Source organism: Numida meleagris, chromosome 1 (genome assembly GCF_002078875.1).
Source record: "Numida meleagris isolate 19003 breed g44 Domestic line chromosome 1, NumMel1.0, whole genome shotgun sequence".
NCBI lineage: Eukaryota > Metazoa > Chordata > Aves > Galliformes > Numididae > Numida > Numida meleagris.
In genome coordinates this window covers 25,899,224-26,043,402 of record NC_034409.1, presented here as the reverse complement: position 1 = coordinate 26,043,402, position 144,179 = coordinate 25,899,224, and the positions used below count along the sequence as shown (strand labels likewise).

The 144,179-nt window shown below is 37.3% G+C and overlaps 1 protein-coding gene across 7 annotated transcripts; it reads left to right on the top strand.

Moving 5' to 3' along the window:
* Positions 42,539–92,676, top strand: MDFIC (MyoD family inhibitor domain containing). Of its 7 annotated transcripts, none has more exons than XM_021384884.1 (5): positions 42,540–42,695; positions 44,608–44,760; positions 55,118–55,249; positions 76,590–76,859; positions 89,156–92,676. In XM_021384884.1, exons 2-5 carry the CDS (start codon positions 44,670–44,672, stop codon positions 89,401–89,403), a joined length of 741 nt encoding a protein of 246 aa, XP_021240559.1. In that variant the 5' UTR covers positions 42,540–42,695; positions 44,608–44,669; the 3' UTR covers positions 89,404–92,676. The 7 variants fall into 7 exon arrangements, with proteins under 7 accessions (XP_021240566.1, XP_021240559.1, XP_021240565.1 ...); XM_021384890.1 differs by lacking the exon at positions 42,540–42,695 and adding an exon at positions 43,292–43,659; XM_021384889.1 differs by lacking the exon at positions 42,540–42,695 and adding an exon at positions 43,741–43,969.

Sequence of the window (144,179 nt, the reverse complement as noted above, 5' to 3'; positions counted from 1 at the left end):
TATATTCATTAAATAGTCAAGAGAATGCCAAGGACAAGCTCACTGTATAATGTGTTAGGAGAACATCAATATTTGAGAAAAGGAAGATGCTGCTTTGGTATAACATATTTGTGAAAACTGGAATAAGCATGTTTTAAGCAAGGCTTCTCTTTAATTATTGTCTGAGTTTCACATAAAGTCTGCTTCATCAACTGGATAAATATTTGACTGCTGTTCAGTAAATTGCATTAGTTTACTTTAACTGTATGCTCAGCCTTATTCAGGCATCCTACATTAGGCAATGTAGTGTGTAATGCATCTCTGCAGGTGACCAGAGCTATTCTCTGTATGAGGTAAATTAAAACTCATATTTTAAAAATTAAACATTCTTGCACTTCATGATTTCAATATTTAATTATAACCTGTGTCAGGGCCTAATCTCTGACTGAGTCAGGCATGAAATTAATCAAAAACGAGGCAAAAGCTTAGCAATTCCACTGCACTGTAAAAATAATTCTTTTTTTCTTTCTTTTTTTCATCAGTTCTGATCGTTACAGCTGTTTTATGAGAAAGATGCTAGTGATCAGGTAGTTAGGGCAACAGTTAGAAAGCTAGTAAGCTGCTAAAATTATAATTTTTGTTGGTTGCCTTGAAGAAAACTGACAGAACAGTTTACTCCTGAGATGTGAATGCACACAGCACATTGTAGCATGACAGACGTGATTAGAAAATAAAAGAAATCTTTGACTCTTTCTAAATCTATTTCAGGAAGAACGTTAAAAAAATTAACAGAGAACATCTTTATCATTCTCATAGAAGTTGCATCAGATTTCTAATACAGTAGATTATTTTATGTGTAGTGAAGTATATTGTAGCTATACAGAATGCAACTATATTTTACTTTGCAAATACTTATGCAAATTAATTGTCTATAACTTAACTATACCTGGTAATATTTTTTGATGAATAGAAGGAGCTGGTAAAGGGAAGTGATGAGTTTCTTTTTCATTGTGCATAATTTCTCCCTTCTAACATGCATTTTTTAAACTTGGCAAATTCAGCAACAAACTTAATGGCTAAGAAACAAAAGGAAGAGCTGGGGTTCTGAAAGGGGCTGAAAATTCTTTACAAAGTTCAAGCTTCTTTGTGCAAAGTCACAAGATTGTTCTTTGGTATAACATAAAAAAAAAAAAAAAAAAAAAAAGGAGTTCAGCCAGGTACGGTTTATTTTGATGAATTTGTACAGCTTTTGTGGTTTCAGCACTTCCTGAAACATATCATCCATAAAAAACAGGAAGTGCAGATGCAGCCAACAATAGCGGAAAAATTCCCAAGCAGGTTCCTAAAAGTTGACTGAACTACTTTACACACAAGAATATAAATTATATAAATATGTTGAACACACAGCGTAGATGATAACTTTCTCCTATCTTGGCAAAAAGCCGACTGACTTGTGAAGCCACTCAGGTGATAGGACCTGCAATTATTTTATTTAGCTCAGTTCTACATTCTGCTCAGACAGCAGCTGCTGTTGTGGTTTTAGGCTAATCATGTGCAACCTCCTATGTTTCACCTGTTGAAAAGCTTTTCATACTGTTAATGAGTTATCTGAAAATTAGGAGGAAAAAAAAGATTTACTGTTCCTGGAAGAAAGGTTTGGAAGGCAGTAGCTGAGAACTAACTTAACTACAAGTTTGTTTATTTGGGAGAAAGAGTAGCTCTAGCAGTTGGAAGACTTGAAGTGCCACATTTTTTTTTCCTTTTTTTTTTTTTTTCCTAAAGAGTTTATGCATACAAGCTTCCTGTCTATGACATCCCTTTGCAGGGCTTGCCTTTCGTGATAGTTCCAAAACCATCAACTTAGTCTCACTTAATTTGTTTTTTAGAATTTTAAGATTGATTATCCCTTGGCCCTGGACTTCATCACTAAGAATGCTTTGTACCCCATCACAACAGACTGAAAAGTCAACAGCTCCCAAGTCATTTGTAAGGGACCTGTTATGTCACAGCCTGAACAGATGATCGAGCACCTGGTGAAAAGCGTGCTTGGCCCAAGAAGCACAGGTGCAAGCAATTCACCTGTGCTTCATACCTGACCAGAAAGAGTGGATTCAGGGTCCACCACTCTTTGGGCTCATTTAAGGGCTAACATCTGACTGGAGAGTGTCTTCTGGATGAAGGCTGCTTCCTGGGAAGGGGTGTTCTGTAGCCCCTATTACTAATCAGGTGATGTAACTATTTTCCTGTATATGATTATTGATATTTCTGATGATACTTTGCTTGGTATTGCAAAGAATTTATCACAAGTAATTTCACTTTGAAGGACTAATACTGTGACAATGCTAAGAAGCCTGGAAATGTACTTAGCTTTGCTTAGACAGACTGGTGTTTGCAGGGAAAGCCTCTTGCTCCCTACACGTATGTAGTATGAAATAGTGTAATACCAGCACCAGCTGCTATTGCTGCTCCACGTGGAGGTGGGATTGCTGCTTTTGCTATCTCCCTCCAAATCAGGCAAGTAAATGTATGCTAAATGATTCCCTACTGTACTAAGAAGTCAACTGTGTGGTCCTGTCCTTGGGAAGCCAAACCTTGAGATCCTGACCCAGGTGGGACTTATCAGGCTGTGTTGTCTGGGCTTCGCTGAAGCAGGTCACCTAAGCAGGATTTGCAATCACTGATGTAACTCCTGGTGAATTTATCAATTACTTCAATGCTTTATAGGTAATGTAACTTTATGATAGCATTGCACAAATGTATGGAAATGCTATACACAGAAAACAAGCTGTGTGATGTAATGCATTGGTAAAAATAAATTATTACAGAGTATACTCGTTATTACTAACATTGAACAGCTTCCAATATGTGACAAGAACATTCCATTTAGTCTCTGAGCTGAATCTGTTAGGAAAGGTTTAGTAGAAATTCTGGGTGTTTTCAGTAGACTGGAGTTCTGTGTAGAAGTTAAAAAGGTTGCTTTTCAGTTGATCTCAGAATGTTTTCGTCTGCATTAATATTTTCTTACTTTATTCAGGCTTCTTAGGGTTCTTTGAGAGCTGGAGGGTCTGTTGTACTTCTGGTTACAGGTTAAAATCTGGTTCTTTATAGGATTCTAACCTGCAGTGAATATGAATGATTTAAGTAGTTCGTCTAGCAAGCTTAAGTGTTGCTATCGCTCACGCCTTCCCATGTTTTCTTTGGAGGTCTCAGCTACTGATCAAGCGTTGTCCACCTAAAATCTTATATCGAAATACAACTGGGTCCAGCTAGAAGCACATGGCTTGCGCATGCTGCTCCCTTTCTTACGGTGGGAGAAAGGTTTGGACCTAGATTTCACCACAGACAGAAGATATTTCTCCAATACGTTAAATAAAAATACCTGTTTAGTACTGGCCTAATGATTAAGTGAATTCAAATAGCTTATTCCATTTAAAATAATGAATTTTTCTATTTATTTTTAACCTCTTTAGATTTGAATTGATATGTTCAACAGTTGCTGTAAGAATGTTCACTTGCATTTGCTAAGCCTTACACAGCATTTGTTAAAGCTTATTTTATCTTTTTTTTCTTATTTTAAATTATATAGAATACATTGTATTCAGAATGATAGTTGCTTTGTTTATAAAACACAATTAATGAAAGCTAGGATATTGTTATATGTAGTTATTGTTACACATAGAATTATTGTTATGCAGTAATAGAAGATGAAAAAGTAACCACTTTCCTTTAATGCAATTCAGAAAGGCTTTTCTTAGCAGCCCAAGGGCTATTCAGTGTAACACCCTATTTACTGGGAAACTTCAATAATTTCCCAATATTTTTCATTTCTAATAATGGCATAAAACAATTACAGTTTTAGGAGTTCTATAGCCCTTACTGCTCTAGAGGTTTTCTAAATATTTTCATTATCTGATAGAAAATGGCTTTATGCTCAGTATACCGTACAAATCTGACCATGAAGTTACTTACTAGGGTAAGTGGAAGGTGTTGGTCTGTGCTTTTATTGCCCTATTTATGGAGTGATTGCTAAACCCAACAGTACCTTATAACCTCATGAATAAATCATGGAATCAGTCACTGTATTTATAAAAATGTCTAATACTACTTTCCAGTTTCCAGCATTTGAACATCTTTGGATGACTGAGATATATAATTACTAAATGGCAAGCAAATAAAGTTATCAGAGCTGGCTCTTGTGGCTCAGAATGCTCACAAGGGCTTCCCTGAATTGAAGAACTCTGAACTTCAAAGCTAATTCGTCTATGTTTACATGTATATACACTTTTTCATATTTCCATGCTTGCCTGGCTAGGAAGGAGTTTACCCTTCTTTTTGAATGCAGTAATTGCCTTGCACTGGGAGGCAAAAATCTCAGCTTTGGAGAGGTGCCACAGTGTTCTGCCTCTTACCTAACCCTCCTCTCTCTGCATGGTCTTCTGGTCATGAGATCTGGAAGCATGTAAGCAGAGCAGGCAGCTCTGTGGGCAGACTGTTGGACTATTTCCACAAAGGGGCAAAGATAGCGCTGCTGACTGCACGCTTGGCCTGCTGTGCACCAGTTTTGCTGTGGTCTCTGGAGTTGGAGGGGGCCCACAGGTATTGCTGAGTCCAACTCCTGGCTCTACACAGGACTACCCAAAATTCAAACCATATTTCTGAGAGCATTGTTCAAATAAGTGGACAACAGATTTCCAGGTTCCATCCTGCCCTGTGGCATTAGGAGATGGGAACCTGAAGGGACAGAAGTATGGATGTTGCAGAGGAATACTGAACAGAGTTCACATTCCACTTGTTCCGCTGAACCTTCAACCTGGCTTTATTGGTTGCCAGGCTGGCTTTATTGGTTCCAGCCTTGGTCACAGGCTGGAGAGAACAGTGAGATTTTCTTCCTAACATGCAAAGGCAGACTTAGACCCATGACATATGTACTGGGAAATCTAATGTTGCTGCCAGGGCTTGAAAGCTTTCTCGTGCTTCCCTTGACACTTGCATTGATATTGCCAGCCACTTCCTATTGCATGGTTGAGTACTGAAAGAAAATGACTACAGCAACAAATCTCATTAGCTGCCATACAAATATAATGCTGCATTAATATTCCATAGACCCACATGCTTGCTTTAAGGTGCATTTTGTGGCTTTTATTTAAACATCTGCCATCCCTGCTGATGACTTTATTAGTGCCTACCACACAGCTGTCGAGATGTTGATACTGATGACAGTATCTCAATTTAAAACAAGGTGGTGGTGCTCCCCTGGCTTTTTGTGCTACCCCTTCCTAAAAGTCAGCCCCTTATTGCTCAGTGGCCCTGGAGTTTTGCTGAACCTGGAACTGCTAGTCAGTTCTGCAGGTGGTTGGAAAGATACTGTACGTGGTGGTATTGGTATTTGTCCTCAAGCACTAATCCCCAACCATTGGGTCCTGAAGTATCAGGAAGCTATGACAAAGGTTATTCCTCCCATTCACAGCTCATCTATTTGGGAGGGTGTGAGCCACTGTCTATGCTGGCTCTTTGACACCAAAACATGGACAATATACACACCTGGGCCAAAATCCTGTTAAATCTCTGGTACGTAATGGTAAAAACCTGGATTAATTTACTGAAAGCAAGTGAAAAATCTTGTAATGTGAACTGTAACTTCATGTTGTTTTTACTGCAGAAGACTCTAACTGGTGAAGTCTTTGTTGCATCCATGTGTGGTATCTGTTTCGCTGTAAATACTCCAGTTCTGCAAACAGGGAAATAATAAACTAGTTTTCATTCAAGTAAGTTACAGGATTTACCTTGAAGGAAGTATAAACACTTCCATGCCAATTGGGTCAGCCAGGAACTCATTTGGAAGGGATATGAAAACATTCATTCTTTGAGTGACGAAGATATCTAACCTAACAAAATGTAGATTCAGTGCTTCTGACAGGCACAGGCTGCTCCTTTCTCTCTGACTTGCCAGGTATAATTCCTTAACCTTCTCTTGTACTTGCTGCATTGGTTCCGATCGTATTTTGAATTGTTTTATGTCTTCTTTACTATGTTGTTGTACACTTCAGGAGCCTGAGAATAAATCAGCAAGATGTATCTTTTAATATCTGAAAGGCTGTACATGCATATATGTATATTTAAAGTGCTGGAATTAGACACAAAGATCACTTAAACTTGGACTTCCGTATCGTGACAGTTTTGGTGTCCTTCTGATACATTTTCAGTCCTTTTCAGATCTGACCTTCTGTCTTTGGACACGCTAAAGCAAAGTAGAACAGAAATTCAACAAGGACTTCGCATTTTTCACGCCTTTACCCCCCCCCCCCCCCCAAACTCTAGTACAAAAACTGTACACTCTAATATTAATCTAATGGCTGATTAGTTTTGGAAGTATTAGCAGCAGTCATAATCCATGCTTGGTGATGCTTCAGTGATAATTTTTGTTTTGTAAGCATTTTAAAATAGTCCCTATACATTAAATTCGAATGTACTCAAATGTGGATAGCTTAAAACTTATTAAAAAATGAGTTGTCTTTGTATGCACCATTCACTTATCAAAATATCAAGCAAGTATAAAAAGCTCTTCTCAAGTAACTAGTTTAATATACATAGGTTGCTCCAAAAGTAATGCTTCCTATTTATTTCCATGGAAAGTACAACAGATACAAAGAGCACAATAATACTGTTTGATAGAGCAAATACTAGCTACAAAACACTCTTTTTCAACATAGTCACCACTATTAGCTAATTCATGTGGATGAGCTGATCAAGCTGTTCTTCATTTTGTAGTGTGACAGCAATGCATGGCCATCTGGAATGAGACTTATCTTTCATGTTGCTGTTGCCACTGCTGAAACATACCACCACCTCAGTGTGCTCACATCCACTGTTTGGTTCAGCAAGTACTGATGAATTTCAAGGGATGCCTTTTTTTTCCACACGGAGGAATTCAGTGACTCACATTTGCTTTGTAAGCACATCCATGTCAGATGTAGTTTTGCCAGACTGCCCCTCTGCTGCCATCTCCTGCACAGCAACAATGTGTAAAGGAATATTGGTGGGAAAGTTCAGCCATACGACCGACATCTGCTTCTGATGTCATGGGCCAACACAATAACATAGGAGGCATTATTTTTGGAGCATCCCTCATAGAAATATAATTTTCCATATAAATAAGGAAAACAAACTTATTGGTGGTCTTAAGCGTATTCTCAGTTAACTGGAAATCTATTTCAGTTTAGATTTCAGTTACTTTTCAATATTACATTAACGTTAGGAGAGCAGAACCAATATGAGGGGTAAATTCTTTAATATTAGTGTTTTTCACGTCATCTAAAATATCTGTCAAGAAGAGGAAAGGATGATTTGGGAACCAGGAATGGTTCACGCTGCATTTATCTTAAAAGAATGAACTACTAGGAGACTAAATAAAATAAGTATTTATCTTTGTTACTAGCTTCTTCCTATGCTAGCGTCCACATGATGTGGACAGCCTATTAGTGTTTTTTGTCTGATCCTCACCTATATTGATAGTGTCAGTGAAAAGATATTAAAATAAGGGAACTTATCATCTAAACAGGTCCGTCTCTAGTTCAGATTTAAGGTGTATTGGCAAGATAATGCAAGTGAACTCCCAGAGGCAAATAAACAGCCTGAATCCGAGTTGTAGAACATTCATTTAAGGCAAGTTTTGGACAGTGAGACATAAGATTGCAGTCTGTTATGGGACGGGTTGATTTCTTTCCTGGAAATATCATCCATGGTCAGGTTATCTTATCTTCAGTAAATCTGACTTATTCTTCTCTATATGTTAGTATAGTTCTATGCAATTGGATTAGGCTATGAGAATTCCTCTCAACCTGTTTGATGTTTCCAGACATCTGGAATCTTGGATGAAGTAGGATTAGTCCTTCCCAAGCAACTAGTGGGAAAAACTCCTAGTGGGAAAAACACCAAGACAAGTTAAATCCAGATATATAGTAGTCTTACTGAAGTAAAGCCTTACAGCCAAAGAAAATGTTTAGGTAGAATGGCAGGATTCTCTCACATACCTGCATTCCCACTCCAACCTAGATACTTCTAAGTAAGAGACAGAAAGGAATTAGGACAATTTGTGGAAGGCCCAGCTGAGATTAAGCTGTGTGTGTGGTTTTTTTTTTTTTTTGACTTCTACTGATGTAGCACACAGGAGATAAGTGGTAAAATGTTAGATAAAGAATTTAGGCCCTTGCCCTAGTATCTTGTTGTGCCCCAAGTAAGTATTTTGGTCCCAGATGTTTCTAAAAGTCTTTTGTTGATTCAAGATACAATTTGGGTAGTAAAGAAATCCTTAATAACACAATGATTATCACAACTTTTGCAAGACATCTAGCAGTTTAGTGAAGCCAATTTTTAGATTGCTGGCAAGGGATGCATGACCAAAAATACAATGGTTTACCTGCCACATCCAGCTTTTGTTATTGCTGTTTGTTATCAAGTAATATGCAGCAAGGGAGGGAAAATTACAGAAATGCATGGCCAAATCAAAGGATGCGCCATGTTAGAAACTACCAGTGAATGATGCTGGTGACCTGCATGTATTAACAAATTAAATTGCATCAAATGCAGGATGTTTTTGAACCATACAAATTAGATTTCAAGGAGAGTGTGCTTATTTTCTGGCTTAAAACCAACCAACAACCCTGACTACAGGCAATTCTCTTGCACTGGAAATTCAGTGGAGAAATATAGAGTAATGTAAAAACAGTACAGTCTTGTAGAGATACAAGAAAATGATAGCACAAAAAGCAAACTCATTTTTGTCTTTAACACATCTCAGTGAGTACCCAGAAGCCAAAATATAGTTACATTTGCCATTTTTTATGAAACAAATATTGAAGCTATCACACTGTTTCTGATCAGATAATCAGGAAAGAAAGACGATAATCTGTGATTCTAAATTTGTGGATAATTTGTATAGTTTCAAACCTATTTTAAAAAGCAAATACATCTCTATATAAAGTTTATATATATTGCCTGTATATATATTGCCTGTATTTAAACTCTATTAACGGTTATTAAAAAATTGTTTTCTGAGTTCAAAACTTTTTCTCTAATTTGTGCTTAACAGAATGCCAAAAATTTGGCTGTTTTTCTCATGTGACTTGTTACTCCATCTTGCTCTCAAAATGTATAATTCACATTCATTTTGAGCAGAAAGATTAAAGAAATACACATACATGTAACTAACATGGAATCATAGAATGGTTTGGGTTGGTAGGGACCTTTAAGATCATCTAGTTCCAACCCCCCCTGCTATTGGCAGGGACACCTCCCACTGAACCAGGTTTCTCAAAGCTTCATCCAGCCTGGCCTTGTCACATTTAAATAATTTCTTTCTAATATCTGATCTAAATCTACTCTGTCATAAAATCATTATCCAGAATTTCCTGTTAGGAGAGACAGAAATCTACAAAATAGTTACTATGAGGTGTGAGCATTTCACCTATTGAGAATGCTCAATGAATATCTTAAAAGAGAACCTCTTTTACCTCACTTTAACTGTGGTCTCTTGCAATTAGTTTTGATTAATAGTTCTGTGGTATTCTACACCAATCAGTTTTGAAGAAGTGGTTGTAAAGAAGAGCTCACAATGTATGTTTAGCAATGTTAATGTGGTGGCACTGCAGTAAATTAGAAGCATCAATATCATGGGATCAGCCCAGGTAGTCCAGGCTGAAAAATGTAAGTTGACATGAAATAATATTTAAAGTGTGCAGTGGACAATCTTGTTTACCTCAGTATAACTCAGCAAGTATTTATTTGACAATCTGTGCGTAACTTGCTTGCCCTGAGCAAGTTTTGTCTGGGTTAAAGTACCAGTCCCCTGTTGCTGGACGAGGAGCAGAGGCTTCTGGGGGCTGTGTGGAAAGCACACCTTGTGGGTGCTGCTGTTCCCATGTGCTGCAGAGCGTGGACACCCCTCTGCTCAGGTCCCTCCCTCCCTGCCTCTGCCACAGCCCTGACGGCCACTGCCTGCCTTCCCTATGTCACTGCTGGCACCCTCTTTTCTGCATTTTCTTTTCCTCCTGCAAGTCAACAAAGGCAGGCTTAAGGTCTGGGCAAAATCTGACTATACACAGACGGCATGTAAAGCAGAATTAGGCAGTTCAGTCAGTGGCCTCTAATTGGCTCTATTTATAGGCCAAATAGTAAGCAAGTAACGTGCTGCAGGCAACGTTTTGCTGTTGGCTTTGCTTTTTGCTTTTTAATATATACTGGCATGAAGTGCGCCAGAAGATCATACGGGCTGCCAGACTGGGAATTACTGATCTAATGGTTATAGCAGAGATTTCAGAAACAGGACATCTGGTGCTCCTTCCTAATATTTTCATCAGTTTTCTGTGTGACCTAAAGTAGATCGTTTCCCTCCCCTCTGTATTAATTATCCCACTACCTATATTATAAAGATATAAATTCCTACCCATTTTCACCTAAATATTAATTATTATCGTGCAGTTGCTTTATATGAATGTGCATTGTATAAGTAAGGGGTATTTCATAAATAAAACTATTTGAATGTCTTTCTTTTGTTTTGTGCTATGTCAGTTAGATGCTCTCTTCAAATCTGAACATAGTTGATTGTCTCCTATATCTTAAATGATGCTTCTGTCTGTATTAATCAAAAAGAGTTGTTTCAGTGATGATTAGAACTCCTTCATTTGTCTCTAATAGGACCATTTTTAAGATTGGAAAAGCTGTTAGTCCCTCTTTCATGCAATCAAACAACCTTTATCTGCCATTTGGCATCACAAGTAGCAGTTTTCTTTATGCCCAGAATTCACCCAGACTCTTTGGTACAAGAAAATAAATGTTATCCCTTTCCTCCATTTTCTTTGCTTCATTTTCAGTGAATGAATGGATGGGATATTCTCACAGAATGGAATGTTATAATGCCTGAACTTTATCCCTTGTGTTTCCAATTGACTGGATCATTTCTTCCGATCTAGAAAAATTAGGCAGTGTACTCAGGTTTTCATAATACCATGACACAGACTGGCAAATAAACCACAGGATTCTTTTTCTCTATTTCAAAGTGACAAGATCATCAGAAACTCGGTAAAGAGACTTTGCAAGGGGGTTAAGAACATTTTTCTGCCTGTTTCTTCATGGAGATAAAAGGAACACCCATTTTTTTTTTCGTTTGGCTGTGGGTGGCCAATTATGAAGACCTGTCTTCGGATGAAAGAAACAGGGAGTCAGGCACCTACTTACTTCAATCCCCTTCATACAGAAATATTTTACACTGTGTGGTACCTTGGGCCCAGCAAGCTGTTCCCTGGCTGTGTAAATGTCTAAGATTCAGCTGGTGAGCAGGGTGGGGTGCTGATGCTCTTGTGTCCAGACATTTACCACCTGCCCAAAAGCCAACAAAACTCTTAGCCTAAGTCCAAGGCACAGGTTCAGACCTCAGAAGTGTTTCTGGACCTTTCAGAAATTGGACACTGTAGCAGAAAACAGCTGGAAAGAGATACTGACTTGGTGTGTCTCAATATACAGGGCAGGACCTCTTAAGATGCTGCAATTAGTTTAACTTGAAACAGGAATCCGAATGCAAATTCTCTGCATCTGATGTGGGGAATATCCTAATCAACAGGCTTCTCAAGAAGGAGGTAGAGCTTCCTCAATATTTCCTGTTAGGGCTATTAAAGGCTTTCTTAAATAACTACACGTGAATTAGGAGAAAGAATAAGGGAGAAGGTGGGGGGGTGGCAGCGGGAGGGAAGGAAGGAAGGATATTCTCCTGGGAACACAGGAAACTTATATTCACGTACTTGTTCCAAAGACTGCTTAATTATTTATTTGAAATGTGGGACACTTGATAGGAAGACCTCTAAGTTTCACCTAATAACCATCAATTAAATGGACTAAAAGTTTGGAGTCTGAGCAGAAGACAAATATGTTGTTGTTGTCACATCAGACCCCTTCCTACTGCGTTCATGTGTTTGGTAGGTCATTTCTTTCTGATAACGTAAGAGACAAAAAATGAAGTATTTTCATACTGCCCACTTAAGCTGGAAATGATTCCTCCCCAGCCCCTCTTTCAAACAAGGTATGGTCATAGTGGTATTGCATGGAGGGGCAGCAGGAGCTGGAAGCTCGTGAACTAATTTAATTCTTCTGATTTAGATTTAGTTGCAGCGCCTTATTGTTGAACTGCCACTCCCAGTGAGTAATCAGGGGAAGATGGTTTACCTTTCAGTTTATACCAGTATGGGTTAGGCTGAGTAAATGCTAGGTGTGCAGGGCATCATCTAATTGTCTAGTTTTCCCTACAGGGGTCTATCCCTGTTAGGCGAATGCTGTGCCAGACCAGTGATGGCTTGAACCTAACCTAGGTAATAAGTGCACATGAAATTTAGTAGCTCAGCAGAACCCAAAGCTTTTGACAATCAAATGGTTAACCCTTTCACAGATCTGTTTCTTGGGAATTGAATAAATGAGGGTATTGTAATGTAAAGAACATTTGTTGGCTGAAGGCCACCATGAGGGAGATTAGTGGGGGGTATTAAAGATGAAATTATAAAGTCTCAGTGAAAGAGATTCAGTTGAATTCAATGATAAATGACAGTGAAAGGAAGAGAGGGATATTTCTGAGATGAGCTGTATTTCCCTAAAGAAAAATACTTGTGAGATCAGATTTTTAAAGAAGGAGTATTCTTTTTTTATTATTGAAAAGGTTAGATTATATCATTTTTGAGAGCTCTGTTCTACTGAATGTAATAAAAATTGACATGAAGTGTTTTAAGTTTGTTGATAATTCCATACTATTCTGACCCACTTTATCTGAATATCTTAAAATTCAATTTCACTTGTAGAAGGTATTCTCATATTATCCTGCTATATAGGCTACAAAAGGCTGGTAAATCCATAGATGTTCACGACCACTCATGCAGAAATGAAATATTTAACTACAAGGGTATCTTGTATTTCAGAAGTTATTTGCTGACACTTCACTCTCTGATCCTTGTAGTCCATACAAAATGATTTGCACATAGGAAATATAAGTAAATGCTTTACAAATTGACTTTTTGAATATTTTGTTACTACTGCTAATAGATTTTATTAAGTGCTTTCTGCTCAGAGATGTTTCAAATGTTGTGTCGTTTTTTTTATTATCATTTAAAAGCACATTGCATGTATTAATCCTCTTAAAAGATTCCTCGTTTTTCCCCAACAAAAACAATAAGAGGATAGGGGTGTACATTCTCATAACAAGAAATATGAAAGCTGATGTGTATTAATTATGCTTATTAATTTAACTTTTGTTGAACGAAAGATTAATTATAATGCTTTTATTATGGGAAAAAATCCTTCTATATTTTACGTAAGGCTAAACAGGTAGAAGTCACTGAGTTTTTGCTTAGTTTTGAGTGGTTATTAATATAGAAATCTAACTAATCTTCCTCCTTTAACATTTAGAACAAATTACAGTGCACATTTCACCGAGTAAAAATGCAGCCTCATGTCATTCTAAATCACATTAAGAATCAGTTGAAGTTGGGGAGGTGGATGTCGAACTGTCAGATTTTAGAAAGAGTGGAAAAACTTGAGATCAGATTTTCAGCCTACAAATTCAGATGGAAGAATTTAATCAGCCACTTTCCGTGTGCTTCACTGACTATCAGAAGTTCTGTCTGTCACATACAGATGTGGATGTGAATGTCTGATGTGCGTTTCCCAGCTCTACCTAATTGGATAACTACAGAACTGGTATTAGAATAGACAGTTAGTAGTCAGACCTGTAAACTGGTCAACAGCCAAATTTGGAAACAGAAGGTGTTTATTTTCAGTGTACCTTCTATGTCAATAAAATGGTAAAAAAAAAAAAAAATACTAGTACTGAATCAGCCTTTCTGCATTGCATTTTAGTGTACAATTTCTGCTAAGGAAAATAGGTTTACGTTGTTTCTTTGAAACTGTAACTTCTTAATTTACATGTATATTTATGTATATTGTCCTTATTTCTATTATGCGTGCCCTGGAATGGAAGGAGAGCAGAAAGACAATTAACCAATGCTAAGAAATTTGTCTTTGAACTACTTCACCACAAAATACTGTTGTCTTGTTTGAAGCCAGATTTCCATGCTCAGCCCTCTTAACCCGTAGGTAATCCCAAAGTGTTACTAGCTTCTTTCATGGAGGAAAGTGAGAACATCACAAATTTTACCACTGTAAATGACTTTCTGAGCCTGCCTCATGCACCGTGCAAAGGCTGTTATGCCATCCGACTTAGCAAACAAGTTGTCCTTTATTATGTGTACAATAGCATTAGCATCACAGGCGGTGTTTGTTTTCTTGCTGTTCACCAATACAGGACATGTAGAAAAAAGATTCATGATCGGAGAAGACACTGTTCAGCGGGATTCGAGCATTGACAGAGCAGGTTGAATAGTGCATTAGGTTGAACGTGCGTTTCAAACATTATATTGTAAAATTCCTGTAACATGTCTGGTCAGTGCTGTTGCAAGAAGTCATAGCCTGACTCCACTGGGCACACCGTTTTGCTTCAGTTCAGTTGCTTGCATTTAAATACAGCCTAGGCAGAATGGAAAGGCAATGAGATTTTGAATAATTTGCTGGAGGGCTTAAAATATCTTACTAAAACAAGACGACTATCTAAAAAAAAAAATTCTCCTGGGTGGCACATTCATGGCTTCATGACTAATTTGAGATGGCATAATTTTAGAGATACTAAGAAATCCTATGACGAGGACAGAGCTGTCGCATCCTAAGACTTCAACCTACTGTCATAATGTGAGGCTATTAGGACTCTAGAAAGGGCGCAATACTTGTCAATTAAATTAAAAGTGCCAGGACGGTTGTCCATGTTGTTGAGTTCCTGAAATGGCAACGTGTCTTGTTTTGTTTCAGACATTACTGAAATCCATACTTTCATCGACTCAGCTTTGGAGCATTGCAGAGTCTCTGTATGGAGATGCAGTTTAAATCAAGTTGTGAGGTAAAGCAGGAGATAAAATGTTTTCTGGTTCCTATTTTGTTTTGGGTAGTGAACTGGGATTATGCAACCTTAAACAATTTGAAAACCACTTATTTGTGAGGAATTTATCTCTCTGTGAGATGCAATGCCAAAAACAGCAGTTGGAAGTACATTCAAAGTAAGGGTTTTTCATTTGAGCAAGGGATCTGGTACTTGGTGCTTTCCAAAGAAGTTCTTCAGTTCTTCAAACTGGCATGCTGCCTTGGTCTGAAATAGTCCAAACAGATGAGTTTACAGGAAACATAGGAAGACCAGACTTTTTTATTTAAGATCTGAAGAAAGCAAATTGTCATGCGAAACGGATCTTTCTGATACCATAGAGAATTGGTGGGGCTTTTTTTTGTGTGTGTGTGTGTGTGTTTGTGTGTTTTTCTCCTTTTCCTTTTTCCCTTTTCCTTTTCCATTCTATTTCCCTTTTCATTTTCTTGTAGAATATTACTTATTAACTGACTTCTTTATAATTATTTTGGAAGAAGCAGAAAAATAATTGTCCTGTGAAGGTCAAAACAAAAAAAAAAGAAAACAGTATCTATGGTAGTGGAGGCCCCCAGGTTACTATATTTAAATTGAATTTATTGAGGGTAGAGGAGTAAGGTGATTTTGGGCCCTCACTTCACATTTAGTGCTCTTAGGTAGGAACTTACAATGGCATGGCTGCTTTGCTGTCATGTCCCACTGTGTACTCCCCAGTTCACACACTCCTTTCCAACACACTGTGCCTACATCTTGAACATATTCACACATTACTAACTGTAAAACTAAATAAACAAAGATTGAAACTTTTTAGGAATTTACTGGAAATTCAGTTTTCCAGATTCTTAACTGTAATATCACTTGAGTACTTTGTGCCTTTCTAAACTTGTGATACTACAGAGTCTGAAATCTTGACACTGAGGACTTCCAAGATGCAGCTATACTTAGATGGCATAATAATAATGATTTTAAAATAATATTCAGCAGCATTAAAATGCTCCTTCTCTTGCAAACAAATTCTGTTTTTGTTTTTTTTAATTATTACTGTTGTGCTAAGAACAAAATGAATTGAATGTATTCTTTTACTCTATTACCAACCACCAGCACATAGAAATGCCAGATGGTTTGGTTTTATAGCCAGCGGTTTATGTACATTAAAAAATATTTAATGACACTCTAATCATACTCAAGAGTAGGCTGGATTTAGAAATAATGTCTCAGCCACCAATCACATGCAAACAATGAATAACCCCTGAGAAAGAGTGCCAGAAAAAACAAGAGATTGTGTATACGTTCCTGGAATTATGAACAGATTTCTGACTTGATGGAAATTCAAGTAGTGTTGAAAGTTGTGGAAAGGAAAGGTGTAGAAGGGCCATATATTAGTAACCCAGAAACACAGCTATATTATTAGGACAGAAATGTTTAAGTTTAGCATGACAAGAAGTGTGAAGAAATTGAGTTGAAGTGCAGCTAGATATGGAGATACTGTCTCAGTGAAATTTTTCACCTCATGTCTGGAAAAGGTCTTTAGAAAGTTTAAGAAAGAAGAAAATGACACAAATATTACAGTATTTGAGTTACGCTGGATTTGAAGATGACACTTTCATCTCTTCTCAAAACATTAGAGATCTTGAAATTATGAGTGAGGAATCAAGTGCAGAAAAATAAAGAGAGTAGTGTAAGGATATTCATGTGAATGTAAAAAAAATAAATCAGTTTTATGAAGTTTTAAATCCACAACCTGTTTACACTCTAACAGCGAGAGCTCATCAGTCCTTAAAATTGCTTCATGCTTCCCAAAATAAGAGCCTGTTTTCTTTGCTTGTAATTTTGCCAAGCCTGAAACATCTGTTCTGAAATTTCCCATGCAGACTGAATTTTTTGGAAAATTTTAGTTCCAATAGATAATTTTCTTCCAAGAGCAAGATTAGACTGAATAATTGGATGACTTATCCTTGGTCACAATGGAAAATGAAAGAACTTAGATTGCACCTTAGAAATTGTAGCGTAGCATCTCAGTCACAAGGTAGCTCTTCTTAAGAATCAATATTATATTATTTTTTTATAATTCAGTGTGATTTAATTAAAATTTGTGTCCCTGGAGAGAAGCACTTGCCATATTTATTGCTTTATGTTAACCCTTCCACCCCAGACACAAACATGCACAAACATTTCTAATGGGATAGTCACATAAAATGGCAGGAGCATAATTAAGTAGGTATCTACCAGCTGTAATATGTTTCAGGTTTTCAGGAGGTGGTAATGTGTAGCATAGTAAAGAAGGAATTGATCTTGAAGATTTTTCCATTGTGTATATTTTATTATTATTTACCATAAATAATAATAATGCATTTTTATTGCAAAGAATGTGTTGGAAAAATAGAAACTCTGTCAAAATACAATAGAAGTGCAGAATTACAATTGAAGAAGGTTTGATTCTTCTCAAAAGAAAGTTAGTTACCCCACGAAATTTCAGTTCAGTTCTCAAAAGAGCCATCTAGAGATTATTGTTAATGGAATTGGAGAGGAGCCTTAACTGAGAGCAGAATTTATCCCCCTCTATTAGGAAGAAACCTGGATCATGAGCCTAGTTTTGCACATTGGGACCATTTCCATAAAATTCAGAAGGGTTTAGTTCAACATCTACTGTTTAAGATGCACGCAATTCAAATAGCCTTCTGCAGAGAATCTTCAGTGCATTCATCCTTCCACAAAGAGGTTCTCCATAAAAGCTCTTTCTTTCAAGCCTGATAGTTCCTGTACATGAATAACTTTCACCATAGGAACTCACTGAGGCAGCAAACCCTGAACTTAGTGTCTTTTCAGAAATAACAGGCTCTTGGAACAATATTCTCTTAGCTCCCTTCAGAAGCAATTAACTGCTTCAAGTACACCTGGAGCTTATTAAGTCTGGGAGAGGCCTTAAAGCTACAGTTCACATTTCACTTCACTCTGGTAAGAAATCAAATAAAAGGGTGAATTTAAGAAGTCAGGTAATGCTTATTCCATATTTCTGGCAAGCAAAATATTCTATAGAAGGTGCTTGCTTCCTTTGGCAAGAGAAACCCTATTTCCAGCCTAGGAAGCCTTATATTGTATGAATATTTCATTTCCCTTTTATCTGGAGAATATGTACAGTAGGATATTTTAAAGGCTTCTCTCAGTTTCCAGCTGTGTGATCTATACAGCCACGTAAAGATCTATGGTATCTGGTAGAGCTGCCTGCTTTCAGAAATGACATAGGTGTAGCTGTGGTCACTGCCTTGTTGTGGATCTGAGATGTCTGATTATGGAACCACAGCATCAACCTATTAAGTGATAATGATACTTGATGACACACATTAATTAAAATCACCAAATTAATGACAGCTGAGTCTCTCTAAGATTCCCCTTTTGGCTTTGAGTCTATTCTCAGCACAAGGATGATTCAGATAAAATCTAATAAAATTATTTCATTACCTCTGTTTGGAAAGTGCATGTGCATTCTCTGCTGAAATTTTTGTCCCTCTGTACATACTAATTCACAAAGGAAGGCATTACCTGGATTTGAATTTCTGCTTCCCTGGGGAAGATCAGAAAAGAAAATTATTGAGAGAAATAAAAGAGCATCTAGAGCTCCAACTTTCTTTTAAAATTAGGATGAGATTTTTGGGTGGTCCAAAGCTATTATGGTCAAAGAGGATGAGAAATAGTAGGAGTGCATACATCTGAGCATCTGAATTGAAGAGACAGATTTCATATGCTAATCATACCAATGACAGCCCTGTCACATTTGATCATGGACACATAAAATCAGAGTTGTAAATGAAAATAAATTGCTTGCTTTGGTAAAACCGCATGGATCTCTAGATGCAATCTAATGGGATCTAGCAGAAAGAGTGAAATATTAATTTCTAGTATGGAAGAGCCAAGACTTAAATGTAAACATACTACACTTCAGAATGAATGTGACAAATCTATGTGGTTAGCTTTATTATCCATCAGAGACTGTAGAGAGTAGGTCAACCCATTCTGGAATATGGATCAGAATTGACCAGTGTTCTTGTTCCATAGCTTACCTTGTAACTGGCAAGTGCTTTTTTGTTGATGGTCTAAAGGCTCCGCATAGTCCACGTGATGTTCTGAGAAGTGAAAAACAATGCATGTCCAAGTGGCCAAGGATATAGAAATATATATGAAGTTTGAGTAGATAATCTTTCATTGAGTATACCTTAATATGTGAATCCTCTCTGAGACATTGGCTATTCAACTTTAATGTTCTTGAACGTATTTTAAATAGGCATAAAATAAAGGATATTCCCTTAAATTGGCACTTCTCCTGGGACTTGCATGCCTTAGAGCATTTTTAATAACTTACATTACATGAATACAACAGAAAACTGCTTATTGTTCTTCCACTGGTCAAAGAGGATTTACCTTATGAAGAGTACTAGGACATCTCATGACTCTTTCTCTCTAAAAAGCAGCTCCAGCAGGCTGAAAGTAGAAAGTCTATACTGATCATGGCATTATTTATTTCTAGGTAACCTGTCAGACTGGGCAAAGACAAAAAGACAGTTTACAATATGCACACAAATATAAACTACATAAAAATATCCAACTAGATCAAATGAGACTTCTACATTGTTCCTGTTATCAGTAACCCATCCAAGATTAGATAGGGATGGCTCTATGTGGTCTCAGGAGAAAACAGAGTCATTTGGGGACAACTGGTGAGAATGATGACATTGGTCTCAAAGAGAACAATAGTAAAGTTGGGAGATTATTCCCAAGTTCTGTCTAACAGTTTGAAGCATGTGATCAGGCTGATATTAGATGTGTTCCATCCTCAGCTGTTCATTCAGTGTTTTGATAAGTAGCTGTGCACTGCCACAGTGAAGAGATCCTGGAGATAGTTGTACGCTGACTCTTCAATTCACGTCTTCTCAATATCTACTGCGCCCTAAATTTAGGAAGAAACATTTTTTAATTAATATTTTTTGTTTCTTTTTGTTCAGATGTGGTAGTACAACGGATGTGATAGGTGGTAGTGAGTGTAGATTGCATGGATCTCTGTAACCATTTTTTCTTTTCAGGTAAATAATTTGTGAGTCTTACTATAACTTACTTGTTATAAAGTAATGGGAATATGGTGTAATACTTAGAATTAGGACTAGAAAAGAAAAATAATGCTGGAAAAAAATGTTTTGTGAATAGCACAAAGGAAATAAGAGAAATGAGAAGAAAAATATTTTAGGGATCTGTAACTTCATTTTGTGACTGCTTCATGAAAAGTGTATATTTTTGTGGAGTTCTGTATTTTACAGTTAAGACGAAGTGAGAGCCATTACGTATTTGGCAATTAACTTTATCAGTTGTATATAATTGCATTTACAACTTTGAAGTGAACTGTCCATTTGAGAGAATTCAACTAGAGTAATTCTTGGAAAGCACCTATGAAAAAACTTTGTGTTCAGACAAAATAATAAGTGTACATTTTCCATGTAGTGTATTTCTTTATATATTAGGATTGCTGGAGTCCCTCCCCCACCCGTTTCCCTCAGATTAGTTTATTCCTGTTTTTTAAAGAGACTTTAGCAGAAGGGAGGGAAGCAGTTTAGATCCAGTCTCTGTGAAAGCTGTTTCATTCAGCAAGAAGTTATCTTCCTTTAGCTTGCATTTTTGTACTCCTGCCAGAACGGAAAAGGATGTGGTATTAGGCTTTGAAGATTATTGCTTTCATTTTGTCTGCTTCATGCAATGTTTTGTAGCTATCTTGAAAAATTATATACAAAATAAAAATGTTTTAGCACTTATTCTGGGTATTGGTTTTATATCTAAGAATGCCTAACACTCTTTCAAAACCAATGGATTTTTCACCAGTCTAAGTTTTAATCCTTCCAGAAGATGCTCTTCAGATAAATCATTAAGTTCTATTACTGCATTTAGATCCACTTACTTGAAATTATGTGAAGGCCCATTCACTTCAAATAACTTTGCAGGCACCTAATGTTTGCAGGTCAGAATTTAGGTCTTCACAGATACTGCTGTGGGTGTCTGAAAGGTTACCTATAAAGAAAGGACTTGACATGCCTTCCTGTAGGTCATAACCACGGTCCTGATGGTATCAACAAGCCAACAATTAAATACTCGAAGACTTTACAAATTCATCTTTTTTACCTCTTATGTCTAATCATGTAGATAACTTCAGATTTCCCTTACCTTCTGTAAAGCCTTTAGGATCAGAAGAGGGTTCACATCTGAGAATTTAAACAGGGAAAGAATCATCACTGTCCTGCTGGAGATGGACAGTTATCTACCTGGGAGTGCTGATAGATGTCCTTATTGACATTTTTTATGTTGTGCCATTTCCCTGGTTCTGTGGGTCCTACTCTCACAAGCCTATTTATTTTGGGGCTTCTGGGCAATGGGAGACAGCGTGCTCATCAGGGAGTTCCAGTTTCCACTGAGCAGCAGGGTAATTAAGTTCAACACTGCAACAATTTAATTTGAAGTTTGTTACATGGACTTAGCCTTGTTTATAACTGAAGGATGGGGAGTGGAATACAGGGATAGTAATCAAGAATGGTATAAAATATAGCCCTAGCAAATAATATCAGGAAAATTAGGAGGCCTCAGAATAAAGGAATTGACCTCATAGTTTATAAGTAATGACAAACAGTAGGAAAAATGTTGTGCTTTTGTTTTCAGAAATGAAACAAAGGAGCTAACAATATTCACAGATTAAGTAGAAGCATAACATCCACAGCAACCCCAACTGTCAGAGGTCATTCTGGAGTCACGTTTTACAAGTCTCAGGCTTCAAGCATTCTTTGGTAAGATTTCAACAAATAAAACAAAATCAGACTTCCAAGATTTCTCAGTAACTGTAGCAGCCCTTCATCATTCTAAATCTCTGTCGGCATTTTCAGAGCTTTTCTGTCACAGCCACCGGAGTGGCAGGAAATTCCTGTACGGAGCTTGTCTTTTCACCCAGCAGTTCCAATTACTTCAGTCCTTGACTGCAGCTTTGACAGCATCACTTCTGAGTGATCCCGCAGTGTGAGAAAAATTAGAAACAACAAAAACAATGCCTGACTTTTGAATAGGCTATTTCTTAAAAAGTGTTTCAGGACGTGTCAGTTAATTACCATACTCCATGGTCATAAACCAGAGTGGATTTCACCATTTGTATTTCTTTCATCTGTAGTCAAGTGTTTCTTCTCTGATACCTGTCACAATAACTGATACTGTTTCTCCGTGTCTTCATTGTGAGGCAGGGTTGTTTTTCTTTTAGCTACTACTGAAATTATCCTCTGCTTTAAAAAAAGCATAAATGCCTTTTTAAAAAATAAGTAAGAATGGTCAGAAATTCCTGGAAGTTTTTTATAGATGACGCTATTGTATTTTAAACCCAAACAACTTCAACTGCATGTCTACAACTAATTCTAATGCATCGAAAAATGGAAGTAGAAAATAGCAACGCTCTTTTGATGAAAATTGTAGCACTTTTGCAACTTATTAATAGTCTGTGTTTTGAGTATAGTCAAAGAGTCTGTGTTATTTGAACCATTCTTTGAGAACAGATTTTACAATAATAACATTTTAAACTGTATTTGTGTCCACTAGACTTGTAAAGACAGATTTCTAGAAGAGTGAGTAAAACAATGACAGTCCTACTGAATTTTGCGAAGCCTTAGCACTGAGTTTCCCATTGTTAAAAATCAAAATGTGTCAGAAATCTACTGACTCAGAATAAAATTGCAGGTTACAATTTCACCCCTGGGCTTAATCAAACATGTGGTGTAATATCAAATTTATTGTGTACTTTTGCTTTGAGCTTTGCTGACATTTCAATGCCATCAGCTATAGAAATGTCGAAAAATGTGATTGTCTTTTTCTGCATTTGGATGTGGTGCCACAGTTCACCTTGGCTTTAACAAGTTTCATGATACTGTCCATTTTTTAAGCTGATAGAGGCCATTTTAAAGATCATATTTGTGTATATAAAGAATCTTGTATCACTAAGGTTATTATCATGAAAAAACTACTATTTTGCTTTTTCACATTACTATATTGTTGATTTTAATGTCCATATTTCATGATTACTGTATTTACGAATGCAAAGATTATATGATGTAATATGATAAATAATTTACTAGATATTTTTCTCTATCAGGCACTCATAATTGTTGTATTCTAAACTCCAGATATATTTTGTATTTTAATCAAATTAAGAGATAAATCTGAGAGAAATACAGGTATTTGGTATCATATTGCAGATAGGATTTGTTATTCAAGCTGATACAACACTTTCAGGTTGCATGGACATATACATTATTCCTACCTATGTGTAACATATATATATTGTTTCAGTGCGTATATATATATAAATGCATAAAATAGAGTAGGGACTTGAAACCTTATTTGCTTTCTATTTTAGTTGTATTGTGATAACTGCAGTTTATCTATATTTGGAACTAGTCTTGAGGTTTATGCTATTCATGTCTTATTTTATTTAGACATCTCGAATTTTTGAGGAAATCTTAACAGTACTCAGAAGAATATAATCTTTTTCTGTATTTGATATAGAAATTAAAAAAACAAACCTCTTATTCAACAACATCCTTTCTTCAACGATCACAAAGTACTTCATGAATGCTGGAAATGAATGTTTGCGCACACTGGTGAACCCAATATTAATACTGTATTTTAAAAACACAACAGATGAGACTTAGAAGAATGGGAATTTAGATCCACAGACTGAGGTCTCCAACTGCATCTCCATTCTGAAAACTTTCTCAGGTCACAGGCTCACATATGAAGGTCATGGCAGTGGCAACACTCCTATGTGGAACAAGCCCTGCATGTCCCCACTGCTACTGCAACAGGGGAGATAGGGATAGCAACTGCTCGTGCTGGTGTTGTCTCTCAAGACTTCTTGTGATAAAACCATTGTCTCCTCTGCCATCAAATCAGGTTGGTGCTTTTAGTCTTTTTAATTCCACCATCTAAGTTACCTGGTCATCTATGTGACTGCTTTCACCTATGTCCAGACACACTCAAGTCTCAGTACTGCTGACTTAGCAGACACCCATCTGCTGCAGCATTGCAACTGAAGAAGTGTGTCCAAGCACAGTGCTAAAGTAGAACTGGTGCAAAATGTACTTTACACTTGCACAGGATCTTATGTTATAGCTGAGAAAATGCAGAATTCCTGAAAGCCAGTAGTGAAACTCCAGAACTGTTTTTTCTTCATATTGTGTTGCTGATGTCTTTTAGGAAATCAAAGGCTTTATTTTCTTTTAGGAACTATGAAGTCTATAAGAAATGCTACTTATTCAGTGCTGTGTGAATATCAGTGATTACCTTTTAACATAAGTGCGACTCAAAAGACTATTACACTCTGATTAGTGCTTGTTATTATTGTTTGTTTCTCTGCTCCCATTTTTCTGCAGACCCTCATCTGCTGCCTACAGAGAATGCTGGAAAGCACATGAAATAGAAATGAGCTTTAAGTGACATTCACACCTCCTACTCTGAGCCATTTGCAATTATTTTATAATCTTACAAGAAAAGCATTAACAGCTGATTGAGACTACAAATGCTGCAGGTAACAGCCACAACGATAAGCCACTGAGAGCTTGCTGTTGCTGGTCTGGCTAGGATCCTTCAAATTCTAAGACAAATGTTAAACACAGTCTACGTATGACTGACTAAATTTTGGACTGCTCTTTGGCAGCTCTCCTAAATGTGGAGTGACTTTGCACTAAGTATTGAAAGCTATCACATTATCCAAACTTCTCTGTTCAAACTCTGCCTGAAAAAAAAGAAATGAAACAAAAAAAAAATGCATTGCTGTGTTAGCTACTGACCATACTGTAGTATCCCTTACTTTTCTTTAACCATTCTGTATAAAAATCAGTTGCCATCTCTGTCTACTTCAATGCCATTTTTGCCGGACTTACTCCAATTTTATCTTTCTATTCATTGCTGCCTCTTGTATTTGGTTTAATAAATATATATTTATTTCCAGTAGTCTGCTGCTACATATCTGAGGCTCAGAGGCCATGTGCAGTGTGTTCTAGGTTGGAGGACCCTCTTAACATCTGATCTGCAGGTTGGCTGGCATCAGGGGCTCATGGAAGGCTTGGTAAAATTGCTGTGGCCCTAATGTGCTTCCATGTATCTCTTTTCAATAACCATCCCTTCTGTATCATGTATGAGCTGTCACCTCAGCAAGCAGCCCTATACAAGAGCTTTGTCTGCCACAGCTCTTCACCACCACGATGACCTCGCTGGGGGAATATACTGGAACAAGATAATGCACATCAGAGGAATGTTTGAAGAAGAAATAAAGCTCTGGGCAAGAATTGAACATGTTGCTGTGTGTGACAATATCTCAGTGCATGCTATGGGAGCAGTCATGTCTTCTGACTGGGCCTGAGGGCTGCAAACTAGTGCTGATGCTGGTCTTCAGCTCAGCAACATGCATGGAACATCATATGTCTGCGCAGGCTGCAGCTGATGTCAAAGTTGCACTGAGCCATGATGGGTTTTGGCTACTGCAATTGCCTAGCTTTGGGAAGAACAAGAAAAGCGTTAAGGTAGTACAGTTAGGTTGAGGTTGGACTTGATGATCTTGAAGGTCTTTTCCAACTTGAGCAATTCTATGATTATAAGAGTTTAATTCCAATATGTTATCATTATATTCTGTACTATACTCTTTTCTTGGGACCTCAAGAGTTCATCTCACTTCCTTGACATTAAAATAAATGGTGTGAATGTAAAATTTATTGAAATTATAGCTATAGTAGGTTCTATGCTTTTTTATCTTCGTTTGCAATCCATACAGGAAGCGTAGCATAGTCATAGTGTATTTAATTGCAGAATAATTGCCGGAAAAATAAAGCCAAAAATCCATTAGTTTTGTAAAAGGGAACTACATCAGAATGAAGAAACGTAAAGAAGAAACTGAAAAGGAGAGACAAAAAGAGACAACAGGAATTGAGGAAAAATTTGCAAATGGCATGAATAAAAAATCTTCCTTTATTTCTTTTTCCAAAATAAATGAAAAACAAGAAGTTTGTAAGAAGGAAATGAGAGACTGTAGAGACAATGGATAATCAGATATGCCAAAAAGATTTAGGGAAGATGAAGCAGTAGGTGGAACTACAAGCATTTTTATGTATTTAATGTGATGAAAATTGGGTTCCTTTCCCAAGGGACTCTGAGATCTGTTTCAACAAAATAATTCATGGAAAAAAGATCAAGACTAAAAGGTGGATATTGATATAAAAGATATGGATATTAATTTATGAAATCAATAACTACCGAGGCATTTAGGTATGAGGAAGCCAGACAATTTACTATAGCATGTAGTCTTTTGCTTAAACTGCTTTGATACCTCAGAACTGGAAGGCAAATATATGATGCTGATTTAAAAAAAAAATAAAAAATTAACACTCACTTAAAACATAGGGAAAAAATGTAAGTTCGTATAGCCAATTTTCTCAGCTGAGAAAAGCAAGTAGCAGAAATCAACAAAAGTGTGTGCGAAACCTATGCTCCTCAACACTCAAAATGAGGAAGAAGGGTGGGTGAAGAGTGATACAACAAAGTGTTTTGGTAGTATAAAGTCATTCAGGACAAGAGAGATGAGGACCAACCAAGAAGAACTGCAGAACATAATATTTGGTAATTAAAAGCAATTTAAATGAAATGTAAATAAACATGGGGAAAAATAATCTCAACTTTAATTATATATAAGTCCTAATTTAACAGATGCGGCCTGTCAACCAGGATTGAGATCTTCAAATTATAAATAGTAGATAACCGTAGAGAAACAGTTCTATGAAAACGTCAGCTCAAAATGGAAAATCTAATTATATATCCCTGTAATTTCACAGAGTGCTCACGTCTTGAACACTGTAAATATTTCTGGACCATTTTCCCCTCACTCTTTCTCCAACTCAAAATGATACAGAGAAGCTCACAAGGATAATCAAAAGTATGAAATAGTTTCAGTACAACGTTTAATTAAACAACTTAAGAATGATAAGGCTAGAAAAAAAGACAAGGGAAGAGGGATGTTTATGAAATCATCAAGATTATGGAGGAGTTAAACAGGGACTAACAGCACCAAACAAATAGCTCTCAGATGAAGTTAGTACATGGCAATTTCAAAACTAAACAGAAATAACTCTTTGTGCAATTAGGTTACTACAGGACATGTGTGGTGCTAAAAGCTGATACAAGCTTAAAAATGAATTGGAAGAAAAATCCACAAGCTACTCAAAAATGATGTTGAATAGCAAGAATTGTCCAGTTAGTTCTGAACGCCAAGTATCTAAAACCTAGAAGAGTAGACTCCGGAAATAAAACTATTATTGCATAGGCATCTGATTGCTGGCTGACATCAAAGACAGGATTACAAGCTAGTTTGAACTTCATCTTACCCGGTACAGAGATGACATATTCTCTGCTTATATTTGTCTTTCATTAAGCAAACATTCTTATATGTAATTAAGTGACATGACATTCTCTATACCATATCCCTTTAAAAAGAAATAACAAGTATTTGATTATGCTTCATGTAATATTGGGTATACTTTTCTTTGTAGACAAGTTTATTTAAGTTATTAATATATGAAAATATACCTCCATTTTCATAATACTGATGGAGTATGGGGTGCTGCTATTGTTGCCACAAATAATAAAAACATTTTGTATCTGAGTGATGTATTATAAAACTATTATTTTGTTATTAATAATTAGCTTTTGTTATGCTAAGCTATTGCTTAAGACTGTTCAGGTTTGAGGAGGCAGGATATTTTTAAGCCTTTTTTTTGTTTTAAGAATTGGACTAACCCCACTAATTAGAATTCAATAACCTGGTTGTAGTGGAAATGCTAAGCCACATCTTGAAACAGTGATTGAGCACTAGGTGTGAAAGCAGAGCCAACCCAGGGGAGCTCAGCTGCATGCAATGCACCTGAGTGACCAGAAGGGGTGGATCCTGGCTCCACCCTGATCCTTCCCAGACCTCATTTAAGGGTTGGCAGTGGAGCTGAGGGTATCTTCTGAAGGTAAGTAGTTTTTTTTTTTTTTTTTAATTTTATTATTATTATAATTTGTGTGCCTGCAGCTGTTGCATTTGAGCAAATCCTCACTTGCTGCAGCCTAGGACCTTGCTGCTCTGCTGTCATTGCTGCGTTTTCCATTATATTACACAGGTGTAATGTGATATATGACTTATATCTATGTAGCCAAGCTGATCACCTTGGTTGCCTGAAGCTCAGAGTTATCTGATGATCCACTTTGCACATTTGTTAAGTTTCAAACTCAGCTGAAAGTGCTTTTGGCAGAGGCATGAGTGAGAAGTTTATGGGAAGCTCAACACTCGATCTGCAGTAAGGGCAAACTCTGTACCAGCTTTGTTGGGGTTACAGAGCACTTTCCAACCTGGATTCAAAATACAAATGAAAGACCCCTGCTTTTCTACTCTGGTATCTACTCTGAGGTATGTTGGAGTATGGAGTTTAAATCTAGTCAGGCACTTCTTTGTAGACAGTGTTTCAACAGCACTGTCATTGTCCTTTGCACTTCAAGCGCTGAGCTCTGTTTCCCAGCACATGTCTTTTCACATGGCATATGAATTGCCCTTAAGTGAATAACAATTATAAAAAAGACACCACCCAGCTCATGAGAATGCAGAAGGCATGCAGTGACAGGAAGGCTTCTGAAGTCAGGCTGCAACTAGGGTCAGAATTCAGGAATTCTTTTCATTTCTGGTATTGCATTGAGGTCATCTTGCTCTTTGATGTAGCCTAGAAAATGAAACGAGCTATTAACATCTGGATATGTTTCCCCATTGAATTAGAAACATTTACAAATCCAACGCTGCAAGTGAAACTTAAATAGGATTTCTCATGCTAAACTGCAACCAGAGTTTGTTTTGAGTGTATTCTGGACTGGGGACCAGTGGCAGGTCTTCCTCATTTTGGCTTGCATTTTACTTCATTACATAATTGTTACATCTACTTAAAGGTTAGCCAAAGTATAATTATATTTTGTTGGAGGTGAGATGTAAACAAATCCTAGATCTTGCCCTGCCAGTTTTCTTAGGTCTTCTGCAGAGCTGGCTTACAGTGTGCTGGTATTCATAAAAGGAGATTATATTTTCAAATCTGTATTGTATTATTCATAAATATTTCAAGGTACCTGCAAACCTAGGTTAATAGCTATCACATCTTAGGAAACTTAAAAAGGCAGCTCTTTTGCACTCACTGAATTCTGTATGATAAAAACATTCTTCTGTGCAACTGGGCGCATTTGAATATTTATTTACAATGTGAATGCTTCATTCACTGCTTCCCTATCCTAGCTTGAAAATAATGAAACTCAGGAATGCAAACAAGGAATTCATGCAAACCTTATTTCACTAGATGTAAACTCTAAAGCCCAAATATAAATTATTAAATACTTTAAGAACTTAAGCATTTGTTATTGAATTTTTACTTTAAACAGATGCTGTAGATACAGATGTAGCCTTTTCCCATTCACATAGGGCGGATATTATTAAGAATATCCACATGAGAAAAGGTTACAAAGGTGAATTGGCATATATTGTAAATTATAGTACTTTTTGCTGTAGCTGACTGACAGACACATTTAGAAAAGCTGATACTTTGATGAGAAGATCAACTACACAATATTCTCCCAGCATCTTCTCCAGAGTCTCAGTGCAAACTAACGTAAGGATGCTACGTATGTGTCAAGAGAAATAAACACACATTAAAACAGACATTCATTTTTCCTCAAACTAAACTCTGAAACCATATGCAACACAGTACTGGGAAAGGGTAGAAATGCCAAATTTATAGCAACAGTCACATTTCAGATAAAGAAATGCTTTTATATGAAGTTGTATCCACAGTCTCTAACATAAAATATTAATAGTTCCAGCTATGTCACTTTATAAATGGGAAGAAAGTGTTCACAGGAGAGAAGCATTTGATTTAAACGTTCTGCTGTTCAAAAAATATATAGCATTTGTAATTAAAGAAATGTTTGTCTGTTGGCTACTACCAGTAGGGGTACTGGTGCTATATGTTCGAATATTTTATTCAGGTGTATGACCAGAGCTTAACATAAAGCAGCCTTATCTAAAATTGCAAAGTATTACTGTTGAGCTTGTATACCAAGGCATTAAATGACCTTATTCTTAATAACTTAATTAACCTAAAATGATCTTCCTGTTTTTTTTTTTTGTTTTTTTTTTTTAAGCGAGGCAATTCTAGTTAAATGTTGTATTCGTTTGTCCTCTTTTCTTAAAATAGCCTGGGAGGAACTGAGCAGCATTGTACTTCCCCTCTGTACATGCTGGAGGTCAAAGCACCTCTGCTTTACATTGCATCTCTCCTGTACAAGGTCCAGAAGAGGCGGCAAGCAGCCTTTGACAACGTGAACCTTGCTGTCCTCAGTGTGAAAAGGGACCTGGTTGTGGTCAGATGTGGGCAGCAAGCTAGCGTTTAGAAAATAGTTCCCAACTAATGGATAAAGTATTTTTAAGCATGCTGGAATGGTTCCACAGCCAAGCTGTTATAAATGAATAGGCCTTTTGTTGGGAGCCTTGATCTCTTCCCTCCTTCCTCCCTTGCTCCCTCCCCCTTCCCCTTTGTCAGGATGAGTCAATATCTTTCTAATTGGGTGTCCTTTCTGGACTTTTTTCCCAGGTTTTAGGCATTAAGAAAGTTCAAATCCTTAAACACATAGCCTTGGTGCCCAGAAACCATTTTTCCTTTAACAGATTTATTGCTTTAAGAGGTATTCATTTCAGAAGGCTCAACAGTATTGTTATGGGTTTTTTTTTGCTGCACACAGAAAATGTAAAAGGCACTCAGTTGTACTTCAGTGAAATGGCATTATCATCCCAAGAATGAACAAACTGATTTGTTATGTCCTTAACAAGAAGCCAGTCAACTTCTAAATAGTGTTGTGGGATTGTTCTGAAACTGTGCCTTGGTATGCTTTCTGAGATAACTACCCTGCTGCTGCAGTGCTAGCTCTTATTTTGTCATCGCATCTTTTCTAACTCTCTGAGGAAACTGTAAGCGAGTAAAGTGATCTCTGTCAATAATACTGCCAGTAAGACAGGCCAAAATTGAGCACCAGAGTCAGAGACAAAACTGAAAATCCAGCAATGGTGCCTCCTAATGGAGCCTCTTGACATCCCCTAGAAGAGGGCTGCCAGGTATATTTGCTAATTTCCCAGATAGTGGTCTTGAGATTTTTAACAAAGAATTACTGCTCGGGATTCATTGAAGAGAAGCTAGACTGTAGCCTTCCTGGGAAGTAAATCCTGCTATCCTTACTTCATAGACAACAGAAAGAAGGTGCTCACAGACTGTTTTGCTTGTTGAAACTATAAAAGTTTGTGATAGATTTAAAAGAGAGTTGAGGTTTTCTGCATTACAAAGAAAAAAAACCTGAATCAGTGGTAGACAATGCTAGATTCACAATAAGCTGTGTGTTTATGGAAATGAGAATTATGAGAAATTTCTAGGGGGGGGTTAAAAAAAAGAAATTCCTCATCACATTAGAATGTGACTATACATTTCTTTGTGAAGACTGGGGTGTAAAGCTTGAATTGTATAAACCACTTATGCATAGGGATGGTCTCTTGAACAGACAAAGCCTGATGTCTGAGGTAAAGGAAGAGCAACTCATTGCAAATCGGTGTAAGATCTCATTGTGCGTAGCTGTAAAGGAATTAGTCCACATTTTGTTACTAACTTCTTATATGTTTCCCTGGAATACTTGCTATTGTCTACTCTCTGGGAGAGCAGACTGCTCTAGGAGAATCTCTGGAGTGATTCAACACGGCAGTTCCTTACTCCTGCCCTCTCACTGCAAAAGCATTACAGAGCACATCTGAGTAAAGGGGAGTGGAAAGCAGGGTCCTCCCACAACAGTGTTTCTCTGCCTATTTCCTGTCTATTTTCTGAAATTATTTAGGGAGAAATAATTAGACATCTAACCACCATAAACAGAAGAACTCATGTATTTTTACTTTCCAGTAGTAGTAGTCCATCTCCGGTTTTTCTTAGGATGCTGTTGAAACAAATCTGTTAGATGTGTTCAGCAGTTTAGATTTCCTTCCTTTTACCCATGCAGATCATTGCTAGTTGATGTAAAGAAAACTGAAGGCAGAAAACTGTTGGGGCAAATGAAATCTTACTTCCTTTTTCTACCTAATTGTCAGTAGAAGGAAAAATATTTTCTATTTCTTTTTGATTAATGTTTATGGAAATGACAGATTGTCACTGGAAGCAATGTCACCTGCTTCCAGTGTAGTCTTCTTTGACTTTCTCCAAAACAGTCTATCTGACTCTTCAGCATCTTCCTTCCAGCTTTTCCTTCATTTCCACTAAATGAAAAGAGGGCTGAATTTTTTGGCACCTTAGAGTGAAGTATGTGAGCTCAAAATAGGACAAAGGAGAATCCTGAGGAGAAGTATCATGATGAGATTGGTCCAAATTGGTACCACCAGATTACAGTCTCACATTCTTGGTTTTAGTCATTTAGCTGCAGAAGACACTGCCTGTTTTTCACAAGAGTACCAGTGATGCCTTCTTTAAAAAAAAATAAAAAAAATTAACCAAACATGGTTATTTTGCGGATAGCAGACTGCCACATGGGTTTTGTGAATGACTTGAGTCTCTTGGTATTCACTGTCTAAATAAATATGGAGTAGGATCTCTGCATTGGCATTTTTACTTGTGACTCACAGAATTAACTAAAAAAAATTAAAAAAAAAAAATTCCCCAATCCCTCAACATCAGTTTCCTCTCCGTGCTCTTATAAGGGTTTCCCAGCAGAACCTCCCTTCTCCTAATTCCATAGTGGTCTATTCCTGCAGTGTCATTCCTTACTTCATGTATATTTTTGGAGGCATAAATGAAATGGGCCCATTCCCAGGATACAGGAGAACTGCAGCCACTGTGGACCTGCTTCCAACATAGGCTAACAAGCCAGCTTGGCAGATGATAACTGTTACTCATTTACAGTAGCAATATGAAAATGAATAATAAATCCTGACTCAAAGCACATATATTCTCACTTTAGTCTCAGCCCTTGATTTCCACGCAGGTTCCTCACGCAATGATTTCCCTTCAGCCCTACTCTTAGGGAGATGATCATGTTCCTGCTGAATTCTTGATATGCTTTACCTATACCTGCCCTTCACGTGACACAAGTGGGGGCTCTCACCTGCAGTTGCATCGCAGCATTTCAAAGTTTCATTTACCCAGCAAAATCTGTCTTTTTAATGTAGTCTAAATGTTCCCATCTTGCTGGCTGATGGGAAAAGTGTAGCTGGAATATTCTACCAATAAGTAATTCCTGTGATTATCAAATGCCTCAACTCCACTTCAGCATTTAATCACCCTCCAAAGCTATAAATCGCCTCATATACTCCTCCACTGTGAACATTGTCCCTTAATCAAACTGGACTAGTAAGTGTAAGAGACATTACCCACTTATATGTGAATTTTGGTAGGTCATAAGAATAATGAGCCAGATGCACAGAAGATGTAAAGAACAATAAAAATGGCAAGTCCTTAACTTAGAGCTCACACAATATGCACAGAGCAAAAAATATACAGTATTAATAGGAAAAGCTACCAACTGGTTCATACTCATTTACATTAGACATGATGTATTTATTTACATCCAGCATTAAAGTTTTTACGTTATTGCTCATCTGTAAGTGTGTGGGTGGGGAAAAAAAACAAACCCCTAATTCAGACTTGTTGACAAGGCTAATTTTCAATACTGTCTGATATTTAGTACTGACAGTATTTTTACTTGGAAGAGGTGTTATATTCCTTATTAGAGCTCAATCTGTTACGTATTAATTCTATAATACTGTGAAGGAGATTGCTTAAATGGATACATTATGGTCTTTTTGGAAGTTTCAATTTGTGCATCAATTTCTGTATGTATGTTATTTAATCATATTTAAAAAATAGCCCAAATATGTGTTTATACAAGGTGCTCTAAGCATTCTTGTTGATAGCTGTCCATAAAAGTCTAGTGTACAAACTTGATCACTGCTCACAAACTGCATTAAGAAATTAAAGTTTTTAACAGCTTGCCTATGCCTAAGTACTAAAACTAAACTATGTGAACTATCGTGAGTTACAAGATAAGCAAACCACAGCTGTGTGAGGCAGCACAGTGTGTGAGTGTTTGTGTTTTGAGTCATAAAGTTGCAACAAAATTACATTATGGTGGTAGGATCCTCTCAGTCCCTGTTCAAGTCACAAATTCTGGCTGTAATAATCTAAATATAATGCTGACTTGGTACAGTATTGTATGCGTCAGCAACTGGAAATAAAAATCCCTGGCTTTCTGTATGCTTGGAGGCATAGCCTGTGCTTTGTGAAAATAAGTGAGACATCATAAACTGAACAATTTTAAATCTTTTCTGATTTTGCTCAGCATATAGGACAGGTGATGATTCTAGAACTTTTCTGATCTTAATACAGCCATATCTCCTTTAAGTGATAGAGTTATACTACCTATTTACCAAACCGCACATGGCATGCAGAAAGCTGATTCTCTCCCAACAGTCGTATTTTATGAGATTGACTGTAGATTTATGAACAGCCCAAGTGTTTTGAGATGGAAACAAAGTCTGAAGACTGAATGGAAGAGTAAAGTAGAAAGAACCTAGTCATAAATTAATGAGCCTAAATGTTCTTCATACATTAAAAAATAAATTGTAGTATTGATTAATGCAGTGAGCAGCCCAATTCCATCCCATATTATTGTCACTTCAACCTGAACTTGCAATTTTCACAAGTTTCAGCATTTATCCTTGGAACTGTCACCTGTCATGCTTAATGAAACTAAGTGACAATTGTATTTCTTTTAGTACATTAATATAATTAGGGTTTTTTGAAACCAACTTCAGGGTTAAAATAAATCATAGAACTTCATTAACTATTGCAAGATAAGAAATACAGCTTTTTGCTTTTTTCTGAAGTACTGTAGGTTTGCCTTACTGTTACTTTGTCTCCTTCAATAAATTTTGATTAGGATTAAATACTTTATAATATATCTTTTTCCATTCAAGAGTTCTAAGTATCTACCTTCACAAATGACCATGAGATAATACATTTATCCTCTACTGTGGCATATTCTTTACACATACACAATGTGAGTGTTGTTAACTGTGGGCCTAGACAGATACTTACATAAACATTAATGTATATGAACAGAATTCTATTGCTTATTTCTAAAACCTTCACCTTATTTTACCAAACAGTGTATTTCTTGGCAGAGCAAGTTAATACAGTATTTTGCACATTGATATATCCATGGACCAAGGTTCTCATTTTGTTTGCATCAGAGTGAGGCAAGAGTCATGGTACTGTTCTCAATTTCACTCATTTATGTTGAGTAGACAAGATCAAATGTGTTCTGCTTTTTAAAATAAAGTCTCCTTTGTCACAGGAGATGGTCGCTGTTATTCACCACTCTGCATTCTGTAACGAATATTATACAGGAGGAGAATTTAAAGTGTTACAAGATATAAGATATATTTTTTTGTATTATAAAGGAAAAAATTACATACCTATGTGTTTCTCTTTACCCTCATGTTTTTGTATATCTAGCTTCAATTTTATAAATAGAAAATTTGATGATCAATGGCTTAGATATTTCTGAAGATTTAGTTTTTGTGTACTATTTCCTTATGCATGTTTTTACAGTATGATTTGCAGTAACTTGAAACATGTTGTTGTCTTTTTAAAAATATTTTATTTCTCAGTATATTTGATTCCATTAAACTATTGCAAGCAGAAGGAAGCATTTATTGAATAGAGGACATGTTCCTATGTTGAAAAGACTTTCTTTGCTGCATAGTTTTACTGTCATTTTAGTCAACAACTAAACCCAGGCTGTGGGATGAAGAGTATCATGCACGCATTTCTAAACTAGTACGATGTTTTGGAACTCCAAGTTGCTGACAGCTAGGAGAGTTCATATTGGCTTGAGTGCTCCACTACAGAAACTTTTAGATGTAAATCGTATTTTTCCCTTAGGAAAATGACACCTTGGTGATGCTGCGGTGTTTTGAGAGAACACTTCAAAAACTCTTTTCTAAATTAGCTATGACTCTTTTTCAGAACTATTCACAAATGGTAATATGAGGAGGCAAGACATCAGACAGTCAGCAGCATTTATTTTTTCGGAGTGAGCGTGCAGGGTCATCACAGGAGGAGCACTCCTATTTACAACCCCAGAAGAGACTGATGGTGATGCGATGGAAAACGGAGGGGGCTGTGGAAGTCTCATGTCCCTGCTGCCAGTGACAAACAGCTGAGGAAAAAAATGGCAGTGTTCTTTGTGCAAAAAAATATTCCTTCTTAATTTTAATCAGTTTACACCATAAATATATCTTTGACCCTAGAAACAGGTGTGTGAAATTTAATCTAGTCTGTGGAAAGTATCGGATCAAGTTCAGGATAGGTCTAGTACTACTGAATTAAAAAAATCTGATATCTTTTTTTTTTTTTTTCCATTTTACTAAAACAAAATTGGGCAAAAATTGGAGAACTGGGTAGAGTTCAGGACTGGAAAACCAGTGATTCTACCTTAGAGAGAAACCAGCAATGATGCCATGCTGAGGTTGATTCAATTCTACTTGGCTGTACAAGATGGTTGCCAGAACTTTACTTTTATTATAATAAAACATATTGGATGAGAATACAAATAATCTATTGCGGAGACATAAAACTCACCTTGGAAAACTACAGAATTCATTTAACTTCTTTTTTCTGATTCTTAATGATTACAGTGTAATTTGCAAACTGCTGGCATTTGTATCTTGAAATTATCTGAGACAGAACAGCTAGTGTGTTAGAAACCTAAAATAAATGAGTACAAACTATCTTACTTTTATTTACAATCATAAAAGAAAAAAAAACAGCTCAGACCTCAAGATAACTGGTTGTATAAGTTTACAACAGCCTGTTTATAGCTCTTACATGTAAAACAATGTTAAATAAAATTATACCTTAACATTACGACTTTTATAGCATTTTCATTAATACTTTAAAATGCTTAAATTAAACCACAGAAAGACAAAAAGAGAAATGGAGGCATTTGTACACTGCAATAGCCTTCCTCCCTACACTAAAATGTAACCATTTATTTTAAAGGAAATCACTAAAATTCCACTGATTTTATGTACATACCTACACACGCTCTGATATGTAACAGATATAACACATTGTAACAGGGAGTATAATCACACCCATCAGTCAGTGGGTAGGACCATATCTCCATAAGCATTATCTGAAAGTGCTGCATATGTGGGACTTTGCGATTCTAATTTGAGTTTTCTAATTTTATTATTATTTTAGATGAGATGTTATAATACTTATCTACAAGGGCATAAATATTTGATTCTTACACAGTTTGCAGTTTATACTTGCCATTAATTGCCAAAATGCTTATTTGAACTCTTTTTGGAGCTAATGTCTGCAGTAATGTAAAACCCATGAAATACTTCTCAGTACTACTTATTAAAGTAATACAACTGAAAATATTTAAAAACTATTAGTTGCCACTATGCACCATGAACACTATATAGTCCTTGAAATGATGTAGATAATTTCCTCTTCGCTCTTTCTGGTTATTCCAGCAAGTCTACAGGATGAGGTAAAGCAAAGCCAAGTCTTCCCTAGCTTTTCTTTTGCTTCCTGCGGAAAATCCTCATCCTGTGGGAACAGACACAGGACTACAGTAGACCTGGACCCCAGATCCCAAGATTTATAGGACTTTCATTTAGATAAACAAGAAACTGAGGCAGAAGACTTTTCATTTACTGGCTTATGCAAGTAAGAGTGCTTTTTTTCCGTCTTTATTTGCATGGGTTGCCAGTATGTTCATTTATCTATGCAGAAAAAAAACAACAAATTGATGATTCAAAATCATCGTATTTTGTGATGTAGAAGAAATAGCCTTGTCCAATCCAGACCGTTGACTGGGATAGCAGAAGAATTGTATGTATACTTAACATTCAAATGAGCGTTTGATTCTAAGACCTTAGTCCAGTCATTTACATGGATGCCAGAATGAAAAATCGAGAGCATGTATACAGACAACTAAAAAAAAAATTTTGATTATAATTAGCAGATAGGGGAAAAAAAAGTGGAAAAAGAGATATCATTGGATATTTTACTTCAAAAAAGCCATAGTTCAAAGAATTGCTGTAAAACTGGATTTTTTTTTTCTTCTTGAGTTTGTAAAGACCAGGGTGAGAAATGACTGTGCACAGCTCTGAGTGAGAAGCATGAGTAAATAACTCCTGCTTGTAAGTAGAGAAACAATTTTTTATCAAAGATTTGATCATGCTTTCAGTATTATGGACTCATAATATGCAAATACATTCTGTTGTTAACATATACATTCACAGCATACATGCTGGAGGTTCCAAAGGAGCTTTTATAAGATATGCTCCAAATATGCATTAGGAATAATATGCAATACATAGCTAAGACTGTTTTGTATTATAGAACTGTAACACAGAATACACAATATTTTAATACCCAGTTCATACCGCACTGACATCTTAAAAGCAACATCTATACTGTGCATTATGAATTCATACTGAAGCTGCACAAATTCAACTAAATTTTTATAGATCTCTGGATGCGATTTCATGATGTCATGCAGCAAAACAGCACACCGTCTTTTGTTCCACTGCATTATTTACCCATGTGTAAAATACACTTCTTCTAGTATTTTTCACGTTAATATAATTGGGAAGGATTGATTAGGTATTCATTTTACATGGAAATATTTTTTTTTATTTTTGTGGAATTCTAGAAATAGTATTTTCACAAGCTTCATTTGATACTGGCTATTAGTTTGGTAGTGCTGAGAAATGAACATGTAAATTTCATGAATACTCACAGTTGTCAAGAATGTGCAAAAAATACCAAGGTAGAACAATGCCAGGTGCAGATACTGCTCAGCTTGCAAATGCAAAAGAAGCCTTGCTAACTTGGTTTTCTTTCACCTGTTATAAATGCAGCTTCTGGATACAGATCTAATGTAGTTCTGTGTCTGTGCCCACAGGATGGGGATTTTCCGCAGGAAGCAAAAGAAAGGTAGAGAAGACTTGGCTTTGCTTTACCTCATCTTGTAGACTTGCTGGAATAACCAGAAAGAGTGAAGAGGAAATTATCTACATCTTTTCAAGGACTTGGTAGTGTCCGTGGTGTTTAGGTAAAATCAGTAAGCTATTCTAAATTTACTAAATCTCTATATATTTCATGTTCCTATATTTTGTATTTAGTTAGCCCCAATTTTTAATCCATATTCATATTCATATTCATATTCACTTAAACTGCTTAACTGCCCTGTTAACTCAAGAGATGATGTTGTCCACCGCTTCTCTTTGCAGAGATGGTCTTTAATGTCAAAAGAAATTCCAAATAATCTTGAATGCACTGAAGAGTCTGAATAGCCTTTGACTTTGAAGTGTTTGAAGCGTTCACTTCTGCTGAATTTCAAGTTTCTTCTGAAGAATTAAATAAGTTTCTTATTAAGGTGCAATATTAACTGCAAAGTGAAAAGCTGAGTAACTGAAAAGAATATATGCAAATAAATTAAATGTTGCAATCCAGCAGACTTAGTTTTAATTGAATAATGAATATTTCTTTATGAGTTATTTGTAGGAATGTAATAAATTACTAGTTGTCGTTTTGTTGTGATGAAATGTCATTTTGCATGCCTCAATATATGATCTGTTACTTTTTCATGTGAGATCTATTACCTGCCTGAGTGAGCTACTTGCTTGAGCTTGCTAAGCAATAGCTGAAACTACCATAAACCATATCATGGGATGTGCTTCGCCCTAAGTAGGATAAAGCTTGCTGAGCTGCATTCATCTTTCATCCAACTCCTTTGGCTTCACTGGAGTTACATCAGAAACAATAATTCTCAATATATTTTGTTTCATTTTACAATTTATCAATTTTAATGAAATCTTTGCTATAATATTTCACAGAAAATAGTTTGTTACAATCAGGAAACTAGCACAGAGAAGAATATATTTTTCTTGTATTTTAAATTCATATTTACATTAGTTGTAATTCTAATTGCCAGCACGAGTCTGCGCAAAGCAACCATTAAGGCTCACATTCCTTTTCTCCCTGAGAAGGGAGTCCATTCCACAGCAGAGAAACACAAGACCTGGGCAAGAATCACTTACGGTAGAATGACTTCTTCCTCCAAATGGCAGTGTGCAGCATTACTGGAATCAATGGCTTCTCTGCATTTCTTGACTCCACTTCTGATTGTGGAAGGACTTAAATCTGTATGCCTCTAATTTCATTTTGGCATCCTACTGCTTATTTTATTTTTCTCTCTGTGCTCTATGGAGATGGATTTCCTTGGAATAGAAGGGATTGGTTGCCCTGCTATGACCAGCTGGTGTTTAAAGCGCTGTCAACCCCACAGCACTTCAGTGGTTGTGTTTTAGAGAGTATAAAACCTAATCTAAAACAATCTACAGGCAGAGTCCAGCTCTGTTGTGGCCTCTAGGGGAGTTTTGGAGAAGCGTAATATGCAAACCAGGTCATGAAAAGCAAGAACCCATCCGGTCCAGGCATGCTAATGTCCTTCAAATTGCCCTTTAGTGTGTTTCTTTTCTGCTGAACTTCTTATGTTGCATATATTCTTGATTTCAATCTAAATTAAAATGAATTTTTAAACTTCATTTGGAATACTGTTATGAAATAACATAGTTTATCTTTAAAACTAACTCTTTTTTTATCCCTCTCAACTATAGCGGTCTTCCCATTTCAGTGTTGCTACACTATAAAATACTTAGGGCAGAGAGCCTGCCATTATTCCATCAGTGAAAATAGCTGTGAAGTTTAGAATAATATACATATGCCAAAAATGCGTTTCACAAAATTGAAAATTATGCTCTTAGGTATATGAGAAGGATGAGTTGAGCTCACAGGTACTAAAGTACTAGCTATCTGTCATGGATTTACTAAATATTTTTGTTCATCTTTCAGAAATCTGAAAGTTGTATGGAGCGTTTAAGGACGTAACATCTTTCCAGTTTCCCCTGTTCTTGCTGACAGAAGGAAGTCAGAGTCTGTCTGAGTAATCTTGAGGAAGTAAAGGTATAGGGAGCAAATCTGGTAGCTACACCTATATTGATCCATAAATAATAGTTATCAATCACTCCTCTTTTCTGTGTAAGCAGTAATGTTTCTACTGAAGTATTTCTCTTTTATTTGAAGTTATACACAATCTTTCTGCAGCATTGCTGAGAAGAGCAACTCTGCTAGCCAGAACTTCCTCCTTAAGAAACTGATATCCAAAAAAAATCAGACTGAAATTTTTACTTGGAAAACTCAAGTTACAATACAGCTTAACGTTCTAATAATGTAAGTAAAAATACCCTAAAATTTGGAGCAGTTTATTTTGGGATAAAATGGATTTAGTTTAAATAAACAACTTGTGTCTTTGTAAAATACTTTCACTCAGTGACGAGCCTTATTTTGGTTGGAGGTGATATTTATTTTATGGCTTGTGTGGGAGGTCAGACTAGAAAATGGGGATGACCAGTTTTGTCCTGAAGACATATGACTGTGTTCTGCATTTTGTGCGCTTTTAATAGGATTCTGTTTTCCTGAAATGTTTAATAAGGAAAGAAACATAGAGCAGGCTTTCAGGAAATTTTTACCTGCCTACTTACTGCCTTTTACAAGTGTTTTGAGTTTCCCTTCACATTCACCCCAAAATCTGCCATTATGGTCTTGAAAAGCATACCTGAATTTTCTGACCTAGCAATGGAAGAATGTAGTGCAATACATATGTGCAACAGCCTAGAACCTGGTTCCTACAGTAAGATCCATTGTGTCTCATATTTGCAGCATACTCAAAGGGCTGCCGCTGTTAGTCTGCCCACTCCCTGAGAAGTTTCAATAACAGTTTAGAAAAATACATACTTTAAGGAACAGTATGAAACAATCAGATTAGATTAGCTGTGTTGGGCTGTCAGGAATGTGCCGTACTATTGGTTTCTGCCAATGAACTTTATCTGTCTGTGGTATCTCACTAACAGTGACCAGATCTGAATCTATCTTTTCACAATCAGTAAAACAATCGTGGTACAATCAGCACCACAGCTTTTCAATGCAGTATGTGTTGCACAATATTTTTAATGTTATTTCAGTGAATTGAACTTTTTGCATATTGAATTGTCTGAACTTGTTTTATTTGATTTTGCTTGGGTTTATTGCACACTGCATCAATCACAATATGGCACCATCAGCTGAAGATCCTCTTCCGTTCATTCGTTTGGTTGTTTCAAGCTCTATGTAGGCAGCTACACAGCAGAACCTTGGCAGGGTGAGCTCATGTCATCATCTTTTTGAAAAAGATAAACTGAACACCAAGACATTCACCGCGTGTGTTTTATAGATAAGGTTAAAAAAAAAGCCATAAAACCTGGATGGTATGTGCTGGATAGACATGTATTATCCAATGAAACGTTTTGAAAGCAGGGTGTGGCCGGCTAAATTGTCGCTCCTCCCACTGTTCTGTGCTGTTTCCCAGTTTCAGAAGGAAAAACACAGGCTTGTACGTTGAGGATGAGTCATAACCTCTCTTCTGCTACTGACTCACTTGCAAGTTTGAGGTAAGTCCTTCTACCTTATGCCTGAAGTGCTCTGCTCCCAGGACAGTGAGGAGAGAAGGAGCTGTTGAATACTGGTGCTGTGGAAAGTTATGCAGTGTTTTCTTAGATGAGAAGGGCAGATATTGATACCCACGTTATTATTATGCAATGCAATATTAAGTTTGTGTACGCTAAATGGAACTTTTACTTGGCTTCTTCCAGACAAACCGCATTTGTTTTCCATTATATCATGAAAAAACTTAAATATTATGTTGTACCAAGGAACATCTTAGTTTACCGAAATACTTAATAATGATCGTATTTCTTGGCAGAAAATATATCAACCTGAAATAGCATTTCTTATTAGTTGCATCACACTTATCTTTCGCACCGATAGTGACCAATAATAAAGCTAAACTGTGATGGCTTTTGCAACTAGAGGAGGCCCTGAGGTGGTGGTGTCTCACAGGAAATGGCTCCTACTCAGGTATTTATGATGTATGGTCACTTTGTGAGCATTGTAGGGAAATGCTTAGCTTTAAGAAGAGAACTTTTAATATCTGATCACATTACTTAGAACTTATGATATCAAAAGCAATATCCATCAGTTCTCTTTTCTCATGTTAGGATGCAGCCAAGTTTATAACTTGGCTATTTTTAATTCCACTTAATGCCATTTTTAGCTCCAGCTTCCTAGAAGGTACCTGCTTGTACACTGTGATGGGACACAGCAGTAAAGCATCTTTACTAAACCATGCTAAAATTTCTATCTTTTAAAGAAATTACAGACTAAAGATGAACGCATAACGAGAGAGGTGTAAAGAGCTGTGGTAGGATGTGCAAGGTGAAGTGCTTAGTGTAGGGGTAGAGTGTTGCACATGAGCAGTAATGGCAGCACTCCATAGTGTGGGCAGCAGCAGCAGCAGAGCGTGAGGCAACCAAACCAATCGGTGTAATGGGAAAGAAATGTGTTAGAGAAACACAGGTAAGGCTGCTTGACAGGTACTAGCAGAAGGAGTGGTTAGCTCTCTGGGTTATTACATTTGAAAAATACTTGTCCTATCCTTCCTCCGCGCATACCCGTGCTGCAGGTGGAGACACGGACCGGGGCAGGTCTAAGGGGCGGCAGGCCGGGCAGGCAGCAGAGGCCCGCGGCCTTTCCCTTGCCAGGCTGCCCAGTTTCTGAGGCGCAACGGGGTGTAGGCAAACAGTAACCGCAGCGCACAACTTCTGAGGCAGCGGCTGCACCACGAGAAGTGCCTCAGCCAAACCCTACAGCTGCAAGCCCTGTCCAGGCATGAAAGCCTCCCTTTCAGAGTAGTGTTTTTTTTAGTTTTTTTTTTTTTTTTTCTTTCTCCCTATTTCTGCCTGACGGGTTTCGGCCTCCCGGGGACTTCCCGTGGCGGGAGGCCCGGCTGGGGGCGGGGGGCGGCCCAGCCCGCGGCCCGGCGCTGGCGGGCGGCGGGACCTGCATAGCGGCCGCCCCGAGCCGCGCTCGCCGCCAGCCGGAGTGGGATGTTTCATCGTCCGGAAATGATGGCAAAGCAGTGACTGCGGCGGTGGGGGGCCGGCGGGGGGCGAGTGCGGGTGCGTGAGTGCACGCGGGTGCCCGGGGGAAGGCCCGCGGGGCGCGCGAGGCGGCGGGCGCCGGGGGAGCGTGGACGCGGAGGAGGGCCGGGCGGAGCGGGAGGAAATGCGGAGGTAGGGCGCGCCGCGTGGGGCCCCGCGCCCCCCGGCTGCCGGCCCGCCGCCGCCCCCCCGCCTGCGGCCGCCGCCCCCCGGTCCCGCGGGTGTCGCCGCGGGGGGTGGGCAGCGCGCCCGGCCGCGAACTTGTCGCCGCTCTGCCGCTGTTCCTCCGCGGTCCCGCGCCCCGAGCCGTGAGTTTTGTGCGTAGAACGCGCTAACAAGTCCTTTCGCGTGCTTGTTCCTGCAGGGCGGCGTGTTAGTTCGGCTGGAGGGAGTGCAGGCTCTGCGCTACTCGGTGAGAGCTGGCAGATGTCCCGAGTGAGGGAACCTCTTCCTCCAGGGCCTGAAGGGCCAGAGCGGGCTCCGAGTGACGGCAGGGCTTTGATCTCGCTCCCTCGAGGTGAGTCGCTTTAAAGTTTGTCGGTAATTGTTGCGCCTTTCATTTAAATGATGGGTTTACTGATTCGTTTTGTGGGGTTTAACCCCTCGCCGCTCCCAGCTCCCCGGCCCCTCCTTGATGTACCCCTGTAACGCTTCCACTGCCCCGCCTTTATTGTTTTAGCCAGAAATATCCTATGTAAAAAACGCAAAACAGAGGAAGAAAAAGATGCACTGATGTCAGCGCTGCTTCTCACTACTTGAAAAACTGCATTCATTGAGAGGCAGATGCTGCTCCTTAAAACCACCTTCTCATTGCTCAGCTTTGGCGTTTGCTTTTTGGAGCTCTTTGCCAAGCTCCTCTTCTTCTCAGCCCTGCAGTGAGTTGAGAAGGGCAGTCCTGGGCCAGCAGTGCTGCGCAGGTGGGGAGGGCACTCGCCTGTTTCTCCGCTTAGGTTACTGTGGTGCTGCACCTAATGCCTGTTCAGAGGCCATTCACTTGTTTTGCATTTACTGCTCAAACGTTCTTTAGAAGCGTGTGCATCATAGTGAGAAATCCTTCAAACTATGTGCAGGTTGCACTACCACAAAGTATATTGATGCTCTGATCACCTTCATGTAGAGGAGTTTGACAAGGTGTACTGTAGGTTGTCCTCAAAGCAGGGCAGTGTGTTTGCCTGTTGAGTTCTGGCCTGTGAAGATGAGACTTATTTCTTTTCTTCCATTTACAGCTACAGCTTTGTTTTTCAGAGTTCTGACAGCAGTTTTCTGCCTCTGAAGAACAGACAAATAATGTTGTTCAAAGGCTGGGACTTTGTACATAAGAGGTTAACTTAGCAGAGCCTGGTAACTCCGTTGTGCAACAGTGGATTAAAGATGCATCCTCTGCTTTTGTAACATGGAAAATCAATAGCTATGTGAAATCAAAGTTGAAGAAACCAGAAAGTATCCGTAGCAAAGTTTAAAAAAAATAAATAAAGTCTGGCAGGGAGACATATTAAATTGGCTTGTACTTGTCTTATTGTTTTGGGTTTTTTTTGTCCTGGAGAATGACTCATAACTTCTAAACAGTTAAAAAAAAATAAAAGAAGATTAGATGCAGAAGATCAGGCGGAACAGAACTCTTAGAATCATGTTTTGGCCAGAAAAAAAAGTATTTGTGATACATGTTTATTTTCCATGTGTTGCTTTTCTCTGTCATGTGATCCAGCAGCCACCCTAGTTAAAAGCGTTGTGTAGGCCATACATCAGAGTTTGGGGAGTTTCAAGCTGCTGAGCTAACTAGCTTGGAAAACGATCTTCTTACAGTACCACTTTGGATTGTGTTTTTACTATGAAATAAAGTTGTATATGATTCCATTTCCATGAGATTTTCAGTACCTGCTCTTCTTTTTATGGAAAGTAAGAAGAACAGTGGTCTGCGCACAGGCAGGTTCTGTGCAGAGCCTGAAAGACATAGCTGCAGCTCAGAGCTGTCAAAGTGAAAAGTTGTAGAGTGACTTTTTCAGGGATCACTAAGGTACAAACAAGTGTAGTGTGTTGATTCAGGTTTGCTCACCAGCCACACCTTTTGAGGCACGTGATCAGTTTTAAGGGACATGCATAGTTCACAGAAAGACAAAGCCTTATTTTTTTACTCAATTCAGCATTCAAACATGCATTTTTTTTAATTCTAGTGAACTTAGATTTAAGGATAACTGTGGATATTTGTTGCTTTTTTCAAGTCTAATTCTGTTGGGGAAATGGGGGTGGAAAGAGGAAGAGGTGAGTTCATAACATTTCCAGTCTATATTCCAGCATTTCTGTTGTCAGCTTTGCAGTGTGTGGTTACAGGGTAAGGTAGTTGAGATATTCCAGGACTGAAGATCTCAGATAATATATCTGGAAATTTCAGCACCCTCCAGCACTTTCTGTACCATCCCACAGGACACACAATGTACACTGACTTCTGTAGAATTTGGAGATAATTATAAAAGCTGTGGCTGAAATTCACATTATTTCTGGAAATGGGCTAGAGTTGTAATAAGTTGAAATAATTATTAATTTACTTGCAGTCATCTCCTAGTAGATAATTGATGACTCCCTATATTTACGATGAGATCCTTTAGATTTGTGTCCACCTAGGAATAAAAATTCTTTAATCAGAAGAAAAGGATTTACATATAGCAAAGTTGTAAAGCACATCCTAATGAGCAAGAATTTCTGATTGGTAGCAACATACTTTAACACGTGTTCTGTGTTTGTTTACCTGTTGTAGATATCTTGCATCCTGAGAACAAACTTCTGTTCTCTTCTGAAGTTCTGTGAGGCGTCATAAAAAAATCCAGATTTCAAGGTGCACCTTTTGTTTGCTGTCGTAAATATTCAGATGCTGAAGCCTAATTGTTCTCTTCCCTAAAAGGAAAAGAAACTCAGACTGAACTGTAAATTCTCAGCAAATAGCTATGCTACAATGTAAAGAAAACAAACAAAAGAGCTAAAACTTAAGCAGGCAGTAGGGATTGTGGGAATGGTGGAAACTCTGGTTGGAAACTGCGTTGAAATTCAGCGTGGCCTACAGATGTGGCATTCTCTGACTTTTTTAACTTGAAAAAAATTTCATACATTGCTTTAAGCAATATGCTCTGTCATCCTATCTGCTGTCACTGTTCTTCCTTGCTAGTTCATTTTTGATTTAGTGCATACATAAATATTTGTGAGATTCTTGGACTTTGCCCCTCTACACTTAGTATGCTGTGAGAGATAGTTGATGAAATGGTGCTGTCTTTTTTGGCAATATCAGTACTCAGTTTCAGTCTTTAAAACATTATCTGTGTGAATAGTCTGCTGCTGAAAGAGGATGAAAGATTAAACCTAATTTCTGCAAGCATTGGGTTCATGTTTTGCCACGTCCTTCCAAGAGCATTAAGTCTAGTTGTGCACTGTTGTTCGAGATTGTGCTCACATCATCTCTGCTTTTCTGGGCTTCATAGGCCTTGGAATCAAAGTATGACTACTACTAGCTGTGTGCAGTACAGTGCAGTCAGAATGCATAGTGTCATGCCTATGCCAGTTTAATTTGGCTGTGATTAAGCATTTTTGGCGCTGGCAAGTGCCAGAATAGTCCAACATCTCTTAACAAGGAATTTTACTGTTTGTGACCAGTAGCCGTTCTGCTTTAAGGAGAACGTTTTGTATAGTAGAGGTCACGCCACACTTGTTGCTTGGACTATGGGTAGACTTCTTCCATTAAATCCTCTGCATTTGAATAAACCGGAGAGTGCAAGAGAGAACTTCAACAGACATGGAGCTATATTTTGGGAATCAAGCCACATTTTAGAAAATGCAGGATTATAATCTGTAAGGTATTTGGAATGATTTTACCTTTGCCTGTTACTAACTAACTGAATAAAATATCAAGTGAGTTAATATTTAACTTTCTGAATTTGCAAACAATGTAAAGAAATGAAGAAAAAACCTGATAATTGCACTTAATCTATTAGAAATTTCTAATAGCTGTTCAGAAGATGGAAAGCCATTAGATTTCTTTCTTGGGTGGTGTGGTGTGTATGGCCTAGTAGAAATACAAAGAGTTGGATTCTGTAAGTGGCTGTTCTCTCCCGTGCAAATCATGTCACTGTTGCTGCGTGGAGATGCAGTTATGGTTTGGTGTCTGAAGAAACTGTGTACAGCAACATTAGTTCATTCAGAACCTCCATTCAGAAAGCCACAAAAAGAATGTGCTCTTCTTCAGTGATGTGATTCAAACCCCTTAGTATTTTGTGTCTTCAACTGTTTTCATGACCAGGAGCACTACAGCGCTAGATAAGATGAGGTGACAGAAAACTCACTGTGGGAATGTCTGGAAATCCTTGAAGCAACACCTATTACTGTCACCACGACTGTTGCACTTTACTAGCAATGCCCCAATGTTATGAGTAATGGATTTTTGTTTTAATGGTTAAGTGATACACTCAAATTGCTCAAACTTAAGAACTGCTTGCCCTGTTTGAATTTCCACTTAATATGAAGAGAGTTTAGTGAATCTATGTTAATTAGTTTTACAGTTTTCTGTCAGCAGTAAAGTGTTTATTAAATGTTACTAACTACAATACCTAAAACTTCCAGAAGTGTCTGACTCTAGCTAGTCATTGTAATAGACTTCTGCTTTCAGTTTCATGTGCATGCAGTTCCAGTAAAGTGATTCATGTCTACATGGGTGTGATAGACTTGTATTTCACAGAGCTGACTGTTAAGGTCTTGCATCAAATTTGAAATATTTTTGTTCCATCTCATAGGCAAGTTTTATATTGCAATCATTCTTCTCAAGTTCTATTTGAGACCTTCAGAAATTAGACTTTTTTTTTACTCTAAACACTTGATTTTTCTTCCTGTTAAGTAGCATCCAGTGATGAGTGTGTCTGTGCTAGTATTTCCATTTGGATCCGCAGTGCTGTTTTGAACTGAACCTCCTGTTCACCCCTGCTTTGATTTGCTTTCTGGAGTGATCTTGGGGAGTGACCTGGACTGGATTCCTTTTGAACTAAATAATCTGGAAGATGCACTGCAGGAATGTTGCTAATGTACCCTAGCCAAGAAATGGTCTTGAGGCTAGAGCGCTAGTCCAAAGCACGTAGGTTGCTCCAAAAGTAATGCCTCCTATTTATTTCCATGGAACTACAACTAGGGCAAAGGACACAGCAGCACTATTTGATAGATAAAAATCTCATCAAAAAGTGCTATTTTTCAACATAGTCGTCACCATTCACTGTGCATTTTCACCAGTGATGAACAAGAGCCTGCGTGCTGCGCTCCTAAAAATCTCCATCAGTGGAAGTGACCCACTGTCAGTGTCACCACTGCTGAAGCACACCACCCACTGCCTCACTGTGCTCACATCCACTGTTTGCTCTCCATAAATATTCAGCAAGCATCGATGAATGTCAGTGGATGCAATTTTTTCCATGTGCAGGAATTCATTGAGGCACTTTTTCTTCATATGCTCGTATCAGATGCCATTTTGTGAGACTGCCCCTCTGCTGCCGTCTGTCGCATGGCAACACTGTGTAAAGCAGTGCTGGTGGGAAGGTTCAACCTCTACTGCCATACCACCAACACTTGCCTCAGACATTGTGGGCAAATATAATAAAATAGGAGGCATTACTTTTGGAGGAGCCCTCATACATCCCAGCGGTGTCATATCTAAGTGTCTAAGTAAGCTTTACCTCATACTTTCATCATTCTTCTGCCCTTAAAGGGTGAAAGAGTTGAATTGCTCCAGTTTCTGCATTCTTCGTGATGATCTGCTATGCAAGCCCATTCTGCTTGTTCCTTTCTCCTTAATGAGGAGGTTTCCAGAAGGTTTTCCCAGCAGCTACTTTTGCTTTATTTGGTGCTGCCTCCTATATTGTTGGTGAACAAAAAATGAGTGCCGTAACAACAAAGCCTTTAGTTGTGACAGCTGCAGGATTTTTAACCTTTTTTGTCTACCATGTCCCTGTGTCAGTATGTGAACTGTGAACCAGTTTCTGAAGTCCAGTTTGTCATGTTGCAGGTCTAGCACTTCTCATCATTCAGCTTTTTGTAAGAGAGGGCTATGTCAGTTTATGGTTTTATGTGTCATCTAATGAATAGAAATCAGCTGCCTGTGACAGTATGAGGTTGCCAAACCCACTCAGTATGGGAACTTGATTTCATTTTTTTGCATGTGGAGGGATTGGATATTACATAGCTCCTGTGCATTAAGGTATGCTTCTATGTTTGAAAACTTAGTCTTGCTGTAGCCACATTTGAACTCATTGGGACACATTCCTATGTAAACTCAAGAAAGATGGTAGGTGGTTGGAGTCAGCTAGAAGGTAAAGATACAAATGGACAAGCACTTAAAGAAGGAGAGGTGGTTGTCTGTCGAAGACTTGAGTTCTCTGAGATGTGTCCTTCAAGTGCGCATCCTTTACCTGTCCTATTTTGTATTTTCTGTCAGTTTGCATGCTAATTAAACCAAAACAGAATTTAAAAATTGATATTGCAGTCGTTTGCAACAGTAAATATGAAGATTTATTCCGTGAAATATGTATGCGTTGCTGTGTAATTCTAAAAATAAAAAGATTGTGGTACGGTAAATTAATGTAGTATAAAACTGATTTATATACACTTTAATAATTCCAAATAACTCAGAAGTAGGAGTTCACTTTGTTCACTTATTTAATGAAACAGTCATTTTTAGATGTGACTAAAGTTTTCAATTTTTATCTTAAGACTTGTCCATAACATAGACACAATTTAGATTGTTAATTGTCCCAATTCTTTACTTGGCCTCCATGTCACATCTTTTCCTTATTTAAACCTTACATTTGCATTATTCCCTGTACAGGTAGAGTTTGTGCCCTTGCTTATCATCAGGATAAATCACAGAGGGATCTGTGTGGCTGTAAACCCACAGGGCTTTTGGCTAGGTGCTCCTCAGCTCAGGGACTGCTGCTCGTGTAGAGGAGGTACAGAGCCATCCAGGTTGCTTATCAGGGGGCTGAACACATCAGTAGAACCAAGTATCTGGGTAGGAAGGCTGTGTTGCTTTTGTGACATGACCTAGAGTAACTTGCACTGGTTTTGAGGAGAGATCGGATTTCTCAGCACAGCCAGACTCAGAACATAATGATTCTTTTCCTTCCATTATTTGAACTGTTAGGAAGAGCATCTGGTTTTCTTCTTGGCTGTCAGTTTTGAAGGTTAGTTGCTGGAGAGTGGAAGAGTGTACTAAATGAAGCAGAAGCTAACATACCAAATAAATATTACATAAAATTTCTTAAGGCTAAGCTTAATTAAAGCAGAGAAGTGTTACAAATTTATTTGAAAATACAGCGGAAAAATGACATGCTTGACTGTGGCAATATCCAGCCATTAGTACTGGTGGTTGCTGCAGGTTTTATTAACCCTGTTCTGCCACAAGCATGGCACATCAGAGAAGATTGAGGTCTTTATGTGGATTTTTATTGGTCTCATGAATGCATTACCTTTCATAAAGTACCCATAACTATTTTTATGTACCTAAACCAAAAAATAATGACATCAACAAAATACAGACTCAAGAGTGTTCTTGAGGCTGTTTTTGTGTGTGATCAATTGTTGATATGTTGTAGTTAAACATCAGGAGGGATAAAAAGAGAGATACTGTGATCCCATCATCAGCTATTTCTTGAGGGGAATAATTAAGAAATTCCTTTGTACTAAAATGTAGACCTGGCCTCATTTTTTTTTCAAGAAAAGTAACAATTAGGACAGCAGCATTTGTTTATTTTCAGTGTTCTGCTCATCAGTTTCTTAGTTGTGCGAACATGCAAAAAAAATTAAATACAACTTAAGGAACACTTTTCCTAAAGCCCCATTACACTATGTCTGGAGTCTTAAAAAAAAGAAAAAAAAAGTATGAAAAAACCTATGGAGATAGGTTTCTTCATAGCAGCCTCTGGTGCTGTGTTTTGGATTTCTGACTAAAACAGCATTGATAACACACCAGTGGTTTGGCTGCTGCTGAACCGTGCTTGCACAGCATGTCCCGCAGTCACTTGGTGAGAGGCTGGGGGTGGACAAGAGGCTGGAGAGGACGCAGCTGGAACAGCTGAACTGAACTGACCGTACCATACATCCTCATGCTCAGCAGCGAGAACTGAGGGAAGGTTTTTTGGGGGGAGGTATCTGTTGCTTGGAAGCTCGTGGGAGGTGGTGAGCAATTGTCTTTCTATCCCTTTCTTCTGATTTGTTTTTCTTCTTCTCGTCTTCACTTATTACCAGCATATTTTGACCCACAAGTTTCCTCACTTTTGCTCTTTCTGTTCTCTCCCCCATGCCCCACTGGGGAGGGAAGGAGCAGCTGTGTGGAGCTTAGCTCTGATGCACCACATCTCCCCCCACAACATCCCTGTGGCAACATCTGACAGGAGCTGGGTTTCTCTGGTGGGTGATGAAGAAGTGGAAAGTAGAGTATCAAATAAATGCTTAATGTCACGAGTGCAATTTTCAAGTTATGGTTAAGAACATTCATGGGGAAGATTTAATATGAATTCAATAAATCAGAGTATTCACTCAATTGATGTTAATTACTGAAAATATCCTATCAAAATTGGTATTCAGTTGCAGTTGTTTCCTTTGTTTCTTAGTAGTGCTTCTTCTTCCTTGTTAACTGATAATATTGTTTACAAGGTTTTGACTGGCTGTTTATCATATCCAGCTAGAACAATAAAAGTAAACATGGAAAACACAAATAAAACCTGTAAAGAAAACACGTTTATATGTATGCTGTACAGAGAACAAGCAGAGGAATGGAAACTAAATTCCTATGAATAATGATTTGGTTGCATTCTGCGGTCCTTTAAATTTTGTAGATAAAAATGTAATCTAGAACACCAAAGGCCCCGCAAATACTAATACTAATCTTTCCTTGCAGTCGTTCATTGTTTACTATATCAAATAGTAGGGCTCTACAAACTTGTATCCTATACAATAAAATTGTATACAGCGACTCTCCTGTTTTGTACTACCGCTGCAGGGTAGGTATTGTTGTAATCTTAAGTGTTGTTACTGCAGTAAAATAGTCTAAGAGCAAAATCTCTTAAAATAGCTCCTTTAAGCTTACTCTGTATGAAAAGCGGATTGTACTGTGCTTGCAGTTCTTTACACTAGCTCTCTCCAGGACACTACTTATTTTCATTCAGCCTATTTCAGGGCACTTTTCTAACACTTTTGAGATACATTTGCACCAAATGCCCAACTGCACAGACAAAATTGTTATACTTCAATACAGTCATATTTGTGTCTGATAGATACCTGGGATAAATAATTTGTGACCGAAGTCTGTGAAAGGGCTTCAAGAAAATCTGTGGTTTTGGTTTTGGTGAGGATGAGTGCCTAGGTTAAGTTAGGTTATAGAGGACAAGATGTAAAATTCATTGAAGTCAATATCTTTACAATCACTGAGGTAACTTCATAGCAATCCCAGAGAAACTTTTCATCTCAGGGTGGACTTGAGGAAATATTGACAAGGTATTGAGGAAACAGTGATAGGAGGGAGCACTGAGAGATAAGTAACATGTAGGTAGCAGGGTCAGATATTTCAGAGGTGGAAATTAATAGAACAGGAGCAGCAGTGCTTGAAGGCACATGCTACTATGCATACAATATGGCATATATTATTTTGAGTGATGTTCAGTGGCTCAGTTTAATAGGGCGGATAACAAAGGCAGAAAGTTAGGATTTAGAATCAAACTAGTGTTGGCTACATAAAGAAACTAACCTTTAATATGTTGCCATAGAAATAAGCAATTTTTTCTGCGTCTCAGAACCAGAACAACTGCTTTACTAGCGGACATGAAATCATTACATTGTTATAAGTGTAATATGTATACATATTTAAGTATATATGTATATAGTTTATAAATAGGTTCTAGTTTGAAAAAAAAGAGATCAAACAGTTTTCAACAGTTACTCTTTTACTTTAGTTCTACAGTAGATGTTACATCTTATGTACTGAAAAGTAGTCCAAACCAGAAGTGATACAAGCTAGTAATCTATGACTATGAGTAATTACCAAAGTAATTGCAGGTTTGGAAATGTTTCCTTGAATGCCAGTAAAAAATACCTTAAAATACTAATAGCAGTGAGTGTGAATGCTGTCACTCACCTTGACTTGAGAATATACAAGTCATCAGAACAAAAATATCTGCTGTCTTGTAAAAACGAGCGTAAGAATTTCTTCTCTGGAAACTTCCCTGCATCTTGTGTATGCCTGGAGAGAGAAAATAATAATTCTTTTCCTTAGAGGCCATTGAATATAATCACTAGTTCACAATCTAGTTTTTTTAGTGAAGAATATGGTTATGGTGATAGTGTTAGTGTTATGGTTATAGAATAATGTTAAAATAAATTTCATTGCAGTCATCATTGATGTTTCAAAAAGATTTGTCTTTATTCAAAAGTTGTATTGTAAATGATGGAAAACAGACTTTTATGGAATTTCTGTAGCTTTTATATGCCAGAGGCACATGCACGTGGGCAAAATGTAATGGTTTTTTTTGTGTGTGTGACAGATTCAAATTTTTATCTGACAGTGTCATGGAAAGTAACTGAACATAAACAAACTCAATTGTTGTTGTTACAAAAGATTCTGACTGTTATTTTGTGTGACTAAAATGATGAGTGAAAGACTTTTTTAAGGAGGGAATGTTTTCATCTGGTTAAGAAAACAAGAATTGTCTTTATTAGGAATTATATCTAAGGAAAATATATGAGATGTTAATAAAAGTTACACTGTATGTTCTCTAGTTTTTAACTTTCAAATATGAGATTTGCTCACCTAGAAGAAAAATACCAAAGAAACTAATAACCTCACATTTCTTTTGACTTAGAAAATACTGACCAACAGAATATTGCAGCAGGAGATAAAGACATAAACCAGCCTTCCAGTAACCAAAGTATACAGCCAGAGATACAAGAGCAGTCTGTCTGGGGAAATCGCACTGATGGTGACCTCATCAGAAGTAAGTATTTCCAGAACAAATTGCTGCCATTTAGGCTTGCTTTAGTCGTGTAAAGGGGATACTGCCTGTTGACTCCCTTAAATGTGTGTCAAATGCAATTGTTTTGCAACTGTAATGCAAGTCTGAGAATTTATTTGCTGGAATGACTTCTGTCAGCATCTCTGAGCAACCATTTGAAATAACAGTGTGACGTGTGTGGTGTCGTATAATATGTACCTCTATAGGATCGATATTTTAACTCTTAATGTTCATTCTTATAGTGAGATCTGTACCATGTAGTAGGCACGTGAGCTGCGGTATGCAACTGTGCTCAGTGTCATCACCTCAGATTTCCCAGGTTATACATTTCAGTGGTAAACCGCGTTGAAAGCAGTTTCTTCCGGATACACTGAGCCAGATGTAATTTTTTAAAGAATCTTTGAATCTTTAGGTAGCTAGTCCTCTCAAAGGCGGAAGAATGATGTATGACAAGGTTTTAGACCTAAAGTATTATAGGTTGGTTTTTTTTAGGTGTTTTTTTTTTTACAAGCCCGCATTCCTAGTTTGTGTCTTAGGTGCTTTGAATCATAAAAAGTGTAGGATTATTCTCATTTTTCTCTCTTTAGGATCATGTGCTGTCCAAAAGATCATCCACAACTGCGCTCTCCTGGGATGTAAATATTTTGGTTGCCAGAGCTAGTGCTACTTTTAAATTCTGTGAATTCTTGAACGTGGATGTTGAAGGGAGAGGCAGCATGAAAAATTCTTCTTAATTGTAGGGTGTATTCAGGAAGCAAACGGGCTGAAAGTGGAGTGGTGCTCCAGATCCTGGTCTGAGATCGTTGTCTGACCACACACTTCAGTCTTTCTTTACACTGCACATGTACTCCACCGTTCACAGTTTGGTAAATTCCTTTTTTTTGAGCCCGCTGTTGTCGTAGTTGTTCATTTTCTCTGGAGTTACAGGTTTTATTTTTCTTTTCATCTATCTGATCAGCTTCTCCTGACCTTTGTCTTCGCATTTGAACTTCTTTACAGATCTGAGATAATCAATTTTTTTTCAAAATAATGAGTCCTAAGTAATTTCCAAAATAATGACAAATACATACATCCCTAGGGTTCTGAATAGTTACCAAATTATTTATAAGAGAACTTGAATTTAGCATTGTCAGATAAAAGTCTGACAACTTAAAAAACAATTCTTCATGGGCAATAAAGGGAAAGTGTTTTACATGATTTGGGAGTTTTCTTAATTCCCAAGGATTATTAATTTAGGCCTAGAACAAGCAATTGGTTGGTCCTTTTGTTGAGGACATGGGAAGGCAGGTATGATATTGGCTACTTTTGGAGTGTTCTTACTCTAATTCCACCTTCCTTATTCCCAGACCTTTGGGAAAGCAAATTTATTTGGTAGCAGTTTAACAGCATACTGAACTATGGAGAGAAGAATCAAGGACACTAGTATGGCGGTGCTGTGATTCCTCTTATCTCTTCAATGCAAACAAAGTCGTCTAGAAGGAAGGAAGAAATGAAAATGAGGAAATTATTGCAGCTTGCCTTTTTTTTCCTTCCTTTTTTTTTTCTCGGTGACTGTGAGTAGAGAAGTCAAAATTGAGGAACAGTGTCAGACTCAGTGACAGGTATCTCTTGTAGCATGCAGAAGGTCTGCACATTAGTCTGCATGGTAACTAAAATTTGAACAGCAGAAGAAGAACAAGGAGAAGTTTATCACAAACACACCGCTTAAGCACTTTGTTTTAAATAACTGGTGATGTAGCTCAGAATTACTTTTATTTGACCAAGTCTGTTATCTCACTAGACTAAATTTTGTGGAATATCACATATTGAAAGAAACTTGAGGTTAGGAATAAACAGTGTTTTGACTATTCAGGACTGTTTTAAAACTGTTCCTTTAAATTGTTTTAGATAGGAGACACTTCAGTTTTCTCAGGGATTAAGCAACTGTTCACCACTATCCTAGTGATTCGATTTCTTTTTTTCCCATACAGATTGTTTTCCTGCCCCACAGCTGATACTTAATCCATTAGTGTTAGTTAGTTTTCACTTTATAAACGGTTCCAGCATTTAATTTCCAAGATTCTCCTTGTTTGCAGCTGTTTTATCCTGCTGTTATATGGAAGTAGATTAATCAGTCAGTTTTACTGGCACACCAACAACGAACTTCAGTGTTAGAAACTCTGTAATGACCTCACTATGTATGATTTCTTATTTGCACTTGTAAACTCAGCTTACCAGGCAACATCAATAAGCTGAAATGCTGCACTCATTTTCCACACTAAGATACTTTCAGTTCACCTTTACTTTGCAGTCCCTTTCTGAAGTCACTTTTAAAAGAGTTTCTAGATTATGATATTTCCCCCCAGATTACCCCTTCCATAACCTCATTTGGAGCATCCTTTATCCCCAGAATCAAAACTTTCTTAATAGTCTGGTCAGATGGCTAATCTTGGGAAAGCATTATGTATTTATTTAACCAAGGAATTAATCGGTTTTGAAAAGAGCTTGAGTCATGATAGGTGCGTAGTATCTTCCAGTACAACCCTGTGCTTCAAAAGGCTACTGTATACTGATATGTAAACAGGGAGAGCTAAATAAAGAGGGAAATATTTATATTACCTCTCTGTATTAATTGTTAATGCTTTTCATAACTGTTACTGGAATACTGTGTTCAGCTGGAGAAGGATCAGGGGAGAACCACAAATATCTCAGGAATGGCTGAAAACATGCCTTATTGTGGAAAAACTCCTGGAGTTCAATCTGTTCAGTATTAGCAAGGAATGATTTAGAATCATAGAATCAAAGAATCCTTAGAGTTGGAAGGGACCTTTGAAGGCCAACTAGTCCAATTCCCCTGCCATGAACCGGGACACCTCAGCTAGATCAGGTTGCCCAAGGCCTTATCCAGCCTTGCCTCGAAAGTCTCCAGGGATGTGACATCAACCACAATACTAGGTAACCTGGTCCAGTGCCTCATCACCCTCACTGTAAAAGATTTTTTCCTTATTTCTAACCTAAAACTACCCTCCCTGAGCTTGAAGCCATTTCCCCTTGTTCTGTCACCGCAGACCCTGCTAAAGAGTCTGTCCCCTTCTTTCCTGTAGCTCCCCTTTAGATTCTGAAAGGCCGCTATCAGGTCACTTTGGAGCCTTCTCTTCTCCAGGCTGAACAGCCCCAGCTCTCTCAGCCTGTCCTCATTGAAGAGGTAGGTGTTCCAATCCATGAATCATTTTTGTCGTCCTTCTCTGGACGTGCTCCAGCAGGTCTATATCTCAGACTGGCTTAGTGCCTAAGAAGCATGATGCCACAAAGAACAGAAATCTGGTAAGATTGTTAAATCTGGTAAATTTTCCAGCTGTAGCAGATAAGAACAGCAAAGGGAGAACTAGTCTGAATTTCTGGAAGTTCATTTAGGCTGGAAATAATGTGCATTTATTTATGTATTCATTTTAAATTAAAAAATATTTGATAACTGGTAGAACTGCCAGATATTCCTTAGATGCGCTAATTTGACTTTGGGAAGTGGCCATTGCTTGTCAGATTCTTCAATTTTAAAACTTCAGTGAGGGAGAGTCTCTTTTCCAGTGTAGTTTCCCAAACTGGAATAACTTTAGATTTGTCATGTTTTTTTCATTTCTTCAGAGCAGTGCTGAGACCTAGTCCTTACCCTTCGGAAATGCATACGTAGTTTGCATTTTATTTAAGACTTTGGAGGTCTTGCTTTTACAGAGAGCTTAGACTCATGTAGCTCCATCTGCTTTTTCTTTGTTTTCAGCAGTGTATTTTAAATATCTGCAAACACGATCTTCTTATTTTCATTTTATGATCTGGTGGTCTTTAGTGGAGACGTTCTGCTTCTGTTACCATTCAACTTTGGCAAGTGAGAGAATGTTAAACCACATAGCAGCATAGCCACTGGCAACAAGAAGGAAGCCATAGGAGTCTTTGCTGCTCTGCATTACCACAATGACCTGATTTGTTCTTTAGAAAACATAATTTTATCCTTAAAAAAAAGAAAAGCAGTAAAGGTGAATTTCAGAATGTTTAGTCAAAAGTTCGACAGAGGGTAGAGGGTAGGTAATTGGCAGTGTGTGCTGTTTTGTAGGGGAAGGAATATTTAAGAGAGAAGAAAATGCCAGTGCCAACACTATTTGCTTGTGAGGATTTAATCTCCTTTCTGGTTCTCTTGCAGGACCTTAGCTATGTGATATTTAAGAAAACAAAAAACATCTACCATAGATTCAAATTGTCATGAATAATTGATTAATAATAATCCAATTCTCAAGATTAAATACCTAAAATATGCCCATGTTTTACAGATAGAAAGGTCATTGCTATCCATCATTTCCTAGCTTCAATTGCCTCTTTCTCCTCCAGGAAGCAGCCTCCTGATAAGAGTGGTTCTTTGGGGGAAGAGATGCGTCATTCAGCTCTGTGGGAATTAAACAATTTTGTGTGTTCTTGTGCTCACCCTTTTACTTAGTACTTTCTTGGATTTTGTTTTATTTTTAATATTTTTGTTTTACGTATCTTTTGTTGATGTTTTTACTTTAAATGACTTTCTATTTAATTATAATGTCTGGAGGTTCCCTTTTCCTACTGGCTAAGTGAGTGATTTCCATAGTTTAAAGTATGCAGACTTGGGTTTGGGACTGTTTTTGCAAACAAGTAGATAATTTGTTGTTGGAGCTGTTCTTTCCACATGATGATCACACAAAAGTACCTTTTCTTGGATAATTCATAGAGCACAGTCGTCTTACAGTTATTGCGATTTCAGATGACTGTGTTCGTTCTGTCTAAAAAATAGTACCGGTTCTTGAGAGAACTTAAATGGCTCTTTTCAAACTTAGAAAGTATGACACATACAGACTTCTTTCATTGTAACCGACCCTGCGAGTATAGAAGTTGTATAGAGTAGATTAATGGAAATTATTCAAAATATCTTGCTGAGTCTGAAGGGTGTATTCTTTTACTTCAAGAAGCGATTGCATAATGTTCCCTATATACGCAGGTATTTGCTCCACCTGGCTGTGAGGAAACGGGGGGGGGGGGGGCTGTGAATGAACAGGACTTCAATCAATTCAATACTTAAACACTGAAATACAGGAATGCACTATTTGATATTGTCTTCTTAAAAAAAAAAGACAGGTCTTTGAGAAATCTGGCTTGTATAAGTTAATGCAGTGAGAAGCACATCTCCCTACAAACTCCCAGAGGGATTTTCTGATCCTTTCTCCAGCAGACAACTATCCCGTGTCACTCTCCCCCTGACCTGCCGGATTATTCTCATGCTTATCAATGAGCCTGATGTTTTATTTTTTATTATTTATTACTTATTTTTATTATTATTTTTTTTTCATTCCAACATGTTGTAGTAAGATGGTAAGCAATATATGCATTTTTAAAAAATTTCTTTCAAGGTAAGTGAATAAAATGCTGCACATCAGCAAATACCTCTAGAACACACACAAAGTATAAGACCTGTGTAGGACCTTTGGATTTAATGTACTTTGAAGATGCACCTGTTTGGCTGAGGAGAAGAATAAGCATTAGCTCTTGCAGTAGGTTGAGAAATACAAATAAGAAGCCATAAATAACTACTATCAGGACGCCAATAATTTTCAGCAATTTGTAGATGGTGCACACACACTCACCTCAGATTTGATGATTCTTTTAATGTATAATGATTATGTCCTCTTCCCAGTCTCTGCCTGGAGGACTTCTGCAGAAAGAAGTTGTTTTTTCTTCTTGCAGAAGGTGTATCCATCTTCTTGCCATTTTGGTGTCCACTTGGAATTTCTGAGATGACATGACTGAGACAAGAAAGTTTTGCATCCAGGAAATGTCACACCTCCTTGTTACACAGCCATAGCATTTTCATTTAATTTTCATGAAATACTATTCTAGTCAGAAAGACACAGTTACAGTCTTCATAATGTAAGACTGGGTCTTCAGTGTTTTCTGAAGCCGCTGGTGATCTGAGTGTCACTGATGCAGCGTTAGTAGAAGATTTCTGTGTAGCCTCTGCCCTGTCACTCTAGGTTGAATGTTTTGAAGGTGTGCACTTTATGGCAGACTGTGACTCGTAAGGAATTTGTATATTCTCTGTGGTGACTCCATGCGGAGAAATAAAATTTTGGCTTTTATTGATTAGTTTATAGAATAGTAAACTTCAATGAGAACTTTACACTGCAGTGGATGACCATGTGATAGACGCAGGTATTCTGTGCATCACCGGTAGCCAGAATTACCTGGAGCCTTTCATTTTTTGTTTTACCTTACTTCTGACTCTCAGAACATCATCTGAAAATATGGTCTGAGGCTGGAGAGATTTGGACAGTGGTAATCATCAGTGCAGACAAAGGTGAAGTTCTTTAAGTAATGTGAAGGTGACTGCTTGCTGTGTTTTAGCCTGAAGTAAATTGTATCTAAATTTCAGAATATTTTCATTTGTTGTATTAGTAGTGTCTCGGAATCAGTGTGCTGTTGTGCCTCAGTAGAGAGTAATACTTACTCTTCTCCTGATTAGTTCGTCATACAGGGAAAAAAGTACAATATGGTTGTAGTAGTTCCTTAAAGAGGACAAATAATATAACTCTTGAGTGAGTTCTACATGAAATGTTATACTGCAAAACCAATGAGTCAGTGTAGTTTCAGTCTGCTATTTTCAGTAATAACGGTATTCAGTTAGACAGTTTTAGCAAAAAAGCCACCAAATTACAAAGTGCATGAAAGTACCGTCATACAAGTTGTACTTTTAGGAACCTGTTTTCTTGCAGAAATGTCTTGAACGTAAACCACGGCAAAACATCTGTTAATTTTTTTTCTTATGTTTTTTTTTTTTGTTATCATATGTGGATCACTCAGAGTAGTTTTATACACCTGAAAAATAGTAGTGCATATTGTGTCATACTGTGTCATGAAAATTCTGAAATTAATTCTTCAAAATTTAGAGAACCAAACTGGTTTCTAATCTTTTGAATGATGTATTTACTGATATAAAAGGAACAGATGAAGAGGGGCTTAAGGTCACATCAGAAGGCTTAGCTAAGTAATTATGGTTAAATATTTTCCTTCTTTAAATAGCAATCCAGAGGAAAGTAAGGTCTGAATACTACTTACTTACTCTGCATTCTGGTAATATCTACAGTGCCCACAAGTACCCTTTCCCTGAAGGTATTTTTGTAAAGGATGAGGAAAAACAGGGGCCTGTGACCTATTTGCATGTTGTTGTGGTGGTTTTCTGTTTTCCTCTAAAAAAAAAAAAAAATCATGACCCAGACCCAAAGGATCCTTTTGAAAAACATTCAAATGTCAAACAGCTGTGGTCACTCAGGCTAGTTCTAATATTGGTTTTGTTAACTCATTATTACTGGTGAGGTTTGCTTCCAGTAATATTGAGGTTTGATTTGAGGAAATGATGAAATATTTGCCACCTGAGCCTTAACTATTCATAAATGAGCTGTAGTGTTCTGGCATGCAGGAAATATAGTTTAGCATGGTGACTTCTCTTGAAATTTGTAATCACGAAGTACAAACTAACAGCATTGAGCAGCATTCTGACACAAGAGTTTTTGAACGCCAAGTTCTATATTAGGGCACATGAAAATAAAAGACATAAATTTTACTTGAAAACTTGTCTGCCTTAAAGTCTGTGCAGAATCTTGATTGTCATGTTTGTACTTCAATCTAAAACTGTAAGTATTACAACACTTGCTCAGAGAAAATGGTAAGATTGAGCAATGTTAATATTAATTACAGCAGAATTTCAAGTAAGAAACAATTTCCTGATGCAGAGATTCCTCAAGCTTAAGTGAGTTTTATTGATTTATGGCTCAGACTTACGGTTGTATAATGTTTGCATAAAATGTTATGAAGTTTGCTTTTGAGACAAGTCAAGTAGAGCAAACTGTTAGGCAAGCCTATGAGATATGTGTCCTGTGAGTCAGATTTGACCTTCAGGGCAAGTTTTTGCCCCAGGGAGACGGTACATGCCATTTGCCTGTTCCTTGGCAGAGCGGGAGTAAGCTTGCCTTTGTGTCTGGGTAGCTCCAAAATACATCTTTCTTGAGAAGTGAGACCTCTAAGCTGGTTAGAAGGCACTCCTCTTTTTTAGGAGAGATGCGTATTTTGACTGCTATTCTGTAAGTTACAAGTTAAAATCATATTCACGTTTTAAGAGAAAAGCAATGAAGGATTTGTATGATGACCATAATTGGCCGTAAGAGCAGTTAAACTGGAGAACGCTTTTTAGGTCTTCTGTATAGATTAATGTATAATACTCGTTTTGCTTGAATTTCGAAGTCAAGGAAAGTGTTATGTTTTGATGAGATGATTGTTTTGACGAGTCAGGATCATCCTGACTGGGAAGGTTTGTCTGAGTGATCAAATTGAGTTGTTTGTAGAGGCGTTAAAAAAAATCAGATGATAAGGCAGGATACAGAGCTAAGTTTGGATAATGTACAGGTAGTTTTCATATAAGTCATTTTACTAAATTATACCAGCTCATTTAACAATTCAGTATTCACTTTGTAACTGTGAATTTATAAATAAACGTGTTTCCCTCCCTAAATATATGCTAATATTGGTGTATTGTCACTACAAAGCGAGAATAGTGAGAATAGTTATTTCTGTATTTGTAGTGTAAAATAAATATTGAGAAATATTTTTACTTGGAAATAGACCTTTAAGTAGAACTGTATACAAATCACTCTAGAAAGTGTTTTGTAGTGTACCTTTGTGTGTCTGAAGTACTCATAAAATTCTTCCCCGTGTTTCGTAAGCATCTTCATCACAGCTATTCTGTAAACTGTTCTGTGCAGGCTGAGACTTGGAAACTTTAATCCAGTGTGAGTTTTGTATTTAAAACAAAGAAGACAGTGTTTAACTTCAGAAAGATGCGGAGGGGAAAAGCAACACAAAAGGAGAAATTTCAGGGGAGGAATTTTGTTAGCTGTTACCTATTACGTTCTCTGCTCCTGTTATTTCCTTTGTTGTTTCATCTGCTTCTCTGTCTGCTTGATTTTCTAATTCCCATATGTATGTTAGTGTTCTCTCTAAGGAATCTTTTCCCTATAATTTAATTGATAAACTCAGTTTTTATTTTAAATAAATTCTTTTTTTTGTTTGTTTTGACCATTTGTGTATTACAAGGTGTCTGCTCCTATAGCTTTGTGACCAAAGCGTCCTAATGGAGAGACCTCATTTACTGTTGCGCTCATTTGCTGAACAACAACAAATAACTTGGCAAAAGCTTTCTGTTATTGGCATAGCTGCATCCACACTGGGGATTCTGCTGGTATAGCTGGAATAGGGTGAGAACTATAGCCCACATTATCAGTATTTTTTCAGATTTGTGGAACAAGTCCTTATGAAAAAGGAGATGAGGCTTGTTTGCCTAGCTCTTGCACAGGCATGGATCTACTTTGCTCTCAAAACTTAAACTCAGAGTTAAAAATTGTCTTCAAAGATACTATAAAGGAATGGTAGTTGAAGGTTTTAATCATAAATACCTTTCCTGTAGAAATTATGGTAATTTTGAAAGAAAGTAGAGAATTCTTGATATAGGAGGAAGAGATGTGTTGGCTATCATGGTAGATTCAGAGTTGGAGGGATGTTGAAGGTTTGTTCTCATTCTTAATTAACTGTGTTCAGTGCCCTCTTTTCCATATTAATTTTATAAATTGTAAATAGAAAAGGATGACCCATTCTTGTTCTAGTTACTGTCTCTAGGGCATTTTTCTCTTTTCTGCTTGCATCATTTTCTCTACCACTCTCCTACTGCCCTTCTTTTTTAAATTTTAAACAATCCTTTTTCATGTTTAGAATCATAGAATCATGGAACTGCTCAGGTTGGAAAAGACCTTAAAGATCATCAAGTCAGACTGCAACGGCATAGTTTACCTGCTTCTTTCTCTGTTACAGTAACACTGTAAGCAATGACAGGAAGGTCATGTTTAGGGGGTGGCTGGAAAACTGTTTAAAACGCTTTAACATAAAGACCTGTTCACTTTGACTTGGTGTGTTAACATCAACATTTTAAACTACTTTGTAAGTAGCAATGAACATTCTTATTAGAATCATTGTTTTCACTACTGGAGAGTGAACAGTAAATTAAAATTATGAAAAGGTATGGTATGGTGGATTCAGGAAAAAGACCAGCTGTTAAATATAACAACACACTATGAAAATCTCAACTTCTGGAGTCGTGTTATTATGTGGGATTTAAATTTTCATGAAACAAAAACATTAAGTTGGTCTTAATCTTTGTAGTTTCTAACAAAAGCTGAAAGTTAAAGACTCAGGAATGCCAGTAGAGAGGACATACTTAAAGATAAAATGATTGATAGTGTTTACGTAATCTGAGTTGGCAGTACTGCACTGGAAATAGACCAGGAGTTCTGTCTAAATTAGCAGGACACTAATTAACTGTAAGGTAGCCTGGAGATGTTCCCATTGTGTTCTGTTAATCCCAGCAGCCTAAGAAAACAATGTGGCACAGTAAAATGTAACTAGTTATGGTAAAGGGACAATAACAAAAAGGGTTCTGGCGTTAATTCCTAGTGGCAAGGCTGTGGCAGCAGCGCAAGTAAAGTGGCAGATGGCATGAAACTTTAGTAGAGTGCATAAGGATGTGTCAAAAATGCTGCGATTGTGTCCTTTTGGCAGTTGTTTGTTTTGTTTCCTAAGAGCTTTTCTGCTTGAGGCCAAGAAATGCAAGAAGGGAGGCTGAGGTGTTCCCTCAGTGCCAAGCAGCTGCACAGCACAAAGGGAAGGAGGAAGCAGTTTGGCTCGCTGATGGCCAGCCTGCTTGAGCTGCTGGTGCTGCTGAAGGCATGAGTGCTTCTGCAGGGCTGAAGGCTTTTGTAAACGGCAAAGGAAGGTTGTTTGCCTGTAATGTGGTTGCTGTCTGCTGTGGAATGAGGGTTGCCACTGGCCTTGTGATCCTTCTGGGGAAGAAAGGGTTCTTGCTTGTGCTGTGACTTACTAAAGCTGTTGAATTGTGAAAGGACAAAAAAACACAGACATAACTTTAAATTGTAATGTTTTTATCTAAAATGCTGTTTCGATCTTATGAATCCTTCTGCTTATGTGTGAAACCTTCTAACCAAGAGTTCTTAGTTGTAAAAGCGGGTACTTTTCAGTATAGTGAATAAAGCTGACTTAGCACAAATTTCACTGCTCTACCTGCACTCTGTTTAAAAAAAGTAATTGTGATCGGTGTGCAAATGAATTTTTTTTTTCCCCCAAATAAAAGGAAATATGTCTTCTAAATAAAAGACAAAGCAGAAGGTTTTATCGTAAAAGATCCTGATTCAAAGCATGGGCCTCATCTGAATTTAAATGCTGTAGGAGTATTTCTAAATAATAGGTGAGCTAAATAAAGTTTTTTAAGTTGAAGGAAGTATTTTTAATATTTAATAGAGAATGAAAACGATTCCACATGTATGCCGAACGCTTTTGAACATGTTGAAATAAGAAAATTCCCTTTCTGTACTTTAGAGATAAAACCCAGTATTCTACTGCTATTCAATCAATTTTGTAGCGTAAGGACTTGCAAGTGCTACTGGCCTCTACTATATTGAAATGGTTGGAGCATAATAATTTCACAGAGATTTATATCTTGTTTCATGAACAGAAAGGAGAATCAGTTTTAGCTCACTTGCAGGGTGAAATGAAAAAAAGTTGTATAGGTTGTTTTATACAACTAAGACAATTTACCTGTTCCCTCATATGATCTGGTACTTTTTCCTTTAAATTAATATGATTGTTTCTCTGAATTTCTGTGCTTGTCACTGGTGATTATTAATGTGACACTGTATTTATCTAGGAGTACAGATTTGCGACTGTGTTTCTCTGATATCAGAGCTTTCTTGTGAATTGTTTGAGCAGCTTATGTTTTCCTTCCTTTCAGGAAACTTAGTGCGCCGTTTTTACAGGAAGTTCAGTCTTCACCAGACACGGTCAGCACTCTGACATTTGCTCTTCTGTAAGGGCTGCATGCATGAGCAGCAGGCAGAAATGCAGATACTATGCAGCTACGTCTTGCTTCTTTCTCCTCCCATTTTGCTTTTTTCAGGATTGGTAATTGGACCTGATATATTCTGCTATGTTTTGTCTTCTTTTTTTTTTTCCCACTGAGAGTCACTTTGTTTATCAACCACTCTGTAGTAAAGACAAACTAAATATTGTTGTGGACCTCACATCCAAACCCTTTTGACACAGGATTTCCATCTTCCGTCATTCATCTGTTGCTGAATGTGGCTGATTGCTGGCCTGGGCTCCTGGAGCCTCTCTGACCTTTAGCAGAAGGGGATCTGTTGTTTCAACTCTATCTAGATCACTGTGCAAGTACGGTCTTCTTTTTATTTCATTGCTTATCAGTGAATGGCTCATCATTTAATTCTTTCCTTACGTGTAAAATGTGTAGCAAATGCTTCATCTCTAGTGGATTTTACTTATAATTTTTCTTCTTTGCTTTTCTGCCCTCACAGACCAAAGGGTTAGCTTACCATGCTTAGCTCACCATGTATTTTTCCCTTTCCTACCTTCTTCTCCTCCAGTGCTGTCTTCTTCTGGGTGCTTACTATCTGCTCCTTTTGATGTTTTTGCCTTACTATTGGCTTAATAGTGTAAAATCCCAAGCTTTTGCATGTTCCTTTTGGCTCCTGCCTATTTGCTTCTCCTATTCTATTTTCCTTGCAGCTGTGCTTTACTTCTTTCTTCCTTTGGATTTCTGGTACTTGATAGCTGATGCCAAACCTTGCATCAGTTCTAGATTGCTAGAAATAATAGTGCAGAGGGAATGAGTGCAGCAGAGAGGTCAGAAACTCAGATATCAATTTATGTATTACTATTTTTGTAATGATTTTCTGTTTTTTCCCCACTCGCTACCTTTTCACATTTCTCCATTTTTCTTGTCCTTCTGTTTTTACTCCTTTCTTGCTGCATCTTGTTAATTTTGTTGATAGCAGTACTGTGCAGTGTTTAGAATTACAGATATGATGCAAGACAAACCAATAAGAGCAGAGGGCAGACAAATCTGAGCTGGGACACTTTTTGGAGTCCTGAGAAATTTTGTTGCTTATGTGAGTGGAAGACTAGAGGTCAAGGGAACAGTGAGCGTTAAGGGAACTGATCATTTTAAGCATTTGTCTTTATGTCCTTCTGAAAAACAAGTCTGCCTAGTTTCTGTGTGTAATTGTTTGAGTTTAATTGAATACTGAAATCTCATCTTCAGAAAACCCAGAGGATCGGTGGTGAATAAGCCAAACCCTTGGGTGTTTTCTCTTTCAAAGGTGAGTGGTGAAAGGGCTTGGCTGCAAAGCCAGGGCTGCTCTTTGCCTCACCATTCCATCTTCTTTCCTACAGTACGGTGATGACTAGTTAGTCTGTGGTTGTTGGCCTTTGGAGGAAGGGAGTAGAAGATGCTGGAGCCAATAGGACCTGTTTGTGCACTGGTACAGCCTATGGCTATTAATGACATTCAGGTTATCTCTCCTGTCTGGTACATCCTGTTGTGCCGCTTATGAAGCAATACCCAGCAAGAGATATCCTGTTGTTTGTAGCTTCTCTTTGAAGTTTGTTTGATTTGGGAACAAGTAACACAATGGTGAGAGGCATCAAAACTCTTCCAAATATTTGATTTAATGTGTTAGTTTCATGGGACTCCAGAGTGCCTTTTTGCATTGGTATAACCATATGTTGTAATGTGTGCTAATTGCGTGAGTGCTGTAATTGTCATGCCAACAGCTTGGATTACTTTTTTGCGTCTAGTGGTTAATTAACCTTCCTTTCAAAATTAGAGCTCCAGAAGCAAACAGTGCTGTTCCTCAGTGAGATGGGATTGTGTAGGTTTTGCACCCCTTTGTATCCTTTATAGCTTTGGGGACTGTCTTCACATTTATGAAATTACCAATTATTTATGGTCAGGGAATAAATCACATTTGCCACTTCAGAAATTAACAAAAAGCCTAATTCTCTGATTCTTATTTTGTGTACCATTTTGTTTTCATATCCAGATTCTATAAGTCATTGTTCCTTAAAAAGCATGATTTAACAAGAACAACAAAAAAGTAAAGCAAATCATTATGCCTCTTAATAAGTAAGCTATGTGGAAAACATAGGAAGAAATACCTAATCATTTTACGTAAAATCACCATCAGAAGTCATCAGTGAATACGTAAACCACCGTCAGTATGCGCACAGAATGATGGAATGGTGACTGTAAATTAATCTGGCATTGCACATGTCTGTGCCATGACTACCACTGCTGTAAGTAGTTGGAATGCTGTGAAACATAAGAGCAAATACACTGCAGTTCTTTTCCAGTTCCCTAGCAGAACATATGAGGTAGAAAATGGGTAGATAATTGTTTTAAGGGGAAAGCTTGGAGTAAAATTTCCTACTTTTGAACACAGCTTTATATAGAAATCTATTTCCCAGAAATCTGAGTGCTCATTGCCTACAATGGCCTGTTTTGTGTTTGGGTTCTTGTGGATTTTTTATGGCAAGCTACAGCTGTTTGTTCTCATGAAGTGAAAACTGTATTCTGCAGAAGAAACTGCGTCCCACTTTAAGTAGATGTAGATTAACAACACGGCATTATGTGAATAGTTTTTATTTCTGTGTTGTGTTCTGTAAAGAAATTTTTTACCATCTGCAAAGTTTATCATAGATGCCAATATTTTCAGTCTCACAAAAAAACACTGCTAGTGATGGCAAGATTTGTGTATGATAGAGAAGCAGAATTTGCTGATAACCTACTAGTAATTAGAAGACAAAAGGATGTTTGGAGTTTTGAGATAACTGTTAGAAGACAAGTAATTAAAAAATGTGAAGGCTTTACTCAATCCAGCAATGACGAAAAAATTGATGTTGCTGTCATTAAAAAAATCAGCAGGCATTTCTTCATTTTGAAAAAACACTTCATGGAGGAGGATTTGTAAATACAGAAATTCACTCCATGTGTTCAGTTGCCTATCAACTTTGTAAACCTCTGGCTCCCAGCCCTTTTCTACTTCCCTGTGGTAACTGCTTCTTTTTGGGTATGTCAAAGACTTCTTTAAACAATTTCTGCAACTCTTCAAACAATGTGCGAGGTCTCACGGTGCTTCTAGAGGAAGGCACTGCAGGTGCTTTTGCACAGATTGAAGAGTACTTCTGGCACCTTCTTGTGCATGTGTCACCACCTCAACCCATAAACACACATGCACACGTGAGTATTTGCCATCCTCCTTGGCCCTTCTCAGATTGAAAGCTGACAGGATAAGATGCCTTTTCCCTTTGTCCCCCTCCAGCCCCATTTCTGTTTTACCTGGCGCTCCCTGGATGTTCTCAGGCAAATTTTAACTAAGTGTTCTCAGTGTGGGTCTTGCAAAACTCATACCAGCAATTTTACTACAATATTTTCATTACAAAGGGCATCCTGTTTCATAATAATGTATTGTATTCATTTTGAAGATGTCCTCGTGTCTTACAAGAAACAGTTCTAAAACAGTGGTTGATGCCTTTAGTTGGAACTTTGTTTTCCTTGTAAAGTCAGCATGGTATAAAAAATTCAGTGTGAAAAATTGATTTTAAAAGATAGATTGTACCTTGATGGTACCTTGTTATTTAGTTAATGTATGCTTTCTATGATATGGAAGCTGCAGTATATGCCATTTATGTCCTAGAAAATATTCAAAAATAATTGCTGACAAAAGCCACTTCACAGGTTGACTCAGAGGCACATCTTATAATCTGAATGTTAATATTCTGGGTGGCTAGGCAGAGGAAACTATTGATGTAGTTTGAAGATCCACACAGAGGCTAGTCAGGAATTTAGTTAAAATGTGGGGAGGGAGAGAGACTGAGATATTTGAGTTCTCTAGTTTCACTGAAATTTTATGCTTATTGAGCATATAAATGCATACGTACAATTTGTAATATTTTTGTAAAGGTGAGATTTTTTCTAGTCAGTTTGAAATGTTGCCTTTTATATTTCAGGAATTTATGTCTTTTCCAGAAGCAATGTGGAATTACCTTAATTTTACTCTAGAATACAGGCTGCTCCTGGTTTTACTGTACAATCCATGACTATCTGTCATGTGCTTTATTTTTCCCCTCGAGCTTTGGTTTGTGTTATGAAGAAGTACTGATAAGGAACAGAGGCCTGATTCTTACCTTCCTCGCATGTGGTCTCTTCAGTGTGATCCATGCGGAGCGGGCAGAAGCAGCTACCACTGAGATCAAACAATTTCCCAAGCTCAAATTAGCATGTAGATCTTGGCTTTCAGCATTAACAGACCAAAGCAGGACCTCTCTGTTTCCTAAAAAGAGTTCATCTGCTTATTGTCACTGCATCTTTTTTGGGGAGGCAGAGAAATGGGAAGGTCATTCTGAACTGAAATTCTATTTTGTATTTTCCCAATATTTGAAAATGCCAAAGGTTGTATTTTTTTTCACCCCGCAGTTGTACGTTTTTGTTCCTCCCTAGTCCACCTGGAAAAATATTGCCTTTCTGGCCTGATCTGGTGTCGTGAACTAATCTGTCATAAGCGAAGAAAATAAGCACGCTTACCTCTTTCTCTGGGTGTGTGGTCAGATGGCTGGGCTGTAACTGGAAAGTACTTTTTTCCATCGGTGGCGTTGGCCAGCCTATCAAACTCCACGGGCATCTGTATCAGCTGCCTTGGAATTGCTTTTGATGTGATTAGGCTACTAATTAGCTGTCTCAATTTTTCTCTCCCTCCTGATGCTTTCTTTTGATTCTCTTTGACTCTGAGGAGCCTGTATTCTGTGCATGTTTGGTTTTTTTGTTTCATCTAAAATCCCTAATGATAGCTTAAACTGTCCTCTTTTTGATGAGCATTTCCCTGTGTTTACATACATTTTTCTGTTAAATGCATACGTCAGGATTTTTCTCATAATAGTAGCTGTTATTTTGTCGAGGTATAAACAGTGTACTGTCAGTGGGCATATATCCTTTTTAGGATTTTACAATTGGAATGTGCATATTTACTTCATCCAAAACCATCTGCAATGTTTAGTACTTCAATATTCACCAGATAGTAACCACACAATTAAATAACAGCAGAAGTTACTGTGTTAAGGCCCAGTTTGCAATGACAAGGAAGCAGTGAAACACGCTAATAGATTATATGCTATAGCAATATATTGCCTTTTTATTGCTTTTCCACAGGCAGCAGATTCATGTATAGTTATTACTAGCTACATTATCTGCTAGTTTTCTATCAAAAAAGATTCAGTCTATTGAATCATTAATCCAATATTTATCATTCTTATTGAAAATCCGCTAGTGTTAGTACTGTATAAAATACTGATTTAAATGTACTGGTTTTGCTAAAGATTAAAAACATATTAACCTAAAAAGCACAGTATTTTTTAGTACATTTGAAACTATTCATTGTGGATGCTTAAACTGACAGTATTTCTATGTTGTGTAAGGAATTAAAAAAAATCTTCAACATATACCAAGTGACCAGTGCCATCCCAATTTGAAGATGCTGAATGTTCATCCAACTCATATTTGAAATTTTGATGTGTATTGCTGTTACTGAATATCAAGAATAAAAATTTTGCTCATACATAGAGTGTAAAATGGGATCTTTTGTAGCAGCACACGGCCTGTTTAGAATGATATAACAGGCGCTGAATGTTCACATATCAAACAAAATGCCATCTTTCTGTAGAAAAGAGGTGTCAAAAAGTTTCTTTGTACCTTTAACGCATGTGATTATGTAGTACAAAATGCAGAGTTTGTAAAATTTCTTGAATATACAGGCAAAAAATGAATAATTCAAAACAACTCATAAGTTCTACATTCTATTGTATCTTTTATAACGCAGGCAGAAGATAGCATTGTGTTCCCAGTAGAGCTGAATTTGCACAAGTTACACCTCTGAAAATGCCAGATGGTCTATGGTCTACTTTTGAGAGCTGTCACATATGTAAAGATTTGAAAAAAGAAAGACAGCTGAATGAGAGCAGTGGATCATTAAAGAGAGAGTGAGAGTCCCTGGGTATCACTGTGTTTTAAGAAGCATTGTGTCGTTCCCCATATTACACTTCTTTTTTTTTTAAGATAGACGCAACCTTTAAAAAATAAGGTAAAAATATTTCTGTTTTAAACTGAGTGGTTGTGGCTTAATCTTGGAACTGTCAATTGCTTTTGTTCTTTATGCTAGAATGCAGTCATATGGTTCCTAATTGCTTTCAAGTGTGTTTTAATGGCAAGATTCAAGTCTCCCTAATGCAAAATTATCAATAAAGTTAAAATAAATTTAAATTAAGATAACTAATTCATTTGGGATTTTGTTCCATTCTGATTTGACCTGAGTATCACATGTGAATACTGTGAAGTCAGTCAGCTAAAAAGTTGTATGTTAATGAAAAAAGACTGAATTAGGGGTACTTTGGGTACAAAAAAATAAAAAATAGAAAAAGCACAACCCCCCACTCCTACAAAAAAAAAAAAAAAAACAGAAAAAAACCCCAAACAATCTGCCCACCTTAGTAAAAACATTAATGAAATCAAAGCCAGCTAACTTCTTAGATTCCCATTCACCCACAATTTGATAGAAAATCTCATAATTTCGAAGATTGCATTTTGGATAATTTCTTAAGTTTTTGCATTGTAATGGAGTACCAGAAATATACAAACAGTTGCTAACTGCAACCACCAGTTTAGCTGGCTTTGAAAAGGTCACAGCTGTCAGTTTTAGAAACTTGCATGTCCAGGCATACAGAATTTTTAGTATTTTCTGTTGCTTATATGTACTGAGGAAGGATAACCCCTCTTTAGTACTTCTAGGCTATCAGTAGCACTCCACAGCTGGGAATCATAGCAAGTGCAGTATGAGGAAAGTGTCTTTGGATGGAATATGAAAAACACTTTTCCTTAGTAGCGTTTACATTTGAATGGGATAGTGAGAATAACACTATGAAGAGTTATATGCGTGAACGCTAAACTTTAGAGAGAATTAATTTTGATTCCTGATGCTGCTATTGATTTCATTATTGACTGAAGTTAGGTCTACATTAAGATTTTTTTAATGGAAGGAATACCTTTTGAAATTTTTCTTGCTCATACATGGAAAATCCTACATAGAGGATTCCTTGTACTATACTTACCATGAATCTACTCCTGTTTTAGACTTGTTTCGGAGCTCTTACGATAGTCTGAAAATGTTAACAGAATATGTGCGTAGAGTTAAAAAGTCCCTGGAGGTGTTCAAGAAATGTGTGGATGTAGTGCTGAGGGACTCAGTTAGTGGGCATGGTGGTGATGGGTTGGTGGTTGGACTAGATGGTCTTAGAGGTATTTTCCAGCTGCAGTGATTCTATGATTCTGTGCAATAATGTGAAGATATTTTCAATGAAAGGAACAGCCGCTTCAGTATTGCCACTGAAAACATTTTGGGGCAAGCTAGTTCAAGTGCTCCTTCATAGCTTTGTGCTCTCGCTCTGGAGCAGTTACTGCTGGTAATGAAAGGGAGTCATCTTTGTCCCTGCTACATCTTTGGGGAGATTAATAACATGCATTTCTACCCCAGCTCTTCCTTTCTTTCCTGTAGCAGAAAATTTTTCTCTTCTGTAAAGTAAGTTTACTGTTAGGGTTGCTTTGACCTAGTCTGATGTTGGCAGTCTAGAGTGTCTTCTTAAAATCCTACGTGTTGTAGCTAAAAATATGCAATAAAAACATCCAATGGAAAGTAAAAAATCAACCAGTTCCTTTTTTTTCTTCAATATTTAAACTACTCTAAAAATATCTCTGTTTGCCTATGAATGTGACACAGACTTAGATTAAGACTTATCTAAAGTTTTATCTGGCAAGTTGGTAATCACTCAAGGAAGCAATCTGACAGTGGTATCGATGTCCTTGATAAAAGGGAAGTGTTGAGACTTTATTAGGCCAGTTCAGAACTGGGAGTTCTTTTAGAGACTTTGCTGGTGTGTACGTCCTGGTAATATTTGTCCAAAAGTTGAGCCACATCTACCTGATCAGTGAAGCTGTTTCTTTTAAAGGAAGTTCACTATCATTATCTACACATATTTTCATCTTATACGTAGTGTAATATACAAACAAAGCTATACTGTGAAATCATCAGAAAATCGATGTGAATCATTTGAAAAGAGAATGAACTGCAGTTCTGAACACTCTTTTCCTTTACTACTGGTTCAGTCTAATCTTGCTGCATTCAGTAGAACATGGGCATTTTCCTTAACATAAAATCTGAAAACAGTCGAAGATAGGCCTGCTTGAAAACCTCTTTATGTCCAAGCATGATAAAGTAGTATTTTGATTAGGAGAGGTGATTGGGCTGATGCTTTTTGATTATGAAATCTTGTTGTGTTACTATCTGTATAGTTTAATTAGTTTCAGAAGCAAGTTAGCTTTTTTCAATAAAAATCCTTAATTGGAAGCTAGTGTTTTTATTACAAAGACTCACATTAAAAACTTATCTTTTCTTTAGATATGTAGTCTTTAAATACATGAAGTATTTCCCATGTTATTAAAAATAGACTCCTTTGTGATACTGTAGCTTAACAAGGAAAGGAATGATCAAGTTTCATGACCTCTCATTAGAATGATTTTATAACACATATTCTTGGAGTCTTAACCAGGACATTGCAGATTCCTGCCTTTACAGATTTTGTATTTTTTTGTCTGACCATTTCATTTTGCTGTCATTAAAACACTTAACATGTCCATTACAGCCATTTCTAACTTCGTGATTGCGAAATGCAGTGGGGGGACTCTAGCCTGCCATGGCTTTGTGCTGTGTTCTCCCCACCTCCTGTGGATATTGACCATTTTTGTTCTTTCCAGCAATCCATGAGCTTAGTTTCTAACTGGTATTAACTACTTGAATACTCTTATTCATATCTCATATACCGATCTCTGGTGGCTGTCTTTTGGGGTGGCCCTCCCTTGTCACCCTGGTTATTCTCTAGAGACTGGCAGGTTGCCCAGCCTGGAGTCTTCTCTTCCATACATTTTTTTTGTTTTCGTTTCTGTTTCCCAAATTCTTCATCAGGCTCCCTTTAACTCAAGATTACCTCAGTTTTAATTCTTTTTTGTCCTGTTCCGGGCTTTTTCCTTCTTCTCATTCCTTGCCTTGTTTTCTGTGCCCAATTCGCAGAGGACCACGAACGAGTGCAGTGCTGAACAGGGATTCTAGGCCTCATCTAGACATGAGTGAGGCACTTCATAAATGTTTAATTGTAATTATTTTTAATCTTTCTTGTTTTGTCTGGGGCTGTTAATTTTTCCCCAGTCTAGCCTAAAGTATTCGGTGTTCAATTTACAGTTTTAATTAACACTTTCTTTCATTTTAAGCACAACCTCAACGTTTGCCTCAGCCAAATACTTCAGCACTGGAAAGGGGTGAGGAAGAAAGCGGCAAAGTGCAAAATGGCCACGCAGGCCTGAGTAATGGAAGTGGAATGCACAACGGGGTCAAGCATGCGTCTGCAGACAACAGAAAACTTTCATCTCCTGTTTCAGAAAAAATGCACAGGAAAATACAGTCCACTTTGTCTGTCAACAGCAATGGCAGCAAGAAGAGTAAAATAAGCTCTGCGTTTTCTCAAAAGCCTTCACCTGAAGGTAAGCAGAAATTCTTATTAAAAAAACAAACGAAATGAAGACTAGCCAAACCCTATTCTCACTAATAATTACACAATCAACTGAAAATAATTGAAGAGCATGACTCATGCTCCAGAAGCAAATAGAAATCATTATGATAAAAAGCAAGTTACTTCCCCAAAGGAAACTATTAAGTATTTGAAGGAAATTGAAGCAATGGGAGATTTGTTGCTTTCAAACATTTTGCCAGCACAGTCTGGTGATGTTTTATTCTTTGTAGTTAGTATCCTGAACTGACAGAAACTCCTGTCAACATCATCACCAGTATATCAGGAAAAAAGTTAAAGCAAAAGATAGTAAATACTTAATTGCATTAATGGCAGGCTCCATGAAAATAGAGTTTGCTTTTGAGAATGTTGTGTTAGCAAATATTCTGACTACCTGAGAGGTTTGAACACTAACTAATAAAATTTAGACCTGTGCTTTGATAACAAATGTGCCTTATGTTGTAAATAATCTGCATGAAGAAGCTTCATACTCCCTGTGCACAGCTTAAATAAGCAAAAGTAAATAATTTTGCTTTACATTTTTGCTCTGCGTGTGTTTTCACTGCTTGCAATTACTCTAATGGTCCCGGTGTTCCTGAGCCTTTCCTCAATCCATTGCCTTCCCATTAGCACTGATATACTCAGAGGGCTTTGCTCCTGCCCATTACAACAAAGGTGCAGAAGATATATACATTTTATTTGTTTGAGGGAGGCTTTCTTTCAGAGTGCAGGCAGGATGCATAGATGTGACTAGTTAAAAAAAAAAATCTGAGGGGTGAGTAAAGACACAGATTTTCAGAGAAATGGGAGACTGTACTGTTCAGTGAAATGGGGAGGATTCATAGCCTGGATGAAAGCAAAAGGGATCAGAAGGACTGTATGTACTGGCCTGAGTGAAACCCACTGATTTCAGTGGAGTGACTTCTCTTGGTTTCCACTACTTCAATCAAACCTACTGAGTGAATCTATGTAATAATATCAAGTAGAGCTTCACTTGTACTGTGCCATGGGCTGGTCCTCCTTGCTGTAGCTTGTTTTCATATATATCTTCAAGAACCTAATGTTAGTTTTCAGTTGGGTTTTCAGTCCTCTAAAATTTCCTTTCAAAATCATAATGCTGTACTTAATATATTCCCCTTGTGTCTTCCTATTTTGTGAAAACTGGTTTACCCTCCAGCCTGATATTTTTCGTATACATCGTTCCTTCATGCAATGTACAGAGTGTATGGAAATTCAAACAATTTCAAATTCAAATTTTCAAATAATCCTTACTATCACATTTAGTTTATTGACTTATGTAACAGCTAAGATAGATTATATTCAGAATAATGTATATAATGTTGTAATGTTTTAATTTGCTTTCTTGTAAGTTGGATATGTGTTCTGAGTAGCTTGACCCACATTGCAGATGTCTGTTGCTCTAAGTTTTCTGTTCATCAACACAAGTGAAACATAAGTTTTGTTGTGCGGTGATCAAGGTGTATCTAGAGTATTGTGTTATGCCAATAAGGGGGAATAATTGTTGAAAAAAATAATTTTATTTTTGAAATTTATTTTACTTTACAGTTCTGTGCAGACATGTTTTAAATTTTGTGTCTACACAGTGCACATATGCAAGCCTTCTGACAGTTTCTTCAGTTCTTCAGTAATTTACCTTGGAGGAACTACAGACTATGAGTGATATGCACAGTCAGGGACTCTGGCAGTGATGAGTTGACATTCAAAAAAGAACACAGAGAGCAGTTCATAATGTAAAGAAAAATAATTTATCCATAATGTAAAAAGAAATGTTGATGAATTTAAGAAGCGTGAACGCCTTATCAGTACTTCCGGAAATCTATACTATAATCTATCAGTACAAAAAAATAGATATAATTAGGTTATTTGTTCAAAGGAGCATAATTGCATTTAAAACAGTAATACATCCACTAGATGAGTGCATATACCTATACAGTACCAGGAGAGTTGTATGAGGATTGCAAAGACCCTCTTTCAGTATGGTCCATTAATTGAAACATGACTTCTACAGCGTATTCGCATTCTGCATCTTTTCTGGGTAGGGCTATTTTTGTGAGCAGCTCTGCTTTCTGATCCAGTGACATGGATCTGTGAAACTACTGAAAAGACTTACAGAAAGATGCAAAAATGTCAACGGTTTACGGGCGTTAGGCCCGATTCCGTGACAAAGGGGACGGGGAACCCAAGGGCCCACGTCCCGGGAAAAGGGGAAAGGGGAAAAGGGTAGGGAGATGGCCCTGAGAGCAAAGAACAGCGGCAACAATCTGAGGAGAAACAAACTAATTTACTAAATAAAATATCAGAATGCAAAACAACACACTATAATACAATATAATTTTGTTAACAGCTTGACTTTTCTTTAACGTGTGTTTACTTCACAAGCCAAGTGAAGTGTTGAAGAGCTGCTGGATTTGTGTTTACTTGAAGGTGTGTGTCCTTATGCACATATATACAGTATAGCATTATAGCCTTTTTGCGATCTCTTATGCAATCTTATGCAGAAATAAATTATGTTAATTTCTGAATAATCAGTCATCTGAAGTTAATTTAGCCACGTCAACTTTCTAATGTGTCCAGATAATTTGAGCAGAACGAAATACATGTAAACTTGTATGTTCCAATTCACTTTAATTAAAAAATGTGATTCATTACGTTTGACCTTGAAATTTATAGTTTTAATTTATATTTATTCTTCTCTTTGCTTCTCTCTTATCTACTTCGCTTCACTCTGCTCCTCTCTGCTCTGCTTCGCTTCACTTTGCTCTGCCTGTTTTTTCTTTCTTCAGAATACATTCCATGTGTATTTACTTCCATCTGCCCTGCCCAGAGGATACCTTGAGTCCTATGCACTGTTAACAATCAGGAAAATAACTGGTTTTGTTAAGTAAATAAAAGTGGCCAGAGAAAAGAAATTCAGTATGGAGTGCTACTCCCCACCACAATCTCCCTATCATAGTTAACAACTTATTAATTGTTCCATCTGCAAGTTCCACTTGTACTGCACATTGCATCCTGTGAGTTTTAGGAACTGAAGTTGTGTTGGAAATGCTTAAAAAGAGAAAGACAATTTTTGTAGCAGTAGTACGGAAGCTTTAATTCTGTCTTTTTAAATGAGGATGTAGTCTGTGGAGTCAAGTCAGCATTCCAGGATATGCTGTTTAGAAACACTTTCACATCCTGTGAGGCTTAGGAGGATGTTAAGTGTACTCACTAGCTCTGCTCTTCCTCTGCATCTATTATTAATCCATATCATCCCTGAAGAAATCTTACTGAACTCCATGACTTATAGTACCAAAAAAGAAAAAAAACCCACAACAAAGGAATTATGAAATAGAAGGAGTTTCTCTTTAAAAAAAAACAGTTTCTAAACACCTTCATTTCAAGAGATTTTTCAAAAGGACTGGATAGATTTTGCCGCATGTTAGGAATAAAAGTTTTTTTTTTTTTTAATGCAGTGAAGTATTAATAATATTTAAAATGGTTTGTGTTGGACATGTTGCAGTTCTTCCAAAGCTGTGGTCTGCAGACCATTGGCAAAGTGAATTGTCACTCTTGCAGCTATTATGTGTAGCACAGAGAAACCTTAGAAAACTGAAAAAGCAATTGAAAAGGAGTTAAAAAAAGGCAGTGTAGCTGCTGTATTTAGAAGCCTGTGTTTATCTGTAGAAAAGGGGAGAAGAAAAAGAGTACCTGCCCAAAGCAACTTAAAGAGGGAAGGAAGTCTGAAGGAGATGGCAGTGAGGCAGCTGTACAATAAATCTAGGTGTTAGGAAATGAAGAGAGGTAACTGAATACATACACATGTATCAGAATGTTGGAAGGTAAATAATAATGACATACTTGGGGTTGGAGGAGGAAAGAGAAGAAGCTGGATGGTGAGAGGGATGGAAGTAGAACTTAATGTGATAAGTGGAAAGGAGTAATAAGTAGACACTGATTATTTTGTAAAATAAAAATGAACCTTTTCTACCAGAAACTTAGGAAGCATCATGACGTGGGGTTTTTTTTTATTTTTTATTTTTTTTTTAAGAAAGCAGTTGTTGATAAAATTAAATAAGTAAATGATAGAGGGAATACTGGTTTTGAAATCGAGCTCTCTCTTGTGGTAAAGTTGCTGTGACCACACAAGTCCACAAGTTGCTACATTTGTTAGGGCAGTTACCATAACTCTAACAGCTTGTCAGAATCTGAGTTCAGGGTGACACTACTCACAGTCAGGGTTGAGGCCATACACAATTACTATGCTCATCTGGAACAGTAGCTTGTTAAGCTAGGATGAGTAGATTGTGAACCTGATTCCTTTATATACAGTAGATCTTACTTCATTTCTTCCCAGGCTGTCTAAACCAGCAAGCCAAGAGAAGGCATCTTCTTCCCAAGTTGTGCTTTTTTTTAAAGATACGTTACAGGAAGTGTGACAAAACTGGTTGCAGGAGAGAGACAGATAAAGAAAAGTCTTCTGGACTGTGTGTCCTTCGTATCCTCTGTTAGAGATACGGTGAGCAATCTCACCCAACGTGTGTTTTTTTCTTAAAATGAGATGTTGAAAATTCAACGTTTCAGAGTGCATTTGAATGCAACTGTTTTTCTTCATTTTAGTATAAAGCAACTTCATCGTCTGCTCTAGATGTTGGAAGTGATGAGCCCTATTTGACGTGTGTTGCTGACAACATTAATTTGTTAGAATATCCAATGTGATACTGATGTCTTAACTGAAAATAAGACAAGTCCAACAAATAGACTTGTAGCTGCAGTCTTAAGAACCAGTGTGTGCATTTACACAGAAAGCAGTGAGTAGTTGTCTTAGCAGGATAACAGACTTCTCTATTTGAAGAAGTGGATCTTGTTTTGGTTTGTACAACTTTATATAAACTGTCATAGTTTTCAGTCAACTTCCTTTCCTTTTGTGCATATGATTTTGAATAGTTTTTTTTTTCCTCTCAAATGCAGAAGTTTTTTTTTTTTTTTGATACTGTTCTGTCTCTGGATTGGTGTCTTGAGTAGCCTAACATTACAGAACTATCTGCTGGCCATTAAAGTTTCTCCTTCCCTCTTTTCCTTCCTCTCTTTCCCTTTTCCTTCCTCTCTTTCTTACATACTCTTTTGAAATCCATCCCACCAGCCTTTAGACAGCTACTTAATTAACATCCTTCAAATCTCTTTACTTGTGCCAAAATTTCTAATGTTATCTTTTGGAACTTGATTTAATCTAGAGCTCTGAGTACTTCACTACTTCTAACAGTATTTTTTTAGACAAGGTTGTGGTGGAACGCAGTCGTCAGTCAGTGTGCAAATAACATCGTATGGTCAAAACAATAATTTTTAAGAAGATATTTTGAAAAGTGGTGTATTTTAAGCACGGTTTATATTTTGTTTGCATAGAAATCTTGGCAGGTGATTTATGCATTGTGTTAAATGAGCAAGTGGAACACAGGGCCTGTAATGAAGAAGGGTCTTTCCACAGCATCTATTTTATAAGGTCACAGTCCAGCTGGCATCTGACTAGTCTCAGTATTTGCCATGATGAGCAATGGGAATGAAAGTTGCAGATTCAAAGGAAGCCTTAGGTATTGGAAATTTGTGTGTTTCATAGTGTGTTTACCAGCTGGATAGTTTTTCTTCTGGGGTTATGACTACATTAAGAGTTTAAAATATAGGCTTTGGTGAAAGTTTCCATTTGTGTTGCAATGTAATTTAACCACTCAGGCAATATTTTAATTTTCTTGATCAAGAGAGATCATCATTTTATATTTTAAAATGCTGAAATATCACCTGTCGTAATGTGTAACTTTCTTTTCCCACATGTAAATGAAAGTGGCTGTTATCCAGGATAGCTATGTTCCATGTGACACGTTGATTTGTTCTTTCTGAACTGCTTATTTTCACTTCACAGTTTTACTGGGTGTAGTGGATTTTCTAAAAGGGGATGGGTATCAGAAGCTGCATGTACTATGGGCACAGTGTTGCATGTACACATATACAGGCACTCAGTAAGCTGACATCCCAGTCATGACATCCTAGCACATACCTTCTACAAACCTGGGCTGGGGGTACTTCTCCATGGCTCATTCCTATTGATAGTTGAGTGCTGTGCTGCTCTGGCCAGGGCTGTTATCCCTCGCAGTGGGTTATCCCTGTGTGGGGGTTATCCCAGCCTGTGCTGGCAGCAGGAAGCCCACCACGCCTGCTGGGGCTTCTGTTCAGGGCGCTGCGGGGGCTTGGCGCGATCCCCCACTGAGGACCTCAGCCGGCACTTTGATTGTGGTTTTGCCCTTTTTTGATTCTTGCTGTGAGACAGCAGACTGCCTGGAGATTTGTTTTGAGTCGTCTGAACTCGGTGGATATAGTTAGTAAAAAGCTGACCAAGGTCACCGTTCTGTAAGTGAGCTTATTTACCATTGCAGACAGGGAAACCTTTTATCACGTGTGACCTGCCTGCTTGGAATGAAAGCTTATTGGGTCAGTTTGTGAGAGGTTAGTGTCAAACGTTACAAAAGCAGCACAGATCAGCCTGCCTGTGTGTTTCTCTGTACACGTTTTTCAGTTTAACTTCTGCTGATCTTGTACAGTTTAGATGATCTCTTAAAATCTGTTTCTTAACTGGAACTGCACCTTTTAAAAAAATGAAGATGAAAGGATAAAAAGAAAGTTGAAATAAAAAAAAAAAAGTATGTTTCAGTATTTAAAGTAAATTAGATATCAGAGCAACATGTGTACGTGAATATTTTAGAAATAAATAATGTGTGTACCTGTGCAAATGTTTGAAGACGTGCAATGACAAAAAGGAATATTGTTTTACTGTTAATATTGTTTCTTTTCCCTAACAGAACGTAACTTTATAACTGGGATGAGATATAATGTGGGGATCTCTGAGCTTTGAGTGTGAGTGGATAAACAGTTTTCACAGACTTAAGGAATCAGAGAATCATTGCATTGGTTGCATCAAGAGAAATGTGACCAGCAGGTTGAGGGAGCTGATTCTACCCCTCTACTCTGCTCATGTGAGACCCCACTTGGAGTACTGCATCTCTCTTGACACAATGAGGGGAAATGGCTTTAAACTGGGAGAGGGTAGATTTGGACTAGATATTAAAAAGAAAGTCTTTACTGTGAGGGTGGTGAGACACTGGAACAGGTTGGCCAGAGTGCCCTGGAGACATTCAAGGTCAGGCTGGATGGGGCTTAGAGCAACCTTGTCTAGTGGGAGGTGTCCCTGTCTATAGCAGGGGGGTTGGAACTAGATTATCTTGAAGGTCCCTTCCAACCCAAACCAGTCTATGATTCTGTGATCATAGGAGATCATCCAGACCCACACTCTGCTAAAACAGGTTCCCTACAGTAGGTTACACAGGAAAGTGTCCAGGTGGATTTTGAATATCTCCAGGGAAGGAAATTCCACAGCCTCTCTGGGCAGCCTGTTTCCAGTGCTCCACCACCCTCACAGAAAAAAAGGTTTCCTCACATTCACGTGGAACTTCCTGTATTCCAGTTTGTGCCTGTTGCCCCTTGTTCTGTCACTGGGCACTGCTGAAAAGAGCCTGGCTCCATCCACTTGACTCCCACCCTTCAAATATTTATAAATATTAATCAGATCTCCCCTCAGTCTTTTCTTTTGGAGGATGAACAGCCCCAGGTCTCTCAGCCTTTCCTCTCATAAGAAAGTGCTCCAGACCCCTCATCATCTTTGTGGCCCTCCACTGGACTTCCTGTAGAAGTTCCCTGTCTTTTTTGAACTGGTGAGCCCAGACCTGAGCACAGTGCTCCCGATGTGGCCTCACCAGGGCAGAGTAGAGGGGGAGGATCACCTCCCTTGACTTGCTGGCCACGTTCTTTTTAATGCACCCCAAGGTACCATTGGTCTTCTTGGCCACGAGGGCACACTACTGGCTCAAGGTCAGATTTTAATATGCTGATCTGGATATTACCTGAGATATTCATGACCCGTTTAAAGTTATTTGTTATATTATTTGTACATTATTTGTAACATACACTCTCTTTTGTTCCACCAAAAAAGTAGCTGGAGTTGCATCTGTGATCTAAGCAACAAAAGGTTGACTGAGATTGTTGAGCTTCTGTTTGCCTTGGCATTGTTTAAAGTTCCCTAACAAATCTGTCACTTTTGGAGATGTGCCAAAGAACTAAGGAAACAGCTTTACTTACATCTGTATATAAAAATGCTGCGTGGAATGACTCTTTTAATTTGGGTCTTACTTTCATGCAAGTCAGAGTGAAAGGATAACTCTGGATGAATTTGTGTATCTGAAAGCGGATCTGCTTTTTTCCCTTAACTGTGGATTGATCTAGTGAGAGATACTCTCTCTGCTGACAGACCAACCCTAACATAATTTATGCCATTCAGCAGAGCCTTTGGAGCTTGAGTGTTAGTCAACAAATGTGATACAGAGTTTTGATGGAATCATAAATGTATTTGATAAAAGTGCAAGGGCAGACATTTCCTTTTTCTTCTTTTAGTGTGCAAAATGTACCTCTGTGCAGTGTTTAACACACCACATCCATATTTTTCTATAGCATTCATCTGTAGTGAAGTACTTCAGTGTTAATTAGAGAAAAGTGTGATAGAAGAATTGAAAAGCAATGGAAATTTGAGATTGTTACAGTTTAGTTTGGAAGTCATGAGGAAAGTCTTATCTTCATTAATGGATTGATATAACGAGAGACTAAGTTCTCTCTCTTTGAAAGTATTTATATGAAAACTTAAATTTCAAGAAACTTGGAAGTTAGCTGTTTAGCAACTGTGCTGTATCATCAACAGCAAGGCAAATGGAATCTGGTCCTTGGTAAAAGGGCACCCCTGATTCTTAGTTGCATGACTATATCTAATGGAAAAAGAAGAATGAAAAAAAACTCTGGTTGTAAGAATAAAAAAATAAAAAAGCCTCCCTTTCAAGTAACGTAGGTATTGCATCATGACTGATATTACTGTATCATTTGCTGAGTAGAAAAGGCTAAAATATGTTCAGAGTTTCTGGAAAATGTGTTACCAGGCCTTAAGAACATCACATTTACTTTTCTACATTTTATTTCCCAACTATATAAATGAAGTTTAATTCCAGTTGGAATGAAGTGTTCCACTTCTCACTCATCTGCAAAAACTGTTAGGATTTTCATGTAGTAGGGTCAAAGAATGGAAGTTAAGTACAGTCTTAACATGTTAAAGTAGTTGGTCGTGGAACCAGGGAAGAATTACCAGGGTGTGCAAGTACTGAAGTATAGTTTAGACGTTTCCGGGCTGGTACTGATAAACCTGTGATTATCTCTTTAGGAGTGAGTATTATATAGTGTCTTCGCAATGGCCATGTCTCTTTGGCCATGGCACCCCATTCCAGCGACCAAAGAAAACATTTAAACCATATTAATTTTTCTTAGGAGCTGACAGTTTGGAGTATGAATAGGGGTACTAGGGAATAATGTATGAGTTTTGTGTAGTATTTATGTTATGAAACCTTAAGGTCTCATATCACTGCTGTTACAAAAACCACTGTGATATCTTTTCATCTTATTATTAATTATATCAGTAGATGAGAAGCTAAGAAGTAGGTTTTATACGTGGAAGATTTTTTTCCAGGCATCTATCCAGAAAAAAAAAAGGTATTGAAAAGGTATTGTAGATGTATAGAGTTAGGATTCCGAATTCAACTGGTTAGTTAGGTGAGGTAAGAGCATGCTTTGACACATGCTTAATAATTGATACTTGGTTAGCTATTGAAAGCCAGTAGCATGAAGAATATAAAAGCATGATTATTTCAATTTTGTCTTTGAAATGTGGATCCAGGTTTATTTTCATTGTACAAATGAAGACTGAGGAGATCAACAAAAGGTACCTTAAATTCATGTTAATAAATGCTTGTGCACTTTAAGTAAAATTATTAGGTAAAGATGAATTTTACAGTCCTGGCACAAGGAAATCCAAATAGTAGGAAAATACTCTTGCAGTGTTTCAGTCAGTAAAGAAGAGATGGAAAGAAAGACCCTTATGATTGCATCATAGCGCTAAAGACAAAAAACTGTTATTTCTGTCTGCTGTTATCTTGGAACTATCGTCATTTAAATCAGCATGGCCTCTCCCTGTCAGTATTGACTTAGTGTGAAGGTTTTTTATATTTCAGGGAAAAGATATTTTGGGTCCAGGATGTACTTCTGTTTTAACTTATGAATTGTGTCTCTTGTCAAGTAATAAATAAGTGTGTTAGAATTTATGTGAAAGTTTGTTTCTTACCCTGCCATTTTACGTAACTGTATATGAGGCACACCTGATGGCATGATTTGGTTGAGCATCTTATTTTCAGTACTGATACCAATAAAGTTTTATTGAGGTGTTTTATTTAAAAATATATTTGTAGTTGATAATTTGTTGTGATATTAGCTTCTTGCAGCTGTGTTTTAAAGGTGCAAAACAGTAAAAATCTCAGTTCCTCAAATACGAAGCCTTCGTAGATACAACTCTTGGCTTATTTTTCTCCTTTGCGTTAAAAGAAAATCTGAAAGGAGATTGTTCCTGAACAAATTTAACACCATCTCCATGACAACCGGCTAATTAATTGCTATTGGTATGGCTTTGGTCCTCTTCACTGAACTGATACTCCCCAGCTTTATTTCACGTAACTTCAGGGTTTTCTATGAAGGTCATTTATTTAGTGACAGCATATACTTAGAAAAAGCAGCCTTTCAGTACAGGCAACAACTTTCTTTAAAAATAGCTCAGTGTTACCTGTGCTTTCTTCCCAGTTTTACTTCCTGCACAGTAACATGAATTTTATGACAGCGTTCTTTCTTCTTGCTTTTTCTTTCTTTTGATTGTTTGTATTCATTATGTATATTGTGACTGTGACAAGATTGCAGTACAGGCATTCCCCCAGTTGGATACTACTGTAGCAATGAGGAGAAATTCATCTGCAGTGTGGGCTGAGAGCTAAGGTAGTTAATTTCATTCTTGGGAAGGATTTTCCAAATGGTGTTGAACTGCGAGCTGCATTTCTGTGAGTATTTGTGTTTGCTAGTGTAAACTCAGCTGTACACTGTCTATGTTTTGGAGTCTTGATATTACTATTGGAACCAATTGCAAGCTTTCCATTACAATAACAGCCTCTAACCCGTGAATGTTATGAAGGTTCTGTACTTGGTCAGAGCAAATATCTGTATGTTTCAATATCCAGTCTTTGCTAATGGTTTCTTATAGCAGATACTTGTGATGAACTTTATGGACAGGAAAGGACGAGATGATGAAGGATGTTTTCCGCAGAACACCTTCTCAGTATTCAGTTGTTTGTGACTAAAGGAGCTAAGTGCTTGGAAGCTGTAAAATGAAGAATGAAAGTTCAGTCTAGAAAAGAACAATATTCTTCAACCTGAATATTTTGTATATTTTTAAGTTTTTGTATTCTATATGGACTGGCTGCTCACTGCCTCTTAGAGTCTTCATAAATATTACATGTTTACTGTGGGAGGGCATGTTATGCTTACTGTTGGATGGATGGTCTTACTTGAAGCGTTGTGGCCAACAGCTCGATGTTCGGGTGGACAACGGTGATGAGTGGTGTGCCTCAGAGAACAGTATTGGGGCCAGCATTGTTTGACATCTTTGTTGGTGACTTGGACAGTGGGATTGAGTGTGCCCTCAGCAAGTTTGTGGATAACACTGAGCTGTATGGTGCTGTCAGCACACTGGAGGGAAGGGATACCATCCGTGGGGACTATGACAGTCTCAAGAGGTGGGCCCATGTGAACAACATGCCATTCAACAAGGCCAAGTACAAGGTTCTGCAGCCGGGTTTGTGTTTGTCGTGTCTAATCGATATGTAAATTGTTTGAAGCTATTCTGTAAATTTGTTCATTGGGTGTCAGATTTTTTGCTGACAATTTGTGGAATACTTCTGCAGTTACCTCAAGTAATTTATTAATACTTGTGAGAGATGCATTTTGACATTCAGGTATTGTTATGAACTCTTTTGAAACGAAGTAAAATGTTAAAAGGATTGACGAGAGATTTGTGTAGGAAAAGGAAACTTACACCAAAACTGATAGTGAATTGGAGATGTTAGACTGCTTAAGTGACCTTGAAGATGGGGAACTTGTTCTTTATGATATTAGATTATGTCTGCTCTGAATCATTTTCTTTTTACTACTTATCTGACATTGTGATATACGTGCATTTAAAATGATGTGTTAATGTTTTTTTGTTTTTCCTTTTCTCTTTTTAATATGTGATGTTCTGCTGAACTGATACACGTGAAGATTGCTGTGTTCACTGTATCCTGGCTTGCTTGTTCTGTGAATTTCTCACCCTCTGTAACATTGTTCTGGGACAAGCATCCTGTGGCATCTGCACATCGGAGGCCTGCTGCTGTTGCTGTGGGGACGAGATGGGGGATGACTGTAACTGCCCGTGTGATATGGACTGTGGCATAATGGACGCATGTTGTGAATCTTCAGATTGTTTGGAGATCTGCATGGAATGCTGTGGGATCTGCTTCCCATCCTGAAATACCTATCTTTTCCTAGTTTTTTCCTCTTAAAAACTGGAGAGCTTTTCTTTAAATACATTTGAAGAAAGACAAGGTAAGATTTTCACAGAACCAACTGGTATTGCACTGTTCATTCCCTATATATAAATATTTTTTTTTAAGCAATCCTCAAGTCTGTATTCTAACACAAATTATATAGTTTTGTATGTGAATCTCAAGCTACATTCCAGCTTCCTTTTGGCTTTGCAAATGGAAGATTTTATTGAAACTGAACTATAGGCCTGATGCCGCAGGCCATATATGAAGGCAAAGTTGCCATTTGAATTTTGTGACAGATTTTGGTCAGAGAAGAGAGTACAGGGCAAAGCCTTAAGTACTTGTCTTTACCTGCTTTCATATTTAAACACTCAAATGGCTCCATACATAACATTCCTTTACAGGAGTTCTTAAGTTCTTTTCTCAATCTCTTCCGGGGTTGAAAACAACCTATAATTTTAAACTAAGTTAAATTCTCAGCACCAGTAATCTACTGTTGATTTTGCTTTGAATATCTCATTGGTTTGAGAGAGATTCTGTGTATTTCCAATGTTGGTAATACATGAAGATTTGGCAAACTAAAGTAAGTGTAAGTTTTGCCATCTATTAGAATACTAGGATTTTGTTTCTATCAGTCAAGACAGAATAGAGAACTTCTATTTTACTTCAGTACTAATATTACTTGAAATGCTTCCTTTTAGAAAGAGACTTTGGGAATGTATGTAGACATGAAATATATCCTTACACTAACAAACTAATAGACTAATAGATCTTTAAAATTTGGCTGTAGGAGGAAATTATCGAACGTTTACTCAAGAGTCTAAACATTAATGATCCTGTCAGTTTTTGTTGTTTTACAGATAGTATCACATAATGTAATATTTATTTCTTTACTGTGTGAGAAATATCCATAGAGGATAGCACCATTGAAATGCGATTTAAAGACTAAAGTAATACTGGATCAGTCAAGGAATTCTGTCGTCATATGCAAAAAGCAAATGTAGTATACTTGTATATGTTCTAAGTGTTACTTAAAAAGAAGCTATGTAAAAAATTGATACTTTGGAAAAGTATATCCTTTTCAAAAAAGAATAACATGATCTGAAGTGTTTGATAAGCAAACAGTTGGGATTTGGTTGGCAACTTTCTATCTGTTATACCATTAAGGTTTTCTAGTTAATATGTTTTTGTCATTGAAACTGTGAAATGAATTTGGTCCAACATATAAAGACGTTTACGACATTCCCAGATTTAGGGAATAATGGTACCCATTTTCTTTCCCATTTGCTAGTTTCTCCCCTCTACGTCTGTAACCTGTTAACTTTTCTGCACAAACCATGTGTACGTCTTGATTTCACATAGTGTAACTTTCCTATCTACACTCCAGATATCCCATTTGTAGATTATTGGATGTAGTGAACTTGTTAAAAAGTCATCAGTAGCCAATACTTTACTTCTGTTAAGTGAATTGACCATTAATGCCTCTTTCCACTGTAGTGAATTCAGTTTATGTAAATGTGACGAACTAAACATTGCAGGAATGTGAAGCTAAGTCAACAAATTGTCTAATATTAACCCAAGCTTCTCCCTGTGAACACTGACTAGTAGTGCTTACTACTGCAAGTTATCACTGAAGGTAAAATAGCCAAATCCTCAACTATAATAGGAAGCTGGGAGGTGCCTTAACGTCTGTAGTATTGTGGTATATTCTGGTGCAATGCAGTTTTACTCAGAAGGCATCTTATCTGTTTCTTGATTCATATTTTTTGGTTTTGTTTTATTTCCCCCTGTATATTGGGCCAGATTCAGATCTGTGTTGCATTAACTAAGTACGTTTCCATTAATGTCAGAATTTTCCATTGGTGTAGCTCCAGTTAGGGAGCACAAAGGTATTATGGTAATAGGCAGGCTAATAAGCAATCATATAGTTAAACTGATAAATTCCCTGAGCTCAGAATCAGGCCCATGGGGCTCAATTATGACTCCTAAAAGTCTGAACCACATTGGGAAGGGGGAAGAGGTGCATTGGTTGAGTGGCAGTGCCTGGAGGCATTTTGCCTTTGTAAGGCATAATGCCTCTGGGGAAATTGGGGGCATCACGGTGAGCACTGGGACTTGATGCACCTGGAAAAAGTGAAGACAGTGCTTCACCCATCGGAGACCTATGGTTGACACAGTGGTGATGGGGACATGTTCTCTGGGGCTAGGTAGCAACACTAGCTGTCCTTCCTTGTGTCCTCATCACAGAGGGGTGAGTTATGGCTGTTTCTTGTCTGTCTGTGCTTCTGGAGGCGGGAAAAAGGACTTCCTGTCTCCTGTCCTGCTGGGATGTCTCTGCCTGAGCAGTTCCAGCTTTGTGTTTGGAAAACTGCACATTTGCATTTGAAGCTTTCAGTGAATACTGGAAGTTAGTCAAAATTACTTTTACCACAGGTTAAGATAGTATGAAAATGTAAATGCCAATCCAGGGAGTCTTTTTTCTATGTAAAAATTCATACTGTTTACACAAGCCTTGTTTCTACTTTTATAGGAACTCAGATATTGTTTTGATTAATTGAAATTATGAGATCCTGAGAAATATATTTACTATTAAGAATTACTATTCCAGTCCTGTTAAAATACAAATTCTAAATATGAGAGCTCTGCTTATGCATACATGCATATGTGTACAAACACTCGTACACATGTGTATATGTACACACATATACAGATACATTACTTCTTTTCCCGCTTCCTTTGTGACATACTAGCTGAAAGACAAGAGCTGAAAATGCTGTGTTTGTTTACCCTTACAGTGATTAGAACTATCAAAGTATTGCAGACAATTAAAAAAATGGTGGGGTTTGTCATTTAAATGTAATCTGCTACTATTTGTCATAGAGATATTAGCACTTTTGTAAAATATATCTTTGTAGCAGAGAATATTAGTATGTAGTTTAAAGACTTACTTTCTGTATTTATGTTATTCTGTTTCGTAATTTTCACTCCATAGGCAATCTTATAAGCACCTTGTGTAATTAAAACAAGCAGAATTAGAAAGAGACAAATGTGAAAATAATAGTTTAAGTAAAATTAAAATATCAGAACTTAACTGTGTTTTATAACAGTTCTTGTGAACATGTACAGTATTTCAGTATATAGCTCTGCAAACTGGCCCATTTGAAAAAATGGTAACTTGCTTTTTGTATTTTATATTAACTGGATGTGCTATTCTCAAACACTATTTTGAAATAAAGATCTTTATTTTGAAACTTTGGGATATCTTATTCTACTGTGTTACTATTCTGAATAACAATTTTGTGTCTTATTCGTGATTTTTATGTTACAACGTCTATTGAAGGCTTTGGCCTTTGGGTGCTTTGCACAAAGAGGGTGAGCCATTGTAGGTGAGCAGTCTTACAGGTGGATCTGTAACGGCTCAGCTGCTCCTAGCATGACACTCCATCATATAGACCAGCAGTGGAACAGTTTATCATTAAGGGGCGAAATGCATGTCGTAGTGTAATTAATAAACTAAGTGGAATTTGAGTAATTAGTAAATTTGATCAAAGTGAGAATTATTTAAATACAGCTGCTGCAACAATATTTGATTTTCTAAAAACAAGCTGAGCATTTGATTGGTTCATAACAGTGCTGTAAATAGATAATGATGAAATGGCCTCTGTGGGCTACGAAACTGGAGGTTTATATGCAGTACCACTACATTAAATTAAAGAAAATTTTTAAAATCAGTTTGTTTAAACTCAGAGTAGACCATTTCGTGTGTGATTTAAGCAGGTGTTTCTTCATGTGGCTTAAATGGATGAGAACAGGTTTGTGCTACTTTAAAACTGCAGAAACAGTACTCAATTGCACTAATTTTCATACATCTGTTTTAAAGTTATTGAATGTTCTACTGTGTCTGTGTATGCATGGGTTCTCGGAGGGTCTGAAATAAAAATACATCTCTTCGAGATGTTTCACAGGTAGCATGAGACAGAAATTCTGTGCCTGGGTGTGTACCATAAGTTCTTGGTGTTGAGACTATGCTGGAAACTTCTTTTAGTAAATAATTGGACAAGTAGCACCACTTGAGACTTCCTACAGTGTTCTAGCCAGTGTCTATAGCACCTAATATTCCCCCCAGCTCCTCCTGCAAAAAAGGCTTTTATGAAAAGAGATCATGATCAGCAGCATAAGGGAGCTTTTGGATTGAATAATGATTCTATTTTAACTACAGTACTCATGCTAAGAACTACATGTTGAGTATGGTGAATCCTTTGGTGTAGTCTTCTGAATAAAAAGCTTTTATCCCTGTTGTTTTTTTAATCTTAATGATTGTAATAATTGGTGTATGTTTTTTGAGAACATTTTCGAGAACATATTGCTGTATTTCCACTGTAAAGCTCCTTTTATCAGCAGCCTAGTAACCTTGTGCAAGACAACGTAGATATCTGAAATCTTATTCTTAGACCCAGAATTAAAGATTTGAGAAATATGTCTGTTATCTTGTCCCTGTCTCTTGTTCTGTGTGTGGATGTGTACACCTCATGCTGAAGGACTTAATGTTGATAGTGACAACAAAAGCTTTAGGCATTAATCTTACGTTATTATTTTTGATCATCTAAACCTTCCGCCAGTTGTTTTCACTTACAAAGAGAGCAATTGGACCTTACCTCAATTTTATTAGCATCAGGATGTGGAAGGAAGATCAATAAAAATAGTACACCTGCACCCACTTCCATGACAAACTTCTTCTCTCTACTCAGTAAACTTGAATGTGAAGTTGATTGCTTCTACAAAATTTAACCTTCTCATAAGCACGTGCTTATGCTATTTACCAGTGGTTTGATGCTACTGACATAAAAGGATGCCCTTCCTCTCCTTCACAAACCTCTGATGTGATGGGCTATTTCTATTGTAGATGGAATGTGAGAAATTTCTCTGAATTGCCATTCTGCAAAGCAGCAGGTGTTGAGTTTGATTAGGTGGTCTTAAGCTCTGTATAGGTCTTAGCATATCAGCTCACCTCTCTTGAAAGTAATTTAATAAAACACTAGATACAATTCAGTTTGCTTCCTTTATGTATATATATTATAGCAATTGTTGTACATTACCATTCAGTACTCATAAAAATGTGATATCAGATGAAAGATTATATAGTACCTTTTTATACCTTTAATAGTATCTTAACTAGTTCTTATTCTGATATGCATATGCTATTTTAACTGACAAAATACTCCACTGTAATTGAAGCTCTTTATATCATCTCAGTGGTATGTAATTGGTGCCCAAGCACTGTACAATTCCTCTTCAATCAGTGGTGTAGGCTTCTGCAATTTCTCTCATCTCCAAGTTGTTGCAAGAGTGACCACACAGTGAATGTGCTGTACTCCAGTTTATATGCCTTTCACATTACTGTCTTTTTCCACAGTAAGTGTGTTTGTTTCCTTAGCTTAATCACACTGTGGTTTTTGTTGTGGTGGTGGTTGTGTATTTTTTTTTAATATCTTTGTTATTCGAAGAAGAGCACAGAAAGGACTTTTATTATGGGATGGTAGGAAGGTATTAGGGTTACTCCTGCACTGCTATGTGCAACTCCTAATCAAAGACTTGTGAAAGTGGTATGTTTGGAAATTTGGAATATAACTAAGTTACTGTAGTTTATGTGTTTTACATTTGAATATATGAACCTCAGAGTACTTTAATTCTGCATTGCTTGCTGAAATAAGGAACTGAAAGTTCTGTTAGTTGAGATATACTCTGCAGTCTTGCAAACCGACAGTCTTCAAAATAGTTCTCCTCACAAGAATAAGACCAGTACGTTATTTAATATTAATAGATTTTGCAATGTCATATGAGCTTTTAGATTCTGTGCTACTTTCAGTTACTGAAGACTAACAAGACCATGCTTGGAAAAAGAAACGTACTAGGCACCATGGGTTTGCTTTCCTCCCTAGGAAATCTAACTCCATTTGTATGTTTCTTCTGTGATGAGGAGACACCTTGATTACATATTTAATGTAGACTAACAGTGATGGTTTAGAATCCGTGATAACTTCAAGGTCATTATGAGTAGTGTGTGAAGGATAGGGGGAAACACTGCACAAGTATTCCATTACTGTTGACAACGTCAGTAATCTGCTTTGCAGCTAGCACGCTTTCATAAGGTTAAGTACAAAAAAATTAAGGTATCTATGACTGAAATTTTATATTCAGTCTTGTTTCTTCAGAAAGAATATTAAACTTATTTACACAATTATATTTTAGTAAACTATTACACCAGCTTAACTGTAACGCATATTCTGGTGAAAGTACATTAAACAGCAATCCAAATGCAATTTAGCTGCTGAAGGCATTATTTTCTATCTAATTATTCATAAATTAATGAATAAAATTAAATTCCAATCACTGAAAAAAAATGAAGCAATGGTGAGAATCAGAACTACAGATTAGTTAAAGCTATGCAATGCATAACAGAATTAAAGCTTTCTTTTATTCAAATTCAATGCTTAAAAAAGAACAAATCCATCATCTTGAAATTTGACTTGTAGCTTGACATTAAAAATAATACGAGTAGAATTTTCAGTGGGGTAAGCACAAAACTAGTTCAAGTAGTGTCACTCTCAATTAATGTACTCAGGTGGTGTGCCCATTAAAATTCCCACTTGTGGGTTCAGCTCTCTATGCAAATGGGGTCATTACCTGGAGAATTTAATTGGGTATGACACTGGGAGTAGGAATTTTCCTTTCAAAATAAACCTACTTGCGCACATTTTCACTAGAAATTTGATTGTTACATATACTTCATATTGTTTGGCTCTATAAATATTTACCAAAATTGAGAATGTCTTCACTTATTTATTTTTTTACAGGGGATTCATAATGTATCAAAATGATTTTTAAATCATTCCATGTATTGCGTATGCAAGTCTTGTTACGAAGACCTGTGGTGAAAATGCATTTTTGTTGTTAAATTGATATTTTTACATGTTTCACATCCTTTTAAAGCTCACATTAATTTTTATAGCATCTGAAATTAGAGCTGTAATAGTTTTATAGTATACATATGTGTTACTGAAAACAGATTATATAATACTGAAGTTGTATCTCACACATTATTTGGAATGGACAAAAATATATCGTGTTTCTGAGTAATAACATCTTCTAACGTTTGCTGCAAATTATTTTGCAGAATCATTTTTGTAAAGAAGGCTAATACTGCAAGGCATCAGTTCCAAAATGCACGCATAAATATTGAGGAAATGCAAATGTATGTGTCTGGAAGGAACTTCTAGAGAACTTGTAGTTCTGCAGTGTAAGCTGAAAGAGTGTCTCTGAATGTGTTCTTGAAAACCTCCAATGTAGGGAGTTTTGGACACTGTAGAGGTAGCTGGCACTAGCACTACAGAGTCGTTAGAGAAATAAAGGTTTTTTCTAAGATCCCATTTAATTTTATTTCTGTAAGGCTGGCGTATCCATGTTCTATTCCCAGTGGATGTGTAGAACAATCACCATCCTCTTGTCATAACCTTTCCTATATTAACCTTTCATATAATTTGTGTACTCCTGCCTAATTTATCTAGTCCAAAGAAATCCAGTCTGATTTCTTCAACCTTTCTTCTTAAGTACAACATTTCAGTAGAGCATCCATTTCAAGCATTCTATACTGTATGATTTATGCTTCTCAATTCAAAGTATCACAAGACTGAGGGAACAACTTGTGCAGGGACTTCTCTGGAAATAAGCAGCTTAGATGTTGCGTACAGAATTGAGGTAAGAAATACATTTGTGTCAATAACATTCTTAGATTTCTGTGGCAAGAAAATTGACAGTACTTCAGTTCCACCTTCTGTAAAGGAAACAGTCAAAAGAATCAACATTGTGCAATACCAAAAAGATTTTATTGGGATTTGTAGAAAACTTTTTAAAATTTGCAGGATTAATGTTTGGATTGTTGTCTTAGCAAACGAAAAAAGAAACTGAATCTAACATGTCATTAAAGCTTATCCTCGTTCGTTGATTGCGTTTTTCACCATCTCAGCTTTCAGTGTCTTTTTCCTAACCAACATCCTCCATGTTTTCACTGAAAAGCCCAGTCCAGTTCTATTGATTCTCATTGCTTCTTTGATGAATAATGCATACTAACCTATGCAGAAAAAAAACAAACCCCTTATATTAAAGAATATTGTTCTGTATTAAATTAGTTGAGATTACCGCAAAACTCTTCATATTCAATAATGGGTATTAGGAGAATTTGGAGAAATCTGATTTAATTCTTCGGGAAAATTGTTGGAAACTTTTTCTGGAAATAGTGAATTACAGGAAAGGTACGAATGCATGTCAACATAGTTTTATGGGAAATAGATCTTGACTGTTATTAACAAACGTGATTAGCAGTTTGGCAGATAAAATAATTGTATAACTGTGATATACTTGAGTTCTTATGACATCTGACTTTGGATTCATATGACATCCTGATTTGCAAGATTATGCTGTAATACATACATATGGTATAGACTGAAAATGAGCAACTGCTAGGTCTCAAGAAGTAGTTGTCAGATGAAATAATTGTTAAACCAGTGATTTTATAGAGGTTCTGCAGAGATTGGTGCTGTGCCTAGCACTGTTCAACATTTTCATCAATGACCTGGAAAATTTTCCAGCAAAATTTGCAGATGAATCAATACTTGGTGGAATAGTAAATAAAATATGTACTGTGTTATAAGATGCTCATTTAATGCAGTCTGGACCTACTCTGAGATTTTTTTTTACATTCTAAGAAAGACAAAGGAAATATTTACAATTTTCTTCAAAGAAAGAAGATTATTTTGAAATACTTTGAATGAACAGTAGTTTTCAGTTGAAATGGTTTGGCCTTTCTTGATGACCTTTGCATTTTTAAATGGGCAGTGCAGTGAGTGAGAGCAGGGAAACGTGTCTATTCAGGAAACCAGTTTCTTTTCATGTTTTGAAAAATATCAATAGTCTGAAATAGAGCCACAGAAATGATTTAGAGTCATAAAATTGCTTTATAAGGAGAGAACTACAGAGCTTAATCTAGTCCATCAAACAGAAGACTGAGATGGGACTTCATTATACTTGTCTTCACAGGCAAAAATTACTTTGTTCTAAAGTGTTTTTTTAATTCTATCAGAGAGGTGCAGAATGCACTTGAAATCAAAAGGCAAAGAAATATTGGTGTCCAGTTTCTTATCTGATTATAAATGTGAAAATAGTAATGGGTAGAACAAACTATTAAGTCAGCATTTGATTACACACCTTCTGATAATCTTAGCTCAAACCCAAATGCTTTTCCTGGAAAGTCTATTTGTATGCATACGTAGATATTTATGTACACACTTACATATGACTTAAAGAGAACATGTCATTTATTTTTATATATATATATATATATGTATATATGAGCATGCACGGATGCACGCACAAACACACATGCCTCATATGTTACTCTGTTGGCCCATGGTATCAGAAATGGATGTTGGTGGTATGGCAGTAGAGGCTGAACCTTCCCTCCAGTATCCCATTACATTTTGTTGCTGAGCGACAAGGGGCGATCTGTCATGGAAGTGCGTATGAAGCAAAGGTGTGTTGTTGAATTCAAAGGGTTGTGATCAGTGGTTCTGTGTGAGGGTGGAGGCTGGTCACAAGTGGTGTCCCCAAAGGCTCAGTCTTGGTACCAGTGCTCTTCAACATCTTTATCAGTGACATAGACGATGGAATCAAGTGCACCCTCAGCAAGTTTGCGGATGACACCAAGCTGAGTGGTGCAGTCGATACACTGGAAGGAAGGGAAGCCATCCAGAGGGACCTGGACAGGCTGGACAAGTGGGCCCATGTGAACCTAATGAGGTTCAACAAGGCCAAATGCAAGGTCCTGCACTTGGGCCGGGGCAATCCCAGATATTTATACAGACTGGGGGAAGAACTCTTGCAGAGCAGCCCTGCGGAGAGGGACTTGGGGGTCCTGGTGGACGAAAAGCTGGACATGAGCCAGCAGTGTGTGCTGGCAGCCTGGAAAGCCAACTATGTTCTGGGCTGCATTGAAAGAGGAGTGGCCAGCAGGGAGAGGGAGGTGGTGGTCCCCCTCGGCTCTTGTGAGGCCCCATCTGGAGTACTGTGTCCAGGCCTGGGGCCCCCAGTACAAGAAGGACGCAGAGCTCTTGGAACGAGTTCAGAGGAGGGCCACCAAGATGATCAGAGGGCTGGAGCGTCTCTCCTATGAAGAAAGGTTGAGGGAACTGGGCTTGTTTAGCTTGGAGAAGAGAAGACTCCAGGGAGACCTGACTGTGGCCTTCCAATACTCGATGGGAGCTTATAAACAGGAGGGGGAACAATTGTTTACGAGGGTGGATAGCAATAGGACAAGGGGGAATGGTTTTAAACTGAGACAGGGAAGATTTAGGTTAGATATTAGGAGGAAGTTTTTCACACAGAGGGTGGTGACGCGCTGGAACAGGTTGCCCAGGGAGGTTGTGGATGCCCCATCCCTGGAGGGATTCAAGGCCAGGCTGGATGTGGCTCTGGGCAGCCTAGTCTAGTGGTTGGCGACCCTGCACATCGCAGGGGGGTTGAAGCTAGATGACCTTTGAGGTCCTTTTCAACCCAGGCCATTCTATGATTCTGTGATTATTCTATGAATTCCTCTGTGCAGAAAAAAAATGGCATCCATTGGCATTTATCAATCCTTGCTGAAAGTCTATGGAGACAAAACAGTGGATGTGAGCACAGTGAGGTGGTGGGTGGTACAGTTCAGCAGTGGAGAAAGTGACATGAAAGACAAGCCTCATTCCAGACAGCCATGCACAGCTGTCACACTGCGAAGTGAAGAGCATCTCCATCATCTTGTCTGTGCAAATCAGCTAATAGTGGTGACTATTTTGAAAAAATAGTGTTCTGTTGCTGAGGAATTCCCTCTATCAAATAGTGTTATTTTGCTCTTTGTATCGGTTGCAGTTTCCATAGAAACAAATGGAAAGCATTACTTTTGGAGTGACTTACATTTGTAATCAGTAAGTGCTGAATTGGCTGGAATTTAATTTCCTTTCATACTGAAGAGGTTAGACGATGGGCAGACCTTATAGCTCTCTAAAGCTATAAGGATGTTGTAGCAAGGTGGGTGTTGGCCTCTTCTCCCAGGTAACACTGATAGGATGAAAGGAAGTGGCCTCAAGTTGCACCAGGGGAGGTTCAGGTTGGATATAAGGAAAACTTAGCAAAAGGAGTGGTTGTGGTTGGGCACTGGAATGGGCTGCCCAGGGAGGTAGTGGAGTCATCGTCCCTGGAGATGTTCAAGAAGTGTTTAGATATGGCACTAAGGGACATGGTTTAGTGGGCAGTATTGGTGGTAGGTGGATGGTTCGACTAGGTGATCTTGGAGGTCTTTTCCAACCTTAATGATTCTACATTTCTGTGATTCTATGTGGTACTCATGTATTTGTTGTCTAACAGTGCTAATACATTATTTTAATCATTTGAATGGGTAGAGATTTACTTTCATCAAACAGTAAAAAGAGCAGAAAGAAATATTCTTCCATAAAGTTATCAGTGGCATATTATCTCTTTATAGTCTAGATCTATGTACCAGCATTCCACACTACTTATCACACCTGTGTTCAGAGATAAAAGCTAATGAGGAAGTGGTGTTTAATGTTCCACGCTATGCAAGTATGATAAAGCAGGGACAGGTCCTCTGAGTCTCCAAGGCAGGTTGCTTCTTGACTGTCTTTCCGTAATAGTTACTTCAACGTCCCTGTGAGTTTTTTGTTTGTTTACTTGCTTTTTCCTTCTTTACTTCCTTTCACTTTATTGGTGAGGGCATGACAAGTACCAGCATGTGTCTAATCTATGGAAAATGTTAGGTTTTTTTTTTTGCTAGTGTGGATTCTCCTTAATAGAAAGATGTATGCCCTCCACAGTAGCGGTCTGGGATAACGTGGCAGTCACAGATGCTTTCAATACTGACATTCAAATATGGTGAATGTAGGTTATAGTTCTGGACTAATAATTCAAATAAAGATTAATTTCTATTGCAAAAAATGTAAGACATTAAATGTTAATTTCAAGGGCAAAGCTAAACTGAAGTCCCAAAGAAAATACTTTAGATTAGATGAATTACCTGTAAAACAAACATCATAGATAAAAAGTGAATTTGCTTAATATAAAAAAGTTAATAAAATGGGCCGTGAAAGCAAGATGAGTAGCATTGTTAAGATAAATAGTCCACTCTCACTGAAATAAAGCATGAAAGTTCATCTATGATATAAAAGTTCATGGAAAATCTGAAAGACAAAATGTAATCTGCTATCCACTGAGGTTGGTGTGTCATGAGCTGTCAGTAGGCTGATCACAACCATTACAAATCTACTCTGAAATGTTAAAATAACAAAAATACAGAGCTAGAAGCTAGGTTTGATTCCTCTGGGCTGGTGAAAAGAAGTGGGTACTGGCTTTTTTTTTTTTTTTTTTTTTGCGTGCTAACATTCCATGTGTTGCAGTGCAGAAAATCTTAGAGCAGGTGGAGATGTCAGAAGTGTGTAGAGACTTTACTGCATGTTCCCTGCTTCTTAGTTAGAGGTTAATGTGACACTGTTAAATGATTCAGCAGGAGTTTTGTATTCCCCTACTCCAGAAGAAATGTAACTCACAAACTGTACCTTATTTGTTTGTTTGCTTGTTTGTTTGTTTTCCTCACGCTGCTTCTTCACTTATATGTTGTTCCTGAGTTACTCAAATAATAAATGGAATATTGATCCCCATGGAAATCATTAGTTTGTTACACTATTAGATTGTTACACCATGTTTTGAGGATTAAGGATGTTTCTCCAAATAGAAAAATCATTTTCTTGCTATTCTTAGTGTGAAAATGTATTAATATTCCACTGGGATATATATGCTTGCATTTTTGTTTGTCCATTTCCTTATTCCCTAGTAATAATATTTTAATGTGTTGGTCCCAGTTAAACCAAATGAAAAATGAGAGCAATTGAAAAAACATAACAAAGAAAACTGCATAAAGGACAGTGGACATATTATTACCCCACTGATGAGGAACTTGCAGAATTTGCTCAGCTCTTATGAGCTTTCAGAGAGTCCACACAAAGACTCTAAAAATGTGTAATTGTGCAAAAAAGCTGCTGCTGAAACTCAGATTGTATTAAACATAAGGGAATTAAGCTGAGAGACTCAAATCATACAACTGGAAAGAAGCAAGTTTTCTTTAATTCTACTACTCATTGAACAAACTGTTTTCTGTGATTTAAGCGTGATCCCCATAAATGTGAGTAGTTTAAATATTTTTTTCAAAATAAATCCTAGTTCTTTGACTCCTGTTCTGCAGTGCTTGCTTGATGGTATTCCCCACCAATCATTCAAGTCTTTTTCCCACCAAATAATTTTCTAAATCCGTTGTTCCAGGGCAGCCTTCAGGTAGCAAACTAGAAAGAGCTGAGAAGATAACTTGATAGAGAAAAACTCCTGCAGGGTTGAAAAAGAAACGGTATTTCTATGAGGACATGTTTTTATTTATTTTCTTTTTTTACTAATACCAGTTTTTGACTTGAGGCTAAATTATAAAAATTAGTCCCATATATAATACTGAAGCAACTTTTTGCAACAAAAAAATCTAATGAAAAAATAAATGATGTACTGCATAATTGTGTACCCAGTTAGCATTAATAAAGTATTGTGTGTGTAATTTTTAGGACTAAGAGCAGCACTGTGGTTGTCACATATTACTGTACACATAGTTTGATTGTCGCAGAGTAGACATCTGCCAGAAACATTTCAGTTTAGCATGATGAGCATACCGTAACCCTGTCAAAAATCACATAACAATGCTGAAGTATTGCTTTGAATATGGGTTGAAAAACAGAAATAAGTGTATTGAAGAAGGTTTTCAAATTCTCTCCGAATCCAGTCATTACTGGTGTTATGGCCAGGCATGTAGGAATGCTGCTGCTCCATGGGGGATTCCTGGGAAGTGAACATTACTTAGTTAATCAGGATAGTGAAAGAAAAGACACTGTTACAGACAGTAGGTGCTCCAGGTAGGCTCTCAGCCCCGCAGCAAGGATGCGAGCACACTAAGAGCATGCAATTTACGGAACAGTGTAAAGATTTTTGAAGTACAGTTGTTGAAGACTTCTATTAAAAGTAAAATGGCAAGGATGCAATTTGTTTGTTTGTGATGTCTTCTGTGGTGATGCCATTTCAGATGCCTAATTTTTCTACCAATTATATATGGAACGCTGTGAGCAGTGCTGCTTGGCTTAATATGCTTGTTGAATCCTTTTTTCTGAGTTATTTGGGCTCAGTTCTAAACTCATAAACAGTAGAAGACACAGTCTGAACAGTCAGCACATGCTGTCCAGAGGCTTAATGGCAATTCTCTAGGATCCTGACATTTCAAGAAACAGTGTATCAAGAAACGTAAGTACTCTTGCATCTTTGATAAAAGATTCTTCAGTGTGGTACCTGGCTTCAATAAATGTAGGCTCTTGCTTTTTTCTCAGGTTAGATCTTTTTGTATTTTCAACAGAGGCCAAAGGAGTTCCTGCACATTTCAAACAGAAGATAATATATGATCCTGGGATGTAACTCAAACACCACATTTGTATATTTAATAAAACTTTTACTTATGAAAGGGAATTACAAATGTCCAACTGAATCTTCATAGGCCCACTGTCTGCCTGTCTGTATGAGTATTTCCATAGTCTTCAGGTAAGCACTAGAATTAAAGGTAGGATATCAGTGTGCAATCTTATTTAATAGAATTTTAAACCATAAGCATCCAAACTGTTTGCTCATGTGGAGGTACAATTACTGTAAATGATTGTTTCCTGATATTAAATGTTGGATACTAAACATGCATTGTTTGTTCTATTATAATTTTCTATAGTAAGGTAATTTCAAAAACTGTAAGTCTGACAGCAGAGTGGCTGGGCTTTATGGCCTGTGAACTTCTGCCTTTGCTTATTTGTGTAAAAAAGCTTGAACTATTGAAATCAATATTGAACAGAGGAACCTGCACATCTCTCTTCCTTTGCCTTCTCAGAAATATACCCCAGAGTGCTGGGACAGATGGTATCAAGCAGCTCAAAGGCAAAACCTCTCCAAATTCCCCCACACTCCACAAAATCTTCAGAGAAGTGATAGCTTGCAAATCTGGAAAATATGTTCCAAGACAGGCAAAGGGAGAATTCCTTTGTTCTTTCAGATAACTTTGGTGAGATTACTGGGAAAGCCCCTGTCCTGTAAACTTTCCTTTCAACATCAGCGATGACTGAATTTACTTCTATAAAGTGTATCACTATTTGACTTCAAATATTAACATTTAAACACACAGATGGATTTCTATAGCTGTGTGTTATAACTCCAAATAAGTATTCTTACTTGGAGTTGTGACAGTGTGCTCTCCCTGTTCTCAGCCTCCTCATTTCACCTGGCCGTTATGCCTAAGGCCTTGCTCAGGACTGGTGACACTGTCCTGCTAAATACCGTGACTAGGAGTCAATCATCTTACACCATACACAGTGAGCACCCTGAGAGACCCTTCAGCTCTAATCCTAGTAAGACTGCATGTGACCTCCCCAATTCCTTCTAAATTTTTTGAAGCTTGAGTGACTATAGTCTTGAGGTGAATTATGTAGAATATTTACCAGAGGTGACTTATGTTTAAACATCCACCTCTTGAGAGAAGGTAAAACCTCCAGGGTGGAATGCGCTAGATAATCCATTCAGTGATAGTTCCCTAAGCAGTATGACCTGAGACCTTAGCTGTTAGCAAACACCATAGCAAACACCAGAGGAGCTTGGTGTACTGACTATAAGAAAAAAACAACATGGAGTGTTGAGCAGAGTAGAGGTCCCATGGCCAAACTCTATCATCCTGCAAGAATGGGACTTGATAAAATTGGAACTAATAAACTATCCTGTTTTCCTGAGCCAACCCTGAGCCAGCAGTTTTCATAGAATCATAGAATGGCCTGGGTTGAAAAGGACCATAACGATCATCTAGCTTCAACCCCCCAGCTGAGTGCAGGGTTGCCAACCACTAGACCAGGCTGCCCTGAGCCACATGCAGGCTGGCCTTGAATGCCCCCAGGGATGGGGCATCCACAACCTCCTTGGGCAACCTGTTCCAGTGCGTCATCACTTTTCACACCACCAGTGTGAAAAGTTTTCCACCTTTCTGTCGAAAACATTTTTTGAGTAAACATTGCAAGACAAAAGTATTTTTGACTAGAGTCACTCAAACTCCATCTGAAGGTAAGAAAATAGTATAAAGTGGCTTAAGAGAGAAGGAATTTTGGGGAGTGGAAGGATACTATCTCCTTGGGTGTGGTCAAATTCCTTAAGGCTGATTGTGAGAGCCCACTCAAACACAACTAGACAAATTGGGCAGTGCAGTGTTCGTGAATCTGTAATCTTGATAGATCATATGTTGAATGTGACCACACTAATAATGCCGACTTGGGCATCACTCAGTAGTGAAGCTCAGCTGCACTCAGACTATCTGATATCTGAGGACAAACTGGAATACAAGTGGATTTATTTTCTACCAAACTTCTCTGCCCTTTTCATGCAGTGGGAGTGCTTATGGTTCACATCTTTCTCTGTTGTGCTCTTGTGAATAGCTCAATGTACCAAATGACTGACAAGACACCCTATTCTGCTACAGCTGAATTAGGGCTGATACACATGTTACAAACAGCGCTGCCTGACAAATTGAATCAGCTGCTCTAAGTGATTTTGCCTGTTTCAGAGTGCTGGGAAACTCAAAGGGCATCAAGTCAAATTACACATTGATCGCAGTTTGCCCTGTAGCTTTTGCACACAGAAGGAATCACATACTACACTTAGAAGATTAGTGGAAGAGACTGTAACAGGGGAATATCACATATAAGGATGTAGAAGTTGAACTTCTCTGGATGGTAGTAACATCGCAAGCCTAGCCATCTAGGAAAGAGCGAAATGTATGTTGATGTGAGCTTTGTAAACGGTGCGGTTAAGACATAGAATTCATCATCCCTCCCATAGACCTTGTAATTCCAATTTAGTCACAGCATAATTCCTGTTTGGTTTGGGGTTATTTTTCCTTCTTCAAAAAAAAGCAAAAAAACCAACCCATAATGTCAGAATACTACAAATTAGAGTAGTGACCAGATTTCTTTCATATACAAATACAAATCCGTATGTACTTATATTTATGAACTTCTGTATGTTAGAAAATTACCTATGGAGATCACTGGTCTACTGATGTATGATCAACTAATATCCAGAGTTTGGATGACAGACCAGTAGTTTGGTGCCTGACAACACAATTTTTTCAGGCTTTTCTTTGGAATCACAGAGGCTAAGTGCTTATTTAAACGGCAGTAAAAAAATAGCTTTTTTTAAAAGTCACGAAAACAATTATTATATGAACTGTTTATTTCAATGGATGACATTTAAGAGACAATACAAGATACTGTATGATTCGCAAAGATGTGCCAACCATCAGCACAAAGGCTTATCTTTATTTTATCTGCAATGCTTGCACTAGCTGAGGCCTGCTCTTTTTCCTTGGTACACTACTGAGCAAATTTTGCACCATCTGGCTGTATGCTACTCAGAGGAGCATCACTGTGAAGTATTGCTAAAATAAATCCAGTAAACCTGTGTGTACTGGATGTTAAGTTACTGGTCAGTAATATATGAGTAGTTGAACGAGGTTCAGTGTAGATGGCTGTGGTTCTGCTTTTCTGAATGGTATTCTGAGCCATTTAGTCCATTAAATAATCCTGAAGATTTCTAATTCTTTCCATTTCCAGGTATTTTTGTTTGTTTCTGCTCTGTTTTCTTACAGTTCATTATTAAAAGCATGATTTTTTTTTTCTCAGTTTGGCTTTTATTTCTGAGAAACGAGTCTATTCTTGATGTTGTCTCTTACAGCTGTGGACCTAGTAATCATTGTACATGTACAAACATGAAGGGTTGTTTCCTGTGACATTCTGCTTTGAAGACATTTAATTCTCGCACATAACGTTTTCTACTCAATGACAATAAACATTTAAGGAAGAATACACTGATTCAAAATTGTCTTACATAATTTCTGATCTATTTTTTTTTGTTTAATATTTGTTCATTTCAGTAATTTTCTTCCTGAGAAGTAAATGAAAAATGTCTGTTTACTAACTTACTTTCATCACCGGATACAGAGACCGGATACAGAGATGGTCTCTAAGTATTGGATTCAAGAACAAATTATTTTGACTGGACCTTTGTCAGTTCAAGTTAAAGGTCTCAAAACAAACAAACAAACAAACAAACAAACAAGCAAAAACCCAAAGAACAAAAAAAAGCAACTCATTAGCTTGTAGCTTTATCCAGTGCCTTTTGCATTTTTTTTTCCCCAGATTTCACGATTTCAAATTAACTATGATGGTATTTGAGTTTTCTGGGAATTTCTATACTGTGATGCATGTGAACAGAGTTTTTTCTAGTTCTGCTTCTGAGCTCCCTCTGATCTTTGTAATGTACAAGAGCAGTGCTCTCTTCCCTAGGCATTTCTCTTATCATTTTCTTAACTTGTTCTGTTCCTAGTAGCTTGTGGAGCTCTGCAGAGGAATTGTTCACAATGATTCCTAAACTTTTCTGCTAAACTGCAGAAAAAAATTTCCAAAGAATCTACAAAAATGAAGAATTAGAAACATTTGCCTTTTACAAGCACAAAATGAGGAAAAATGAAGATCTCACAGTCTTCCAAAAATCCTTTCCCCTTGACCTGTGAAACCCAACAAATAAATACAACTTTCACCTATTACAAATGCAACATTCTTCTCTAGGAACTACTTTGCTTAGGATTGTATTAAGATCAGAATGAGTAAATGAAAAGACTGCTGGACCAAAGCCAAACATTCATCCATAGATTTAAAAACCTGAACATTTTTTCTTTCTTCCTCTCCCTGCAAGCCACCATCCTTCATGCAAAGCAAACGTACAGCAGAAGTAATTGTTGTTCTCTCTGAAACAGAAGAAATTTATTTTTTCTCAATGAATTGCCTATTTTTTCTCTAATTTTGGCTAATAGTTTTATATGAAGTGCTGAAATTGATCCCCTCTGAATTTATTTGGGACTTTGCTCTCTGCCACTAATCCCAGCTGTGAATGCTGAAGTGGCTGTTGTCCAGGCAGCTGGCCACCTCATGTAGCTTACAGCCTGTCCTACCAGCTGGCACTGGGAGAAAACCTTCTAAATCTTATCTACTCCCACTTCAGTTTCCTCAATACATGTGCGTATAAATATTTGCTTTTTATTTTCCTATGATTTCACATTGTAGCTAATTTGGGCTTGAGCAAGACAAGAAAGGTACACAAAAGGTCCATCAAAGAGAGAATATTTAATCTTAAACAGTATCTTACTAGCCATTGCTCATCTTGAAATATTTGAATCATGTACTTAAGGACACAAAAGACCATCCATGGACCGAAGCCTGTATGCCTATGTCTGTCTAGACTAGCTTGATCATCAAATGATTATTCATTTGGTTTTCTGCTTAATGCAAAGTGTTTGTTTTACTAACAATGAAATAAGTAGATCATAACACCAAACCTGTAACTTTCTTTGCTGTCTATGTTGTACAGGGTTGTGCTTACCTCCTAGACTGTCTTAGCTGTGTAGGGGCAAGCTGGCTGATGCTTCTGGAAGTATTTTTTAGCTTGCTGCTTTTTGCTTCTGACTTCTCAGGACAGGTATTTACATACTAAAGTACTGTAAGAGATGGCCAACCTGAGAATCAGTCAAAACCTGGGTACTTGCCCCAGTTCTCCCTTGATTTTACTGGTGATTTTAACACGAAGATTGGTGCTATTTTGAAAACAGGAAAATTACAAGACATTTGAGGCTACCATGTATGCTTTTCACCATTAAAAAAAAAAATCACTTTACCCACAGAAGGTTTAACATTGATTTTGATGTTGCTTTTTCCAGTGTAACTTGGCTGTGCCTCTTTATCTTATTTGCCCTTATTTATTTATTTATTTTCCATCTCCCTTTCTCACACTGTGAAGTCCTCTGGCCTGTCTTTTTCATTGGCTGTTCATGACTGTGTCTTGTCCATTTGTACAGAGCTTCTGCCTTTATCCTTTCATCACAGCATGGCTGGTCAGTCAGCCTCTCCAGCAGGAGTTAACTAGAACTTGGGGTACATTTCCAGTTGAAGGACAGAACTGTTCTTCCTGCAACCTGTATTTCAACAATGAGCAAGAGAAGTTTTGTAGTCAACATTAAATAAAAACACATGGTTTCCTGCAGCTGGAGTCTTAATCTTGCAGTCGGTTTCCCACAGTCAGTGCTGCCAGTGGCAGCTTTTAAAGCTGGTGGTACTGCAACCATTGGCTTTGCAACTTTAAAACTCTCTTTTCAGGTAAACTTGAGTTAATGGCTGTGAAAAGTACAAAGCTGCAAAAGGAGTAGGAACTTTTTCATCTTCTTACTTCTGGAAGAGCTGCTGGGAAATCAGTGTTGTTTCACAGGAGTCCACAGTTTATGTACTGAGGCAGAAAAACACCCTAAGCTTTATTTAGCAGCATTGTTCTCCATTTAATTAGATCTTACATCCCTCTCTCCTTGGATATCTTCCTTTCTGGAATTAACAGAGTTCTCTAATAGTGGAGTTAAATAGTCTGCAAAAATTATGCTAATCTTGTTGTTTTAAAAGCTGCTGTTTTGGTGTTCCCTTCCAACATTGCTCTTGTGGAAGGTGCCAAAATCTTAAATCCTCATCTGAAAATGTTATTAGTCTGTCACTTTTTTTTTTCTCTTGACTCACATTTCAAAGAGATCTGCTTCTTTTTATCAACCTGTCTGCTTTCCCATTACAATTTTACATTATGATATTGAAGCAGTCTTTGATCGTTTTGTAGTTTGCGTAGGTCCTTGTGTAATATGTTCACTTGCTTGTCTCGTAGCATGTTCACTTGCTTGTCTAGAACACTACATGTCAGCAAGACAACCTGCACGAGCCTAATCTCATCTGCCTCATTTTTTTGAATAGCTGGCATATTTTGTCTGATGTGCTATATAAGTTGTCTGAGTGTTTGGCTGAGCCCTTTTTGATAATTAATATATTATTCACCAGGGATTTCCATAAACGCATTTCCTCCAACTTTCTGTTCTTTCATTTCTGAATAATGAGAATTGCATCTGCAGAAGGTACTGTCACTACATCTTTCCAGTTGTTCCCCACTCCCTTCACTGATTTGATTTCATCACATTTGTGGGTTGTTTGATGTTTGCTGTGCTAATGAAAGTTACCACATAATAGTGAAAATTATTTTCCTGTTGTCAACAATTCTTTTCCTGTTGTCATAGAATCAGTCAGCAATGACTGTTATGCTATAGATCTTTTGAAACTGAAAATGCGCTTGTTATTTTGGCAGAGGTAAATTATGTTTTCATTGTGAAATGAAAAAGACAAAAGAGCGAGGCAGAAGTGTGATTGCGGGTGACATTTGTTTCTCCCTGTTTGTGGGTGACTACAAAGGATTCTCTCCTCACTGCACCCGCTAAACTGAGCTTCGGTGGTTGAAGCCTGGTAAAGTTTATTCCTGATCATGCAGAATGATAGTCTGGGACTTGATTTTTATAAGGAATGTGTATAAAGTAAACTCACGTGAATCGGTGTAAATATTCAGAAGGAAATGAAGGGCGATAGAAATGTAGACAAAAGAACATTACAAATTCCCGTGGAAAAAAAAAGAAATGAATTACTGCTTTAGTTTTACCTCTCCCGTCCCTTTTTTTTTCTTTGACTCGCAAAAGGAAGGACAGGATTTCTTGTTACCATTGAAATACTTGAGCTACTGGTGGGAAACAGGGAGCAGCCAGCAAAGTTCCTGTAGGGAGAGGAAAGGGGAAGGAAAGGGACCTGAACTTTCATTTTGGCTGCATTCTGCATAGCCTGAAAACCTCAGGGAAGCTTCCAAGCGTTACAGTAGGTAGGCTGCAATGCACTGATCCAGTCTGAAGATAACCAAAGCGCAGCTCAGGGTGGGGAGGCTTGAAACTGATTAAAAGTAATCACAGCCCTGTGGCCTGAGGCATGCAGAAAACAGAACCATTAATGCTATCCGGGAATCCATATAATGCCCTACATAGCAATTGCCAGTAAAGCGACGAATAAATTTTGCAAGCTCTTCTTCAAGCCAGGGAATTTCTTCTTTCTAACAGTGTGGCAAAAAGGGCATTATCCCAAAATGTCTCGAGTGTCACCACTTTGTTGGTGGGAAGTGATGTCCCTCACACAGAGCAAGCTTTCTGTATCCATAGGGTACCTTGACTTTTTGTGCTTCTTAATTTACAATCCAATTTATAGCCATCTTAATTTATAATCCAATAGGAGCTATATTGAGAGATACCAACATCTTATTTCGTGCTCCATGCATTAGAATATATAGAATAGCAGTGGGAGGAAATTGCTGAAAAATAATTACAATGAGATATTTCACTGATGGCTTATAGAGAACCTGCTGGGAATACCTCATATGCTGTTGATTTCCATAAGACTATTTACAGTAATAAACACAACAGAGCTCTATTTTTTATTTAATATAAAGGTTTGTGTAAAAAGAAGATGAATTATGTTACTCAGTTCTATCTCGTGAATTATCTTAACCATGTGGGGTTACTTTTAAAATTAAGCATTTTATTATTTTCTAAAGAGCAGCTAGGGAACTATTTAATATATAAAACTGAAAGCAATGTAATTACAAACAGAGAGGCAGAAGTAATATGTAGTCACAGTGTGGAAACTGATGCTTGAGTATTTTAATACATGCCTGCATGAATGATTAGTATTAGCACTGTTCAGTATTTATCTGAACTGAAAGATTTTGTCTCAGCATGTTTATTCCACCTGTTGGTAAATCAGTAAACCACTTCATTCAGTTCTGTTTTTTTTTTCCCCCTTATTTGTACTGGTTTCAGCTTGCTTTAAATAAGTTCCATATTTTCATGCATGCATAAAAACGGATCGAGTCACCAAGGAAGCTGAGAGCATTTGTAATGAATTTAAGAAATGTAATTGTTATTGTTAAAAAAAAAAAAGCATTTTCTTCAATTTAACAGGAAGACATGTTTACACATGCATTTAAAATAATGTTCAATTAGTCATTCTGAAAGATATTTCTGCATTGAAAGATGTGTATCTGCTCCATCTGTATAGCTCTACAACTTTCTGGATTTTGTTCTTGGATGAAAAAGAATTCTGTGCTTGCTGGGTAATGACATAATCATTGTTGCTGGGTCTAAATGAATTTTGTTCACTTACTTGTAAGGGTTAAAATTATAGAGAATGATATCTTTTTAGCCTAGGTGACTACTGTTTTTAAAAATAATAGTCATAGTTTTAGAAATCAGCATTCATTCACATGTCTTGGCAGACATAATTATGTAGAAGTGTCATAAATTGTTATTCTTCTGCATTATTTAGGATAGCTCAGATAGGGTTCTTTGAACTAAAGGATTTTTTTCTTACTTTATTAAAAATACTGAATGTTCCTTATTTTTTCAGTTTTGTACGTTTTATAGGGCTTCCTTATTAAGCCTTTGTTTTAAAAATGGGGCAGAGAGACTCCTGATCTCAGCAAATATCTTAGTGAGTATACTTTTGCTTTGGGGCAAGCACAACTTAATATTCATAAATCTTGGAATGCAGAGGAGGAACGTGAAGAGAATCAATGTAGATTCTCAAGCATTAGGTATTGGGGCTAAATGTCTGATGTGAAGAACTTATCAGAGGATTGGCAACATTATTAAAGTATCATGTAAGAGCCAAGCTATTTCTAAGTTTCAAAAATCTATGGAAAGATTCCTAGTACTAGTTGACATTTCAATAAAATATGGCTAAGAAGAAAATAGCTCATATAAAGTGATCTCAACAGACTAACATAAAATGAAACAATAAAGTAGAATCCAGTGCAATAAAAAATGTCCTTATAGATGGTGCTTGAAATCTGAAAATCAATTAAATCTAGTTTTTAAAATGACAAGCAAGTAGTTTCAGTTATAAAAGATATAGCAAATCATGTTTTGCATGGAGTGCACATGTGGTTTAAACAGTATTTACTTTTGAGTAAAGAAAGACTCAGTAGGTGCCCATTCCATGCACTGCTTGCTTCATAGTCATATTAACAATCATCTTAATTTATACCGTGGATAAAAATTCAAGGGCAAGTATAATATAAACCAATCCCTAACAAATAGAGAACCCTCTCACTGAAGCCCCAAGTTGTGCTAAAAATGACCCAAGAGGAAAACAAGCTTTGTTACACATTGAATATCAGCAAATCTCGGCTGTGGCAGATCAACAGCAAAAGCTTTTCCTGTGTCAAAAACATTTCTCAGGAAAAGCCTTCTGCCAGCGGTTCTCTTTCTCTGAAACCAAGGGGAGTCTCTGTTCTGCATTGCAGGTGGTAGGGATGCAGGTTGGTATGGAGATGATTAGGAGCAGCCGTGACACCAAAGTCTGGTCTAGAATCAGGCACAGGTGAAGTGATTGTGGGGTTTTGAGGTGCTTCAGAGCCACTGGTGTCTGGACTGGTATCAGAGTATGCTTAAATGATTTGAAGGAGATGAGCTGTTTTTCACAGCTCACATAAGTTCCCTTCTATGTTTGATTCACAGAAGATATGCATTGGTTCCAAGTCATTTATGAGACACTTGTCCTGCAAGCATATATGTAAGGCACAGCATCCTGCTTCTTTGGCACAGTTGCCTGTGAACTGCTACATTTAATGACCAATGACAACTGGGCCATTTAAATTATTTTTTTATTATTGGTATTTTAAAGAATTAGATTGGAAACAAACAAGGAGGAATAAAAAACAACTTTCTCAGCTATGCTGGTTTTGCAGCAACAAAAAGCATTAAATTTTTTTTTTTTCCTTCCTGATGTCAGCAGATCCAACTCAGAATGAAGCCGGCTCTGTGGAATAAGGCTGTGCTATTATTACTCTGTTTTACCCACGGCTTATCGATGTTAGTTAATATACAGTTTGTCAAATGCCTATTCTTTTTGTCACTACTAGTGACTTTTTCTATAGTATCTGCCTTTAATTGCTTTTATTTGTGTGATTTTTTTTTCTCCTTTATAAAAGAATGTTTGAATACAGTGAGATCTGTATATATTAAAAAAAAATTTTTTTTGATGGTACTTATTTCTCAGATGTTTATATTTCCAATATGCCAGACTATAAGTACTCCAGTGAAATGTGACAGTCCCTGAAAATAGAGTATGATTGTCCCAAACACTCATAAAATGGAAGTATCAATATTATGTTTTTGTATATTTTGATTTAAAAAATATTTTCCACTGCTGTGATTACTGTAAAATTTGTGAAGGAAGCTATACATGAGAGATAGGTTTAACACTTCTGCTTTAAACAACTTACTCATAAGGTGAAATTTTCATACTGTGTCTTTATCAACATGCAACTTTTAAAGCAGAGTGTAGAATTGAAACAGTCTTTATACCACCATTGTGTTATACTTTAGGAATAAGAACACAGAAATCGAAAGCATTGGAGTTGTTGCAGTATAGCAAGTTATTGCCTCTCAGCTCAGCAGTGGTCATGGGCCATATGTGTGATCTCTAAGCCACCCCACTTTCAACTAAAAACCAGTTAGTATTAATTCTATTACTTTTGAACATATACTGCTTTGTAGGGATGTTTAAAGAGCAACTATGACCTTCAAAGGCTGTCCTCACTTTCTTTTGAGCAATGATTATAGCCAGAATCCATTTTCTTTCCTGGATTTTGTTCCAGCCCCTTCGTTACAGCCCTCTCTGCTCCTATCTTTGGGTCTTGAACCAGCATTTGTATGCTGTAGCAGAAGTTGTCCTGCACAGCTTGCATAACAGGCTTTCCCTTACAGACCTATCCAAAGCTACAAAGCTCTTTCATGCTGTCAGAACAGCATAAAAAAAATGAGAATAGCCTTTGTACACTGAAGATTCCACAAGCGTATTTTAAACAGGGAATAAAAAGTAAAAATGTGAGTAAACTTGTCCTCAGTCTATGATTTTTAAACATCAGTTAAGTGATTGTTCTGGTGGACAACAGGGTGGCCATGAGCCAGCGGTGTGCCCTTGTGGCCAAGAAGACCAATGATACCCTGGGGTGCATTAAAAAGAGTGTGGCCAACAGAGTGAGGGAGGTGATCCTCCCCTCTATTCTGCCCTGGTGAGGCCACATCTGGAGTACTGTGTCCAGTTCTGGGCTCCAAAAAGGCAGAGGTCTCTTAGAAGGAGGCTAGTGGAGGGCCACAAAGATGATTAAGGGCCTGGAGCATCTCCCGTATGAGGAAAGGCTGAGTAACCTGGGTCTGTTCAGCCTGGGGAAAAAAAGACTGAGGGGGATCTGATTAATGTTTATAAATATCTAAGGGGAGATGGGAGGCAAACAGATGTAGCCAGGATCTTCTCTGTGGTGTGTAGTGATAGGACAAGGAGCAATGACATACGAACATACGAAGTTCCCTACTAACACACAGAAGTATTTCTTTATGGAAGGGTGACAGAGCACTGGAACAGGTTGTCCAGAGAGGTAGTGGAGTCTTGTATGGAGATATTCAAGACCCGCCTGGATGCCTACCTGTGTGGCCAATTGTAGGGAACCTTCTTTAGCAGAGGGGTTGGACTCAATGATCTCTTGAGGTCCCATGCAACCCCTGTAATTCTGTGATTCTGTGATTATAGCCATGTGAGAGTGCTCTGGAAGAAGGAGTTTGTTTCTCTGTAGCACAGATTATGTGAAATTTCTATAAATGTATTTAGTATGAACACTTCCATTAGAATCTCTTAAGAATTATTATATGAGATATCACAGATATTAGAATTATGTGGAGGAGAACACAGAAAGAGTATACCAGAAACATCCACTGCATCAAAATGAATGTATGTATGAGGACTGCTCTGAAAGCAGTGCCTCTTATTTTATTATGTTGGCCCATGAGGTCAAAAGCAGATGTTGGTGGTATGGCAGTATAGGCTGAACCTTCCTGATAATATTCCATTTTGTTGCTGTGTGACAGATGGCAGCAGAGGGCCAGTCTGGCAGAATAGGGTCTGAGATGGAAGTGGGTATGTAGTAAAGGTGTGTCACTGAATCCCTCCATGCAGAAAAATAGTGACCATTGACATTAATCGATGCTTGCTGAACGTCTATGGAGACCAAACAGTGGATGTGAGCATGCTGAGGAGAAGAGTGGTGCATTTCTGCAGTGGTGACAGCGACGTGAAAGGCAAGCTAAGTTCTGGATGGCCATGCACAGATGTCACACCACAAATGAAAAGCATCTTGATGAGCTTATCCATGCACATTGGCTAATGGTGGTGACTGTGTTGAAAAACAGCATTTTGTAGCTGAGATTTTTCTCTATCAAATATCATTATTGGGCTCTTTGTATCTGTTGCAGTTTCCATGAAAATATGTATGAAGCTTTACTTTTGGAGCAACCTACATTTGATAGAAGATTAGTAAACTTCTTCATTTCTTTTGCTGAGATGATAAATACAGACATCCTGATTTTTTTTTCAAGTAACCTGAACAGTGCTTGAGCTGTTTCTTGGCACATGCCTATTAAAGCAATTGTTGCTTACTGAATTTAACCTTTGCAAGCCTAACAGAATTAATAGCTCAATAAGCATGGCCAAACTTGCTACATTTCCTCGAGCAAAAAAAGGGACATTTTTTTACTATATCTAATTTTTCATGGTATTTGATCAAATATTTACTTTCATTTAGACTGTAAAAGGTTCTAAATTCATGCATTTTTATAGTTTTACTAATATTCAGGAATGAAATCTTTTATTCAAATACTTCTTTCTCAGCTTCGCAAGTACATTAGGTACCTTCTAGAAAAGATGCAAGTAATTCCCTTGATTACATGAAGTAGAGGACAAGGAGCAAAGGACCATGCAGTTCAAGTTCATTTTCAGTAGGCAGAAAATCAGTCAATGTCAATTCAAGCCATTAAATAGTTTTCCAGAATTGTCAAATAAATTATAATTCAACACTGTAACTTATGCAAGTGATTATTATTGTTCCTTTTAGAAAGGAGCTATCTGTACATGTAAGCACATTTTTGCAAGTTGGAAAGAGTGACTGCTTGACTAAGTAGCTAAAAATGACCTGTGTATTTATATATATAGAAATTAGGAAGAACCTCCAGTGAAATATTTGCACCCTCAACAAATTTGTGGATGACACCAAGCTGTGTGGTGAGGTTGACACGCCCAAGGGACAGGATGCCATCCAGAAAGTCCCAGACAGGCTCGAGCAGTGAGCCCAGGAGAACCTCATGAGGTTCGGTAAATCCAAGTGCAAGGTCTGCACCTGGGTCGAGGCAACCCCTGCTATCAGTACAAGCTGGGAGGTGTAAGGATGGAGCCCTGCTGAAAAGGACTTGCGAGTACAGGTGGATGGCAAGCTGGACACGAGCCAGCAATGTGCCCTGGCAGCGCACAAAGCCAACCGTATCCTGAGCTGCATCAAAAGAAGCGTGGCCAGCAGGGCGAGGGAGGTGATGCTGCCCCTCTGCTCTGCGTTGGTGAGGCCTCAACCTGGAGTACTGTGCCCAGATGTGGAGTCCTCAGTACAGGAGAGATGCGGATCTGATGGAGCGTGTCCAGAGGAGGGCCACAAAAATGATTCAAGGGAAAGAACATCTCTCCTATGAGGACAGGCTGAGAGAGCTGAGGCAGTTCAGCCTGGAGAAGAGAAGGCTCCGGGGAGACCTGAGAGTGGCCTTTCAGTATCTACAGAGTGGCTGTAAGAAAGAAAGACTCTTTAGCAGGGTCTGTTGTGGGAAGACAAGAGGAAATTGTATCAAACTAAAAGAGAGATTTAGATTGGATATAAGGAAGAAGTTTCTTATGATAAGGGTGGTGAGGCACTGGAACAGGTTGCCCAAAGAGGTGGTGGATGCCCCGTCCTCAGAGATACTCAAGATCACATTGGACCAGGCTCTGAGCAGCCTGATCTAGCTGTAGGTGTCCCTGTTCACTGCAGGAGAGTTGGACTAGATGACCTTTAAGGTACACTTGCAACTCAAATGATTCTATGATTCTGTGAGTTTTTTCTTTTATGTATAATCAAATTTAATTATCTTCCAGAGGTTAGCAAGGAAAGCTACAAAATCAGTTCAACTTGTCAGATTGTAACCCATTCTACATATTCTACATAGTTGAAACCTGCCCTTTTTGGACCATGAAATTTCTGAAGAAAGATACTGATTTTGCACTACTCCCACCACTTTGTAATGTAAGCTTATCTCTTATCCAGTATTTTTCCTGGTGCAAATCTGGAACTGTGGAATTTTATTTATTTATTTATTTTCTTTAATGCTTTCTTTAGAATTACAGAGATTTGGCTGGATCTGAGTTACGTGCGCTGTGAAAAACTTTGTGACGTAGTAGATAAAAGACTGACATGCCTCATACTTCCCGTTCTTGGTTTTCTAGATTATTTAAATATTTTAGGTCTGTTAGTGCAGTCTACCAACAAAAATAGGGCTTCATTTGTGAAAATAGGCTTTGTTTAAGATAAATTTCCTGTCTCTTCAGCATGAGAAAGGTGATATGGATGAGTTTCTGAAAAAACGTGAATCTTATTTTCCATAAAAAGAATTTCTACCCTAAATTGTCCATCTAAATTTATATTATTTAGAAGATTGAAAAGTGTAAGAGATTTTCAGAATTAGGCTTGTGAGAAAAGTGGTGTCACAAGGATAGATTTCTGACTGGAAATTCCTGAAAAACTGGGAAGAACAGGAGAGAATGGGATCTGGGTGTGATGTCTGACAAGCAAGTTTAGCATGAGCCAGCAGTATGCCCTGGCAAACAAGAGGGCAAACAGCATTTTGGTGCATTAAACACCGCTTAGCCGGTGGGTCAAAAGAAGCGATTCTCCTATTTTCACCACTATATGCAGCATTGATATGGCCTCATCTTTAATATTGTGTGGAGTTCTGTATTCCACAACATGAAAAGGATATTAAGAACCTTGAAAGTGTCCAGAGGAGAGCAACAAAGCTGGTAACAGGGCTGGAAAACATGTTTTGAGAGGAGAGGCTGACGACACTTGGATGGTCCAGCATGGAGAAAAGAAGGCTGACGAGGCAACCTCACTGCTATCTGCCGTTCCTTGGGTAGGGAAAGTACAGAGACAGGTGCTGGGCTCTTCTCCCTTGCTATTGATGACAGGATGTGTGGGCACGGCACTGCGCTTTGCCAGGAGAGGTTCAGACTTGGCATTAGGACAAATTTCCTTACTGTGAGAGTGATCAAACACTAGAACAGGCCTCCTAACAAAGTGATTAATGCCCCATGCCAGTCAGTTTTCAAGAGCCATGAGACAATCCCCTCAATAACACAGTAACTTTTGGTTAGACATGAAGAGGTTGGGCAGTTGGACTAGATGAACTTAGGTTACTTAAAACTGGACTATTCACCTCACTTCCATTCCATTCCATTCCATTCCATTCCATTCCATTCCATTCCATTCCATTCCATTCCATTCCATTCCATTCCATTCACTTTAAAATGAAGACCTATCAGTCAACTCTGGACTGCCACCTGCTGCTCACCGGGATAGAAGCTATTTGCCCAACCTCTTCCTATCCCCCGCTTTCTAAATTAATTGAAGTAAGCGAGAGAACTTGTCAATTTATTTCATTGCTCATAACTTTAGGTCTGTGCAATAGAAATTATTATATTTCTTAGCAATGCAGTACTGTAAAATGACTTTTTTTTTTAAGATTAAATTGTGTCTTTAAATTATTTAGAGGTCTTAACTGTTCTTTAAAAATCACCTTCATTAAACATGTAATTTTGTTTTTACAGAAGAAAATATGTATATTCTGGCTGTGGGAACACTTTAGAAATTTAGCTAATTAACTGTTTTGGAACAATTACTTTGATGAAATGTGTGGACAAGATTTCCCTTTAGCATTAGTTGTCTCAGATTGTTTTCTACAAAAGTGATAATGTAATAGAATAAAACCTGTGTGCGCTCAGGATGCCTCTCAGAATCCCACTGGTCAGATGGATAAATCAAATCTTACTTCTTTCACATAAGCAAGGCCTCATTTTGTTTACTTCCATGGCACTGGCAAGACAGCTGAGCTCCTCCAATAGCCTGCAGAAGCTGAGAGACATTTCCAGACTACAATGCATCCTACCCCACTCTGGTCTCTTCAGACAGACAAAAGATGAAATTACCTCTAGAAAAGCCCATTTCTCCCCATTGACTTTAGCCCTAGAATTCAGTATAGTTAGTAAAGTTAATAAGAGGACTTTCACTCACAGTTTCTTACTCTACTTTTTTTTACATAAAGAGCATATCTTAGCTATGTGCCATGATTCATTGATACTGCATATTAATTTTCAGTACGTTTCCCTCCATGCTGTGAAATAATCATTTAATAAAGCTTTCACTGGCAGTGTGAACCTTAGTAATATAGCTTTAATAGATCTGTTGCCTGGGAACTTGAATCAAGGCTTAGGCCCAATGCCAACATTAATGTAAAGACCCCCATAGGTGGCCTTGTCCCTTGTGCAGGTCTCAGATGTTCTGAGCCAGTTTTGGCAGTATTTTTCTTGGTGGAAATGTTGACAGTAGTGCTCCGTGCAGACCTCTGTCAGGGAGAAATCAACATCCCAGTATGGCAGAAGTATAAAAAAAAAGTCAGTATTATTTTCCATTGTTGAAACCCATCTTGTGTTATCTGGTCCCAAACCTTCAAGAAATTATGGAAAAATACTGTATTGGTTACTTAGAATATCTTAAAAAATATATATTTTCAAGTACTGTCACCATCATAGTATGAGCAATTTTTTTGGTCTACATATTCACAGAATTACAGAATCACAGAATTACAGAATGTCTGAGGTTGGCAGGAACCTCTGGGTCTATCTGGTCCAACCCCTGACCAATCAGGGACACCCGGAGTAGATTACCCAGGATGGTGTCCAGAAATACACCGTAACATGTATCCAAAACCAGCTCATAATTCAGTCTCGAAAGAAAAGTCTGGTAACAATAAAATGGACAGAAGGAGTGGTTAGTCCACCCTCTCCTGAAAAAATTGACTGAGACTCAATAAGTCTCATAATAAGACCTTTAAGTAGTTTTCTAGCTCTGCTCCTGTTACAGTTTAATAATTTTGAAAATACTGTACCTGTATGTAGCAAGTTTTAATCTAGAAAATATCAAAGTCCTTCTTTAATTTATGTGTTTGGTAGAGATTTTTAGCCAGGGGAACAGCCCCTGCTACCAATAGGGCCTGGTAACAGGTCATTATCTCTTGGAGCTCTGGAAAGTATAATTTGGAAATAGCTGTATCGCCATATTTGGAGTTGTTGTATAGAGTGTTTTCCTACTCTGCTTACCTAGGGCTAAGACCTGTGTTGGAGAGATAAGAAAAACTATTAGATCTTTGGACTCCATGAGTACCACCAGTCTCTCTGTGATGAGATTTGTATTGTAGCTGCAAATAAGGCTGAGAAAATTATAGAATGATTGTATTCTTTCCAGCATTTCTGCAGTGGAAAGTGGTAGCCCAAAGGACCACTACAAGTTCTTGATGAAGTAAGTTCCCTCATAATGGGGATTTGAATCAATGACTGGGTCCGCATCTACTTAACACAATATTTTGTATAGCAAGGACTTCATTTTTGAAGTTCTGTGGGGAACGATTGTTTATGAGGGTGGATAGCTATAGGACAAGGGGGAATGGTTTTAAACTGAGACAGGGGAGATTTAGGTTAGATATTAGGAGGAAGTTTTTCATGCAGAGTGTGGTGACACACTGGAACAGGTTGCCCAAGGAGGCTGTGGATGCCCCATCCCTGCAGGCATTCAAGGCCAGGCTGGACATGGCTCTGGGCGGCCTGGTCTAGTGGTTGGCGACCCTGCACTCGGCAGGGGGGTTGAAACTCAATGATCTTTGAGGTCCTTTTCAACCCAGGCCATTCTATGATTCTATGATTAAATAATTTAGTCATTATATACCTTATAATATAAAATACATAGTAAAAATTCCAAGCGTAATTTTATAGTGGTTAAATTCTCATTAGGTGAATATCAGCAAAACATGTATGAAAAGATGAAATCTGGAAGAAATATTTATCCTTGTTATTTTTAGTAGTGTATTTAAAAATATTTTGATAAAACATTTCCAAGTCATATGTCATATTGTTTACAGCATTATATGTCTGTCAATATATACATAGATATGTATGTGTATATATATGCATATATATATGATGATATATTTGAGCAGCATTCAAGCAAATTAAAGATTAGCCATGTGTTAAGAATGTCCAGCCTTAGACTAATACATAACTAACATAGTCCTTTATCACTCTTGCAGCAAAACAAATTCAGTAGCAGTTGTTGGACAAGTGTAAAATGTGGAAGCAGTTTCCACCAGGACAAATTTAAGATCTGATGATGACATCCTGGAAGACAGTATAATTAGAGGTGTACTTCAAGGCTGTCCCATAGTTGACAAGCCATCAATTAGCAAATACTTTAAGGACACTTTAATCAATGACAAATAAATTAAAAAAAATCCCCATGACCTTAATGATCTTTCAAATCTTGAAAAAAATGCTAATCTCAATCCTTGATTTCCCTTTTGACAGCTTCTACAAGTGAGCTGGAAAGTGTCTGTTAAAAAGGAATAGCTCAACTGAAACAAATTCCTCTCTCTTTTGTCTCCAAGTGAACTGCACTGTGAAAGGACATGAAATGTGAATGCACTGCCTAAGTGAAAGATAAGGTACAGTCTGAGGGTAACTATTAACATCTCCATTGTACAGCAAATAATCAGAATGGTAAAAGGTTGTTGGTCAAGAAACAAGTGAAACAAAGCTTTTGTGTTTTTTAAAGGTTCTCTAGATATCTAAATTTTTCATGAGAGCTGCCCTTGTAACTTTGTTAAGAGCTGTTATTAGAGCTGCATGAAGAGACAGCTAGTTATTCAGGTGTGTGAAATTATATACAACAAAAAGTGTTTGAGAGAAGTGGGCAAAACATCCTTGGATTCACCAATATATATTATATTATGTAACATATACATAATATATAAAATACATATGGTCACATCTTAAAAATGACGTTTTAATTTATCTGGAGAAAAATTCTTATCACATTTATGCTATTTGTGTTCATTTATGGATCAGACTTTCAAATAAATGAGCTTTATGTAGTCAAATATGTACAAAGCATTGTATGCTTACAATCATGTGTGTAACTCTTCCAAGTAGGAGCCTGGATGGAGGCTTGCTCTGTAGTCCTTGGAAGTTGAAGGTAAATAATACCTATTAATTTCAATGGATGTGAAGATACAGACAATTCTGAACTTGAACTCAAGCATACATTTCATTTATGTATCTAATCTTTCAACTGCTTTCCTGTATCTGATGTTTTATGTGCCATAAATATGTATATAAGCCATATTGCTTTATGGTAGAACTGGGCTCTTACAAATATTGAAAACAGGTATTTTGCTACCTGCTTGAAATTTTCCATAGGAGCATTCTTTTTTAATTCTGACCAAAAATGTATTTCAGTGAATTTGTAACATTATTCTACTTTGTATCCCAACTCCAAGGGGAAAAATGCTATGTGTTATAAGCCAGTTCTAAATAACCATGATGAATGAAAATTCAAGCCTAATTCACACATTTAAAAAATGCTAAATGCAGCCAAGATAAATGATTTTATCGTAAATATTGATTGTTCGGTACAAGAAAAACAACTCACACAAATACAACCAAACATACTTGAGCTTTATTTTCAGATTGTCAGCTGACTAGACAATGTTATGAGGACTCACTGGAAAAAAAGAGTTTTTAAATTCAATATTTTTCCCCACAGGGATGGGAAACATTTCTCATTTGTATGTAATTTTTAATTTTCTAAATTAAAATAATTGCTGTTGTGCAACTCAGAAGTGCAAAACAAATTTCTTCTTTTGTAACTCACTGTATATTTCACTACTGCAAAAGTAAGTAGTTAGATTGAGTTAATTTAGATCAATCAGACTGTCTTACAGTAGAACATACAGCAGATCCTAATTTCCCTTACTGATTATCACAAAATTAAGATAAATTTGTCATTTTTATTTAACTCAGAAAATCTTGTCTCCCTATCTTACAATCTCAGAAGAACATCAAAATGTGAATGCTATATACTCACTCATGACTTTAGGTGATGATTCTGGTTTATGTTGCCTCCCTCTTATTGACTGCTCTCACCTACATTCTTGAAGGCAAATTAGGCCATATTTTACCTTAAATGATTCTTGGGCTTTAAGGGGTTTTACAGGCCCTGTGCTATTCAAATCAATGAGTCTCTTCAGCAGAAACACTGTACTGGCTGTTCATCATTAAAGTGCATACCATACTTTGGCACTGAACAAGGAAGTTCCACATAAAACCACAAATTTCCTTCCACTGAGGAAGGAAAAAGGCTAATCTGTAATATAAGAGCAAAGGACACACTGGAAACAAACAAAAGACACAGTCCAAGAAGATGAGTGAAAAGATAACCATTAATTACAGTTTCTTTTCAAACTGATTGAGGCAGGAAGAGATAAATGTGATGTAGTGCATGCTATACTTTGGTAATCATTAATATAATACACGAAGCATAAAAATAAAAATGTGTTTTACTTATTTTTCTGCTTTGTGTTGAATATGGTATTGCTCTCTTCCTTTAAACTGAGATGATTTGTAACCATATTTGAATTTTAGACGAAACTGAAGTACATACCTAATCTAGTTACACATGGAAGTTAAAAAGCCTGTGTAATACTTCGACCATAAGAGTAAGGATGGTGAGGAGTTTCTATTGTCAAAGAAGTGTGCAAGCAAACACAATTGTTCAGAAAAAGGCTTTGAATAAAAAATGCTGTAGATAATGCTTTAAATTTTTAAATAGTTTGGGTTTTTTTTCTGTGATAGATCTATTCTTTTTGATGTTAGTGATAACATACATTCTATCGATCTATCTCCCCAATGACTTCTCGAAGTTTGGTGGTATATCTATTAATATGTTACTTAAAGCTCATCCACCTTGTTTTTCCTACACTAAGTTATCCCTTCACAAATTACCCCTTGTTAAGGAGTAGGGAAAAAAAACAACAAAACAACCACTGTGTGCACGAGGAATATTTTCCACTGGTTTTGAAAAAGCAATTAAGGAAAGTTCCATTTATTCTTCCAAAGCCAATGTTTACCTTTTTGAACTCTTTTGATTATTTTTCCTTCTCAACTCGTAGTATATTTTTAAATTTTCGTTATTACTTTTAAAGTGACCCTATGCCTGTTGGTATTAGGTTTGAATAATTGAGTGAATAATTGAATATGCTTGAGATTGAGACAAATGACTGGAAAACAGAGAGGAAAAATCAGAATCTTTTAAGAATCTTCAGAATCTTCTTCACATTTGAACAGTATGTTGTCTAGTTTCTTGAAGAAATACTTATTGGAAAAATATACCTATGAATCTATACTATTGTTTTAAAAGTTAATGTGATATGAACCAATTTTTACTCAAATCGGTGATGGTATAATCTTGAATAAAAGTTATCATTAAAGAAAAATGAGTTTAGTGTTTGTTGTATTTCTGTATTTAATTGTGCTGTAGTACACCACAAATATCCAAATCTCTTACAGTAAAAATGTTCTGAAATTCAAACTACACACAAATTATTTCATTTTACCTTGGTTACACTGAACAAAATGATTTACTCTCACTATGTAACACCCAGATGGATTTTTGTGTGCTATACTCAGATTTATACAAGATGATCATATTTATTGTACTGCAAAAGAAAAAATCCCTTTACAGATTAAACATTGCTGCACATGTTTTAAAGATTCACTGTATGAAAAAAATGAATTTTCACTGTAATTTAGACAATGGAAGTTTGAGTTTTAAAGGACACTTACGTAGGACTGAACAACTGTTCTAAAATCCTTTGTACAGCTATTTTGCAAGGAAAAAGCTTGCAGAGATGGTCTGTGTATGGTGGTTATTTCTTAGAAATGATGATTATTAAGGAAAGAATCCTCAACATAAAATTCATATGTAAGAAACCTTTAGCATTATAAGCATTCTAATAACTAAATTCTGGAAATTCAAGTCTCAAAGAGTTCTATAACTCATCCTATTCAAATCTAATACAGTACAATGCAATTTTTACAGTGCCCTTTGTGCTAGTATCCTGGAGCACTTTAACATGAATAAAGTTAAAATTAGCAACGTAGCACTCAATTTCCTAAAGGAGTTACTTTAGAAAAACTAAGTAAAATCAATGCCTTAAATGTTTGGATTTAAAACCATGCCAATTGCAGCTCTTTTTATTTCAAGTAGCAAAGTATTCAAAATCTCTGAACGAAATGTCTGAAGGCTCTATAGGTTTAGAATATCAGAAAGTATTTAAGAATTATAAAACCATCATCTATCAATCTCTGAGTGCATACTGATAGGCATGGAAAGTAAATGTAATGGCTAGGTAGAGCTATACGGCAGCCTTTGCATCAAATAATAAGGTAGTAGTTTATTTGCATTTCTATAATACGTTTCTGCTGAAGATCTAAAAGCTGAAAAAAAACTCTGTTAATTCTAGCAGAACAATATAAAACACAACATAGAACAGTGAACTGTTGTATCATGCTGCAAAAAGGGAGTTCTGTATGAACAGCAGGAGAGGTGTGACCCTTACATAGACCACTGGGTCAATTACACGTCAGGAGTGATCACTTGCATAGTAGGGCTATTCGTAAATGATTTTACTGAGCTGTAGTTCTGGAGCTGATCACTGTGGATTCTGTATTTACAAACGTGAGAGTACTTTGCAAGAATTTTGTAGGAGATCAGCAACTGCAGATACGGCAGGAAACAATATTTAAGCAGTTGCTGTGTTCTTCTCTCTCCTGTCCCTTGCAAAAGCATGTAAGTGTATACCAGAATCTCCAGATGGAAAAAAAAAGGGGGGGGGGAGGGGGAAGGAAAAAAAAATACACAAAAATATGAGATTCTGTTAAGAAAGCACAACTGTTTAACTCTTGCTATTTCTGCCAACCATCTTGATAATATCAAAAGCAACAAATCTGCTTGTTTTCAAAGTCTGAATAAAATTGGAAAGTTAACTTTCAAGTTTCAGAAAAATAGTTATAATCTATTTTGTTGTTTGGGAGAAGTGAAGCAGCAAGAGGAATGTAAGAGTCACATGCAAACAAGAGGAACTTATGACCTGCTCAGAATGAGGAAAGATGTCACAAGGGACAGTAAAAGACAACTCATGTTTCCAGATACCAAATGCAAAGTTAAAGCTAATACTGGACCCAGGTTCTTTTTGGAGCAATAGAACAAAAGGCAACAGATGCAAGCAGAAGCACAGGACATTGTAAAAATCTCTGTAATCTCTAAGAACTTTTTTCCGTTTCCTTTGAGAGAGAAAGGATACTACTAGTGGGGCTACTCCACTACTACTTTCTTATTTATTTTTGTATGGTCTAACAAAGAAGGCTTATTGGCATAACAGGATAGATTTTGCATGACATGAAACAATGTATAAGCAATGATTATGCAAATTACTTAGATTCCAAATGTGATTTTAAATACATACTGTGTTGTCATAAAGAGCCTTTTTACATTTTCTAAGTGATGAAAGGCCACTAAAATCTCACCAACCCAAAAAGACTTACGCAAAACCCTTTGCTGGCTTTCCTTTGCCAGGAGAGTGGAAGAGAGCGTGTGAAAGGAAAGGAATGAGACAAAGTTGTTCCAGGTGTGGAGAAAGAAGCTACCTTTGGAAGCTTGAAAGAACTGATGTGTCAGAACATGTCAGGCAGAGTGACAAAATACATTGATGTTGGGAAATTTATAGTTCAGGAACTATTGTCTATGGGTGTTTAGTGTTATGAGAGATTGTGGATGTAATTCTGGGTTGTTGAGGTTCATAGCAGTCTTGCTGGTTGCTGATGTGTGATCCAGCATTTCCATACCTCTCTGTAGTGGAAGGGGGTGTTAGAAATTTGATTTCTTTTGTCATACATCTGAGAAGAAACAAATGACAAAAGTAGCAGAAAAGCAGCTGCCTCCATGGAAAGAAGAGGATTTTAAATTTAGGCATTTATTAGCTGGCAGAAAGAGAAAGAAACAAAGGAAAAATACAGCACCCTTCTTCCCTACCTTCACTGTGCAACTAAGCTCTACAGACGGGTGACCTGGAGATGGAAGGAGAAAACACAGTCATGGCTCTGTTGCAAATGCAGACTCTAATGTATATCTCACTCTTCATAGACAACTTTTCATCTCCAAGGATTTTTTTAAAATTTCTATATTAGGTTAAAGTAAGACAAAAGTCAGCTTATAAGTTTCTGCTACATCTAGCAGAAGCAAACATCTTAGCTTAACAAGAGGGTAAACATGGGCACTTTAAAACATTTGTACCAACAAGGGATTCCAAATCTTGTTTAAACATTTTAGGCCTTTTCCTATTCTGTATATCTGTAGTGTGACATCTTTACAATGCAAACCATCTGTCACTTGCTAAATATGATTAGTGTTTTAGACAATTTTCCATGTCAGGTTGAGCAGATATTGGCTCACAAGAAGAGTCCATTTAAACTTCTCCATGTAGGCAGTGATGCAGAGTACTCACTGGAAGAAAAATACTGAGAAATGGAGAAAAAAATCAGTATTGTGTGGCAAGTGGTCTTTCAAAACTGATGTATTTGCTGCCAGGAAGAATTTTCTGACATAGTCACACATTCTTTTCTTCCTGATTCTCAGGTTTTCATTGCTGATTTTTACTCTTCTGCATAGCTGCCTCTTTTCCCAAACCATTCATAACACAACCATGGTGTTTGCACAATATGATATGGTTGTTCACACATGCTCCTGACCTTAGAAGGGGTGCCCATGTTCCCTATCCTTGTTCAGAACTTCCAAGTAATTCAGTTTGAAAATACAGCTCCTAGTTCAGGGGAACTCTCAATTGTTACTCTGTTGACTTTAATGGAATTTAAGACTTGCATGAAATGAAGTACAGGCTTTATATTTTCTGGAGTGGAGAAGTCAAGGCAGAAACTGAAGAAAACTTCAAAATGCCATAAACAGTTAAACAACTGTTTTCCAAGAAACAAGGACTGGATAATTAGTCCTTTGCCAAGCTTTTGTGCACTTGCTAAGAACGAAGATATTGCCAAAGGATGGTAGAAAACTATGAAGTACTTGACAGACGCATTTGGAGAGATAATAATAGCTACAGTAAGTGTAAGATGGTATATTGCTCAGACACGATTACTGAACTACCAGGTATTCATTTGGCTATAGGCAAACACAGATCAATGGCAACTGAGGGAAAAGGAGTAGGGGCAATAATTTTTTTTCTCACCAGTTCTAAAATAAATCTCTTTAAATTTGTGACACAGTCGGTCATGTGCATCATATTATGGCAGGTTACATCACATGATTTTATGTAGCCTGCTGGTAACGTCACTTTGCATTATACATTTAAAGAAATATCACTTCTTTTCACATAGAGTGGAAGACAGTAATCAACTGACAAGAATTCTCCAGCTACCCATGAGAAGAAGCGGAATATCAGATCTAATACTTTCCACCTCCAACAAATAATTTTCTGTAAACGTTTGTGCATGACAGAATGCTAGCAGACAGTGGGTATTTCACAGCTGGTGACTCTCTTATTGTTTAACTGTGATGTCTGCATCTTATCACTGTGCAAATTATTTAGCAACTGCCATATTATTTATAGGTATGAATTGCACAAATTAATCTCATAAATAATTCATTTTTTTTCTGTGAATTAACATTCTGCCACAGTTAAAAATCTATTTTTGTTAAAGAATATCAAATGCTATGGGCGTGTTGTGCTGGATTTTTTTCAAGCCAATGGATTTTAAAAACATAGATGATTTCAGTGAAAACAATTGGAAGGTTTTTTTTTTTTTCTTTAACTTTACACACTCGACAGAAGCTTTCAGGTGGTGAGAAGTACCACTGTGGTCTTTAATAAGAATTATGTCATGTTCAGGCATTTACAGGAAGAGGAAAAACACTGTGGATCTCATCCTAACAGCAGCAGTCTGTCACTATGTGACATCAGTTTGTAAACAAAAAGCTAACTTACATGAATAATGATCCATTTTATAACTTGAAACAAGAAATAATAACATTCTTTTTCTTTCTACAGTAAGACATAAGAATGTCATTGTGGACCTAACAGAAAGACAGTCACAAGTTTGTTTGCTAGTAGACTCCTAGGGAGCTGAACACAAAAATCCAATAAATAATTAGCTCTCCTGTGACAGGCTTCTGAATTACTGTGATACATTAATTGGACAAAATTAGCATGAATTAAGGCAAATAAGTATAACATGTAATTTATTACTTACTAAGCATGGTGCTGCAGTGGAAGCCTCAGATTTCCCTTAAGATTGCTTTAACAGCTATAATGCATTCCTTAATTTACTCTGTGGAAAATCAATTTTTTCAGAGTTCATTAAGCACCAATATGTTACAATGCAACTCCCTAGAGCACAGAACCACAATACGTTATGCAAATTCATACCAGCGTGTTACCAATATGTAAATAGCAATAATACTATTGTCAGCTTCCTATTGATAGCCACACCGAAAAAGATAATGCTTAAAACTTCTTTAACTCTTCAGATTTGTTTATGATATTAATCAGTACTCCTTTTAGATGTCATTTCTTAGGAGAGTTGAGAATTATTTTTAAAAGTCTTTTTTTCTTTACAGTTCGGTAATGAGAGGGTACTGAAATGTCTGTTTGCAAAGAAAGGGCACATAAAGCCTTCTTACGTGTTTGGAAGTGTCATCCTTTTCACAATGGAAGCTCAGTTTTTCCAGAAGACCCGTGGCTGGACATTGCTGTCTGTTACTTATGGATATACCACACAATAAATGAAAAAGAATGCATTTCTAATCTGCAAGTCCTACACATAAAGTTGTTTAAGCCTTTTCCTCCCCTTTTTAGCACATGTAATAAATATTAAAATAAAATGGTACATTGAGTTAACTCCAGCCAATCAAATTTAAGCCAGAAGAACTAACATTAAGAGAATGAAGTCTCAGACTGTTCAGTATTCACCTAATCATATGCCAGACTCCAAAGCTATCACAATAACTGCCTACAGAGCTCTTTGGGGAGACAGATGTCACCAGGGGAAGGATGATTTTCACATCTTGACACTCTGTGATTGTCAAACTGAGGGAGGCAGAAGAAAAGGAGGGTTCTTCTAGTGAGGAAGAATCCTTTGTGGAATAGGGAGGAGCCACATCTTTCTCCCATCATTCCCCCTTTTCACAGATTTGTTTTGAATGAAACCTTTTCTGGCTAAATCACACTCAGAAAAGCAAAGAATGCCATCTCCCTAAACTGTAAGTATCTGCACTTAAGTTCCAATTTGGCCCCGATCTGTAAATGTTGATAAAGTCAGTAGGTCAGAGGAGTTGGCTTGAAGGGCTTGGGCCTGTGAAAGTAGGGTTTTTTACTGTCTGTTTTTTTTTAATGCAGGTAGGTCACTCCAAAAGTAATGTCTCCTATTTATTTCCATGGAAACTACAACAAAGAGAACAATAAAAATATTTAGTGGAGCAAATTCTCAAGTACAGAGTGTCATTTTTCCACGTGGAGGAACTGGATGACACACCTTCACATGCACTTCCATGTCAGATACCATTTTGTCTGCTGACATCCATCACACAACAACAAAATGTAATGGAATATTGGTGGGAAGGTTCTGCCTCTACTGCCGTACTGCCAATATCCACCTCTGACATTGTGGGCCAACATAATAAAATAGGAGGCATTACTTTCAAAGCAGCCCTTGTATATATAACTTGGATTTATTGTTGCTTTGAGTTGTAGCTACTGTGATATTGGCAGAAAAGCAAAGCCCTCAGTCATTACATTTTCAGCCTCACATGAAACAGAAACTGGTAAACCTGTTGGGTCCTTAACCGTTGAAGAATTTAGCCCAAAAATGAATGTTTGAAGAATATTTTTATGTTTAGGTTTCATGAAATGTGAAAATTTATTTTGTTAGAGCATCCTTGTTTATGCAAACAGCAAAGCCCATGTAAAGTGAGACTTATCCATCATTTTGTTTACCAATGTACTTGTAGTGTTTATTACTACAAATAAAGGAAATATTGCATTAGAGAGAAGTAATATTGTGTAATAAATTAATGCTCAGTGCTCATATTCACATCTTTCCTCAGTCCACCACTTCGCAGCTGGGAATTATGGCACTCCAAATCCTACAGCTATAATGAAAATGGTGACCGCCGCTCTGTAAGCTCCTGACTGTTGAAGAGCACTATCAAAGTCTTCAGAAGACAGCTAAGGAAAAGCCAATGAAAGGTATCAGTGTATACAGAGAGTATGATACACTGGAATGATATTTTCAGTAAGTACATATTCAAAACTGAGAGCATGTTAGAGATGATCCCAGACACTGCAAATTCATATTCACTGCAAACTTAAATCTCACCCCTCAACTTCATCATATTGTAGTGGCTGTATTTAATGCTATCGTTGTGTCTTAGTGGAGACTTCATCCCCCTGGAATTGAATCAGGTGGTTGCAGACTCTGATTCTTAAAGGATAAAAGGGATATGGAATCAGTTGAAAATATTGACCTTTTTTTGTGTGTGTGAATGGCAGCCTTAAGTACTTCCAGGGAGCAATATCTGGCTCCATCTATTCAGGGGATGTATGCAACAGACATTTTGAATTTGTATTTTCAAATTCTCTGTGATCATTTGCAATCATAGCATATATCTTCCAGGTAAATAATACTTTTCAAATAACTATGCACCAAAGTGAGTGGGCATTTTCTTTAAATCAGACTAGTGGATTTGTGTTTTCTACGGGCCATTAAATAGAATGCTTAAAATCAGTCCCTCAGAGACCCTTAGTGAATCTGCAATAGGTATGAAAGGTGAAAAGGCAGTGGCAACTCTATTATCCTTATTCCCCATGTAAACTGAGCAGCAGAGAACACACACAGGAATTCTGTGGTCCGTATATTCCAGATATATATATCAAATTCACTTTCTTTTCACCCTAGGTGGTGTCCAATATTGTTAAGAGTGAAAAAAGAAACTTGTGCTTAATCTGTGTTTAAAAGAGAATACAAGAAGTAGATAGATTTTTTCTAACCTGTAAAAAAATTGTACTTCTTTATTTCTTTGATAAAGGAACTGCTCAATGCACTGGGCTAATTTGTTACAGCTTCTGTAAGAAAGAGCAGCAACTACAGCATTTGCTAGCTCTGAGTCAGAACAACTTACAGTGACAGAAGTAGGAGAGTCTGAAGCTTCGAGGGCTTCCTTTGCCTTGGTGCTGTGCTCCATCACTTGTTTAAAGCCTCCCTGAGGCCTGCCCTGATTCACTACTGTGTGTTATGGAGTGGAGTGGTAATGTTTGTGACATCTTCTGATTGCTTTTGGAAGTTCATTGTCGTAACACATTGCATAGGGGCAGCAGTGGTTCAAAAATAATGCATGTCAAGAATTATTACTGCTGCACTGACTGCGAATCCATGTAAAGTCTTCTGCATTTTACTTATAATACCACTGCTGGTGCTGGAAATCTTTCTGTCAAAACCATCTCTCAGATGTCATGTATACAGTTTAGACTCAAAGCATTTTTGTTGCCTTCCAATTGTATACCACTTGAAGATAATAATGAAATAGTGTAGAGATAGCATACTGTAGTTTAATATAATTTGACACAATTTAACGCTTTTTAGTTACAGAATACTCTGAACTTATAAGACAATTAAGTTCATTTAAAAAAAAAATTGTCCAAAACACTGGGCATTAACATGTCAGTTGTTGGTTTCTATCATAATTTCTGACTCAAAATATCAAAAAATATGTTAAATTGTCTAATTTTCTAACTATTATGGTAAATATATAAAAAGAAGATCTACAGTCATGTGGAGTGGATTCACCACTCCACAAACCTCAAAGTTAGACTCTAACTTCCATGTTGTTTTTTGACTTCAAGTTTTTTTCTTTTTGACTGCACAGTGGCCCAACTTGGAATTAAAGGTTAGAGAGAATCATCTTACTCTCCTCTTTCTTACTCTCACACTTAGCTCCCACAGTTTGATGGTGGGGTACTCTTCTTGAGTATGGCAGTTTTGGACTAAAATCTCCTTAGTCTGAGGAGGAACTGAAAGACAGGTCTCTAATCTGCAGGTGCTCTTGTCATTAGGACATTTTGCAAAAGACCCATGCTTCAGGTCTTCATGCTTTAGTTATGCATCTGGCCTTGGAAGAATGTTCTGGGTCTGTAGCCTGAAGGGGAAGCATTACCTGAGCTTTTGGGAGGGACCAAAGTTCAAACCCAGCCCTCTTCCTTGCCAGCTATAGGCAGCCTTGGGCCTTTTTAATCTCTCTTCAAAGTAGCTTCATTCTGTTTGTTTACTGTATAAAGCACACTGGTGCCAGAGTCACACTCTGGATCTGCCAGCTGGGATCAGGTGCCTCCTTTTTGTAGCTCTTTAAGTAAGCAGTGCATTCTTACCCTTAAGTCATTGCCATCTGGCTGAATCCAACTCTATTGGCTTTATGGCATTTGTGTCAAGAAGCTACCTAAATACCAAAATACTTGCTTTTCATGTAATGCTCACTTGTTACTTCCCTTGTTAAACCTAGATATTTAACAACGGGCTACAGTGACAAGAAACTTGTCGGAGCTGTGCCAGGAATTCATTCAGTGTATGGCTTCATGTGGAAATCAAAAGAGGAGTATGGGGTGAAACACCCCTATTGTCTGTAGAAGGTCTGATTCTTTGCTCCCTGTTGGAATTACAGGTCATTATTTTCCTTCTTTCTTTTAGCATTGAGAGAATAGTGACACATACCTGAATTTGTCCTTTAACTTTCAACTACATTATCTCCAAATGTAACAGTTCCTTTCTGGTCTTTGTTGTCACAAAAATTGTTGTAATGTTTCTAACCATATGTGTGTCCTACAGTTCCTTGCTTAACCTGCATCTCTAAAAATGATTTACTAATATGTTTGTGTTGAGATAAATGTCACCTCCATTCTCAACAAGTCAAAACCAGTGAGAGATAAGGCAAGCAATTCAAATGCTACTGAACAGTGGGTGAAGTTGGCTACCCACAGGTAGGACAAGGTAATTATCTACCTGCCCGCAATCTGCCCACAGCTGGAAATTGAGCTAATTTTATTTACTCTTCCAAAGAGAAATAGAAACCCCAAGAACAGAAGAATCTCATAAAATTCTCCAAATAATTAAAGTTAAGATCCTTCTTCTAAGTCCTCTGCCTTTATTATGCAGGTATGCTGTTCTGCATCTAATTCATTAGATCATGGCCACTTAAATTGGTGAGAGTAATAACCCTTGTCCAAAGGCATAAGCACAGCAACCCTCACTTCTCTGAAACTGTGAAGCCTATCTTTCTCTTTAAAAACTCCACCTGAAGAGATTTTGGTAGAGTTAATAAGTGGGATGAAATGATTAAAGGAATTATGTGTTGGTGGTAATGTTTAAGGGAGAGTTTGCCTGATACCTTTGGAGAGAGATTTTTCTGACTCTTTGTGAATGTTTGAGGTGCTTTACTGTAGGTGTCATTTGATATGTCCTATGGTATTGTGCCTGGCTTTACAGAGTTGTGAGTCTTCTATGGGTCCTGTGTCCCACCTATGTCCTAAGCATACAGCTGTCATATTCTAAAGCATTGTCAGTATTTAGGGTACTGAAGTTGCCTTGAGATTTTTTCTTTCGTTATCTCTGTTTAACTTTACATTCTGAAAAAATAGTTTACATGACTTAAGCAAAATGAAAGGACTTTCCTTATATTACTTTGTAATTCTGGTACATAGACTTGCCGTATTAGAATATCCTCTAAGCAATCTGTGGCTCTGTCTTCCAATATTTTCACATTTTCCATTGGACTAAATAATTCTGCTTCTATTCAGTTTCTGTCTTTAACATATATTTGGTCATCTTGCCTGTTCTACTGATTGATTCAGCCTTCCTACCACACTTGACCACTACAGTGAAACACTTTTGACTTGACAAACCATTATCATCTCTCCAATTAGAGATTCCAAAGAAATCTCAAGAGGCAGTTGGAAGTTGTTTCTCCACAACACTCTTTGTCTATTTTTATCTCTGCAAAAATTGCTACCTTTTTGATTTACAGATAATTTCCAAGTTTAAGGAAGGGAACAAAATGCAAAACTGCATAATTGGATCCAACCATATTTTAAATCACAAATCTGTTTTAACAGTGTTGTTAAACATTTTTAACCATTGCAAAGACTTTCTTCCTGAAAAAGTTTCACTCTGTCAGTTGTCCTTTGATCAGTCTCATTTTGACGCATGTCCTTGTTTGTAACCAAGATTCCCCTTTGCCTGCCTTCCCATTCCAGTAGGCAGATGGTAGTAAGCTGTAAGGAGGCAACAGAAAATGTTATCTGCTCAGCACTATCAATTCATATCACTTTAGCTTTCAGATCCTGTTCCCCTGGATTCTAACCATCATATCTGTGTCTTTCTGACAGCTACCTGTGCTTATGCTCTTTCTCTCTGTTTGGAAATACTTCGGAGCAATGATTTGGAGTTCTGTGTGCAACATCCCCTTTTTTTCTGGTACAGCTCTAACATAGATAAGATCTTTAAGCCTACCAATAAGGTTTATATGTTATGAATATTCATTGATTTCATATTTTCTTTCCTTCTTCTTTTTTTTTTTTTAATATGGGACATTTCTGTTTCAATAGACTATCATTGTAGAAATTAATGTATCATAAAGTTAAAATTATATTTGCCTTCTCTATGTGTTCTCCAAATCAAATGCCTCTTTTCTTGTGTTTTTGTCCCCAAAAGGTCTTTAAGAATGAGATCTATGTGAATCCCACATGAACACCCTTTTTGAAGGATTACTAACCAGAGGTGCTTAATAATCTAGTTAAGTCTTTATTTTGTGTATTTGCTCCCACATATTCTCTATATTGATGAGAACCTTGATATAAATCATGCTGTTTAGTTTTCACTCCCAGAAAGGAGCACATCAAAACAGACACAGATCAATAATACCTTCCACTTCCTGTCTGTGAATGGTTTTGCAGGTTTCAGTTCAACAGCCATGAGAAAATGCCTACAAAAATCCAGATAGCAAACCACTAAGCAGCAAATGCAGAATCAAACAGCCAGGCACACTACCTGAAGTGTCACTTGAAGTGCAAGTTGTTGGTTCTTAGCAAAAGAAACTTGATGTGTAGATCCTTAAGAGCTTTTTTTTTTTTTAGTTTTCTCACTCCTTGCCTTTTACTTTGGCTCATTCACTTGGTGCTATTCTCCCTTTTTGCACTGTAGCTCTGATACTGAATGTTTCCAGTCCCAGCTAGTCATCACAGGACGCAAAAATTAAATGAAAAAAAATTCAATTAAATTCTAAGTTGGTTGATCCCAGAAGTGGGTAATATTTAGGTGAAAGTGAGTAGAGACAATTAGTGCCTACTTCCAATACCCTGAGGCAGAAACTCAAATATTTCACCTGTGGAGGAGGGGGTCACGGCTTTTTCATCCATTCTTTTCTTTTTCTTTTAATTCCCTAACTCCCATAATCTGGCAAAGTATTATACAGCACAGACCAGGAAGGTGGGCTGCAGTAAATGCTGCTTTATGGATCAAGCAGTAGGAAGTGCTATACTCTTACCCCCAGAGACTGAAAGCTTTACATCAATCAGCATACTGACAATGACTGCTTTTGAACTTACCTGTAGTATAGCGGTGTGGCAAATCATTATCTAGCATTCAATTTTTTAAAGAACATATATAATTTGAACATTGAAGCACCATACTGCCATTTTGTCTGACTCTGAGCACCTTTTTGATTGATCACCTCTCTGTGCTATGGGGAGGAGACAAAGATATACTCTGTGCCTTATTAGCATAGTGCCCAAATAATCTCACATGCTACAATGAAGTGTGTGAATTTCTGTGCTAGCATTTGTGTAAATTTAAATGCAACAGAGGACATTTGTGTTCTCCTTAAGCAAAAAACAGTGAAGTTGGGAACTTCATAGCAAACAAACTAAACAGGTGGCAAACAAAAAAATAATGCCATGATACGAATTCAGATGCTTTTGTTGTGGATGATGAGATGACATTCGCCCTGTTTTTAACTCATCTGGGAAATAATGTAAGGGAACAGAAATGAATCTACTGCTTACTAATCAGGAGCTTCCATTTCAGAGATTTAGCTGTAGATCCAAGAATGTTTTCCGCCTGTGTCTGAATTCATTTCACTGTAGGATTAAGACTGCCATAAATAGGATCAATGACATAGAAAGCTTTGCTTAGCTTTAGTTTCTTAATGTGACGTAACTACTGCATGGACTGAAAACAATGACAAGAATCCAAAAGCAATTAATTACATGCTGTTCTTGTTGGGGAAAATCTAGCTTCAAACTTCATAGCAAGTAGGCAGTTTCATGATCTTTGAAAGACAGATTATTTCACATCAACTATTTGAAGTCAACTGTTTCTTGCAAGACACCTGGATCTGCATTCTGGATAATAAGAGTGATGGTGGCATTGCCCTTGGCCCTCCTCTTGATTCCAGACAAAAAAAAGGCTCCTAATTGCATCTTCCTTTCAGAGATACCAATTGCCTTTTCTCTTCTATTTCTTTCTGAAAACATATGTTTATTAGCTCTAAATTGTTGAATTTGCCTATATTTCTCTACTTAAATCAATACTTAGTTCCTGCTAAGTGTGGCTTTTCATTATCTCATTGGTGGACTTATATTTTAAGAGAGAAGAAATGCTTGGATGTAGAAAATAAAAGACGTCCTGGTATCACATTTTCTTTCTGCATTTATCATATTTGTGTGATTAGCATTAATGGATTTCTCAAAGCATCTGTGTCCCTAGTCCAGGATTATGCCTTCCCTTTAGTATTTTGTGTACATCTGTTCTAAAATTGCCATTGAAATGAACCATTGTTTCAGAGACAAATCTTCTAGTAACAAATCTAGTGACAAATCTTCTAGAGACCTACACTGATCTTCAGACTTCACCCAGGCAACAGCTCAAACTGCAAACAGATCAAACTGCACAGCTTACCTTATTGCTCATAACTGCCCCAATTCTTTCTTGGCTTTGTTAAAAACAAGAAAACCAAGAGAAAAAAAAATTAAAGGAAAGAAAGTAAAATATTACAGGGCAGTGAGGTATGACCCATTCATATCTTAGAAGATCCTTTCTTTAAGTTTTTGCATTGCACAGTTTAATACAATAAGAGATAGAAAGCTTCACAGCCTAGTATTTCCCAAGACTAGACAAGATGCCTCAAGAAAACAGTTCCACACAGTTCTACAAACATCCTCAAAAGTCTGCATGTCAGTGACCATCATTTTGACTGAGAAGTGACTTCCTTTGCAGTTGTATGTCAGCATTGTTCCCTATTTCAGCCAGAACTGATCATCTCAGATAGACAATAAACATTGTCTATTTGAAGATTTCTTCTATCATCTTCTTTGAAATCAGCTGCAGCATCCCCTGCCTAAGGAGTACAAGATTCTGCATTCGCAAGGTCTGCGAACATTAGCGTTTTAACCATCTTTATCACAATAAATCAAACACCTAATTAAATGCATAAGTGCTTGAAAATGTCAGATATGCTTTCTACATGTGATAAGAGACTGTTGGTTGACATGTAAAAGTGAGGTCTTACCTCTTTTTGTTCTCACATTTTGGCTTTTTACCCTAAAGCTAGCTGAATGTGCACACAGCTGACATTAACATGTATCCTCATCAATCCTTACATGGCAGAACAATGGCAGTGGTTTTATTTAGTGCCTTTTGCTTTGCATATATTGATGCAGAGAAACTAAAATAACAGACATTTGTTAATAAACGCCTTTCTGTAAAATGACAAACGTGACTCTTCTTGCCCCATTTTACCAGATAGAAATAATAGCAACTTTTTACAAGGCATATGTGTTTCCTGTGTATTGCTCTGTGCCTTAATATTGTTTGGCTTCATTTGAATTCATGAGCACCGAAGCTACAGGAAACAGAAGAAAGGCTACCCTGCCTTCGGCCTTTTTTATTTAGCGTAGATAGCAGGACATCTAATTGTTTCTTGAATGACCTCCAAGGTCTTTGTGGAATGAGATTGTTGTCTTCTGTGTAGAGAAGAGCATCCACGTTCTATCCAGTCATTGTAACTTAATTATAGGATGCATGTAATAATTTGGAGACAGTCGGTGAATTTGCCTCTCATGCAAGTCATCCTGAGACTCTGGGAAATAGATGCACATGTTCATTTATTGTAAAATACTCAGATTAATTATTTCACCTGATATCTGTACTTGTAAATTGCCAGCTGCAGCTGAGGATGACAGAGAGTGAGCCGCTGATGACATATATTAGGTACATTGTCTAACACACTCCTGAAGGCGCTCAGATGCTACATGAATGGAAATTGTGTAGAACAATTTGATTTTAAGTTCGTCTTATGCTTGCCAGTTATTCAATTTCTCTTTTCTGTGATACATCAAATCATTTTTTAAAGATGCTTTTGGTCAGAAGTGACAACATACACTACACAATTGCTCCTCCCTGTAATTACAATTTAGTGAGATGCAGGAGATGTGTTTGTGTCTTTGCTACAGCTACACTTCATTTCAGAAGTGTGTATTTCATCACTTAATATTTCCTATAAAGAGCATGATTCTCTCCACATTTATATGAGCTATTAGTACTGTAATCTTGCTCCACCAGAACCAATTAGAAATGTGTCACTGCTTACAACAGGTTCAATTTTGCCTTCACGCAGAAGAACTACTCATCTTACGGAGAAGTGCAGAGTCTGCTCAAGAGTCTTTTACTTCTGAGCATTTGCAATGCTTGAACTTACTCAGAGCTGGGCTTCTTCTAAGTTCTTGCCAGTTGTTTTATCTGTGGGTTGTGTAAGAGTTGTACATGGTTTATATATTATTTAGTCTGTAAAGAATATTAAATTTAATTATCTCTTTAGTGCCTCTTACAATGCAATTTGATTACTTTCTGGAACTCAAAGTAATATTTAATAACTGTTAGTTTTCTTTTAGAGAATTCCTACCTAGGAAACAGGAGTTCTTACAGCCACATGGATAATTAACTTGAAGCTTGTCTGTCTCTTGGGGGACATCAGATATGTAAATGAGGAACTTAAGTCTGAACAAGACATGCCAGGGAATCACTGAAAGTTTTATTACACTAAAGTACCGGTATAAAAATCCTAAATGTTATAATATATTATTATAAATCAGTGCATTTTAAAGAGCAAATACGTAGAGCTTTTTTTTCCCCACTTGCTATATAAAATCATAGAAATATGTAGCTTTCAATTTTTGAAGAGATACAGCTGAAATTTTGAAAAATGCTGTTGAAAGCAAGAACAGTTATGGAAAAAAAATACGTAGATTATAATTTCTTTCCCTATGAAAATTTTTAAGAATAAATGTATACGCCAAGAATGCTCCCCCTATCTGCCCAGCTCTGGAGTGGAAGATAATTGTACGTCAGACTATCAAGTAACATCTCATGCCATACCGAGAACTATCCCTGGTAAGCAAACCTTATGCACCATTGTATTGCTGAGGACAAGATTAAGAACTAATGTTCATCAAAAAGTTGTTTGATATTCGTAAAAAAAAAAAAGGTTATTAATTATCAAATCAATTCAACAGCCACCCAATCCAGCCAACCAGACCTTCACTGAGTTGCCTTCTGGCAAAATCAACCTTCCACAGATCTGCTAGAGTTCTAACAGTATCAGCAGGGTGAATATAAAGAGTCAGCAGTAACTGGATATGAAGATCAGCTGTCTTTCTCCTTATTTGGACTAAGGGTAATGGAGGCATAAAGGAAGTCCATGAGAGCTGTCAATATAGAATTCTTTCTAGAAGCAGAGAGCATCTACTTGGAATGACTTCACTGCAGTGTCTCCTGTACACACAATTCACATAAAACACATATTCCAGATTTTAGATCGATTCATATATACCAATATATTTTTCACTTTTTGCAACTTCGTTGAGCAATGAACTCATGATGCAAGTATGTAGTTCAAGCATACCAATGGTACTATTTCTTTAGTGATGTTATCCATGTGCTTAAAATGATAGGCTGCAGCTCTTCATTTAATCAAGACCACTGTAAGAAAAAATCATTCTAGTATCTAGATCGTCACTCTCACCTGCTGATTCACTACCACTGTTTCAATCAGCCAGCAGCAATTGTAAGACTCAGCGACAGATGACATTTAAAAATGTTTCCCATTTTTCATGTATTGTGTTTTGGTTTTATCTCATCCTATTTTCACATCAGGTTCAAAGCCTTTTCAAAGTAAAGTGACTGTGGCTACTTTCTGTAGACATCATGGTCCAGCCAACTTTACTAAAAATGCAGGTTTAAATTTGCCAAAATGTTAGTGAAACTCTTGCTTAACATGTGCTACATTTTATATATTTAACAAATGTTATGTTGTTTTTGTCCTTTTAAAAATTATTATTATTATTTTATTTCAGTTAATGATACAAGGTACATTCTCTTATTTTTATGTAGTAGAGACCTGCTTACCCTAGAAAATGTTCACATTCAACTGCATTTCATTTTGATGGGGGGAGGGAACATGACAATCTATGTGTTAAACCTTAATTTGGACTAATATTTTGATGATATTTGTAAATAATTGCTCATTACCTCTATGAAGATAAAGCGTCAATTTATGATTAAGTCTTTTACAGTTTTATTCTAGAAATATTTTGGAACCATAGGGTCCAGTTATGCAAATTATTTTTGTGAACCATTGAACGAGATGATATGACAGGGACTCATAAACTGTCCGCAGTATTGATAATTTTTAAGAATGTTTTCTGTAACGTGAATAAATTACATGATGTGAGAATTCAAGAATATAGAATAATTTGTTGTGCTTTAATGTACATGCTAAAATTAGATTTATATGTGATTGAAATGCAAGAGTCGTGATTTATACCTTTCATTTAATCTTGTATTCAATTAATTTACATCAGCTTTCTCCAAATACAAAAAAGATCGTAACAAATAAAATATAAATATGCTCATGCAATTGATTTATTTTGCATTTTTAAAACTGCCAATGAAAAATATTTAAAAAGTAAAATAATAATAAGAATTGTATGAAGATGAAGAAAAAATGAAAGTACAAGGCTATCTCTTAGTTCATGCTTTCTGCTGTATTTAAAGAAATACATTTATCATATGCATTTTCAATCAAATAGACTATTTTAATGCAGTGTGACTTAACTCTGAATCCGTTCTGTAAATCTGGTTTTAAAGCTTGTTTTTTATTATTTTTTTAAAATCTTTTTTGGTGAGAACACACTACCTTTGATTTAATTTATTCTGACACTGTGCCCACTGCACAGTAGAAAAAAAAAGTGTAATTGTAGTTTTGTCCTTTACAGCACAGGACAAATAAATGTCAAAATCAAATGGTGGTGTCCCCCAAGGGAAAATATACTTCAGTTATGAAATATTCCTCCCCAGCTCCCATTGCTATTCCTGTGAACACCTAGGTGAAGCTGCCTCAGGACCTAATCAGATGCTGCTCATTTGCAT

Excerpts from the sequence above, each read along its gene's own strand:
- MDFIC (XM_021384884.1), top strand. The coding sequence starts at position 44,670 with ATGTCCCGAGTGAGGGAACCTCTTCCTCCAGGGCCTGAAGGGCCAGAG. Across the intron at positions 55,250-76,589 it reads TGATGGTGACCTCATCAGAA|CACAACCTCAACGTTTGCCT; the intron begins GTAAGTATTTCC and ends TTTCATTTTAAG. Across the intron at positions 76,860-89,155 it reads TCAAAAGCCTTCACCTGAAG|ATTGCTGTGTTCACTGTATC; the intron begins GTAAGCAGAAAT and ends ATACACGTGAAG.